The 111,039-nt window shown below is 40.0% G+C and overlaps 2 protein-coding genes and 3 long non-coding RNA genes across 12 annotated transcripts in view; 2 read left to right on the top strand and 3 right to left on the bottom strand.

Moving 5' to 3' along the window:
- The window catches only part of LOC139592987 (uncharacterized), a 15,300-nt gene extending 5,366 nt beyond the window's left edge, over positions 1-9,934 (top strand). Inside the window, exons 2-3 of the long non-coding RNA XR_011680161.1 lie at positions 957-1,125; positions 9,007-9,934. This is a non-coding gene — a long non-coding RNA (uncharacterized lncRNA). The remainder of the gene's footprint in view (positions 1-956; positions 1,126-9,006) is intronic.
- Positions 9,935-37,954: 28,020 nt separating this feature from the next.
- TRAT1 (T cell receptor associated transmembrane adaptor 1) lies at positions 37,955-50,410 on the top strand. 4 transcript variants are annotated; one of them, XM_071433467.1, is made up of 9 exons: positions 37,955-38,069; positions 41,328-41,464; positions 41,931-41,972; positions 42,160-42,280; positions 43,388-43,498; positions 45,040-45,076; positions 46,358-46,419; positions 47,737-47,795; positions 48,930-50,410. In XM_071433467.1, the coding sequence occupies exons 5-9, from the start codon at positions 43,396-43,398 to the stop codon at positions 49,212-49,214; spliced, it is 546 nt and encodes a 181-aa protein (XP_071289568.1). In that variant the 5' UTR covers positions 37,955-38,069; positions 41,328-41,464; positions 41,931-41,972; positions 42,160-42,280; positions 43,388-43,395; the 3' UTR covers positions 49,215-50,410. The 4 variants fall into 4 exon arrangements, with proteins under 4 accessions (XP_071289568.1, XP_071289569.1, XP_071289571.1 ...); XM_071433468.1 differs by lacking the exons at positions 41,931-41,972; positions 42,160-42,280; XM_071433470.1 differs by lacking the exons at positions 41,328-41,464; positions 41,931-41,972; positions 42,160-42,280 and having other exon boundaries at positions 37,965-38,069.
- LOC139592982 (uncharacterized) lies at positions 39,331-42,772 on the bottom strand. The gene is made up of 3 exons (XR_011680159.1): positions 42,746-42,772; positions 41,076-41,342; positions 39,331-39,371 (listed from the first exon to the last, which is right to left on the bottom strand). It is a non-coding gene; the product is annotated as an uncharacterized lncRNA (long non-coding RNA).
- Positions 42,767-46,872, bottom strand: LOC139592983 (uncharacterized). Its single transcript, XR_011680160.1, has 3 exons — positions 46,821-46,872; positions 44,530-44,688; positions 42,767-42,822 (listed from the first exon to the last, which is right to left on the bottom strand). It is a non-coding gene; the product is annotated as an uncharacterized lncRNA (long non-coding RNA).
- An 8,522-nt stretch (positions 50,411-58,932) lies between the features above and the next one.
- Positions 58,933-88,630, bottom strand: HJURP (Holliday junction recognition protein). 5 transcript variants are annotated; one of them, XM_071433463.1, is made up of 20 exons: positions 88,470-88,630; positions 87,573-87,639; positions 85,749-85,810; positions 84,770-84,797; positions 82,494-82,540; positions 81,872-81,911; positions 79,254-79,312; positions 77,971-78,069; positions 77,156-77,219; positions 73,565-73,626; positions 72,586-72,613; positions 70,309-70,355; positions 69,687-69,726; positions 67,069-67,127; positions 65,771-65,869; positions 64,956-65,019; positions 62,502-64,066; positions 61,942-62,005; positions 61,686-61,758; positions 58,934-59,613 (listed from the first exon to the last, which is right to left on the bottom strand). In XM_071433463.1, the coding sequence occupies exons 1-20, from the start codon at positions 88,551-88,553 to the stop codon at positions 59,568-59,570; spliced, it is 2,697 nt and encodes an 898-aa protein (XP_071289564.1). In that variant the 5' UTR covers positions 88,554-88,630; the 3' UTR covers positions 58,934-59,567. The 5 variants fall into 5 exon arrangements, with proteins under 5 accessions (XP_071289566.1, XP_071289564.1, XP_071289565.1 ...); XM_071433461.1 differs by having other exon boundaries at positions 58,935-59,613; positions 61,686-61,773; XM_071433466.1 differs by having other exon boundaries at positions 58,935-59,613; positions 61,686-61,773; positions 87,573-87,634; positions 88,470-88,603.
- Between the last annotated feature and the right edge of the window lie 22,409 nt (positions 88,631-111,039).

The following is a 111,039-nucleotide window of genomic DNA, read 5'->3' as shown; positions in this document are numbered from 1 at the left end:
TCCTGTGCTCCTGAACATGGGGCCTGAGTATTTTCCTCCTTTTTCTGATTGTTCAGTTTCAAGTAATTTAGAATTGTTACAATGGAATATTTGTTCTTAATTCAACTGTTAATATATTTCCCTAAGGGAAAAATCTGCATTTTATTCTATTTTGTCAGGACACTCTTCATAGGCTCAGGCTGTGTAAAACTTCTAGAACCAAGGCACTTAGTACAAGCTTTCAGCATTTAAACTTGGAGTTTCCCTGGGGTTTCCCTTGGCTTTTACTTGGATCTCATTTTTCCTTTCTTTACTTATGATATGAAGGGATTAGTTGGGTGCATGTAGTTACTGCCAGTCAACAGTTTCTCTTGTAGTTCCAGCCTATTTGCTGTGCCCCAAGAGTCTCAACAATTATTTTGGTTCTTTTCTGTTCATGTGTCTCCTTGTTTATCTCTTAAGAGGTCCTGTACAAGTACAAATCTTGAGGAATGTTATTGAACCACCAATGCCTTTTGCTGCACCTCCTTAAATTTCCTTGTTATTCAAATACTTCTGGCACATTTTAGGTCTTGTGCTTTGTTTTACATCAATCTTTTTAAATCTTTATTGCCGGTGTTCACAGAAAAAAAAACAAGGCTCACCTTTGCTTGTTTACTTTCTTAATATAGATTTTCCATTTATTCATTTGAGAGTAAACACAACGAAACACCCAAGCCATTAGCATAGTGATGTTCCTCACATGACAGAGTTAAAGGGGATGAGAATGTGCTTGTGCAAGTCCGGCTTTTTGAAACTGGAGCTCTGCTCTCCAGTATCACTTTAAATTGTTGTGTTAACATCTTTTTTTATTAGCTGGTTGCCAATAGCTGTCTTAGTGCTGTTTGGCCTTTTGTTCCTGAAATGTGATTTTAGTGTTGCTGTATAGCAAGTGAAGTTGAATTTGGTGTCAGTTCCTCTGTGCTTTGTTATTTTAGTCGTGGACCTCAGTCTGCTGAAGGCCACCTCCAGATGACATGGGCTGACCCAGAACTCAGTGTGGCTCTTGCTTCCTGCACTGAAAATTCATGCTCCCAGCTGGCCACAAGAGCCCTGCCTGCTTTCTGGTGGAGGCCAACACTAGCAGGAGCAGTAATCACATCCCAGGTAGGATATGATTACTTTGCACTCTGATATAGAAGCATAAGGTCATAAATACGTATAAAGAATGTTTATCAGTTCCTGACCTTTACTTAAAGACTTCAGGGATTTGCAAAACCACAAGGGAATACTGTTTGGTCAAATATTATATCCTGCTCTTAAAGAGGCAACAGTCAAAAAAAGTTTTTTCTGACTCTATACTGCTCTGTGAAATACTGCTGAAGTAGCACCAGATACTGCTTTGCTTTCTGGGCTGTTACTTCAAATCATTTAGGGAAAATATCAGCTTTGGTGGTATTAATAAATAAAGGAAAGGTCTTGTAATTGCCAAATTTGGCAATCTGTTATTTAGGCATAAGATCTCCACCAATATAGACATCCAGTCATAACGTTAGTCAATGGAGAGGGAAATAAAATTTTCCTTTTATTCCACTGCAAGTCAGGAGGTAATCTGTCGTATTAAAATAATGGTGCAAACTTGCATCAGTTAAGGGACTCAAGCCCTAAAACATTTGTTCTCAGTAATTTTCCGCTGTTACAAGATAATTATTATTGTACATTTAACGACTTTCATAATTTTAAGCCTATTGTAGACAGCTACAATTGAGTGCTACCTATATACTAGTCAATCCCATACATTTTCTATTACTTAATTATAAATCTTTATTTCTGAATAATATTTAGTGTGGAGTCAAAGTATAGAAACTATAGAATAGTATTGTTTCCAATTGCAGTAAGGATGAAAACCAAAGGCTCTGTTTAAATGGACTATTCAGATTGCACCGTATTCTGGTATATTATATAGGGTGTTCAGAGATTTTTTTGTGCAGAGACAGCTTCAGTCTCAGGTTTCAAATCAATCTCTGTTTTGTATGAAGAATCTCTTTTGAGCAATCACAGTATTTCCTTAGAGAAGTGAAAAATTATGCATCAAACTGAGGATGCTGGCCAGAAAGGCTAAAATGCTATTCTTAAACCATTTTGAGCAAATTATTTAGTGCTCGTTTTGCTTTGTAGGCACAGGATTCAACAGCACATGACTGAAAACAAGGAGCTGAAATTAGGAATCTTTCTGATTTCTCAAGCTAAGCACTATTGCCCATTTTAAAGTGACTTCCTTTTATGGCTCATAATGCCTTTGACCTCTGTACCCCTAGCCAGCATTTTAGATATGTTCTTTGTACTTAGAATCAGACTACCTACCACACGTAACCTTGCTTGTGTAACCAAGGTCAAAATAATTCCATCTGTCAGTCTTGAATTCCATAAATGATACCACCCTTGTGCTCTGAGGCAAAGAAAAAGCTTTCAGGCAGTGTTGCTGGTTAATGAATTCAGCCTTTATGTGTGTTACACAAGGGTCATCTTGCCGTACACCATTCAGGCAAAACAGTGATTGGAAGAAGAGGCACAGCCTCTTCATGGAAATTTCTCTGACAAGCTTGGGGCACAAAGCCAGTGCTTTTCAAAAGATTTGCTCCTTATGTCAGTGTTTTAGCATGACACTTTCTTAACAGTCCTGTTCTGCCAGCTTCAAGAATGTGTTCCCTATTGGTGTCCTAACCTTTCTCCAGTTGCCCAGAATGACTTCATAGGCTGACCATGATTATGTGCTCTGGATCAGTAAAGAAGAATTGGGAATTTCTGGTCTAATATGCACCATTTGCTCTTTGTGTAGCCTGTTAGGCTGACTGCTGCAGACAAAGACTGACTCCAGAAAGAAATTATAGTTCAGATAGAGCAAAACAGAGAGATGTGGCAGAAAACCATTTCTGCAATCACACAACAGTTAAAATTTTTCAAGACCTTTACACAAATTACCCTTGCTTTTTAATAGAACATGTTCAATTATAGTACACAAAAAGACCCCCAAAACCAATAGACTGATGTTGGGGAATGTGCTAAGAGAAGGTAGGCTGTTACATGTCCAAGCATGGCTTGGAATGGTCCCCTCTTTTTGTTTTTGGAATGGAAGTGCCAAACCATCATCTTTCTGGCACCAGTCAGGATCAGACCTGTTTTGCTTGCTCTTCATATCTATGTATTTGTTGAAGGAAGAGCTCAGTGACAGAGATAGTGGGCAGCCCTTTGCATCAGAAGGAGTTCTCTAACAGTTTAACTTTGCATTGCACTGTGTCATTCTCCTTAAGCACGCAGATCCTGCTCAAGCAGTTTAGGTATCAGACTAATAGCTTGAGCTTGATTTGGTATAGGCAAGTGTAATAGTAAAATGTCCTCAATAAGGCAGGACCATTTGGACTCTTTATTCCCTCTTTTGGGACTCACTGTAATGGGACAACCATTACAATTGTTGCCAAAACTCAGAGGATTAAGCTTTCAAAGAGTCTCTTATAAAGCTAAGTTAGCTAAGTTAGGGTTTGGTTACAGAAGTAAAACATTCCTCAACACTTAGAATGAAAACTTTTGACAGCTCAGACTTCAAAGCTTCTTTTCCAAGGAGGAACAAGAGGTCCAAAAGAGACAACATTAATTAATGAAATTGAAGCTCATATCTCTTACCTTTGATAACCATGTAATTTTTTGTTACCAGTCCCCTGTAAATTCAAGCCTTTCAATTCTCAGAAGGAGCTGCTTCCAATAAATAATCCCCCTTTGGACCATGCAGTGTTCTTACTGCAGCCATGTTGACAGTCCCATTGCAAGGGTCTTGCTTACAGACAGCCCTTCTGGATTGCTAAAACCTGGAGGCAAATGGGGGAAGTTCTGTTGAATAATAAAAAAAAACCAAAAAAACCCACAAGCAAAGAATCAGAGCACAACCTTTGGTTACATGCTAGACCATGTAATGTTATTCAACATGAAGGACAGATCTACTAGGTAAGTTGTGATCAAGTCAGAGAACTTCACAAGCAACTAAAACCATGACCATTATAATACTCAGTTGTTTCCTTACCCCAAGAAACATCAATTACAGCTCGCTGAAGTTTATCACCCCAGTGCAAACATTTTAAAAATACAGATTTTGATCAGTAATTTTGATTGCCTGCAGCTCTAACATTTAACATCAGAATAAATTGTAACTCTTGAGAGATGGATTTGCTGATGCAGCTGGCTCATTCTATGTCTAAATGAAACATGATCTTCCTAAGGCTAAAGGTTGTTCTAAAATGATTTACCTAAAGATTGATGGTATCCATGGGCTTATTTCATTACTTCATTACTTATTTTGTTAAGGTTCCTCCTCTCTGCCATCTCTTCCCAGCCTCTCTAAGAATGGTTTAGCTTTACATTGCCTCTGTGGTTAGCACTTTTTTTTCCCACTGAGAATCCCTACATAAGGAACTGAAAAATATGTGTACTTTCTGCATAACCAACAGATTCATGAAAAAAAGCTAAGTTACACTTTGTGTTTATATATGAGGCATCACTTTTCCAACTTGATAGCCATGTTAAACAATGTTTTCACAATCTGTTTTTGAATTGTTGTACTTTTTGTAACTAAAACTCATTGGAAGAACTTACATGACCAGTGTGAAGGTATGGGACTGATATACTTGTTAAAAATATATATTTTTTCCCTGTTGACACTGTCTGAACTTTCATTTGATCATTATTATATTGATTCTAATAACAAAATTAGTATAATTAGTGATTTTTATATATTACTAATGGACAGGGGCAAACTTAACTTGAATTCTTTTCTTCTTAAGCATATTTGGGTGTTTTCTTCTGTGAAAGGGCAGATTTTCAGGATTCTTATACCACAAACTTGTTTATTTATTAGTAGCAGTCATTAGGCTAGTTGAATGATCCTGTTCTATGTATATCTAAACTTTGAGAACAATAGACGGACTGAAAATATTTGATTTTTAATGGAATCTATCATATAAAAATAATATTAGAGTGAAACAACATTTAAAAAACCAAAACCAAACCAAACCTAAAAACCAAACCCCAAACCTGACACAGTAGTTGATTAAAAATATTTACCTTATGTTTTGTCTGAAAACTCTTTCTCCCTCCACTTTTTTAAGGAAGAGAATGTTTTAGAATGAAGGAAAAATTTTGCTATGAGTTGCATGCAAGTCAAGAATAAAAGATCTAGAAGTAGGCTTCTCTGAATCAAAAAAAAAAAAAAAAAAGACAAAATGAGTTCTTTAAGAGAAGTTCACTGATTAGTAGAGACATACTAACAGAAAAAGTCCAGCAAGGTATAGGTGGGGTGAGTTGGTGGTAGGGACATTTGGGTAACTGTGATCATTTGTGTAACTATGATCCAGCTCTCAAGAAACTGGTCCAAATCTGATCATACATATACATTTATTTAGAATAATTTTCTGTGTTCTCAATACTAGCTGGATTTCTGTGTGTAGAAGTCTTTCCTTTGAAATTTATCTTACCAGCATTCGACTGAGAATTTAACTACTTAGTTGCATTGCTCTGTTCTGTACATTAACACTCCCCTGTTTGTTAAATAAATATTTATAGCCTTGGAGGAAGGCTCATAACTAACCGTGGTTGTATGTAACTAGTTACTTTGATGGTTTCTGAAGACTAAAGCAGTGCTTGACAGTGACACATCAGTGTTTTTCTCTGGCAAGTTCTGTTACTTTATTTGCAGTAAACAGGTTCTTGACAGCTGAGAATTGCTCTGAATGTAATCCAGCTGAGTGCTCAAATGCATCCTTACCTTTAACTACATAAATATCCCTGCTGAGTTCAATAGGTGCATATAAGACAAAATATATGCTACTCAGTGCTTTGGTGAATCATGACCAGAATGCACAAAACCTGCAGGATTGCATCACACAGGGCTTATTTTCATGGTCCTTGATACTCACACTGATATTTATGGAGATATCACTTTTAATGCTTATACAGGCTGGAAAGCATAACAGCTTGGTCTATGAAAGTAAGAAATTTAAAATTTCAGAGTGTATACTGTGTGTTTGACACTAGGAATCATACCTAGACAAAGTGGGATTTTACAGTTTAGAACAAGGATCCCAGACAGAAAATTACTTTTAAATGCAGAAGGATACTCTTCTTTCCAATTGGAACCTGTTTTGTTCTTGTTTTGGTGATCTTTACAGAACTAGCATAGTTAGAGAACTTTTTTACTTGACAAGAAAAAAAAAGGCGCCATTTGTTTGATAAGAACATCTATTATAGGTCTTAGACGGTTATAGAACTTTGACAGAAATAATTTTGCTATTGAGTGAAAAATATAGACTTTTTTTCTGCTGGTACTCACAACTTTAAACCCATGAAGAACTCCATAGTGGATAGGAACCTGCTAAAATAGTGACAAAAATAGCCAGTGACTCAAACTGAAAAGGATTTTAGGCTTTTGTCACATGAAAAACACATAGGGCTAAAAGCAAACCTTGACATGGCCATGTTCATGCATCCCCTTTTCCATAGCTGGAACAAGCACTTTCCCCACAAACAGCCTATCTCTGGCTCCACGAGATCCAATAAATAGCAAGTCAATCCCCATGGCTACAATCTAGGATGGGCCTTAATCTGAAGTACTTTTTATAGCTCTGCTTAGAAGACAGAAACATAATTATAGCTACTTCACTGATGTGAAATGCTTTCACATGGGCAACAATTTGCAGATCCATTTCTATTGGCACAAGTGGGAGCCAGGATATACTTTTGCATTCAATTGTAGGATAACAACAGCCTTCAGAAATTCTGCAAAATTAAAGGAGTGATTTGTTTGGTTCAGGCTGTCCCTCAATTTTCCAATACCTTTTTCATCCTTTACATGCTCTGAGGGCCTCTACTGCTTATACATTACCTTTCATTTTCTCTTCTGTGCTTTTGCAGGAGTGCAGTAGAGAAATTTATCTGTTGGGGCAGGTGGGAAGAGGCTGAGCAAGATTTAGGCAGGAAAGACTAGAGGTGAAATTAGAGTAAGGATAAATCAGACTCCTCTTCCCTGCAGCTTTCACAGAGCTACTCTAAACCCTTCAAACAGCCCAGTCTACCTACATATAGAACTTCCTTTCAGCTACAGGTAGCATAACTAAAAAATCTAAAATCATCTCCCATTATCTCATCTATTCAGAGATTCTGCTGTATGAGGTACAGCAGGGTGGAGCTTTGGTGTTTGTTAGCACCTGGAGTGAACAGAGAACTATTCTGCATTTCAGTTTCTATCTCTAAAACATGGATGCCAGGTCTTCTCTGTATCATAAGAGCATCATGCCTATAAATGCACTTTTGTACCCAGATACTGCAATGAAAACAGATAAAAGATAGACCTTATTACGTGTAAAACTATAGTACTTGGGAGAGTAACCTGCTCCCTTCATGCAAGCTCTCCTTTTTCTCAATCTGAATAGCAGCTGCTGGCATGTCCCTGAACCATCTCCATCAATGTGGAACACCGAGGCTCCTCCTGAGCAGCTCAGCTGCCTGCTGCAGGCAGGCAGTGCTCTAAGTCCATACCAGATTGCTCCTTCCTCTCCTTGAATTGGTGAAACGTGGGATGCATTAGTTTTCAACTGACTATGTCTCACTTGCTCCTACCTCCTCCACCCCCCCACATTGTCTTTCTACTTAATATGCATACGAAATTACAGTGAATTGATTTCATCTGAATTCGAAATAATCTCTACATTAACTTTGCTTTCTTAAAATCCTTCATTTTCAACTACACCTTTTATGACCAAAATCTGCAGACTCTGGGTTTTTTTCTTTTGTAAAGGAAAGACTGGTATATCTAGTCTTTATCTTTGTAAAAACAGTTGCAAAATTATACATTTATATTCTGAGGATGAGGCACATTTAAACTTCCAGAACTCTTGCGCACCTGCATTCATCTCAATTATGCAAAAAGCTAATGTTCTGAACCAGACATTCAGTTTTGTAATAGAAATCTCTAATTTGCAACACTTCCATAGTTTCATGTGCCAAAACAAGACTTCTTGTTGTCTTTGGAGTCCATTAATCAGCTTGGCTTTTGGTCTGTCTACCTCTGAAGTTGAGTGCAAGAGAGCTTCTTTCAGATCACAGCACGTGGTTCTGCTTAGTGAACCTCCAGCTATTTCAAAAAGCCTTAATAACTGGTGAGAATTTTGATCATTTTCATACGTATTTTATAGACTGTTGAACTGCTACCCCTTTCCATCTGCTATTTATTTCCTCTAGTTCAGGTGAGCATTGTTATTCCATGCAGGACTAATGCAGTGTGATAAAGGAATCCAAACAACAGAAATAATCAAAGTAAATGGTTTACTTATTACCAGTGGGATGCAGATTCCTTCTCACCATTTGGGAAAATAAATAGTGGCTTTTTTTTCCCTCCCTGGATGTTTGTAAGAGAAAATGTGCAGTTTTATGGGTCAAAAAAAATATTAATCAGCCCTTGAAGCCTCAAATATTGGATGCCTACAGACACAGCACATCAGTAATTAAAAACTTAGTTTATCAGTTCAAAAGGAGAAGTAGCATCACAAGCAACTCCTACTGTATAACTGCATACTGTATCCCTGCTGCTATGACAGGCAATTTTTTTTCTGGGAAGCCATTTTAGAGCTCAAGCAAATAAAAGTAGTTTACCTCTATTTGAAATCTTTGTCTCAAATATTTTTAAAATTCTATTTACACTACATTTATTTGTTGGTGGTTGTGGTTTTTTTTTTTTTTTCCTAACACCAAGAATAAAACACATTCCGATTTAATCATGAGTGTCCAGGAGCTGGGTGGGACTCCTGGTCTAGATCTGGGGCTCCTATACTTCAAGCCATTCAGCAAGGAGATTTCTATAAGCTTCAAGCACTCACCAAGGGTATTGTTTCTAGGCCATCAATTCAGTTCTATCATCACATCTAAAATTAAAGTTACAAACTGTTTTCCAAATGTCATGTGTGTGAGTTTTTAATTTATGCTGAATGCTTGACTCTGTTTCACCAGCTTGTTTTTCAGAAAAAGAAACAGAAGCAGAACATTCTGCAGCACTCCTCATTCATCTACAAAGTAATTTGCAGACATCCCTAATAAAGGAGCATGGAAATTAAAACAAATTAATTGCAAAACAATTGAAAAGTCATTAAAGTGATCTTTACAGCCTTATAAATGAAAGGTAATTATGAAATTGAAGTATGACATATGTAATTAAATATAATATGATAAAAGTTTATGTTTGTTATTCCATGGTGCTTTCAGACTAATTACTATGCCAAATTTGGGAGAATTGTACTGGTTAAAAAGAGAAAAGGAAATAAATAATGTTTTACTCATAGAAAACATATCTGTCTTGACTAAAAAAGCAAGAGTTTACTCTAGAACCTCAGTTCTCATGAGTTGGCTGAAGTGTTCTGTGGAAACCCAGGGCATCGAGAATATTTCTCTGCTCTGGGGTGCCCTGACCCCCAGGGGAGCACTGACTTTGACCCTCATTCATGGAGAAAGTTTCCTAGACTTCAAGATAGACTAGAATCCACAAAAGTGTGAAATAGATTATAGAGAGTAGTGTAGGTGTATCACTTGGTGAAAAATTTAGGTTTTGGGATTTTTAGTATGTTGTGGATGGAAGCAAGATGGAGGGCACAGGGTGTCATCCTGTGTTTCTTCTTCATGCTTCTTCTTTCTTCTTCATGGTTTGGGTGGCATTTCGTAATTGAGCAGAAAAGTCTACATTGTGGGCTCTTTGGGATCAGTTATTGTGTTAAAAGGGAAAATAATCTAGGTGTCAGTTCTTAATTGGATAGTTTAGTCTTAAAAGACCTTGTAACAAGAGATTGTTACCCATTTTGTGCCTTCTAATGAAAAGCTGCCGAACTCACAGTAGTGAGACTGTTTTACTGATAAGAAATAATAAACATTTGAGTCCAAACATGAACTACTGTCTCAAGTGCCTTCAATGCAGACCCAGAGAAACCAACAACTGGGACCCCCACAGTACTTTTCTCTACCTGCTTCTGCTTCCATGCCTCTTGCACAAGAATGTGATGATTGTTCTGGCTATGAGCGTTAAAAGAATAAAATGAATTTTATCTGTTCTGCAGAAGTATTAATATGTTCTTTGGTCTGTTCTACATGTAGCCAGCTGCTTCCCATTTAGGTCCTAACATAAAAAAACCACTTTTCACTCATTGTAGTGATTATTACACATAAATTTGAAAAATAATTTACACTGCTTTCCTTAGTTGTGTGTCCTCCCAAGATCCATGAATTAGTCACCTTTCACACAGTTCTGTAGGATCTCAGCTTTTGATGAAGAAATCTCTAGCCTTCTTTTTTTTTTTTTTTCTTTCTATTTTTCTAAAATACATGCAGAAACAGGTAGTTTTCTTGAATCAATACACTAATGTGGCTAGGGCTATTTCTGGCTATAACATTTGAAGTGGTGAATCTGAATGTAACATTTTCAGATTTTCAGAAATGCTCCAGAGCCTTAGGAGCACAAAGGTGTGCTGACTGCTGTGGGTATTTTGCTGCTGTAAAGTATTTCACAGTTCATGTACCACAAGTGCTGCCTGGTACTTAGAAGTATCTTTTGCAGCCCCACATTAAACTAAGCACAGCCTTAACTTGCTCTGAAATATTTCACTTTGAAGTCTCTAAGCCCTTGAATAGCTTGGAAAAATGCAATAGCTCTCTCATCCTCTGAAGAAGCCAAGAACCAGTCAAAGGACTTCCCCACAAAGATGATCTGGCTTGGAGTTAGGTTTCTCCAGTGCTTTGACACTTGTTAAAATCTGAGCAGGGTTTCATAGTTTCCTTATCTCAGTGTAATGTGCACATGCATAAACCCCTCTCTATGGCACCTGGCTCTGTAGAAAGGCAGATTACACAAACCTCCTTCAGTGGATGATGGATAGAACGGGACTATGGGTATTCAGCTCTGGTGCCTAATCAAAGCTAGACCATTTTTGGATGTGAGAGGTTTAGTTCATGAAGGTTCATCTAAAAAACTCTTTTTACAGAATAAATTGCATGAATTACAAAATGAACAGGATTTTCCCCCTAACCTGCACACAAACCTGTGGTGTCAAACTAGTTGTTGTAGGACAACAGTTGAGTTGTCCCCACTCCAAGGCTGTGTAGTTGACAACTGCTGTACAATATTAACAGTGCTGCTTCCACAATCTTAACAGTGGTTTTAGGCTTAGAATAGAGGCTGGTTTTAAGTACAGTAATGTTAATAAGCGATTACACCAGCATATAAATGATTCTTTAAGCTACCATGAAGACCTAGGAATAATTTTGAAACATTAACTGAAGAACTAGAGAAGGAGCAGATCAACACATACAAATCTTTTAAGGCTGATTTTCTGCACAGCCTGTGTTAAATATGGCACATCAGCACTACTTGCTTTTATATTCAAGTCTCCATGTGATGCTGCATTTGAAGTCTACTGGAACAGGAAGCTCCTAAACAACACTAATATAGGTTTAGATGAAACTAAACCTATATTCTGAGCACACACAGGTTGAAACTAAAGACATCATCTCTGAACATGATGGGGAAAACAAGTTTGAAGGCAATCTTCTGAGTGGCAAGTGAAGACTCTCCAGCAAAGAAAAGAGAAAAACCCCCACAACGATCTGGCATGCAGTGAAAGAATGTTAATTTCACAATGATCTTAAAGCCTCAAATCTACAATAGCAGTCATGGACACTGAAAGCCTGTGCTTATCCACAGACTGAGACCCAGTGAGACCATGAAGAATTCCCAAGTTTCCTTACAGTCCTATACAACACTCCTGTTTTGGCATGGAGGCATGCTCTAGTCATGGGCTTGGAGCAAGTAAGAGACCTAGTAGCCATCCTGTGCCTATTAGAAATCCTGGTAGTAGCAAGGTGGTGGACAAATCATGTATTTCACACATCAGTTCACTCAAAGTGACTTCTCGTTGATCAAAGTTTCTAAAGTTTACATCTTGGAATGAAATCCTATATTCACTGCCACACTCATGCCATGCAATCAGCAAACAGTGATGGCATATGTATGGATTTTGGTTTAGAGCTTGCGGAGGTGTCAGTTTCTGCCAATGTCTTCCCTGTTTACTAATATTCAACTTTAACAAAGTGATCTGAAGCAAAAAGGATTTCTACAGAAAAGCTGTGTACATATGCTGTTTAGACACATTTATTTTTTAAATAATTCCTGTCACAGGTGTGTATTTTCAACTCCTTTCTAATCTGTAGATCTGATTATAACAATGGAATCTTTTCACCTGTCCTTCCCTTTCCTCCCTAATTCCTGAATTTGGGCTCTTCTTGTAGCTGGGACTGATATTTTGACCTAATTTTAAGAAAGTATGCAAAAAGTTAGGACTGGATCTCAATCTTAAAGTTGTGCCACTTTCTTTTAGGAGTAAAAGACACAAGCTTCACAAGCTTCTTCTGGGACATCAGATGCAGTTTCTTGTCTGCACTGCAGTTGTGCCAACTTGTGCATCTGGCATAGTCACACCCATGGGTAGTCATGGGTAATTGTTTTGCTTCATTCATATATGTCCTAAGTGGAGTGGAAAAAACCCAACCACCTCATCCAAAGCCTTAATTCACCTTAAAAAGGGACTCCATTAAGAAATTTTTTATACAGTTTATTCATACTGCCACAGTGGAATAAGGATGTAGGAAGTCCACAGTTACATTTGACTTTTCAAAAGTCAAACTTCACAAATTAACTACATTTTGGAAAATCTGTATTGGTACAGATGTGATTTACAAGTGTAGGTTCACTGGCTTGGGGTTAGATACCTGGGAAGCTTTCTACATTTTGCATCTGAAAGGAACATTGTATGGGCTCAACACTTTCCTTTGTTAGGGAGTGAGTAACCCTCCTCTGCTAGAGAACTGGAGACAGAAACAACTCACCAGAGAAGACACAGGGACTAAAACCTAAACTGTATTTCTGCATTAACATTGTCTCCTTGAGTGCAAGTCATTCCTCTCTTCCCTGCCTTAGTTTCCTCTGTGGAGTGAGAGACAGAAGTGACAGCTATGTAAATACTTTGCGCTTCATGAATGGAGAGGTATCAAATTAAAAAGCCAAAACCCCCAGCAATTACCAGAGCATTCTGCTGCAAGGAGTATCTGAAGGTAGCAGCAGCACGTCACTGCCTCCTCATTCCTGACTAGTGAATTACAGGACACATTGAAAAGCAAAGGTAGGCACTCAGATGATCATATTCCTTGAGAGCATTTTCAAATTGCAGAGCTCTTCATTTAGCTAAAAAAAGAAATACCATCAAGCTACTGAAAGAAACAATTCATGAAAAATGTCATGCAAGATGATACCCAGCTCAAAAAGTCTCCAGTGAAATGAATATCTCTGCAAGTCTTAACTAGACACACTTGAGTGACAGCCATTATGCACAGACTAGGGGCTGAATACTCTCATATTCTTGTCACGTTCCCAGTGCTTTTTATCTTAGGGATTTTTTTCCTCATACTTTCAAGCAGTTCAAAATCATTTATTTGGCATTTTTTATTGTACCAGCTGCTTATTCCTGGTGTTATCTAATAGGATTAGGGGGATGCAGAAGGTGGGGACGTGCTGGCTCTGTAATACTTTGGGAGATTAAATGTTTTCTTTGTAACATTTTAAAGTTTTATTTCATTTTGCGCCAATTTAAAATGGAATTATTTTCCCCCCTCCCCTCCTTCCCCACTTCCTCCTCTGTTTGAAGAGTGGTGTGTCACCTTGAAAACCAGCATGTGGAATCAAGATGAGATAGGTGGGAGAGAAAAGCTTTCAGTAGCAGATCTGTAGTCCCGTGAGAATCAAAACTGTAAATCTGAAAAGCACAGGATTAACTATAATCTGAGATTTCAGGAGAGAAGTAATGAAATTGCATGCTCTCCTACATTCTTGTTAAAAGTAGTTTTCTCCTTAGAAAGAGAGTGGCATAAAATATCAGGTAGGATTTATCATTGCATCTCTGAAGCAATTCAAAAGGAACCTGATACATTTGCTAGAATTCTGCAGTTTATATAGATACTTCCTTTTTTTTTCTATAAATAAGTATTTTCTAACAAATGGAGTGGTGAGTGCCCAGTAGTTAATTAGAAGTATACAGCACAGGAGCCCACAGATGTGTCTCCACAGCCTTCTATAAAAATTAAGATATATTACTAAAAATCCTATTTCAGCCTTGCTGATGTTCCTGTGTCTGAATGCAACATGAACAATGGCAGATATATTGTTCTAGGTAAGGCCATAATGCTGTAATGGACACCTCTGGAAGCCTTTGTCCCTTCCATGAGCAGAGCATTTGGCAAGGAAGAAGGATCAGGGAGTGGAATATTTAAAGATACAAAAAGGCAAGAGCAGTTAGAATGCCTTCACAAGAGGCATTGCTTACTTTAATTTTGTCTCAGCTGCTTTCAGATGCAAAGCAGAGTACATTAAGTGAGGAAAGTGGCCAGGCTGCAGTTGACTTTCACCCTGACTAGCAACTTAAACAGCCTTGACCTCCCATGCATGAGTCTCTCTTGTCCCATCTAACTGCTCACACATGACACAAGTCAGGGGTAGCAGGAAGCAACCTTATTCCCATGCTGCAGACACATGCCAAGTGCTCTTAAGGAAATAAAACTAAATCTCTAGGGCTTGGTAAGAGGAGTAACAGATCCAGGTTGTGGTCAAGAAGGCTTAACTCTTTACTCTCTAAGTCACTCACTGTTAATTCACACATGGATTACTGTAAGAGGAAAAAAAAAAGCACCCCAGCTCTCAGTTATATGAGTTGCTTTACATTTAAGCTTTAAATTTATCCTTAGACTTTCCTGAATCCTGTCTCTTTCACCCTTCTTTCCTACCCTGCTCTCTCTGCCATTTCACCTTTCCTACCAAATCTGCATTCTGCTGGATTTTAACTCCTACTGTTCCCTGTGATTTTGATCTGCACATGGGGAAAGTTAATGTTCAAAACCAGCAATTAGTAATATGTCAAAGCTGCTAAAATGAGCTTGAATTGTGCAAGTAGACAGGTAAGAAATCTGCCTTGTATCTCTATTTACTTCTTCCACAGCAGATTGGTCAGTTTGCTATAGGTAGGAAGATGTTCAGCATAATTCTAAAGCCCAGATTTCCATCCATCCTCCTCCACTAATCTTCATGAGCATTTGGCTTGAAGGAGTCATTATATCCCAAATTCATCTCGCTCAGCCTCTCTATTATGCCCTTTTATTAACATCTGTGATGTGACTGAAGCATTCAGGGTTCCTTTTGTAACCTGTACCAAACCTAGCTACAGACATTGATAATAAATGAAGCACCAGGTTCTATGTGAAACATTATTACACAATACATCAGTTTTATGCCAGAGTTACTGATGTTTTCATGGTCTCTCTATTCAGACAAATGTGCCTGTACTCACAGGGGCTTCATAATTTGAATAGCAAGCATCTTTTAGATTGACAAAGTAATTTATAAAACCTGCATTGTGACTCAAGGCTAGTTATGTAAATCAGTTTTTCTTGAAGTGAGAGTTGCTGTTGCTTTCCATTGATGAGTGTGGTCTGCAAGATCTCTGGAGAAACTCCTAATCCTTACCAGTATCCTGAAAATAACATTATGCTAATGAAGGCCATTTTTCACTTGTAATCCTACCCAATTAAATTTGAGCAATAGCTTTTTGCATACGGACATATATAACTTGACTTCCTGAGCAATTATTTTTGCATGCTATAATCAGTGTAAGATCCCACAAATTCCAAGGCACAACACCTGCAACAGCTGCTCTGAGTCATGACAAAATGCATGTTTCCTACTTTGTCCCTACATAATCTAAAAAATAAAGGTTGAGATAAAGCAAAGCGTCTTCAACAAAGTATTTCTGAACCCTCTTGAGAAACTGAGTTCAACTGGTAGACCCTTTGTTAAACTGAAGAAAATAAGTCAAATAAAACTGAGTAACTGCTTTTTTCTCCCCTCTAAAATATGTTTTTAAAAACCTCTTAAATGTATCTCCCAGGTGTAAATCAATGAAAATTTGATTTAATGCACAGAGGTGACCAGTTGCCAGCAATGCCAGATTTGATTAATTATCTCAAGCTCATCATCTCTCCAATGCTTCCTACAGGTTCTTTCTTTTTTTGCTGTATTTGTCACATTTCCTGTCCCATTGCTTTGCCAAAATCCTGATAATCTGATCCAAGAGACAACCCAGCAATGCTACTGCAGGACATCATACTGTGTTCTCACTTGCTGGTCTTGTTACCCAAATGCAAAGCAAGTACACTATTAAACTTTGGTCTTGAAACTTCAGTGTGACAAAGCTGCTCTGCAGTGTTTCTTTAATCTGAAAACAGGGAAACTGCAAGACAGTCCTAGCAGTTTATCATTATAAACCACACAACCCTAAACTGGTAACAATACATTGTCTCAACTTTCTCTGTGACTCAAGTTTCTTCTGTTATTCTGATATTTGACTAAGATGTGAAACAGTATTTCAAGACAGTGTTAGAAAAATGGTTGAAAAGTTCTAAATTCATCTCAAATCCTAAAATATCCAAGCGGGAATGTATTCTATTGACTGCTGATGCTGGAAATAAGGGAACAAATTCCCTTTTTGTGTCAGGCTAAGCCGAATGGATCTGAATCACCTTTTCTTTCCTGCCACTGAAGCAGCGAGGGTCTTAACCAGAAACTACAAAACTCAACTCGCTTCCCTCTGAGCCTGTTGCAGTGTCTGGTTTATTCATGGGAGGCAGGAATTTTCCATATTTTAAGATTTTACTGTATTCCCATGAAATACTCTGTTTTGATCTCCTTTTATATTCAAAAGGAAGAAAGATGAGCTTTCAAAAGGCTTACTTTATCAGAAGATATTATCCAAGAAAAGCAGCTGTAAGATTTAAATAACTTCAAGTGGCCATTTAGAGATCTGCAAAGAATTCAGTCTTTTCATATTATTTAACTACTGTAGGACTCGTTTAAACAGCCATGAGAGATTAGAAAATGTATTTCTAAATTAATGAGAAAGTTATTAGGAAAATATCTAGTAGGTTGATGGAGATAACCTACTAGATTTATTTTTGTGCTTTGTGTTGAGCTAATTAGCACTTTCTAATGCAACACTATTTCACAGCATTTGCATTCTAAGTGCTGGAGAGGGAGCAATGACTCAGATGAACAGATTTGGAAATAAGTGTATTGAAACTTTAGGAAATGTTTAAACATGAGGGGAATAAGACGTATCATTTATAGGCTAGGTAGCTATGCTGCTGAAAAAGACAAAGGTAAGTAAAAGGTACTTCAGCTTAGTGCTTTCCTAAAAGAATATCACTTGAAAATAGATTAATAGATATTGCCTATGATCTGCATGAGGCCCAAACCTTTATTTAGTATCAGGCCAGAAGACAAAGAATTTACCTGTTATCACATCATTTTTAGTCCTACCTACTATATATCTGACACTCTGCAATGATAGATAAATAAAGTTCCTCCTCTAGGATCCTTTCTGCACTCAAAGAAAGGAGCCTACTGGGCAGAAAAAACAATAAATTGTAACAATGACAATATCTTACATAAATATTATAGCAGTTATGCCTGTAAAATGCTGAATTATTCTGGGAGCCTGACAGTGAGAACATATACACATATACATGTAAGCATATATCCAAAGATACATTTGTCCAGAACACTAAGTAGAAAGTAGTTACATGGGTAGTTTGTGCAATATTTGGAATATATAAAAGATTTGTCCTTTATTCCTATTTTCATGTTTTGTAGTAATGTTTGGTGAGCAATGTAATACTGATAGTTACTTATGTTTACATCTAGTTTTTGAGACAGCATTAGTCTTTCTGGCATCCCAGGAACTTTAACATCCTTGCCTAAAATATACACATAATAACTTAATTACAAGAAAATCTAACTTCAGTCTTTTATATATGTATATTTACCAATGCAACTATAAAGTAATGCATGAAATACCTGCAGATTTCCTTCATGTTCTTTCCAGCTTCAAGGGAAATAATCTGCCAGATGACACTTACAGCCACCAAAAGATTCTTTATTATATATGGATATGAATATTCGAAGACTGAATACCAAGAGTGAAAGATAAATGACCTTGAACTAAAAAAAATTATTATTGTCTCCTCCTATTCTTCCTGTAGCTTGTCAGAAAAGTTAAAGACACAGTGCATTTTCTTTGAAAAACACTGGCTTAGCACAGCATGCAAGTAGCATAAGCCTTGCTTGTTTTTTTTCTTGAGAGCTTTAAAATTTAATTTCATGTAGCAACTTGCAAGCCAGTCTCAGAGCCAACAGAGTATTTCAGTTGCCTGGAATAAAAGCAAATGCCAAGTCTTATGAATGGGGGGACTTATGAATAAAGGGACTTTATTTCAAAAGTTGATTAGGAGTTCCTTAGAAGTTTTTTGTATATTTCACGGGGTTTATTCTTTGGCCTGAAGAAAAAATAAATTCCCTTTCCCTGTAAGTGCTTTAATACAAATTATCTTAACAAGCCACCAATAATTCTTCTTTCCAATCAAAATAATGAAATCCTAAGATAAGCACCTCAAGCAAATATTGTTTGCCTGCTGTACTGACCACCCAGCTGATCCAGTGGGCACTTCTCACAGCAGTATATTTTTTAGACTTATCATTCATGTCAAGTACTCTTTGGCTGCTGGCTTTCAGTAAGCCTTCATTCATTAACAATGTAGATTAGATGCTGGGTTTTTTCATTGGACTTTAAACAATATTTACTTACCTCTATGAAAGTATCAGTGCTCTTAGAGACAGCTAAAAACCCAAGAGAGTTGCTCAGTGATCATGGACCAACCTCAAACTTACTCTCAGATTGTGTGGTACTTAGTTACCAGCTGTGCTTAAACCATGACACCATTGGTATGCAGGAATTACTGAACACCACAAATCACCGCTTTTCCTTCCCCTTTCTGCTAAGATAATGTGTTGGTTTTCACTAGCACCAGAAATGGCTATCAGCTCCTGTAATTCCTGTTAGTTTTATATCAGCCAGCATTTGTAAAAGCAGTCAAGAATTTGCATATTTACCTGACCTTGTTGGAGTCTTGCCACAGACTTTACTCCACACAACTGTTTTTCAAGCAGGTTTGCTCTTGGATGTCCTCAGCCACTTGACCAGAAGCCATGACAGCCTCCACATAGTGCACAGCATCTAGCAAGAAAACAGCTAATAGACCAAGAGACAGTTCTTATGGATCTCTAGGTAAAACAACCTTGTGTTGCTGGCATGAACAAACTGCTGGAAAGAAAGAACTGCATTTCACTACACTGTGTTTTGTGTGTGTAAAACAGTGGAGCCCAGGTAGCCCAGATGCCCCATCCCTGTAAGTGCCCGCAGTCAGGTGGGACGAGGCTCTGAGCAATCTGATCTAGTTGAAGATGTCTCTGATTACTGCAAGGGGGTTGGATTAGGTGACCTTTAAACCCAATTCCTTCCAACCCAAATGACTCTATAATTCTACAATTTAGGACAGGAAGATTTTCAAAAAATCCAGGTGCCACAAAAATATAAGTAGATATGAAGAAAATATTAATGTTGCTTTTCAGTCCAAGAAAGCTTCCCCAAAACATTAATAACTTTTAGTCCATAGCACACAAAAACTTTGAAATAAAATTATTTTGTGCCAAAATTGAAAATGTAGGCAAGAATATTGAAATGGGACTTTTCATTTTGGAGACAGATGATCATCAAAACCAAATATTTTTCACAATCCTTTTCAATATATGGCATTCTCCAATTTGCAGTAGTTTTGCCAGAAGGGAGAAAAAAAGAAACTCCAAACCCACAGACATACCTGTCTGGCTTGTAAGCTAATTTTTGTTTTAAGGAAGGTTTTAAGCTACTTGTGTGTTGAAGTAGCTTCCAAAAACTAGATGTTCAAAAAAGTAAGGATTTGTGCATACTGAATAGCAATCCAGGTTTTCAATTATTCTTTGGACAGCCTTGCATGAAGAGGAATAAAAGAAGACACAGGAGGAAATTTGTTGTGTTACCTACTTATATTCCCAGTTCCAAGACAGGTATTTCTTGCAAAGCAAAAAGGGAGCAGAGTAGATAAACCATTTCATTCTGTCAGAGAAATTCCAAACTTTGTCACTACTTGAGGAATGGATTTGTGCAAACCCTTGGATTTAGCTGGGTTTTTAGTATTCATGGGATTTGTATGCATCCCCCATCCCATTTCTATGTATCTGTGGGCTTCAGACAAACTCTAGCAGCAAGCCCAAGGGTTTTCCAAATGCAGCAGCATTTCAGGTTCACTTAGCAATAAAAGCAAGTTTGCTCTTTGTGCTCCCTTTTACAGCAGCACAGTAACGAGGCAAGTGCTAGACTCAAGAAGAGCAGAGCTAGAATGTAGCTACAAAGAACATACAGAACTATTTTAAGAATATTTAAGTCCTGTGTTACCAGTACTGACCAAATTATGAGATATCATAATGGCTGAATTCTTCTTAATATATACCACCTGCCCTGAATTCAGTATTTAGTATTTCACATCCCACCATTCCTGAACTCAAAATAGCTCACTGCAGGGGAAAATTGTTTGCTCTGCTATACCCTCCTCTAGTCATTTGGGGTAACCTGTCCCCAGACCTCCTAGAGCCTGCTCTCTTTACCACAAGCCAGTTTATTCCTTCATTACAAACATTGAAAATAAAAGTGTGGGTGAAGCAGGATTATCTTCTTCTCAAAATCCCGGTAGTGAAGGACTTCTGAATTAGATCCATTTTTTTAGCCTAGAATTGCCATTATAACCCTCTTCTGTATAGTTGTTGCTGGTATTTGCTCCAGCAGTTAGTTTATGAACCCACCAAGCAACCTCCAACAACTTTTGTGTAGCTGCTGCTAAATGAGTTTGATCTGGATTTACTTAGAGCTCTTTCTTCCTGACCTTCAGAAGGGAGCTGATTTCTCACTATCTTCCTTGACCTAAATTACTCAGGAATTAAAAGGAGAAACACTAAGGTGACATCTCCAGGATACCGGCTGAGAGATATAAATATGGAGCCTGGAACCCTGCTGCCAAGACCCTCCCAAGGAAATTAATTTTCCAGGACACCACATCTTCAGCCACACACTGCTTTCACTATCAAAAGGACAGCTCACCTACTCCTACAAGAAGTCTGCACAGTATAGTCGTCTAGCCTTTAATTTGTGCATGAAAATTAAATATAGGCTTTAGCTTCACTTATTTCTTATGTAGCTGAAATAGGGGATAGGAGTAGGGGACTGAATTAAGATCTAAAGAGAGTTTAGTGAATTGTATTGGATTGAATTGCAAAGGTTCAAATGGGCTTATCAGCCAGACAGGCAAGCGACCTGAGGAAAGGATAATTCACTGTGCAGCAGTGCTGCCAACACTGTGCAGCTGCTGCATGCATATCATGAAAGGTCAATAACCTTTTGTCATACCTTTGTCATTCATCTTCTAAACCACTGTCTAATTCCTCTAATTTGCCTAGTTGTGTTCAGCAATCCCTTTCTGAGATAATTCTTGCCCACAGAGAGCCCCAGAGCTTTTCTCTGGGAACTAAATGCTACACATGTTACTTAATGTCCCCATAAAGGCATTTTCCATTAGGGGGGCCTCAGGCTTGTTGAGATTTATTAGCATGCAGAGGTGGGCAGCATCTTGAGCAGTGGAGAGGCAGCAGACACCAGCTGACTGAAGTCCTCAGCAAGTCACTTCACTTCTCATAGGTACTAACCACCTACTCTACATGCTTGCTGCAGTAAGGGATGGAAATGTTCCAGCCTCTGAGGATCAGGATTCAACCCATCTAAAGCATCAACACAAAATTTTCCCTTTCTTCCTCCACTCACCTTCCTTTCCTTATGAATTCACCACAGTTCTCCCTCCCTACATCTCTTCATGTCTCATTTCAACAGTGATAAAAAACCTTTCTTGCCTTTTGCTTTAGGGTCTTCTTTTTTAATAGAAGTGTGCCCTTTCATTCAGAAGTCTTCAGTTCTATTATTTGTTAGGCTATATCTCTTTTGTTGTCCTAATTACTGCTCCTTGCCACATAATTTTTCACTTCCTTTACATATATGTATTATTTTTGTTTCATAGCTTTCTGTCTCTGCAGTCTTTGTTCCATTTAGTGTTCTCATTTTCTTCTGTAGACCCACTCAAAGTTGTTTTGATAATAAACTCAGAAGAACATGTTACACTGTGGTGACACATTAATCTGACTAGTCATAGCTACAATACACTTTGTCCTTTGAAGGAGTCCAAGGTTTCAAATAGTTTTTACCCCAAAGGGAACAAAAAGTCAACCATTTAAAATGACTTTCTGAAAACTACGTACTATATATCCTCAATTTTTAAGGGAAGAAACATATGGTGACCTGGTTTGGAATAAGGAGATTCAAGAAGGTATTCAAGAAATACTTGCTCAAGCAAGTACAAAATGAAACATCATAACAATTTTAATGAAAATTTTAGATCTCATTTAAGGTGACATTTTGGAGGAAAACTCATACAGTGAATGTTACCACTTCCAATTGTGAGCTTTCTAGATGAGCTACTCAAACAAAAAAAGGTGCATATTGCCATTTTTATAGTCATTGGGTAAATATAAATTGGCTAATGTCGAGTTTGACACCACAAGAGAATGGCTTTATCTCGAGTACACACATCTGTGAAGGTCATTAGTGCTAGACATGAGATGCAAATGGCACCACAGACTCACCTCTGGCAGAGCCCTGCTGTGTCCCCTGCAGCACCTGTGCTTCCAGCGTGCCCTGGGCTGGGCTCACCAGGGCTGTGCCACTTCCGGACCCGATGGGAAGGCCAAACTGTCCCCACAGAGCACACACAAGGCAAAAGTCAGGACCGTGTCCCCACAGTGGCTCAGGAGGAGGTGGCAGTGTTGAATGCTCAGTTGTTTATATGGGCTAAGTAAGGTACCAGTGCTGATGCAAGCCCTGGGCAGGCACTGGGGACCTGCCCCCCATGCTGCCAGTGATCAGCTCTTAGATCAGTTATTAACTCCAGATGCAGGATTTCATCTCTGACTTGCCTCCCTGGGCACCCACTGTTCTCCCTCCTACCTTTGTGCCTGAATAGACAGCGCAGTGAGTCTTCCACAAACTTAATGTGTTCATGTGCAACTGGGAATTCCTTGAGATAGGGCTCTTTTTATCTAGACATTTTTGGCTCTAGATAGAAAGGAAAATATCCACCCAAGCATTAGAATTACTATTAAACAAATAAGCAACATCAAAACCTAGACAATACATAAGGTCTCGCTATCCTACTTGTTCCCCAAACTTCCCAGGAGTAGATTACAATAAAAGAAAGGTAATTCCTGGAAAAAGTTTAGGTTTTAAGACAAAATTTTAAGTTTTGCGAGCCATTGGAATGGAACAAATGACAAATACACAGCTTTGAATTTTATAGAAGAGGAGTGTCATGAAGTAGATTATTTCATGCTGCTGTTCCTGAAACATCATCTTTGCTGCAAGATCTGCCTGAGCTTCAAACCTGAAGAAAGAGATACACAGTAAAAAAGCCTACCAAAAATGTGCCTTTATTTTTTTACCTACACACATTTTTTAGGATTATGAAACAGTTTCAAAAATTGAACTATATCATTAGTTTTTTCTAGTCAATATGCAAAGATTCAAGAGCTGCACTACTCATTGTAAAAAAATTATAGATCAAAAAATCTTCTATCCAATCTGGAGATCAGCTTCTGGTCCTACATATATTTTGTTGTGAAATATTAAATTCTTTTAGCTGTGGAAATTACCACCAATTGTCCATTTGATTTTCCTAACTAGAAAAATTAGTTACTAACACCAAATTATTTAGTGCAGAAAAAAGAAGCAGCAAAGTCTTCTTTCAGTTCACTTGCTGAGTGAACAAGAATCTACAATGAGGTCTTACAATAAAATAAGAAAGTGGCCTAAATTAAGCATAGAGCAAATTATGCTTTTTTCCTGGCAGGTTTTGCCAGATAACTGCAACAAACTTAGAAAGTTTTTAGACTGGTGTATCTCCACACTTCCCCACTCTCGTATGAAAAACAGAGGGTATGTGATAGTCAAAACCAGGTATAAATAAATAATTATATAAGGGCTGTTCCATTGTAAGTTATTCAGTATTTTTGAACATATTTCCCTTCACAATGAAATAAAAAGAGCCAGTACTTTCCTCAGCCTGATGCATTTTCATGCTAGATGAAGGTATTTAGGCCCTAGTCCCTCACTGACGCATGACTGCTGGGCACATTACATGAGAGGAGTCTCCTTTTCCCTTGTGCCCTGATCCCTAAGACCTTGCTGTCCTTCTGCAGCTGTCACCTCTGTACTTTGTTGTTTTCTACTACACATAGGTACCAGGCCTATGGTACCTATGTGTAGTAGAGGGTTTTGGAGAGGACAGTGGAGATTATTGGAACTCAAAAAACTGCCATCAAAACACCGGGATATTACTCTTGTCCAAACATTTAGAACCTGGTGTGCCACAAACAATAATTTCTGCTGCCTATTCTGTGGGGAAGCTCTGCTTGGGTGTCCTGTGCTCCCTCTCCCGGATTGCCTTAGGCACTACTGTTTGCAAACAAGCATTAGCTGGCATTTTCTTGTTCAGAAAGAGACCACCAAATGCTCTCTGTGGCAATGAAAGAAATAATTTTCTATGACACATCTCAAGCCTGTATTCAAAGTGTCACATTTAAATATGTGTAAGGTGTCAGAAGTGTCATTTGGTATAAGCCTATGATGCATAAAAGTCTTACATATTTCTTTTTGCTCATTTTTGTTTATATCTCAGAGCAATGTAAGGAAGTAGCTTGATCCAAGTCTTACATTCCTCTGACATTAGGAAGAATGTGTTCAGAAGAGTTGAATGGTTCAGTGGCTTACTTGTCCCTTTCCCTCCTAGGAAATGAGATGCTACTATGGTTCCATGTTTTTTTATTCAGTTCAGAGGTAATGGACACAAGCAGATAAAAAGATCCTTTCCCCTCTCTGTAATCATCTGCACTAAACTAAACACACCAAATTGTACAGCTTCTGGAAAACAAGGTAAGAAGAAATCAGCTGATTAATGGATGGGAAAAAAAACCCAAACAAACTAAAACCAACTCCAAGCTGGTAGCTTGGAAAATCTGAAGATCACTTTTGTGGTTTTTTCACCAAACAGAATAACTAGTTCTAAGATTCTGTCTCCCTTGTTAATATTCTGACTTTATTAAATCTGTTCATATCTACTAGATTTTACAAAACTTAGAAATGCAGAATGCTCAGAATCTTCAAATTTCTAAGTGCAACAGTTTCTGGATCTATAATTTTAGAATTTACTGGCTGATGGCTGGGAATGGGTGGCCCAAGACATGAGCTGTACCCTAGACTCCAGTGAATAAGCTGTGTACTTGCAAATATACTGTTCCAGTAGGAAAAGATGCTTTAATTTCTATGAAATGGATGTAGATGAGGGAGAAAAAGCACAAACAGAACAAAAACTAGTTAAGTGCTAATACAAAGCGTCACAAATGAGGGCTTCACTCAGAAACTGAATATGATCATATAAAAACATATTTTTCTATTAGTGACCTCTGGAACATCTCAGCACTAAGTGGTGCTGGTGTATAACAAAAGAGGGAGCCTTGTGCTTCTGTAAAAAAGGAAGCAAAGCCATACTCCCTCTTCATACATCATCAGGCATTAACAGGATAGAAAGATTACAACATCTGAGACACAGATATCTGTGCAGGTCTAATAGTTCCTGTCAGAGCTCCCTTAAGGCAAACTTAAATTAACTAACTTGAGATTCTGAATGGTGCAACTTCATGCCCAATCTAACACTGAAAAAGAGGCCCTGATGATGGAGCACTAGTCAGTGATGAGGAAACAAGATTAAATTTAGAGTTAGTCCTCCCTAGCAGAGAGGGGCAGGTCAGGCTGACTGAGATCCAGAGGAACAAAAAGTGCATTTCATTTTAAGATGGTTTCTCAGGTGAACACAGCACAGTCTGCCTAGGAGCTGACAGCAACAGGACCTTCATGATGCACTCCCATGCACAACAAACCATGACAGTGTCAAGTGCATACAGGTTGTGGAATGTTCCAAGAACGGACACATAAAGCTGTCAGGAGAGGTTGTCACAAAGCATTCAGCTCTCAGCTAGGAAGCTGAGGGTAGTTAGCACTGGAAAGAGACCACTTTGGCAGTTGGCACTGGAAGAGACATCTGTGGCAGCTCAACAGGCTTTTCTAAGCTGATACTGAAAGCAACTGCCATGACAATAAGGATTAGGCAGGCAGCTGATATATTTGGCATGCATATCTATGCCTATCAAGGGTGCTAATGTGGCCCCTTCTTTGCTGGGATTGCTGAGGTTCAGAACAGACCATGTACAAACACACCCTCTTCTCTATCAGCACCCTTAGGAAGGGGAGTCAATAGTTAAAATATTTTGCTAGTGACAATCAAAATCCACATTAAAGTCTGCATTCAGAAAGCCACCAACAACTTGTCTAAGGAGAAGGAAAAGAAAAAAAAACAGCTTTGCATACAAATGGTTCATTTTCTTCTGCATCAGTAGATGGTGCTCTTCATATTCTCTCACAGGTTATTTATAAACACAGTGCTTTTATGCCTGAGGATGAAATCTCTAAGTGCTTTTTCCACACACCCTTCTTCATCTCCTTAAATTGCCAGATCTTCTTCCCTCTAAGGTGGCTGGACAATAATCATATTAGTGCTCAATGGGTTCAGTCGGGAACTTTAGGATTATCTGTCATGATAAATAACCAAAGGAGGGAAATGTGGGATTTCTGTGCCTTTCTGGAAGGCTACCACTTGGTAAATACTAATGTTATCCTTCTTTTGTAAGTGCTTCTGAAGGCGCCTCACCATGCTTCTGTCCACGGCTGTCCTGAGCAGCAGAGTGACACCACCTCTCACAAGTGCTTGTGGGTGCACAGTGTTTACAGCCAGCATATAAGTTTAACATATTGGAGGCACATGAAAACCACCCTGCACACTTCTGTAACACCACTTACTCCTATCAGGCTTCTCAGAATCATAAACACTGCAAACAGTCACATTCAGATAAAATTTCCAAGTGCAGAATGAGGGAGGACACATCCTAAGAAAGCAGCACAAACACCATCCCATTTTCTCATACCCAAAACAGAGACCTGCATGATCTATCCAGCAGCAAAACCAGCTGTCCTCATCTCCACAGGCAGGCACAAATGCCCTTTCCATACTCTGGAAATGGAGCATCTGGGCATTTGTTCCACTGTATTCACTGTAACTCAGGCAAGTGATGAAATATCATGCGGGCCGTAAATAGGCTCAGAGGCATGACGAAAGAGAATCAATTTCTGGAATAGGAAGAAAATAACTCCAAATATACATACACATAAATCAAGGAAGATGGCACACTTGCATGAAAGTGCTATAAATGATGCACTCTGAAAAAGAGCTCTGTCGTTTCTCAGTTGCCTTTAAAGTCTATAGACTTCTATTCTCTCTTCATGGCTTTCTTCTGAGTCTGGCTCTGGAAATTGTTCTAAAGACAATGTGTTGTATGAAATGACGTAAAATTATTAAGAGTTTTGGAAAATGCAGCTAGTCCACAACAACAGTGGTAAGACCACAAACCACAAAAAGCAGCACTGACACCACTGAGGTAGCAATACACTGCGGTACTAGTCCATGAGTTTTCCCACCAGAAGGGAAACAAACTAATAAACAACATGAGCCAAAATTTCGTCCCCACCCAAAAAAAATGTCCAAATCTCAGGGGCGTATCTGTAACCTGTACTGCTGCCCTAATTCCATAGCACACCTGGTCAGGAGGTGTTATTCCTCAGAGGCCTGAGATTGAGTCTTTAAATCTCTGGCACTGAAGGTGACCCGCAGCAATTAACTCCTCCTCAGCTGCTCCCTTTTTAAACCCAGAAAAGACCCTGGGATTATTTGTTTGGTTTGTTTTGTTTGGTTGTTTTTTTGGTTGTTGGTTTTTGTTTGTTTGTTTGTTATTCTCTTTTGCCTTTGTTTAGAACCTGCTCTGTGTCCTTGGCAGGAGGCACAGTACTTCCTTAGAGTAGGTGAGGGGAAGAAGGATGTAGTGGCAAGATTCAACACTCCCTCAGACTTTTTTCACATAAATGGATAAGGTTGATATCTCCATCACCTATTGCCCTGGACCTGGCACAGTCCTTATGTAAGGGCTCAGTTTTGGTCTTGCAGCAGGGCTCCCAAAGATTTCCAGAGGGTGCTGTCCAAGAACTCCACCACAGAGCTTAGCACCATCATCTGAGGCTCAATACCTCTGGCTACTTTAATGAAGTGTGGCTCACATCATGGGGCCTTTGCTATCTATCCTTTATTGAAATCATTAGAGTTCTGCTCTGTGTTTTCCACCTATATATTTTTCTTTATTTTTTACCTCTTCCTCATCTTGAATCTTGCCCTTCTTTTCCCTGCAGTATTGCCCAGTTGTTCTTTCCAGTAAGACATGTGATGCAATTCAACCTTTGATGTAACAGTCATTGTTAAACTCAAGTATCCAGAACCTCAGGAATTTCCTGGGAGCAAAGGAATTCAGCTTCAAAATGTGCTGCTGAAAAGCATGCACAGAGACTTTGGAACTTGCTGTCTCAGTCTGCATTTTCATTATTTCTGTGCTAGAATATTTTCCTTGAGAAAGCACTGAATATGGCATGAAGATAAATACAGCTTTGGCACTCAGTGCACTCTGCTTTTTCATTTGTTATTTCAATGAAGCAACACAAACCCCAGTATTTTTTTCCGAACAGAAGCCACGTATCTGATAGCCCAAAAAATCCTTTTCTGCACCTTAAACACCTCTCTCAGAAATGCCACCCTGCTGTGGTAAACTGAATTATGTATCTTGACCTGATGTTTACTGAACATGTAAATTGGTTTGTTTTTGCTCCATGCTCTGTGCTTTCTAGATAAGACACACTTTGAACAGAGAAGGGAAGAGGAAATGGTAACAAAGAGTATGAGAATTTACTGGCACTGGGAAGCTTCTAGCTCCTACTGAGGGCATGGGACAGGTTCTGAAAGGTAGAAAGATGAGTACAGAGCTGAGAACAGAGCTGACCTGAAAGAAAGGAGCTTGACAAGCTCTCCAAATTAACACAGATGTCTGCTGGTAGGATCTGATGCTCTGGCTGCTCAGCTTATCATCATAAGAAAGTCTTTGCACAGGACAGATGGATGTATTTACCATTTTAAAATCCTCTAATTAAATCTTAGATAGGGTTAAGCTAGCAGAAAAGTCATTATGCTTGCCAGAAATCACAGGCATTGGATATAAAGCAACACAGGTATTGATTCCACTCCAGGATAACAAATATCTTCATCTGAGCTGCAGCAAGGCAGCTGCCAATTAATCGGCAGCCTCGGTGTGCTGGTGAGGGAAGGGAAGGATATGGCTGATCTGTACAAAACAACCCTGAAGTGAGATAGGATCTCTTTGACCACTCTAGAAACTAGTTGGCTCTAAGAAATGCCAGTTTCACAGGTGACACCTCACAACCTGGTCAGCATTCTCCAAGTTTAAAAGATTTGCTCGTAGTCCCCTCTGGCTTCTATTAGGAGACATCAGCGACAGGCTGCGAAAGGCTCATGCATGCAGTCAAGCCTCTGTTCTTTTCCCTGTTAAGGTTGTCAGGTCTCTCATCTGAGGTAAGACAACCTCAGACAACACAATTGTCTCCCATCACATGCTTCACTGTCATCAGAGCTTTCCTTTGGGAATCAGTGCAGGAGAGACACTCCAGCTCTGCTCTACAGCTAGGGAAGCAAGTCATGTCAGGAAAGACAGTGCTCAAAATGTACCCTTCCCATAGCAAACTGCCAGCTGTTCAGCCCAGGGGGAGTCCCTCACCCACCACAGGACCAGGATGCTCAAAGCAGCAGGTGTCCCAGCAGAAAAGCAGAGACATAAAAGAATGGTGCTCTAAGTACTGTCAGCCACACATTATCGAGATGCCTGATAGTACTCTGCTCCCTCCTTTGTCTCTCCAAAGCTGAAATTTAACCATTTAAATCATCTATATGACATCTTTAAAAACACTAGCATCAAAGTGAGAAGTACAGATAGTATTTCATAATTACTTTGTCAGGCTTTCTACGGCCACAGGGAAACATTGCTGAGTTGATACAATAAGTCATGTTATAAAACACAAGTCTGTTAGGAAGCATAGGAACTGCCTCACTCCAGGAATTTAGAAGTACTAGCACAATGCTCTTCCTGAAAACCTGCACACATTTATCTATAAATGCATTAAATCTTCAGATTTCTCTAGTGCTAAATTAGACATGAATTAATGCTCTCAGCAAATCATTGGAGACCTGAACTTGCAAATACAGTGATGCTCAAAGGAAATGCAGAGCCAAGACTCTGCATATATACCATAGATCAGTTTGCAAAGAGAAAAAATTTACCCCAGTGTGTGAAGGAAACTATAATTACCTGCACTCAGCAGAAGCCAATCTGCATTCCTCACTGGGTATTACCCTTCCATCATGGCTGTGAACAACCTCACAGAGCTGCTGCTGGGTGAGGTGTGCATTCTAATTCAAGGTTGGGTGAATGATCATGCTCTGTATGGTGCACAGTATTTATTGGTTTCACTTTATGAAGAGTTTTGAAGTTTACGTTTCAAAGACAGACAGTCCTGTAATAATACCAGGTTTTTAAAAGCACCTCAGTACAGATTCTTTTTGGTTTGGCTTGTCTCTGGATTTCATTGCCTAAAATAAGCAGGCACATTAAAATACAGAACTCCATTATATAATAGCAGGGAAAATAATTAGCTTCAAGTCACAGCATTAGCCTAAGAATCATGCACCCAATTATACATTTAACCAGTGACAGAGAAAACTTAGTGAAGTCTCAGAGCTTTTTCCTCCCAGTTGAAAAAAAGAGAAGCTATCAACAGGGTCTTTAAAAGAACCTCCTTAGCCTCCAGTTATGGAGAAAGAAACTCTGGGTTTTGATGCCAAAATTGCATGTTTGTTCAGCAGTTTTATGAGTGCAAACTTTTGATGTATACTGGAAGTTTACAATGGTTAAAAGAAAACCAGTCATGTACATATGGAGAAGAATCCAGCTTTTCTTTTCATGCCACAGTTTTGCTATTGGTACTGAACTGAGCACAACTCCAGCAAAACCAGTGCAAAGCACATCAGAACCTGACATCTCTGTGTGATCCAGTGACCCTCTGTGGACTGTCTGTCCCATGATGTAAAGTCATGATGTGCATGGTTTCAAACACAGAATAAAAGCATTCAGTAGGAGAAAGCTACAAACCAGAATAGTCAGCCATTACCACTTTTTTTTCCTCCCCAAGTAGCTGAAAAACCCAGCCTGTAACTGTTCATCTAAAATGGATGACTGTTTTCAAAACTGACAGAAAATAATTTACACTCCTCTCAATTTTAGTATGGTGCTCTAACTCCTAAAATTTTTTCACTTGAAGTAAAGGGCAGAGCAATGTTTGAAACTGATGCATTATCCAGGATGCTTGAGTCACAGCAAAGACGAAGAGTTTTAAGCATGCATTTATTTATGTACTGAGAAGAAAATAAAGCTCAGTGCACAAAGATCAAATACTAACACTAACACTATTCTCTTGCTTGTTTCCCTTTGCTTTCAAGCTTCAGGCATATTGGTACTTTTTTTGTTCCCTCACTGAGGTGTGGGTAAAGCATTTTATCCAACTCTTTTTTCCTCTCTATCCCCCTATAGTACTTAAAACGATGCTACCTCTTTATTAGGGAGGTGTAGGAAAGGCTGGAAAATGGCTTGATCTACCTGCCTCCTCTGCTGAGGGATTGCCATCAAGTTCCTGAGCTCTACAGAGAAGAACCTTCCTTTCCAGCAGCTGCAGAGCATGGCCTAAGGAGTATTCTATGAACCACATAGCTATGGCACAGTTTCTGATAAATGACAGCCTGTTGTCAAGATGGAAATGCCATTTATTTCTGTAGTGCTAACACAGAGGGACAGCACTGCTGGCTGCTTTGAAATCATTCAACTACCATCTCAGCTACAATGTCTTTGCTCCCCCTGGCCGTACCTGACATGAACAACTGAACCTACACACACATGTACATCAGTGGTGATGCAGAAGGATGAACATCTTATTTTGTGCATCAGTTACCTCAGTATCTGAACAGAAATCCCTAAATAGCAACCAAATCACACAATTGGCTATAACCTTTAAATATTAAGTAATTTTGTTCTTTAGATTATAAAAGAGAAAATCCACGCATGCACATATTTCATCACCCTGGATAGTGCTACAAACCAAACACTGACTAAGCAATCCAGTAAGAATTTGTTGGTGCCAACAACAGCACACAGAGCAACTCTTTCCTAGTCATGAACTATGAAACTGGGAGCTGCACACACACAATAAAGAAGACAGAATATACTCCTGAGGAGCACATTTAATAAAAGAGAAAAACGCCTTTCTTAACCAAACTCAAAAGAAGAGTTATGAAGGACAGAACATGAATAAAAAGAACTTTGTAGCCTAGATTATAAACGAAACAAAAATTGAAGTCACGTGATTATTTTGCTAGTTCAAGGTAGCGACAACAAACCTTGTTTAGAGCCTATCAGTGTTTTGGCAATGCCAGACTTTTGAAAGAATATGGCCTTGTTAACCCAGAAGCTTAGTGAAATGAGCCATGACATTTCTCTTGGGAAAATTCTCTTGGAAAATTTTGTCATAGAATCATGGAATGGTTTGGTTTGGAAGGAACATTAAAGATCATCTAGTTTCAAACCAAAGTCTTCCCTTTGCATCTGTAGCATTTGTGCATGACAGAGTAAGGTCACTCACAATACCTAAAGGGGTCCATGACTGCATTTTTCATCTTTCACACAGAAGCAGAAGTTCTGCCTATGCCCTGCCTCCTTCATACAGACACTTTAGTCCAAGACTCTCATGCTCAAAGAAAATTCCTGGAAGAGCACCTACTTTGGCCTTTGAGAAACGCCAAAATGTACATGCCAATGTAGGACAGTCACTTCCTAGGCTTTCAACATTTTGTGGGACAAGACAACCATTTTCTGTGCACCTGTGTTCTTATTTTCTGTAAATGCTAACAAGCGTCTGACAGTTTAAACTACAAGAGAAGCAGCACACGCTTTGCTGTGCCCCAATGTGCTGCTCAACAGGAAGTAGTAAGAAAACAATGTTTTAACAGCCGTGAATGTGGCAAGATGAGCACTTTGATCTGCTTACCAGAAACTTCTTTAAATAGAGATGCAACTACAACACTGTTAAGCTGAAAGGTTCAGTAGTTAGGTAATTCACTTCAAATTCATCACTCCAATGCATCACTGACCACTTTTTAAGGCTTAGCTTAGCTTCACTGTTTTTATTTCAAATCTTTCTCTTAACCTACACACACATTAATTAGATCTAAGCAGTCATTAAGCTGCACTGTGGAGATACCCTGGCTTACTGGTAAATATCTGCGATCACAGATTAAGTTGAGGCAGGCTCATACATTTTTTCATTTCCTTGTCACTGTTTCTGACTTCTCAGACATGTGCATGACCTGCACTTCCACTTCAGTGGTTCTCCTACTGCCCCTGTGTCGAGGGAAATAGTGTCCCCCTGGATAAAATTCAGGAAGTATTTCAGAGGAGATTTCAGAGAAATGTAGTGCAAGTGCTTTCACCTGCAATGCCATGGTAAAGTGAGGTGGGAGCATTCACATATACACCAGAGTCTGACTTCTAACAAGAGCCCTCAACAAAACAGCCTAGACTAGGTCTCCATCAGATTTTAAAGAGCTCTGGGTTTTTCTTGTGCTCAGAAGAACAGGCTAACATGAACCATGCTGTGATATTACAGGCTTCAAAAAGTGGTGAAAGAGACAGTATTCAAATGCAGAGACGGCATCCTGAGTTACAGGAACCTGCAATACCAGTCACTCAGTAGAGCACAGGACTTCTTTCGCCCAAAGTAAGGGCTATTTTCATTCCGAATTGTGGCTGGGAACACTTCACTCAAGGTAGAACAAGTTTAACCCATTGGAAACAGAGGACAAGCTTCTGACATTCTCTTAGTCATGATGAGAAAGTCCACTATGAAGGCTAAGCTGGTTAAGGACACACCACAGAGCAGGAGTCAGCTTAATCACTTCAGCAACGAGGACACATGAGGAGTCAGTTTCTCAGCTCAGGCCATAGCAAGGGACCTAGACTGTTCAGGGTGATTCTCCACGAGGTTTCAGGCCACATGTACAGTCTGAGTTTTCTACACTGGGTCCAACAGCCACATGGAGATGCCTGTGGTAGTCACAAGGAGCTTTTAAAAGAACAAGCTCAGTATTTTAGAGTTGCTATCTTGCTCACAAATTCTTCTTGCACTTTGGTCAAAGTTTATACAGTTGTAAGCTTGCTACCAAGCACAGAGTGGAGACTGCTGGCTTCCCAAGGATGTCTCCCATGAGAAATAGATGCAGGGCCAGGCCTTTGGCTGCCCAGGGGAAAGTATTTGCCCACCCTCTTGTATAAGTGTGTCAAGAGGGAACTAAAAAAAACCCCTAAAACCAGGTGAATGGATGATAGCACTTTAATAGGAAATTCATTCTTCTTGTGGCTATTGAAAGAAAAATCACTAGCGATTACAGCTCTCTCAGGATATAGTGTCTATCTATAGAACAGAAAATAAAATCTAGTGAAGTCAAGGGAAAAGCCACACTTTATCTCTGCAGGCTTTGAATGAAGTGGCATCTGTTCTATTTTCTCTCAGCTAAGTACACAGGGACTGCTCTGCTATCTCAAACGTGCAGCACAGAAAACCCCACCCAAAGCTGCACAAGTATGCAGTGTTAGATTTCAATGGAAATTTTTCAGTGCAGAGTTATCAAGATAAGAAATTTTCTTTTTATAGTCCTTGATAATAAGGTTTTGTAGCATTCAGAATAAAACTACCCAGTGGTTTCCACACAGGAAACCCATGATACTGCTTTTAATAGAAGCCACAATTGCAGGGGCAGTTAATGAGTTAGCATTCTGCTTAACACTGGTTTTAAGTAAAGCGGTGATTAAAGACAGGCTTGTCTACAATGCACAAAGGACCCTGATTAGTTTTTTTAATTTTATCATCAAGTACAAAATTCACTGTGAGAGATAGAAGAGCTCTTTGCAGCATTTGAAGCACACTTGTAAGGCCCGACTCTTTCTGGCAGCTATTTTAAACCAACCTCTCTCCTGTAGCACTGTTGCTCATTTGTGCTCACAGCGCAAGGAGCACCAGGTCTGCACCCGACATTGAAGCAGAATCACATGCTCAGCTTAAAAGAACAGTTCTATTTCTCCAATATGTTTGTGAGACTAGAACCAGAGCAGACTGCACTTCAGCATAGACCCAATTTAAAACATTTGTGCTGTAGTTACTTTGCCCAGAAAATTCTGAAATTTTATTATTAAAAATAGATTTCCATTTCAAACAGAAATATAACTTACATCTTGGAGATATACCTATTCTTTCAAGACTGCTACTACAAAGAGTGTCTCTTAGATTCTTTGCAAGGGGATTTCCAATACAACACTTAGCATAGAAAATGATATGATTTTTCAAATAAAGGTTGCAATTTGAGTAGTAATAGATAAAGTAGGCATTTGAGGCTTGATGGTGTTGTCAGTTGTGCAACTTATTTCACCTTCAGGAAGCCAGAATAAACATGCATTCTGCAGTTTTAGGAAAGCACAACTTACTGGCAACTTGCAAACATTACAAAATGTACTTTTGTGCTATTTGTTTGACTCCATTTCAGCACAGGCTCACTCCTTCATGTACATCTGTGCACATCAATATTTAATCATGCTCCGTTTACCTTCTCCAAGAACTTCAGTAGCAAGAGCTATTCCCAGCCAAGGCAGATGTCCACTTGAGACAGACTCTTTTCTTGAGATACCAGCATCATATGTTTACCAAAGATCACATAAGTAATTAAGCAGGCAGAGACACTTTCCCAGAATATGCACCCAGGAATTTAAGTCCCCAGCTTGGGGACTTAAAACAGAGGAGGAAATGCCTTTGTATGCAATAGATGGGGATGAAGTAGCATTGCCTTATGTCCTCTCTTTCTAAATATAGTCACGATTTGTCCTTGTCTCTCTTGTCCTGAATAACAGTGCTTTAAGCAGACTACTGGCTCTCTTAAAGTTTTTAACGTAGCACTGATACAAAGGAAAGGAAAAAAAAAATCTCATATTCCCAATGGATTTTACTGCCTGAAGCAAATATTTTCTTGCTGTCTAACAGAGCCTTCTGTCTCTTGCAGGTTGCACAAAATAGCATACCAAGTTCACATTTATTCCAAAAGACTTTTCTTTTGCAGCCATTCGAAGCTGATACAGTGCAGCAATGATTTGCTCTTGAACAGCAGATTTATTAACGCACCAGCAGGACTACAGACTCAGAAATCCCCTGCTGCATTCTCAGTGTTCACCTTTCCATTATGCTCCTAATTATCTCCAAAGGAATTTATTTCTTGTAAGCTTCTTGTTCAGGCTGATAAGCATTTTATTTGGAATCCTCTGCAGATCTCAGATTTACCCCACATGCTCCTAGCTGAGAAATGAAGCAACTGCCTTTGTTTTCACAATGTACATCTTCCACCCTCTCCAGCTCCTCTCTCAGTTCAGTATTCTTTGATAAGAATTGCCACCATCTTGAGTATTTTCAGATTAATTCCTCCTGCTCTATTCACTTCATTATGATAAAGCTCTGAGTAGTTAAGAGTCTATACCACCCTTAGACTTGAATGGGATATATATTAATCAAGACTAATCTGTTACTTCACGTTCAAATAAGATGCTAATCCAGTAAATTATTTCTAAATTATTTCTTTCTTGCATTGATCCAAGGCAGTTAATACAAAAATCATAATCCAAAGTAATAGCATCCCAAGTAAACACAGATTGTAGAGGACATTTTCTCACATTAGAGAAAGAACAGAGCTTTACATTGCTCCTTAGACTACACTGAGAGCTATTTCAGTTTATGTATTCCAAAAAGACTAGCATAGTCATGTGATTCACATTCATTTCATAAGAACCCCCTCCTACTTCTACATCATACTTTGTAGGAAATAAAACTGTTTGCTCTGAAGAAAAACCCCAAAACCCAAACTACACCTAAAAAATCAGAAGCTAACAGAAGGTTTCTAGGACAGTGCTCAGCATGCAAGTTTCCTCTGGAGAAAGTACTCTGATTCTGAGAATAAAATGGCTTTTCTACCTAAACACAGACACATTTCATTAAATTCTAAAGATAAATACACACAGTAAGCCACATATTGGTTTATCCTTTCTTTCTACAACTGTACTGGACTGTGGCCCCAGATTCAAAAACTCTAAAGAATGGAGGAATGACATTATGTTATTCTAACCTGACTTTCAAGAGCTGGCAGTGTTATAATTCCTTCATCATGCCTCTGAATCCTATTGTTGCTAAACTTTAAGCTCTCAGCAATGATTTTCTGCCTTGGTTTAGAAACTTCAAGAGAGGAAGAGTCACATAGTACTCCTAGGTAAAATAGTTCTGTAATTTACTTTAAGAAGTATCTAAATACTTTTGTTGAATTCAATATAACATTAAACCCAAGAAGACTTAGAGAGTGAATATGAATATTACAATAGTAGGTTTGTATCATATAAATGAAACTTATAGTCCTGTACATGTTCTTCTGAGGCAAGACAGATGGACAATAAATACAAGGGTACACATAAATACTTTAATTCTCTCTTGGAGGCAAACACTGAAGGAGAATGTGTGTTTGCTTGTAAAAGCTGAACCACATTTCCTGTTTGTAAGAAAGAAAGTGAAAAAAAAAGACTGGAGGGATTTGAGATTAACAGCAACTCTAAAGACAGGTTCATGCTGCCAGGTTCAAAACAAGAGTATCCAACTTCTGCCAACGTAACTTGATTTCCTGTTGGATAAAGGAGAGAGGAGTATTCCTAGAAGCAACAGGATCAGGTAATCCTTATCTTTTAAACTTGTAAGCATAGGAGCAGAAGAACCATGCTATGTAGATTCACAGTCTTCTAAAAAGGTGGCTCAGGGTGCTAAACCTTCATTAATTAAGGCATTGATTTTATTCTGAAAATACTGTGCTGTGGGCCTTCTTATTTTACAGTGTGCTGTTTCCCTTCTGACGTATGAAGCTGATATCTTATAAAGCAATTAATTGTGCACTAATTAATTGCAGTTTAAGGAATCTTTTTCAGAGAATTAATCCAGTATTAAATGCTCACACAGGTGGAAGCATTTTTAATGCTAATTTAACATTCATCAGTCTCTTAATGAGTTTCTTTTTCTAAGGGCCATTAGGACAAAATATTACTTATATCAATGTTTAATTGGAAGGGGGGAGGAAAGACAGCTTTATGTAATCGTTAACAAAATTGTAGACAAAAACAAGAGGAAAGAAAGGAAAGAAACCATTCTATTCTCCAGATTGCCACCATAAATCTGGTAGCAATTAATCTGCCTCTGTGGATAACACATTGATACCACAGATGGCATGTCCAGCTAGATGGTATCTATGTTCCTCATAGATACCTCACGTTCGTTTCAGTTCTTTTCAGTACAAAAACCTGGTAGAAGTAGCCTATCTCCCTGTTCCTCACGTTCTTTTCAGTACAAAAACCTGGTAGAAGTAGCCTGTCTCCCTGTTATTCCTTGTGATGGATTCTCTAAACAAAATATATTAGAGCAAGGAGGAACAAAACATAGCACTTCGGCTACCTAATCTTAAGTTGTTAATAGGACAAATATCCAACATGAATTGTTAAATCTGACTCCACTCCCTACAGGTAACTGAGTACAGGATTATATCTATTTCTTTGAGTTGCAATAAAAGGAAGAGCAGAAATTCACCCAGGAAAGATTGGAATGTTTTGGAGGCTTTTGTTTTTTTGGTTGCATTTTATTTTTGCTTCTTTTCCCTCACAGCGCTCCAGTGACAATATAATGAACCCTGTAAAGAGAAAATCTAAGAACAAATTACCAAAACTATTTATTCCCATGTTTCTGTTGGTGGAGAAAGTTGGCAATAGACTTTTAAAGAGAAAAAGCACAATTAACTATATATTTAGAAGGTCTTTTGTTTGTCTATATTTTGTGGTGTGAATTTAGTACATTCAGTTTAAAACACTGGAAAATATACTAAGAGGTGGTGAGTAACCCATCCCTGAAGTCAAAAAAGTAAAAACATTATCCAAATGAAGTAACTTACCTAAGAAAGATGTTCTGCTTGGATGCTACTCCAAGTTTAACCTGGTTTTCAAAGATAAATGGAAGAACAGCAGCATAAGAATGTGTCATTAATACTAGAGAGAGTCTGATATTAGTTAATCAAAACACTGTCATCTTTATAATTATTAAATATAACATTTCTCCACTCACACATCCCAAAGTTTACTAACAATATAACAAATATTGTTGTCCCTCTCATGAAACCTTGGGTATGTAATGAAAATCTTCCTTTCACAGAGGAGCATGTTACTTTAAAAGACTTCAATATTATTTCTTGTAACAAACTACCACCACCTTGAAGTTTTCCTATCACAGATAGACTGTCACAGAAAACCCTGATGGAATTTGAGCTTATAGTTTTAGAATCATAGTGCCCTATTCCCAAGCAGCCTAATTATTCCATATTACTTTTTTCAAAAGATACAAAACATTCTTTTTTTTTTAAAATATTCAATTTGATGGCTTGAATGAGAATGCCCCTGAATACAGTGTCACGGGTTCTTTGGACTAATTATATGTTACATAAAAAAAGATTATTATAATTTTGCTCCATTTGAGAATAGATGACTTGCATGAGAATTAAAATTAGAGAATAGAATAAAAGACAACATTTCAAAATGGAATATAATTAGTCTAATAGACTTGCTGTTTATTTCTCAGTCACCATCTACAGTCTCCTTATCTTATTTTTGTCTTTAGCACAACCAGTTTATTCTGAGAGGTTGCATCTGCTATTGTACATTTAGGGAGTGCAGTTACCCGTGGAGACAAATTGTTCTTCACACAGTTGGTCAGCTTTCCTTCTAATGCTGCTGTTGTCAAAGTAGTTAATATTGAAATAATGCAGTTATAAATGTAAGCAGCATATCAGAAACACCTATAAGAACAGGAATACATAGGAAAGATCTGGGAGTTGCATATCTGTAAAGCTAGGATATAAAATTGGATTTTCTCATATTTTAAATCTGGGTATATGATTAGCTTGAAACTAATGTTAGAATGGCGTGGAGCTCTCAGAAGAGCACCAGAACATCTCCGATCAAGGTGTTTACTATGGTTTTACGGGCTAAGTAAAAACTGCTGTTGTTTCTCCCATATAAGTAGTGTTGTCTGACAAACAAATAGCTAGTATTGCAAAAAGAAACAAAAACCAATATATATTGAAGTCACACATATGTTTGTATACATTCTACTGAAACATAAGCAGATGTTTAAGTTAGTGTTATGGAAAATAAACTTTAAAATAAACTAAGTAGTGTTCATCCAGGAAGAAATTTAAATGTTCTTTTCTTAATCTATCCACAACCAAGAAATTTCCTAAATCATGCTTAAGAACTATAGATTGTGAGATTTAAAACGTTGTTATGTTTTATGAGAAATCTAAGTTTCATATCTTTTTTTTTCCTAAAATGTTTTTTAAATTCTTGAGAAGTAGGATGGCTCAAATACTATAGAATTTAAACTTGAAAACTAAAAAGAAAAGAATTTTATCCATGCTTTACTATTTTCCAGATAATAATTTCAATTTAAATCAAAAACTGAAACAGAAAAATAATACTTGTCAACAAAAAGTGGGCCAGTTAAGGACTGGAAATAGTCAAATTGAAACTAAGAGTTTTCCTTCTACTCTGGAAACACCAGGCAAAAATTGGATTCCTGAATCAGAGAGATAAATTACAACATTCTACAAGAAGAAAAAGGAACAATGTTAGATCATGACTGTACCTTCGGTACCTGCTCACTCTTTTTGTTCTGATGAACCTCAGCGCTGTGGCTTGTGGAATGGGCTGCCCAGGGCGCTGGTGGAGTCCCTGTCCCTGAGGTGTTTCAGGAAAGAATGACCGTGGCACTGAGTGCCATGGTGCAGTTGGCAAGGTGTGGTTTAGTCACAGGCTGGACTCGATGATCTCAGAGGACTTTTCCAATATGGTTGATTCTGTGATTCTATCACATTTACATGTGCTTCCCTTCTCATAGGCCACAATACTGCTTCTGCTCCCTCGGAAAAGCGTTTGTAGGAAAAGAAATATGAAATGAACATCAGAAGAATGGAAACCAATCACATCAGAAAAGAAAAAAGACAGGAGAAGAATGAGAGGATTCTGATTATTTAGGTACAACAGTGAAACTTGAAATTTCTTGTCCTGGACAGACTTATTGTTTTGGACAGGTTGCATGGGATGCAATATTAAGTGACTAATTGCACAGTAACCAGGTTCCAAAGACTGATGATTCTTGATGCATCCTAATAAAATCTTCTCAGTGTAGGATCTCCCATTCTTTTAATTCCTTCCCTGAAAAATTGGAATGATGTACAGCTGCTCCATGGGGATGTTGTCTCTCCTCATAAATGTCTGTATCTCATTGCATAAAAGTGCCTTTCAACATAAAAAGGAGTATTGCAGTGATAAAGTACTCTCAAACACCTTTGGGAGAACTCAAGTAGTAGAAAGGAAGGGAAAGAGGATGTTTACTTTAAAAAGAAGAATAAATGGTCACTGAAAGTACCATGTGCAAAAAAAAGATAAAAGTCTGTCAGAAAATTACAGCTTATTTGCTTTGTGTTGTTCCTTTTAAAAGAGCGTTCTGATCAGGAAGGAAACCTGCATCCCAGAAGCCCAGGTAATTTGTGATTTTTTACTACCAGGGCTTATCTTCTCTTGTTTTGTCATTATAAGAACACCTGGGGGTTGGAGTACAACAAAACAAAAAGAGCTTTGGCAACACCAGCACAATGAGGGGGCAAAACCTGTAAGAAGGTTTTGAGCCAGAGCCCAGTCAGGCAAGGAACAAAGCTTTGTTTTCTCAGCAGGAGCAAATGCATTGCCACCCTCCCCTGGCCAGCAACATGGAAAAGTGCATTCCTGTACTCCTTTAACTTGGCTTTACTTAGGAAACAAACAAAATGTGGGCTTCCTGAGGGAATCCAGGTATGTCAAAAAACAACAAAGTGCACTAAGGATCAGTACTGTCCAATCCAGCCACTTGACTGCTCTGCTCCAGCTACACGTTTCTTTTTATGCACTATTAGAGGCCATTAGTTTTGGGCACCAGGCTTTATTTCAAATACTCCAAATCTCAGAGAACATGAAATATGCCTCTGGGGAAAGTTAAGAATAAAGCTGCAAGCTCCTTTCACTCATTTATTTGGCTCAGTGTTTCCTCTGTCACAGAAGGTTTTCGCAGGCCATTCGCAGCAATGCTGATAATTTTTGCCACTAGACAGCCACAAATAGGCTGGTTTGTGATGGAAAATTTGTATAAGCTAGCTTAATCAAATAATTAATTAAATGAAAAAACAGATTTTGCACAGGGGAGTTCTTTCCTGTCTTTCTTATTGCAAGGAGTGGCAAGTTTAGAGTAAAAGAAGACTTTGTTCAGATAAGTAGACCCACCTTTTACCAAGTGATTTTCCAGGAGCTTCCCTGGTTCCCAGCAGATGCTTATCCTTTACCATCACTTTCTCTGGTTTCTCAGGCAAGAAAATAAGAACAAGTAAAACAAGTAAGTGGTTTTAATAGCTGGAAAACAATGCAAGAAAACATAACCAAATTTTCACTTTTTTTCAGGGACTGTTAAAATGTTACAGTCTTAGCTAGTATTCTGAGACACATCCAGCAAATTTGTTTTGGCTAAATTCAGAACTACTTTCATGAACTCTAGAATTTAGCTAAGAATTTACTTAATTTACTGCAAATACTAACTTAAAGACAACTGCAAAAATAATTTCAAAGCTATCCAGTAAAATGACATTTTTCTTTATTAATTTCGGATTTTTACTGCATCTTACAGGCAAACCAATAGCTTAATCTTTGGCTGAATTCCTGTGAAACAGTACTTCTGCTAACAGTTTATTAAAGTTGCTTTCTTAATATTTAGCATCTGATTTTGATATTAATTATTTAGCTTGTATAGCAATAGCTGTCAGAGAGTAAACAACAAAATAGCAGCTTTGATTACAGAAACCAAAAACTAGCCAAGTACAAAGAGAATACGGTAATATTGTTAGACAAGACATATAGTAAATTTTCTTTCAGTTACAGGAATGGACTGCCATTTTTCTGTCTGGGGAGTTTTGGCCTTCCTGAGTTTGTCTCTACTTGTTTCAGTGACACTGAATATTGTACACTGTATGAAAAAGAAGCAAGGTAAGTAATGTCTTGGTAAGGCATCAAATTTCAATGTTTAAAGCCATCCCTGCTCAGAGCTATCAAGTCGACAAATTGATTCTTCTGAATCTTAAAGTTATATTTTGGCAGGAATGATTTTACTAGAGAAGATTTATCTTTTGAAAATTTTTAAGAGAGTCAGGTAAAATTACAGAACAATTGCTAACTGCCCAATCCACTGCTAAAAACAAGTACTCAAATCCATTCTCTGAAGGTAAATCAGCAAAACAGGAAGAATTTAGTTCTGACTAAGTTTTTATTTTTAAAATCTATTTTTAATACCTGCAGTTTCCTTTCCTAGGAAGTATACTTTTCCTATAACTGATTATTATGTATATTTCCATTTAAAATTTATTTTAAGTAGATGCATTGATAGAAAATACATTTGAGAAAATTTTCTCCTCCCCAAATTCCTCAATGCTCATTTGAATTTCAGATTTCATACAGATTTTATGCCTTATCAGTGTATTTTGGAAAAACATTCTAATTGCTTTTCATAATAGGATTCTAATGTATTTCTTAAACCAGTGTGTCTCTCATATGGCTGCAGTCATACTCTGGTTTTGGTTGAAATTAACTTTTACTTTTTGACAGATTGTGCCAGTGCAACCTGTCTTATGAATGTGATTCTATGTTTAGGAAGTTGTACAATTCTCACTATTCCCTTTACACAGGGAAAACTGCCCCTGTGCTGTACATGTAGGGGTGGGCAGGCAAACACTGGTGACTTCAACAAGGCTAAATACACCTGAGCATATAATCTACATAAACAGAGGGCCTGTGCTTATAAACTGAGCTCACTAAGTATTAGAGAGTCAGATATTCACAGGATATCAAGAGAGTTGCTGGAGTCTTTTGGGATGGGTGTCAGTTGAGCTTTTTGGTTTGTGTTTTAGGGCTACTAGGCAGATGTCTCTACGAGGAAGAATCACAATCATTTACGAAACTAACCTGACCAAGATTGAGGTCAGAGTGGCTGATGCTGCATTAATCATTGAGTTGGAGCTTACTGTGGTAAATTCTGGAGTCCTGGAGCAGAGCTTAGAAAGTCAGGCATTCCTGAATTATTCATCAGGCTCTAGCATGAAATCTCTATGTAGCCATTGCCTCTCTGCTTCAGTTTCTTCATCTATGTGGATCACAGGATCTCTTTTTCAGCCATACCAGAACTAGTGAAATAAATAAACCCATTACTTTGTAATATTAACACGATTCACCACCCCAGAGAAAATCTGTGAGAAAAAAATGAGGGCGAAGGAGAATGTGGAGGAAATAAAGAATTTATCACATGTGTTACAATATGTTTTTTGGGTACTGTAAACTAATGTAGACTTTGTAGACACAGCACAGGGCCATAGCAGAAACATTTTTTGTAATTGACAAAATATTTGAGAAAAGCAGAGATCCTGAGAGACAAAGCTTTCAAGTGTACTCTCTAAAACAAAACCAAAACCATGCCTGTGAGACTGAAGTGTTCTAAAATTATGTTTCATTTTCTCTTTTTTTTTTTTTTATTCCAGCTAAAATGCATAAAGACTATGAAGAGAACGATCCAAGGTAAGTTGTATAAAAAAGTTTTTTTCTGGCAAGGGTTAAATATGCAATAAATAATGACAGATGGCTTTGGAGGGATGGCATAGAGAAAAATTCAATATCTCATGCAGTCTGCCTGGAAATGTTGGTAGTGGAAAAAAAATTTCAAAAAACCTAGGGAAAAAATATTCACCTCTGAGATACATCCTCCAGTCATTTTATCAACAATGAAATAATTGCATGCTAATACTATTTTATCTGAAAGTGCAAGGTATTGAGATAAACCACCTTTACCTATCACTTATAGTCAATAATTCCATAATAATTTAAAAGAACTCTCAGCTCTCACAAAGCAGTGACAAAATATAGTCTGATAGTTAATACTTGTGGAGCGGTAATTTACATGTATTTACATTTCGTAAGCATATTTTACACATAGCATCCAAAAGCAATAAAAAAGTCTGTTTACAGCTGTAGGATATCTCATGATCTGTTACACAAATCTGTTTCAAGTTTCTCTCTCTTATGCCACACAGAAGAAAACCCCAAACCAAGCCCAACTTTAGAAAACAGAGATGCATAGTCTCATCTCAACCCAAATATAAAGGGCCCTTGAAATAAAAATACAAAAGCCTGCACCTGTTACCCAAACCCAATTCTCAGTTCCAAATTTTCTTGACATTAGAAAATCTATATTTGTCTTTCACTGCCTATTCAGATGAAAAATACCACTGAATGTGGTGTTAGAGGACAACTTCACCCCCTTTATGAGATGCAAATATAGGGGTGCAGTAAGTAACAAGTAACAATGAAACACAACATACAATCAAAAATGCAAAGCTGATGGTCTTCTCTGTTTGTGTTGACCGAAGTATTTTAGTTGAATCAAGAGGGGACCTTTTAAGAACATCGTCCCAAAAGACACATATGGTGCACATTTGTATTGCACAGTGGTCTCAGAGGACATGAATTGGGTTCCTTTCAGTGATCATCAATATTTCTTACCCTACCTCAAACTGTAGCTTAATAGTCTTGAGATTAGCTTTGTGCTTAATGAAGTTACAGGGAAGGAGAGTTCAATTCTGGGCTAGGTGACAAATCTCTCCTGAGAATACCCATACTGCCATTTCTGCCTCCTCTGATATTTTTGATCTTGTTTATAAGATAACAAACTATCTGCTATATATATATATATATACACATGCAATCTGCATATGTGCATAAAACATTTACTAAAATATAGTATTGGGGTGCTAAATAAAGCATTTTCTGTGAATTAAAAGTATTTTTTCATTCCCCTTGTAGCTATGATGGCTATCACACAGAAGATTATCCAGTTTATGGCAATCTCAATCAAGATATTTTAGGTAAGCTTCATTTTAGGGACATGTGTCTATTCAGTGGCTATAAAAATGTATGATTAAAAAATGACTGGTTGACATATTTTGCATTTCTCAAACGGCAAACTTGAGAATCTATGTATTTTCAACTATTGATATAATTGAAATTATTAAAAGATACTTGGGACAGAAATGCAAACCTTCATACTGCACTACTATTTATAAGAACACATCTCATGCTGAATTTTTTACAGTCCATATGTTCCTATTCAGTCAAGTATCTCAAAAAAAAAAGAGCTTGTCTAAATGTAAAGCTACTCTAACTGAAACAGCAGCTTGATCCATGCCTATTAAAGCAATCTAAATCACATATTACTCCCGGTCCAAGGTCAGTGCTCCCACAGAAGGAGGCAGAAACAAACACATACCAGCTCTCTGCTGTGGCTATCCACATATCACCAGCGACACTGACAAATGTGCTGAAGCCCAGCAGCTGAATGGTGGGCAGACAGCTTGGCTCTGCTTTACTGTGCTCAAGTTAACAATCCTTGGCAGAGACACACTAAAGGCTGTAACATCATGTAACTGCAGCGAGAGCTGGGTGTGCAGAGGGTTTCAAAGCCCTTATAGAGTTAAAGCTGTATTTAAGTAATGAGAACGACTTTTTTTGCAAGCCTTAATTGGAGCTAAGCAAAACTAAAGCACTTCAACTGCAGGGAAAAAAAAGGCCCAAACAAACCCAACTTTTTCATACACAGTTTGCATAAATTGAATCAAGTCAAGGCTCAAATGCAGTGACATTGTAAAAGTCTGAAAACTGTAAGGAAATAATCTGTTTTACTGGTGGCTAAAATGAGATATAACATGAGAAAATAAATAGAACTGAATTTAGAGAAAACTGAAGAAGACTAAGGAACAAAATTTAATCACCAGCTGCTACAACTCACAACCTCTTTCTCAGTCAAAGAAAAGGCTGCCTGTGCTGAAAAATTAATCAGTACGTGGCTACCTCTTAATTGCAAGAAGTCCTCCTACCACTCTAAAATGACACTCATATAAATAAATAATGAGAAACCTCTCCTTCATATGAACACAATTATTTCCATTTTCACAGTATGTGTCTGAATTTCTTAGCTATTTACCTCTCTATAATTAGAGGGAGGGAACTGTGTGTTATTTCAAAACAAACACAAACATCCTACCAAAGCAAACTGGGGGGAGTTTAGAGCATTAATTTAATGTAATGTTAGAGCATTCTCTAACACAGAAAATCTGTTGCTCTGATCATTTAAGACTCAGTAGTATGTCTTAATAAAAAGATTTTTCTACTTTGATAAATTACAGATGAATGTTGTTACGAGCAGATGAAGTCCCAGCCTCAAAGACCAGTTAACCAGCTACAGGTATCTTTAATTTTAGTTATAGATTTCTGAATTAGAGTAATATGGTCTGTCTCAGAGTTCCTTTATTTATCCTATAAGAGTATATAACAAAAATCTTCACACTCTCACAAAAATTACCATGCATTAGTATCTCAGTTCATCAAAGTATTTCAGTACAAACTTGACCCTCCATTCAATCTGAGTCATTAATAAGGAAGCATAATTATAGACAGTTCAGATCCATGCAATACAGCATAATAAAGCTCAGCCACAGGCATGAAGATCACGTGGAATTAAATTTGCATCCATGGCTAATGTAAAGAATTAATTTTATTTGGTTTAGTTATCAACCAAGTGAAAACACAAGCTGCATCACATGATACTCATGAGTTTGACTGGCTCTCTCCTGTCCAGTGCAAAATCTATATGCCTTAACCAGGGAAAGATTATTTTCTATTGATTTGTACTTTGTTGAGATACCTATCTGCCTAAAAGCATGAAAGCTTCAAATGAAATTTGCCTGTGATTGAAGCATTCCTAGCATCAATTTCCTGAGTTGATTGCCACGTATTTCATAGGGATGGATTTTCAGACTCTCTCACAGGGTATTTCCAGCAGGTAAAGAACAACTTTTTAAATCTAGACATTCCAATCTCAACAGTCATTGATGGTCTGGCTTGAAAAGCACAAAAATCAGGGGAAAGACACAAAAAACATATATTTTGCACTGGAAATGAGATCATATATATAGACAAGAATCATCCATCTTTCAATTTCTGCACAAACAAAGACTGTTAATAACAGGATTCCAGCTAAAAAATAAAAAAGTGAGAAGAAAACCAGATCAAATAATGTCTTGCATCCCAAAGAATCTGGATTTATTACATGAGCTTTCCTCTTTCCCACAGAGACTCTTTCTAGTGATACCTTGATGAATTTTTCCATTTTGCCACTATCAGTCATTTACCATTAGCTTATATTGATCTGTTTTCCATTCTCCCACAGTTTAATAATTTGTACTTTTAATGAGCTGTTTTACATCTAGTTTAGGCAAATTACAGGCAGGATTATGATTAGAGCGTAGACATAGTTGAAGATTTAGATATTAATTTAAAGCAAGGATAACTACTGAACGTAAAGTGAATTTTCTTTCAGGTGGAGTCTGCCAGTCAGATGTGTTATGCCTCACTTGATCACAGTGTCAAGGGAAAATGCAGAAAACCAAGGAGAAAGACAGATCCTTCATTAGAGGAAGACGAAGGAGAAAGATCATCTAACCCCATGGTGGCTTCCAAAGTTAGCATTTACCTCAACAGTGAGCAGCTGGCTGCCGAAAACACGGTGAAAGTAGAAGCCATTCATGATGATCCCATCAGATTAATGGGCTTGATTCATAATACAAAAGGGGAGAACCGAAAATGTAATGAACCAAATATGTAACCATAAAGTGAGATTTGCTTTTTCATTCTGGAGGACCAGAAAAAATATTCCAGAAAGCCGACATACTAAACAGTGGTATGAAATGGGCAAGTTAAGTGTTCCAAACTGTCTGCCAAACATATTTATAGACTAAGCAAGACATAGGTCCAGACTGCCACTCAGATGAATCTGCCCTTCTGTGCAGCACTTCTGCAGACAATTTGAAAGAGTTGCAGAAGCTGGTAGCACAGTGTTCACATGGTAGTGATTCCAGTAAGAATGGATCCTGTTTTAAACAATCATCAGCTTTCAAGCAGTCCTAAAAGACCCCCTTGTTGTCTATACAGCTTTAGCAGAGTACAACTATTCCATATTAACTTCAATACTTTTGAAATGAGATTGTGTTTCATACTTGCACACTTGGTGATTAGTTGTTTTACCAAATAAGAACTAATCTGCTGTTCCACCCTGTGAACTTTCTGACTGTGACTGGTCTATGGCAATGACTGGAGAATAATTTAACAGCTGATTTAAAGTAGTAATTGTACATTTCATGAGACTTAGCAGTATCTTTTTGTATCTTTAGTTTCCTCTAACAATCCTAGAATACATCTCAAATCTCAACTCCTCTACTAGTGTAATATTGTATACAGCTGAATTCAAGGATCCACAAAGATAATCACACCATCTGTAACAATAAAAATAGGAATTTTTGGGTCTTCCAATACCCATGTTATGTTTGCATTCCTATTGGGTTTTCCATTGCCATCCTTAACTATTTTACAAAAACAAGAGCTTTTTATTTCCCCAAACCCTTCACTTACTATATGCACATTTATTTGAAGATTAAACTCTTTAAATGGTAAGTTTTATAGAGTGGGTATCTGTTTTATATTATATTTTATATTCTGGGAGTCATTAAGTAGTTGCAGCAGGAAACAATAAAGCAAGTTGATGCAATGTGTCTGCCTCTAGGTGTCAAACACTTCTGCCTGCTCAAAAAACCAGGATATTGGAGCCTTTAAAATTCACAGATCAGTGCCAAGGAGCTTAAAACTCAGAAGAGCACAGAGCCCTAAAACTGTGTCAGGTCCTGAGAGGTAAACCTGGAAACAAAAGGCCCATAGTACAGAGAGCCAACACCTTCTAACAGTAGAAATGGATGGCCACATCAAGGGATGAGATACATTTATGGAAAAAAAAAACCAAAATCAAAACCAAAAAACAAACAAACAAACAAAACCCAACAAAAAGAAACAATGGTTAAATTCAATCTGTCATTTCAATCTGGTAACTAATTTAATGGAAATGAGGGACCCATTTCTCTCATTGAGTGTAACATAGGGTTCACTTCATGGGATTTAACTACATTTAGTTTCCTTTCTATTCTCGGTCTTCATTGTTTAGCCCAGCTATATGTTTATGCTAATTTTCATCAGCTGCTTTCCCTTGCAACATAGTTTGTTCAAAGAGCATTTTTGTAAATATTCTCCATATTTATCTATACACACTTCCTTTCCACATTTAATCACTGCCACCAATAAATTATTTATTGTGGCTCTCAGGATGATCTTTAACAGCCTATCAGCTATTTCCAAGGCATTTGTAATGCTGCCACATTGAAATTTAGCTTTATTCTTTTGGCTCTTTACCCTGCATCTGCTTAAATAAGCAATCAAACAACCTATTTTTTTTAAACAAGTTTTAGGGTAGTTTTCAAATGACGACTGAATCCTTACATAAAAAAGCATCATCTTCAAGACATTAGAGAAAGACCTACATAAACTATCATATTGTCCTAGGTTGACTATATGATGCTTTTATCCCCAATCACCTTGTTCTTTTTATGCTGAATAATAAATTTTGCACCTTTAAGACGTGTTCCAGAGAGTGAAGGGGGCAGAGAAGAAGTGAGCAGTTTGTTTTCACACACTGCACTCACCCCTCCACATTCCTGCTCCTGGACTGTGTTGTCTGCAGATGGACAGACAGCGGGACAGAGCTCTCTGGTTTTAGTTAGTTTAGCTAGCTGAGGCAAAGAAGTTCCCTGGACTGTGGGGTTTTTTCCTTTTTCTTTGGACCTGTTCAAACCTGCTCTGGACTGAACACCCAGGGGAGCACTGGCAGCTCACACCTGTGGCCCACCAGGCCAGGCCTGGCCCGCGACATTTCCAGCACCCGAGGGACAGATAAGAGACTGAGTGAGCTGAACTGCAACCCGGGGAGGGACTTTCTGAGTTTGTCATCTCTTTTGGAGCAGCAAGGGGTTTATTGTTTAATATTGTTTAGGTTTTATTGTTTAATAAACAGTTTTTTCCACTTTTCTCCAAGGAGGTATTTTCTCCTGAAGTGGTTGGGGAGAGGGGCCGGTTGAATCTGCTTTCCTAGAGGAGCCCCTTTGGGAGTTCTCTCCCAAATTTGCTGTGAACCAGGACAAATACATCTATTGGTGCCCAATGCGTGGCTCGAGAAAGTGGAAAAAAGCTCTATTGATTGCATGTTGGTTGTGCTTGCTCTGTTGTGAGTTAAAGCAGTCAGTAGCCATTTCACTTGAATTTGTAATGTCTCTTGAAGTGGAAGCCTTCAAGTGATTCTGGGTCTCTAGACCTTTTTGAGGTTTCAATACCTTTCTGGTCACTAGGATTATTGTCTCTAACACATAATTTGTACAGTAGAGGGGCACAGATTGGAATAGCTATTGTGCTGGCCTTGGTGATAATGATTTATAGGGCGTATACAAAGATACTGGAGTCTGTTTACAATACTTATGGTTTATGGTTTCTTCGTCCTACCCTGCATCCCAGTTCCAGTAGTATGTTTTGGGAATTTATTAGTAATTTCATCCAGTTTGTTAGAGGAGGAGCAGGGCATGAGGCTTTCCAGCCTTTCCTTTCCTTCTTCTCCTTTGAATCTGTTATGTCACTTTTTGAGAATGTTCAGTTTCCCCTGAATGCTAAAAAGACCATCTTTCTGGTATTTAATCTGGTAAGCTTCCTCTATATCGTCTGCAGCTTCTCTAGAATGAAGGCTGAGATGTCCAGAGGAGCTGGTGAGACCCCTGACTCAGAAGTAGATGCAGATGTGGAAAATCCTGAATGGTGTGGAAAATGGGAAAATATAGGCCAAACCCCGAAGGAATTTTCTGATCCTGTAAACAGGCATTTTCCACATGAACTAATCCAGAACCCAGCTGAGGTGGGGAAAAGTGCCATGATGACTAAAGAGAAAAGGTTCATTACAATAAGAAATAAAAGTGCCATGATGACTCTAAAGAGAAAAGGTTCATTACAATAAGAAATAAAAGTGCCATGATGACTCTAAAGAGAAAAGGCTCATTGCAATAAGTTGGGATCTGGCCTATGCTTATTGCACTCTGTTAGATACTGTAGGGCAGCAGACAGAGGCAGGGAGGCAGGGAGATAAAGCAGCAGCTACTGCAGTCACTCAGGCTGCAGCCAACACCCCAGCCTCTCAAGCTGCAGCTAAGCCAGATAAGTGAGCCTAAGCCACTGGCAGTTGCTGCAGGAAAAAAGCACACAAGCAAAACCAATCAGCCAGTGACCGATGATGATGATCTGGGGGAAGGACCCTCAACACCAATTACTGATACAAAAGCCAAAGTTAACAAATGACACAGCATCAGAAGCCACTATTGAGTCCTATTTCCTGAAGGACCTTTGTGGCCTAAGGAAGGATTACACTCGAAGACCTGATGAATCTCTAATTAGCTGGTTAGTCCATCTCTGGGATGCTGCAGGTGAGGCTCCGGATTTGGATGGCACTGAAGCGAGGCATTTGAGATACCTGTCACATGATCCTGTCATTGACCAAGGAATGATGAGGGGGGCTAACCCTCACAGCCTCTGGGCACGTGTCCTGGGAAGTGTAGCACAAAGATACCTGTGTGCAGATGATCTCTATATGCAGCAAACCCAGTGGAAGACCATAGAACAAGGGATTCAACACTTGGGGGAAATAGCAGTGGCAGAGATTGTCTCTTCAGACGTAAACACTCTAAATCCAGACTTGGTACCATGCACATCTGTGATGTGGAGAAAACTTGTACGACTTGGGCCACAAGCATACGCTTCTGCTTTAGAATAATGAAGCAGGATGATGGTGAGAAGACTGTGCTTGATATGGCAAAGAAGCTCTGAGCATATGCAAATGCTGTACATGGCCCAATACATGCCAGAATCGCAGCAGTGGAAACACGTCTGCAAAAATTAGACAAGATGGAGGAGAATCACAAGAAACTGAGGGAGGAGATTAAAGAGGACTTTCTCCAAATCTCAGCAGTACAGATCAGAGGTTCTGGTACTCAATGCAGACATTCCCCAGATGGAGAGAGAAGGTACACCCCACGAGCTCAGCTGTGGTTCTTCCTGCGTGATTGTGGAGAAAACACGAGGAGATGGGATGGAAAATCTACTGCCGCTCTGGCACTACAGGTGCGTGAACTGAAGACTCAGAGAGGAAGTTCTAAAAGGAAAGCAGCTCCAGTGGCCAGTAACCGAACGGTCATATATGATGATAATGACAATATTTTCGATCCCGTGGAAGAAACTTCCAAGACATATGCCTAGGGAAAGAAGGATAACCAGGCTTAGAGGGGCCCTGCCTCTAGCCAGGTAGAGGCTAGGGAAAATGGTGTTTTTTGGACTGTGTGGGTTCATTGGCCTGGCACACCTGAACCACAAGAATATAAAGCTTTGGTCAATACTGGTGCAAAATGTACATTAATCCCATTGAGACATGTGGGGACAGAATTTGTTTCTATTGCTGGTGTGACAGTGGGATCACAGGATTTTACATTGGTGGAAGCTGAGGTGAGCCTGACAGGAAATGAATGGAAGAAACACCCTATTGTGACTGGCCCAGAGGCACCATGCGTTTTAGGCATAGACTTCCTCCAAAGTGAGTATTTCAAAGACCCAAAGAGACTCAGATGGGTATTTGGAATAGCTGCTGTAGAGACAGAGGGCATCAAGCAATTGAACACCTTGCCTGGACTGTCAGAAAACCCATCTGCAGTAGGACTCCTGAAGGTGGAAGAGCAAGGAGTGCCGATTGCCACTTCGACTGTGCACCGCCAACAGCACCGAACGAACTGAGATGCCGTGATCCCCATCCACAAAATGACCCGTGAGCTGGAGAGCCAAGGGGTGGTCAGCAAGACCCACTCACCCTTCAATAGCCCCATTTGGCCTGTGCGTAAATCTGAAGGAGAATGGAGATTGACTGTGGACTACCGTGCATTGAATGAAGTGACTCCACCGCTGAGCACTGCTGTGCCAGACATGCTAGAACACCAGTACGAGCTGGAGTCCAAGGCAGCAAAGTGGTACACCACTATAGACATTGCTGACACATTTTTCTCCATTCCTCTGGCAGCAGAATGCAGGCCTCAGTTTGCCTTCACCTGGAGAGGCGTGCAGTACACCTGGAACCAACTGCCCCAGGGGTGGAAGCACAGCCCCACCATCTGCCATGGACTGATCCAGGCTGCACTAGGAAAAGGGTGAGGCTCCAGAATATCTGCAATATATTGATGACATCATTGTGTGGGGGAAGATGGCAGCAGAAGTGTTTGAGAGAGAAAATCATCCAGATTCTCCTAAAAGCTGGCTTCGCCACCAAGAAGAGCAAAGTCAAGGGACCGGCTCAAGAGATCCAGTTTCTGGGAGTGAAGTGGCAAGATGGACGGCGTCAGATTCCCACCAATGTCATCAACAGGATCACAGCAATGTCTCCACCATCCAGCAAGAAGGAAACACAAGCTTTCCTAGGTGCCATAGGTTTTTGGAGGATGCACATTCCTGAATACAGTCAGATCCTGAGCCGTCTCTACCTGGTCACCCGTAAGAAGAATGAGTTCCACTGAGGCCCTGAGCAGCAACAAGCCTTTGCACTGATCAAGCAGGAGACTGCTCATGCGGTAGCCCTTGGCCCAGTCAGGATGGGACCAGAGGTGAAGAACATGCTCTATTCTGCAGCTGAGAACCATGGTTTGCCCTGGAGCCTTTGGCAGAAGGTGCCTGGGGAGACTCAGGGTCGACCACTAGGATTTTGGAGTTGAAGCTACAAAGGATCTGAAGCCAACTATACTCCAACAGAGAAGGAAATTTTAGCAGCTTTTGAAGAAGTCCAAGCTGGCTCAGAGGTAATAGGCACTGAAGCACAACTCCTCCTGGCACCCTGACTACCAGTGCTGGGGTGGATGTTCAAAGGCAAGGTTCCTTCCACTCACCATGCCACTAGTGCTACATGGAGCAAGTGGATTGTTCTTATCACACAGTGTGCCCATATTGGACACCTGAATCACCCTGGGATTCTGGAAATAATTAAAACTGGCCAGAAGGTGAAAACTTTGGTCTCACTGATGAAGAGGAACAACAAGAGGAACAAACTTTGGTCTCACTGATGAAGAGGAACAAGAGGAACAACACGTGCTGAAAAAGCTCCACCATACCAACTGCCAGCGGAAGATATGTGGTACGGTCTTTTTACTGATGGTTTTTGCCACATTGTGGGAATGAAACGAAAGTGGAAAGCAGCCATATGGAGCCCCACATGACAGGTCGCAGAGGCCACTGAAGGAGAAGGTGGATCAAGCCAACTTGCTGAACTCAAAGCTGTTCAACTGGCCCTGGACATTGCTGAGAAAGAGAAGTGGCCAAAGCTCTACCTTTATACTGCTCCTTGGATAGTAGCCAATGCTCTGTGGGGCTGGCTGGAAAGGTGGAAAGAGGATGACTGGCAGTGTAGAGGAAAACCAATTTGGGCTGCTGATGAGTGGAAAGACATTGCTGCCAGGGTAGGGAGGCTACCTGTGAAAGTCCGCCATCTAGATCCCCAAGAGTAGAGGTAATAAGGAGCACCAAAACAATGAGCAGGTAGACCAGGCTGCAAAAATAGGGGTGTCCAAGATAGACCTAGACTGGGAACACGAGGGAGAGATATCCCTAGCTCGATGGGCCCATGATGCCTCATGCCATCAGGGTAGAGATGCCACCTACAAGTGGGACAAGACCGAGGGGTGGATTTAACCATGGGCAGTATTTCTCAGGTTATCCATGACTGTGAGATGTGGGCTGCCATCATGCAGGCCAAGCGAGTGAAGCCCCTATGGTACGGTGGGTGGTGGTCCAAGTACAAATATGGAGAGGCCTGGCAGATTGACTACATCGCACTGCCCCAGACACACCAAGGCAAGCGCTATGTGCTGACCATGGTAGAAGCCACCACAGGATGGTTGGAAACCTACCCTGTGTCTCATGCTACTGCCCAGAACACCATCCTGGGCCTGGAAACGCAAGTCCTGTGGAGGCATGGTACCCCTGAAAGGTACCCATTTCAAGAACAGCCTTATCAACACCTGGGCTAGGGAACATGGCATTGAGTGGGTGTACCATATCCCCTACCATACACCAGCTGCAGGTAAAGTGGAGAGGTACAATGGACTGCTAAAAACCACCTTGAAAGCATTAGGTGGGGGATATTTCAAAAACTGGGAGCAGCATCTGGCAAAAGCCACCTGGTTAGTTAACACCCGAGGCTCTACTAACCGAGTGGGCCCTGTCAAATCTGAGCCTTTGCATAGAGTAGATGGAGACAAAGTCCCACTGGTACATGTCAGAGGTTTGTTAGGGAAGACAGTTTGGATTAATTCTGCCTTGAATACAGACAAACCCATTCATGGGGTTGTTTTTGCTCAGGGACCAGGTTGCACATGGCGGATAATGCAAAAAGATGGAAGAACACAATGTGTACCTAAGGAAGGAAGATCTGATTGTTGGGAGACCTATGCATAAATTTTTTTTTTTTTTTTTTTTGCTTTACTACCATTGTCTAAATAGCTTTATATTGGATGTATAATGTATGTGTTTGTAGAGTTAGAATATATATTAGTTTTAGTAGTAAGTGGATGATATGGGGATAAGGGGTGGAATGTCCTAGGTTGACTATATGATGCTTTTATCCCCAATCACCTTGTTCTTTTTATGCTGAATAATAAATTTTGCACCTTTAAGACGTGTTCCAGAGAGTGAAGGGGGCAGAGAAGAAGTGAGCAGTTTGTTTTCACACACTGCACTCACCCCTCCACATTCCTGCTCCTGGACTGTGTTGTCTGCAGATGGACAGACAGCGGGACAGAGCTCTCCTTTGCTTTTAGTTAGTTTAGCTAGCTGAGACAAAGAAGTTCCCTGGACTGTGGGGTTTTTTCCTTTTTCTTTGGACCTGTTCAAACCTGCTCTGGACTGAACACCCAGGGGAGCACCGGCAGCTCACACCTGTGGCCCACCAAGCCAGGCCTGGCCCGCAACATTTCCAGCACCGGATGGACAGATAAGAGACTGAGTGAGCTGAGCTGCAACCCGGGGAGGGACTTTCTGAGTTTGTCATCTCTTTTGGAGCAGCAAGGGGTTTATTGTTTAATATTGTTTAGGTTTTATTGTTTAATAAACAGTTTTTTCCACTTTTCTCCAAGGAGGTATTTTCTCCTGAAGTGGTTGGGGGAGGGGCTGATTGAATCTGCTTTTCTAGAGGAGCCCCTTTGGGGCTCTCTTTAAAATTTGCTGTGAACCAGTTAAATTCTTTACATATAGAGCAAGTTACAACTAATGACAACATAAGAGGGGCTAGGTTCTATGTTTACACTGTCTCAGTAACCTTATCTGTTTTTCCACTGTTCCTTAAAAAAATTTTTATAGCAAAGAGAAGCAATGTAAAGCTTTTTTTATTAACAGTATGCTTAGCATTCAAGTACCAGTTCAACAGAACACTGAAGAATGAGTAAACAAGAGGAAATATGGTGGAAAAAGCAATAGTTTGGAAGGTTAGAAGAATGGAACCCAAAACACAAGAGATCAGGCAGCACCAAGAGTCTGCTGGCTCACATGGTGTAGGAGGATCAACTCTAAAACTAGCACCCAAAACATGGCATTGGTATGATCTTATCTTCCAACACTTAAAAGGTTTTCCAAGAATGACCTCTTTAAATTATTTCAAAGTAATTTTCACAAAGACAATTTTGCTATGTTGAATAAACCAACTTACCTTCCCTTACCTGTCTGAGCTGCATTGAAGTTGCTGTTTAGAAGTCATATCTAAATTCAGAACAGGTCCAAACCACAATTCCAGCTGACTTCTAAATTACTTTAGAACAGAAAACAATAAATTAATTATGTAATCTCTCAATACTAGTGTATCAAGAAATACTGGGAAATAATTACCTCAACAAATCCAAGAGCAAGGTAGCTCATAAAATATATTCCCTACAGTGCATCCGTGTCTGGAAAAGGAAGAAAAAAGAGCCCCAAGAGCATTTCTAGAAGACAGTATTTTGCTACTGTCATGGAAATACATGCAATATCCAAATTATGAAGGATGGAATGTGTGTGCAGAAGTTTGTATTGCAGAGAAAACTTCACTAGATCTGGCTTCTTGTCCTAAGAACAATACTTAAGATAACAAAATTCTGGTTCTAAGAGCTAAAATAAAACCCTCCTGTGTGTCTGGAAAAAAGGAAAGCCAAAGAAAACCAATTTCTTCCTTTTCTGAAGCTCAGAAAGCTAACAAGGGGCAGTGCTGATAAAACAGCAAGTACCTGATCTGACACCACTAACACAATTCCCTTGCCAAGAAAGGACACAGCAGTGAAAGCCTGTGGGACCCTCATACCTCATTCTCATGGATTTCCTCATGCAGATATACAAACTCCTCCTGAGAATTCACATAGGTGAAATAAAATGTTGAAGGCAGGTATTTGTTCAGAACAGTTTTTTATTTAGAACATATACTGTGTCATGTACAATTTTGTCAAAACACGTAATGCAATTATCAAACCTATTAAACAGTATAAAATTTTATTGAACAACCAACTCTGGAAAATTTTAACATTAACATTGCATAGCAGACTCAAGTCATAGTATATAGCAATGATTTTTGGGTCTGTACTGATGCATTCAAAAAGCATGAATAGGCAGCAATTTAGGTAAATAAGCTTATTCCTTATTATTAATACAGTTTCCTTATTATTAATACAGTAAGAATCAAAGCTTATCAGCAAATAAAAAGAATACAGATCACACTCTGTTATTACAAATACTGTCAAATATAAAAATCCAACTTAGCCATAAATTGAGTAAGAAGTGCCCTGTTAAAAGGGATGAACCCTTTCCCAAAGATATGAACTACAATGAAGTATAAGTCAGAACTATTTGTGTATTGCTTACATATAATTATACATCCTTGATTCTTGGAAGAAGAAACAACACTGAATAAAACCCAACCAATATAAAACTTTTTTAACTGTAACAATGCATTAATGCTTCTTGGTGAGCTTTAACCAGAGAGTCATCCAAGGGATTCCTACAATTGGTCTTTCCCATCAGTGTAGCTTAGTTTTCTGTACACTCTAAGGAAAAAAAACCCGAAACCTTTGTTTAGATGATGGAGTAAATTACACAAAAATACTGTATATTTGCTGAAACTCCAGTAAACAGGATGAAATTGAAACAAATTGTAAAAGCAAGGTATCTGAACATCTTGACTGTCAACAGCAGCGGGGCTTCCTTGTCTGCTTTCCTATGTGCTTTCACATGGAGAGGAAGCTTTTCATGCTATGTCATTTTAATCCCTCAGTTGTGCTACTAGATCAATCTAAGTTATGTATATCTATTAAACTTTGAGATGCAATCTTGGAATGTATTCAGAACTAGATAAAAGATAAAGACACAAGTGAGAACACTTTGCTTAAGAAATTGCATAGATTTTCTCTTCTATTTTGAACTAATTTTGTTTACATCTGACAATTAAGTATAGCAGTAAAGCTGTAGGACAGCGTTCACGCAGAGCTGTTATGAACATTAGTTATGAACATTTATGTTATGTTATTCGTTATGAACATTTCCTTTTCAGAAATCTCTTTCATAATCATCTTCTAGATAAAGGCAATCTGGGTCCAGATAGAAAAACATTATTCCTTTTCTTTTCACAACCATTCATTAGAAAATAGAGCATTTTTCCTCATAGCATTGAACGTCTGAGGGATCTGAAGCCATTAAAAAGCTTCACTGCTGGGAACCATAGAAAGCTGAAAATATCACACCACAGGCCTCAGGAAGCTTTCCAGCTGACAGTCTGTTTTGGCTACAAATCAGCAAACATGTCTTTGTATAATTAAAGAAGAAAGAAATAGATTTTAATCCAGATGACTTGGAAGAAAACTCTGAAATCTTGATTTCTCTACTTATAGGCATTAAATAAAGAAAACCCATTTCCTTTAAAACAATAACTAATCTAACAGGAATGGCTGTTTTGTATGAGGAGACAGGATAATGTAGTGAGGAAAAACAAAAGGCAATCAAAGAACTGAGAAGAACTTTGCTCAGTTAAGTGGGCATACTCAACATCAGAGAAACATCCTTGCATACTCATCAGCTTGTCTCCAATCTTTCATTATATATGAAATAATCAAAAAATAATCTTTATCAATATTGTATGTATTTGTAAGCCTTTAAATTTCAATTCCATCTTTGCTTAAACTGAAACTTGATTTCTTTACATCATTAAAACTTCTTTTCTGGGTAAATTCTCCATACAAGCAAGTAGTTTAAAAAATACTTTCAGCCTTCCTTTGACCTTCCAATTCAAACATTGTCAGTTAATGCTGATATGATGATGGTCTCAAGCATAGTGAAAATATTTCCTGACTGAGCTTGGGAAGCCAGCACAATGTCTGGTGAAAAATTACACTTATGGCAAAAAAGCACATAAAAAATGTTTTGGTAAATAAAATCAGGAATTTTTTAGAGAGCTTTTAATAATTTAAAAATTCTTGGAATATTAGATGTTTGTAATTAAAAATTGAAGAGATCTGAAGCTTGATAATCCTTTAAAAGTTACTTATTTTCTATGAAAACCAGACATTTTAGGCCAGTATTCAGGGAACTGGAAAGAGTGTCCTGCTTCCAGAGATCTAAGTACACTGCCAGTAGTGATAATAGCAGGAGGACAGGATCTCTGATATGTTCCAAACAGAACCACTGCTTGTTCACACAGAGCCAAAATGAAGCTAATGATGCCCATCTGCACAGAGGCCAGCTTTTGCAAGTTCTTTTAAATAACAATATATTGCAATCCTCTCTGAGAGGACTTGTCACCTTAAACACAGAGCCACAATCAATTCCACAGCATATCTAAAACAATAAATGCCTCTATAATGAACACCAGATAGGAATTACAGTAGGGATTCAGTCAGGTCATCTTACTGTCTTGTGCTCAGCAGCTCTCCTTGCTGGAGTCTGGCTAGTTTTGACCACAGACACTTGCCTCTCAGTGTTCAAGTCTGCAGCTGTGATTAGCTTGGGCTCTCCCACACTCATTTTCATTCTACAAAATTATGCATGTCACCTCCATATCTTTAAGGCAGGCATAGAGGAGTAAGAATTAATTTTGAAACCTCTTTTAAAAAGAGGCTATTATTACCTTGGGTGATGCTTGCTCACATTTCTGAGAGAGCTGCAATTCTCCATTGCCCCAAGCCAACCAGAGTGTGCACCTGCAGTCCCAGATTCTGGTGATTAGAAACAGTGGATAAAAAGGGCAGTAACAATGCTGAGTAGCATGAACATTACAGAATGTTGTTTAAGTATTAGCCTATTTAAACATTGGAAGTACTTCTATGGGCAAATTTCCTTAAGAAAATACTCTTGCATGAATTAATAAAGTGTCTGAAACTAACCTTGCAGGGAAGTGCCAGAGATACCAAGAAAACTTTGTTGTGAAGAATCATGAGATCCAGAGCCCTGAAAATAAAGCAACAACATATAACATTCATTAAAAGATATACTGTTTCACAGCTTGCCTCAGAAGAAATTACTGTGAACTTGGAAAGAAGTGTCTGATTTAAATCAAAAAGTTTAATGATTCCTGTGAAACCCTATAAAGATTAATTTGTTTTACCTTGTCCATCTCTAAAATTCATGTCATTATTTCAAAAGGACAACACCATAACTGAGTCAATATTTGAGACCATTTTTTCAGTGACATTGTCTATTAAAATGGAGTAAAAACTTTCATTTAGAACCATTTCAAATTTATTAAATATAGAGAGCTTCATCATATGGATCCAGAAGACCTGATATCCCCAAGCCCCCAGAGCTGTAAAACATCCCTACTGACCAAAAAGCACCGTAAGTATGCTATCCTTAGTTGAAACAGCTTGCAGCTCTAATCCATTCTTAAGCCCTTCTCCAAATATCTAAAGGTGCACAGTTTTTTCCCCCCAAGCTCCTTAAATACCTGACAATGACAGTTGCGATCAGCAAAAAAGCTGGGCTTGCTACAGTTGTACGTGCTCAAAAAATCCATGCCACCTGTCTGAAGATTATCCTCTTTACTGTGGGAAATCTCCTGACATTTGCTTGAAGAAAAACAATATTCCGGTATAAATTTCAGTCGCTTTACTGGTGAACAAAGAGGATGGTTTTGAAAATTTCCTGCTCTTTTAGCACTGGAAATTGCAGAGTAAGTTCTGACAGGAGAATTAACAAGAGCATTTACAGTTTCAGGCATCTGTATTTCTTCATATTTCCTGAAATTTGAAGCTCTCTGAAGCCCAGGAGATTTTGGAACAGACTTCCCACACAGTTTCTCAAATTCTATACCACACTGTTTAAGGGACCTCTCAGAATCACTTAGATTACTCTTCACTAATGTTCCTTTCTCTTCATGGTTCTGTGAGTTTAAAAGAGGTCTTGTCAATGTCAAAGGCTTAAAGTATTCTCCAGAAATCACTCTGTAGTAGAGTTCGTCAAATGCAGCATCTATTTCTTCGTCCCGCTTTGAAGAATTCTGCTTCCAGGAGGAAAATGACTTTTTGTGCTGGAAAGAAGTTATTTTTTGAGGACACATGAACGTAGTATTTGATGATCTTACAGGAGAACAATTTGTGGTAGGTATAGAATTGTTTCTGTTGTCATGGGAACTGCAAGCAGATGAACACAACTCTGAGGTACCAACACAAAAGTCGGTTTTCTGAGTCTTACTCTCTTTTACAAGATGAAACGCTCTTGAATCTGAACTGGCAGTAGATGTTATAAAACTGGGTTCTGAGAAACGTTTGTAAGTAAACTTTTCACCTTCTATGTATTCTGAATTCTTTGGTGAGCAAATAGCCTGTAATTTATCTTCAACTAGAAATGTCTCTCCCATTCTATCCATAACATCAGGAAAAGCAGTGTGTTTGCAGACTTCCTGACTTTTTCCAGATGCCAAATGTTGTTCTAAACTTGAGTCAGAGTAGTGCATTTTGATTTCATTTGTATCAGCACAAGCATGAGGCACCAGACCAGATGAATTACTAATGGGACAACTGTCATAACAGAATTCTCTGCTCTCATTTCCAAAAGTTGGATTTTGGTTGTCTTCACTACTACAGCTACACGTGCTGTGGAATGCTTTCTTTGGTTTACATTTACAGGGTCTGAACCCTGTAATTTTGTCTACAGTGACACTGAGCTTTGGTCTTCTAGAATGCCGTCTCTTGGACCTTAAGTGTCCAAACATGTACTTCAACACTTTTCTCTGAGAATGCTTGGTCATGAGCTTTGTAAGTATTGCTACCATTGCTGGATACAAGCCTGAAAGAGTTGTACTGCTCAAGGAGCATTCCTCATCTGCAGACTGGTATTCTCCAAGGATACTATCACATGAAGTTATGCTCAGTTCTGGACAAGGTTGATGCCTGGGTGAGGCTACTGTATTTGATGGAATGGGAACAGCAGAATGTTGTAACTGTGGATATCTGGATGAAGAACATTCATTTGAAAACTCTAGCTTCTTTCTGCAAACAGCAGCTTGATTGCCTATTCAAAAAAACCCAAAAACCAAACAAAAAAACTACAATGAGTCAAAAAAATAAAGACAGAAAAAAATCCGAACCTATTAAGGCACTTAAAATAATATATTGTATAGCTTAAAATAAACCGCATATGATTCAGATAACCTTATTGATTATTACAAAAAAACATTAATACATTTCTAACCATATGGACTTCACATATTAAAGAGGAAAGAAGTGAAATCTTGGAAACCTGCATTATTCAAATAGCATAATATGCAGATATTCACTGCAAAAGTGATTCTTTGCAATTTTGTCAATCCTGGTCAGAAGTAACAGCCTTATCCAAAAGGTTGTGTTACTTATTTGCTGTGTTCCTTGAAAGCTTTGTACTCGGCTAGTAAAAGTGCAGCTTTTGTTTTCATAAATCATGATGAAAATATTGCTTTCAGTAGTTAAGCCTAAAATATTTATACTACAACTCTTAGGCATGCAGTGAGTATGGAAAGCTTCTGACCAAAGTTCACTGACAAAGTACCACTTTGACTATCAGTTGCCAGCAGACCCCAAGCCACTGTATTACATTCCTTGAGATTAAAATAAGCAGAACTAAAAACCATTGCTTACAGTGAGCTAAATGCTGCTGAATTTGTAACTATGCATATTGCTTCCAGAGGCAGCATGAAAACAGCTGGATTTATACAGACAATTTATTTGGTTTCTGTTTTCAAAATACAGTTTGCCATGAGAAAAATCATGTCTGACTTTCCTATGAAATCCAGACTATTAAAATTTTAAGCTGGATAAATAATGCCTTTGTTTACAAGAAATGAAATATTTCTCCAAATGAATTTCAATAAAACCACATTTTTAAAGAAATACATTTGACCAACAGACAAAAGACTTAATTGTACCAAGCAGTTCTCGTCCGGGCAAAGTTGAACGATGACTTTTTGACAAACTGGGAGGAGTTGTTATCTGAAAAAAATAGAAAGAAAAAAACAATCTAATGTTCTGAGCTTTTTGCATGTTAAAGATATCATCAAAACCTAACTTGTGACTTCCTTGCCTCTTGCTCTTCTGGGTCATGTACAGTAGTTATGGTCTTCAAGGGCTCAGCCAATTCAGACAAAGTGGAAAACATCTAGTCTAAGACTTCAGGAGGAAGTTTTAGGACTTACTAGTTTAGTCTTGGAAAGCTATTCATAATTTTTTCAACTTATACGTTAGACGTCATGTACTAATCCCTACGCCAAATATAAGAACTTATCCATCGATATATATCTACACACACACACTTGAGTAATCTACACATCTCTGGCAGCTCCAGCAGAAAAGAGAAGCTGCATCCTGGCACTTCACCCTGACCTTCCTCACTCCCCAAATCAAAACAAAGCTAATTCTTTTTCTTTGAGCCTCTACAAAGCTCAGATTTAGACTTTTAGGAAAATTAACAGCTCAAAGATCAACCTGCACATCAGGGTTCCAAGAACAACATATAAAAGTAAAAAACCAGAGAAAATACATTTAATAAAACATTTCCTTTGTTTCTTACATTTCATAGCTCTCAAAACCCCAAGATCCTACAATATCTACACAGACATCAAGCAGAAGAACAATGGGAGAAGCACAGAGAAGTTGTGTGAAAATGCATTTAACTGCTACCCAGTTAAAGAGCTTTTATTTTATTCTAACTAGCTCATAACTTAGAATAGGAGAAGTATCTCACCGTTATCCATTTGGGAATATTTCTCTCATCACCTTGTAATATCACATCCACTGGAACTCTTTTTTTCTTCAGGATTTGGCCATCATCTACATTCAGATTCTAAAAGGAAAACAAAATTATTAAAACACATGGAACTTATTGGCACAGGCAACTCCAAAATGATTATTCTGATTTACTGCAAACAAGTACTCTTCAGATCAGGCTATATGCAACCTGCATAAACTTATTTTTATGTACACATTTTAGGCAAAAATCTGCCTCCCCACCTCCCCCCCAGCAAAAAAAACACCACCACAATCCATAGAAGGAACTACCTGTGAAAATATTTAAAAAAGGGACAATAAACAAGTATATTCAAGGAACAGCACACACTGCCTAAAAGATCCTCTGATGAAAACCATCAAAAATCCCAATCCAATAAAGGAAAGAGGAAGAAAGAAAAATGGTTACAAAGCTCTGACAATTACAGCTGCAAATCTCTACTTGTATTCCCAGCATTCCGTGTGAAGTCATATACAAATGAAGGTCTACTCTGCAACTACCCTCAATGTAAATCCTAAGAGAATTTTGGAATAAAAGGCCATTCATTAGTCAAACTGGAAGCAATCTCTGGAAGCAACTGGAAACAATCTCCTTTCTGAAGCAGATTCTATTAGCTGTTGTCAGAGAGAAGACACCAGCACAGTGTTAGACAAGTAAGGAAAGTAAATCCCATTTTTGGCTTAAGGAAAGTAAATCCCACTATTGGAGGAAGCAAACCACAGGATTAAAATGGCTGCACACACAAAGTGCGTGTTATATTTTTCCTCAACACTGTAAACAGTCCAGCTAGTCCTGACCCTAGTCTAGTTTGGGAAGCAACAGCAGAAGATTCCAGCCTGCTTTTGTTATGGCAGCCATTACTGCTCATTTACCATTTCCTTCCAATCGTGTTACCTATTTATGCTAGACTCTCAGGTGAACAACCATTCTTTTACAAGTGTTTTCACCTTATGATCCATCTGCTTTCTCTTTTTCCTTACCTATAAAAGCCCTTCTCAGGGCTGCCTCCTGATGCAGTACATTGTAGGCCTTTCTCTGGCCCAGTGGTATTAGCAAGACAAGAACATCACTTGTCATTGATTGGTCTCTGTGTTGCTATTTATTGAACCCCTCACTTGCCAAAAATGTGCATTAAGATGCAGACGATATCAAGTCTTCTGCTGACTGCATCAGCTCATCAGGCATGTGTAAACTATTCAAATAGTAACTAGCTTCTATTGAATCACTACATTCTATTAGACACCCAAAATTTTTACCTTGAGACGAATTCCTTCAAATTTTCTTCCTACTGAGGCTACGTCACCACTTTCTTCACCTGCAATTTGAAGGTAAATATTAAATCAAACATAGCTGAACTCAAAACAGAAATGTTTTTAAACACACACTGTGCAAGTTATTGACTACACCGTTTTCATTCTAGAAAACAGTTCTCTACACTATAACTTTTAACTGTATTACATTTCCATTCCAATTCCAATTGAAAAGCATGGTTTGTGGCTCCATAAATGACTTCAGCGGAGCAAAGAAGGGTTAAGAAAACTTGTTTGCCATCAGTTCTTTACGACTTCTATTAAACATCTCAGAGAGTAAAACATTTTTAAAGCTCTTTCTTTTGTGGCTCTCTAAGATTCATTTATCATTAATGCACAATCCCCACTGCATTCCTAAATATGCCAACAAAGATAGCCAGGATTTTCTCTCACACTTCCTCTCAGTAGCTTTTGGTTGTCAAGCCCACCTCAGGACTCACAAAGTGAGAAATAACGCAGACTTGAGAATATGAAAAAACAAGACAGACTCTGGTCACTCAGTTTTAGGTATTCTGTGGGTGGTTTTGTGAATGAAATGCAACAAAACATTGTTTTCCTCAATGTAGGCAGACCTTCCAATTCATCATTAGCTAAAATCAGTCATCCATGAGCATCAAATATATGACTGCATTTTCAGCCCCGATTTCTGAACTTCCCTGCACTCATCAGAGGGAAGGAAAAAGACAGGAGAATAACCCTGGAAATCGTGAGTGAAAGAAATCTTGGTTATCATACTACCACATCACTGCCTCGTCATACTACTCTTACATTGCTGTTTCTCTTTCTGCCATACAATCTTCTTCCTCCAGCTCAACTGGGCACAAACCTGTCAGATTGCTTCCTACATGTTCATCCAGGTGAACAGACTGGACTGCTACAAAAATGGGCGCTTCTCGAGATAAAGGGAACAACTCCTGTGTCAGGCAATGGTTGACCCCATCACAGCAATTATAAATTATTAACAAATAGCTTGCATCAGAGCATGAGTTGATTTCTATACAAGTGTGAGTCCTCAAAAATCTAATTTTAGAATATCTTCAATGTGCTGGCAATCATACTTCCAAATCACTGGAACACTTCAGTAGTTAGCAGTGGGCCATGGCACAGAATGGAAAAATAAAAGTATTTTCTCCAGGGAATCCAAAAGTGGTCTTAAAGGCCAAAAGGGAAATTCAGTAACACCTTTGCGCCTCAAAGGCAGAACAGAGAGGAAGAAAGACAACTTCCACCTTCCTCTCTCAAAAATATGACCTTTATTACAGAAAGCTATCTCACAGGAGGTGCATCCAAAACACCCTCATTCTCTAAGGTATAACTTATCTATCCCTTTCTCCAAATTAATTCAGTCCTCTGTGATAGGACCCTGCTGGATACAAGTAATTGTTAGATTTACTCTGCCATGCTACTTCCTGAGAAAGCAAGAAATGGTAATCCTAATAACTTTCCCTATTAAGGACAGACTTGCAGGCCCAGGTGAGAGCTGCTCCACTTGACTTTTGCCTGCTGTAGACAAGCTTTGCACACTTTCAACACAAAAATAGTGGATACTACCTGGAAGAAACTCTGCCTTCCCTGAGAAGTATGAGGTATTCTGTATGAATACTAAAAGGGGAAAACACCTGCCAAAACTAAAACCTTAGTTAAAACAGATAAAGACTGATTTCTTCCCTTAAGTTAGTGTGCCCTATTGGTAAGTTTTATGTATCAAAAAGCCACCAAAACCCAACCAAGGAAAACGGACCCTGAAAACACGCAACCCAAACTACCAATGGCCAAAACATCACACATCCCAAACACCACAGTGCACTCAATTTTTTAGGTGAGGAATCAAATCCCATATCCCTAAGAATCTAATTTCTACATCTTAAAGGATTTGGAGATAGCTGGAACTCACAGAGGTTTCTACAAATCCTCACCAGATGCTTCGCAGACCATTCGTAAGAGGAGGAGGAGAAGCGCATAATCATTTTATTGGATGCTGCTATGAAAATACCAGAGTCTGTGAAGCACTTCACTCATTTATCCCACAAGTGCAAAAGGCAAAGGAAGTTACAGAAGCCAAGCTACAGGCACCTCTGAAATATTTTTCCTAGCTTTCATTGAGCAGGCCGAGAAAAAGGGTGTGCTTTCTAAATTGGCAGCAATTATTTTATCATTCACATGCTTATTTGAAACTATCCTCTCAAATGACTGTAGGAAACATTTCCCTCAACAGGGAAGAAATTGCCATCCTTAGAGTCAGCTATGTAGATGAACAAGCTTATTAATTACCAGAATACTTAAACCCCAAGCTAAACACACTCTAGTACAACCTCCCTTTCAGCCATTAGCTGCTGGCTATTGCCTAGCCATAGCCGAATCTACGAAAAACACTACAAGCTTTCATTTGCTCAAACTGTTGAATAATACCGGTTAGAAACATTAAAAACAAGTCAAAGGCAGTTCCCACTAATTAATGCAATCAAATAATTATTTGGGAATACAAGGTCAAAACCTCACTATCTTCAATTTTCTCAACAAAGCTAATTAAAGGTTAGATAAGCAGTAAATGAAAAAAAACCCACCTGTATCAGATGTATCTGCACCAGAGTTCTCAGAAGATTCCTTAAAAGCACATGAAAGGAATTTTAATACCTGGTAGCTTAAACTATATTAATTAGCCCATAGAATTTTCTGCTTTCACTACATGCTCAGCTTTTGGGGGGTGGTGGTGGTTGTGAAACAAACGCAGGTGTATTCCACAAATTCTGACCAAATCACACCACCTTTATTAACAAGTCTATACACACACTTACTTTGAGTCAAAAGAAGCTATTCTAGACTACACAGATTTTACAAATAGCAATTTAAAAAGTTAGACTCACATATTGCCTAACTAAAAAGGCACTTGGTGGTGAAGAGCCCATATCCAACTGCTCTCTCTCCCCCTCCAAAATAACCCTAATAATACAGCTGAAAACCAGTCCAGATATCCTGGTACAGGACCATCTGCTCATAAATGATTTCTTAGCTTTTGACTACATAAATACATTTTTCCCAAAGAGACTGACATAGGATGGTTGGGGGTTGGAAGGGACCTTAAAAATCATCTAGAACCAACCCCTCTGTGATGGCCAGATTGCTCAAAGCCTCACCCAGCCTGGCCTGGAACACTCCATCAAAACAGATGCAATGTAGCACCCATACCTGGTGTTCTGCTGAGTTCTCATCTTCAAAATCACGGCTCTGCTTCTCTGGTATTTCGTAGCATGAATGGGAGAGGAAAAAAAAAGGTTCTATTATTTTTATAATATTTAGCCTCTCTTGCTATTTTTGTTTTCAATTTCTTTTATTTTTCCCTCTATTTACGTCCTATCACCAGTGGCTCTAGTAATTGGTTTCTTTTTCTGACTCCCTCTGGCCAATCACACTATAATGAAACACAAACCAAAGTACTCCAGCACACTTTTTATCACTGCTGAACAGCGTAGACAACCGGTTTTGTGTGCTTCACGTTCAAGGCACTTGCGCATATCTTCTAGCATGGTGTGTCCTATTTTTACAGCGGAGTGCGATAGCCTTGCTTGGCTCAAGCAGCTTTCAAAATTGTCTCTTCAGCATTTGATTATTCCAAAGTAAGTCTACTACTTTGAACTCCTTTGCATGAAATTGAAGAAATTTCCGTTTTAGCCCAAATTTGTCAGACAACAAATTTCTCAATGGGCAACCCCACCTGCTATCATCTGAGAGTTCATTAAGGGTATTCCCTCTTCCATTCATTACTTAAATAAAGTATTTAACCAATAAAGTGCACAGAACAAGTCCTGTAGAAAAACCGCCATGTTTGCCCCAAGTTTGGACACAGACCACTGATAATTATTCAAAGCACAATTTTCCAACCAGTGGCTACAAAACCACTCTCTCATAAAATTCAACAAGCATATAACTCGAAGGCTCTGGCTTAAGGTTGTAACCTTCTCTGGAAATTAATCCTCATGATTTTGCAAAACACTACTGTAATACTTCCTTAACAACATATTCTTTTAGAAGCCAAAGAGTGCCTCTTCCAAACCTATCTGGGTTGGGAACAGACGGCATCAGAAGAATAAAGGAGTGTCCAGTTGAAATCCCTTACTGAGCAAGGTCTATGAAACACCACAAAGCCCATTTTGTTCCCAAAATACTCGCAAGGAAAAAAAGCCAATTCATGTGGCTAATATATGACAAAAATATCACTTCTCTGGCAGGTTGAAATTTAACATACCTGGTCCTCCCTCATTCAGAGCTGCCATATATGAGAAAAAATAAAGCCCCACCACTCAAAGGACTGTCATTTGAATCAGTAAAACTCTATGAGGGTGCTGGACATGCCACCCAAATAGTAAAACTCAAATCTAGCAAAATGCAGAATTGTGAGTTGGAAAAAAACAACACTAGTTATATTCTAAGGGGAGGGGTCCAGTGATAGGTAGTTGTTTAATGCTTAGACTTAATAGCACAAACCTTTATGTATCCTAATTTAAAACACTTAGGTCTACTTAAGAGTAAGTGCGTAAGTAAAATCCATACATTAGCCTTAATAATCCATAGTCAGATGTATCTTTTTTGGGCTGAGGGTTTAAGGTGTATGGGCTGGTTTGATTTTTCGCCTTTTTTAAGGCTAACAGCAACCAAAACCAGACAGTTCAAAGGCTTTCATGTGTCTTTGTGTTTCAATTAAACAAAGCCAGAGCAATGGTTTTCTTAAGCTGGAAAAAATCTGCAATATTCTAATTTTTATGGAATATATAAATATACACAGGAAAATACAAATCTATGCAGGTTTACTTTGTTCAAAAGAAAGCTGGTTACCACCCTTGAATATTTAGTTAGAAATTTCTTCCCTAGGATGACTTGAAATAAAGTAATACTTTTCTCAAGTAACATCAGAAGCTGCAAAACACCTATTACCCATTTTTCTGCCTTTCTAGGTCATCTGAAATGGAGGACACTAAATTTAAAATTAATAAGATCAAGTCTTTCTAGCATTTAAGACAACCACGTAAACTCCTTTTTGTAAGAGCTTCTAGGATATTCAGACCATGAAGTAGATTTGCAAAGATTAGCAAAATATTTATTCTAAGAAACTTGAAATACTATATCTTTGAAAAAACATAACTTTCTCTCCATGTTTTATCAGAGACTATAGCCACATTTTTGTACTACTTTGCCCCATTAGCCAAATGGAACAAGAAGTAAAGGTCAGGACCATCTGAAACTTTTTGTACCAGACCCTTATTTTCCAGCTCTACATTCAGATTTCTTAAGCTGATTCAAAGCCTGTGTCTGACCACCGTATGGACAAACTTTTTTGGCAGTGCTATGGAGGAAGACCATGCTAGGCAGTGCTTTGTCCTACTGTGCTCCAAATAAAAGTTTTTCAGATGATTGACATAAGACATTAAGATATTTTGCAATTGATTTAAAAAAAAAACAAACCACTACCCGTGTTCCTTGTCCTTTGACCAACATGCTGCAATAGAAACAAAAAAAAGTCAGAATAATCAAAGAATAGCAAAATAATTTTAACCATCGTATTTATTTACTTTGGTATAGCCCACAAGTACAAATCCATTCAATTTTCTCAGGTTTCCCCTGGCCTAACCAGAAAAGCCACAAGTATCTAGGAAACTTACCTGATCATTCACTTTTTCCCTTACTGTTACTGCCAAAGTCACTGCAAGAACATACCTGTGCCCACATAAGAGGCTAAGACAGAGAATTTCCCTCACAGTCTTTTATGGGTTTGGTTGGGAAACTTGGGCAGCAATGCTTAGTAGACTGTGCACGAGGCATTACCAGGAGTGGAAAGGGAACCCTAAATACAGCCTCCCCCAGTTTTGGTCTCCATTAAATCCACTCATGTTGCCTCAGACTGAATTTCATTCCTCATGCCCTCACTCTGTGGGGTTCAGAACAGCTTCTGAGGTACTGCCAAGGCACGCCATACTGGCCATGGGTTTACCTGACACACTGACTGGTGAGACTGCAAAGATTCTTTAATTAATCTGGCATTATTTCACAGAGAAAAAAAACAGAAACTAAAGATGAAACCAGAAACCCCTGCTGAATCAAAGAGCTGACTGGCTGAACAAAGATAAATTGATTCAATGCAATAACTGCACAGAATACATTCTGATGAGTTCCAAAAATACACACTCCCAACAGATAGCAATTGAAAAAAAAAATTTCTCCAGGTTTACAAGTGCTAACCAATGATAAATAGTCAGCCATTTTAGCTAGATGCATCGAAAGCATCTTAAACTATCCTAAAACTCTATTATAAAGCAGATGATGACCTCCTCAATACCTCTGAAAATATTATATAGCATGGCAAAATTAGAATATAATCCTATCTATCTATACATCCACAAAGAAATATTGCTGCATTTTGGCTGCACAGTAGGACTGTACTATTAAATACCGTAAATCCTTTCTTCCAGGTTTTAACGTCTTTCCTTGACATATGGTCCCATCGTTTAGGTCCTAGAAAAAAACAAAAAGCAATAATATTACCACTTATCATAATACCATCTATACTGAATATCACTCTAACAAACATTTGGGAACGACATATTACACAATAACAAAGCATTAGCAAATCTGAACTGTCTACTACCACATTTGCTGAAATAAAAATTTAAAGGAAAACAAACCAGGAGAATATGGCAATTCAAGTTGAGAAGTCAAGCAAGACATAAAAGATCATCACATACGCTGAGTCTAACAAGACTGAGCTAAAATCCAAAGAGCATTACAGCCCCATAATCTACCAAGAGGAGAAAAGAGGCAAAAGATTTTAGGTTCTAGATTTTAGTTGATGAATGCAGACTCCATGGTATCTGAGGTTAGTTAAAGCCATAATTAAGGCTCTTTGGGACCAAGATCCATAATTCCTTCCATTTTGAACAGAGATCACTAACCCAAAAGCATAACCAATCCTTCACCAATGCAAAGCTGTCTATTACAGTACTCTATGAATGCTTCCTCCCTCTCCCATTGGATAACGTGTATGAAATGCAAGCCTGCCAGTCTGTAAAAACCTTTGGTGCACAACTGGTACTTCCTCGATCTCTCCAGTAAGCTATAAAAACTGAGACGGCAATTCATGAATGTGGTAGTTTTTATGGGACTTGATTTTAGGTGAAGAGGGAGAAGGCCAGTCACGGAAGTGATTTTCTGGGAAGAGCTGCCGAAAGCTTCTCCTGTGCCTGGCAAAACTAATTGCTGGCTGGCTCTGAGAAGAGGCATGCTGCTAAGCCAATTAGAGAAGCTGGTAATGCCTCTACGACAATGTATTTAAGAAGCAGAAAAACTGAGAGGGCTCTCTATCTCTGTGGTCTCCGAGGAGTGGTGCTGCTCCCTTTCCTGGTGGAGCCTGCAGGGCTGTGCTGCGGGTCCGTCAGGCACGGCGAGGAACCACGCGGCCGAGACCAGCGCCGGGAGCGGCCACGTGGCCGGGAACGCGCATCTGGAATTGGCGACTGGGGCCGCTGCTATCTTGGCAGGGCTCACAATGAACTCGGTTCCCTTGGCCGCTCCTAGGCAGCCGCGCTGCAGACACAGGGGCCAGGGCGGCGGTGGCGGCTTTTCCTTGCCGGTGCCCACGTGAAGAGAAGGCGCGAAATGCAGCCGGCGGGGACCTCGCCTTCACAACAAGCAATTCTCTCACGCAGAGCCCGGGCGGGATCCACCTTTCAACATTGCAGAACTCTGCAAAATCTTCTCAAATGATAGGACTCGAGAACAGGCAAACCTACAAATACCAACTCTCTCCCAAATCCAAAAAAAAAGGGAAAGGTGAAGACACGTGGAGAACACAACAGTGATGCTAAAGCCAGTGCAAAGGAGGGATGGGGAGGAAGAAGAGACCCAGGCCTCAGAGCTGAAATTCTTCTACAAGCTGTGGTGAAGATTACAATACTACAAATTATTTCCCTGCAATTAATGAAGTGCCTAGAAGGATGGAGAATGCACCCGAATCCCATGAAAAAAAAGGTGGACGTGCTGAGAAGCTGTGATCTGTGAGCGGCCTAAGAAGAGAGAGAGAGGGAGAGCCCTTGCTTTCAGAGACAGAGGAAGAGGACACTCGCTTTTATACTACAACAGCTCATCCTTACAAATTGCAGACCATGAACTAATGGCCCAGGGGGAAAAGGCAGTTGTGAGAAGTCTACTCTGCCCGTTGACACACGTCAAAGGAGCTTTCAGGTGTGACTGCAACCTGTAAAAACTAAAACCACGTTAAAAATTTCACAGAAAACTCCTTCCCATAGAAAGGACCCCATGGCATAGCAAAAGAGACTCCTCTCCCTAAGTGAACTGAAGAACAAGTTTTACAAGCGACACACTCACAAAAAACCCCCATGCTTTTGTCTTCCTATGCTCTCAGTGAGAAATAAAAAAAGGCAGGGGATGGGGGGGGGGAAGTATTCTAAAGGTTTTAGTTCTCATTATCATCTTTTTGATTCTGTAAATAAATTTTCCTTTATACCTTTTAAAGTGTTTTTATCCCATTCCTTATCTCACCCCATGAGCTTTTTAATTCTTCTTTCCTCCTCCTCTGCTCAACTATAGCAGAGCAGAAGGAATGATTTTTTTTTGTAGATGCACGGGCTTTTAGCCAGCACCAAGCCCTGACGTATCATAATTCTCATTTCAGTGATAATAAAACCTGCCAGAAACATTTAATTTCCCAGGAAAGCCACCAAGATACTAAGTCACAAGTCCCACTCAAACCCATATTTATATAGAATCTATTTTAAAACAATAGCATGTTTCCCCTCAATAAGCTTTCCACAAGCATTATTGCCCTATAATGCATCAACCATTACAATGAAAAACTGGATAAATATTGTCAGGGGCCCACATGGCTTGGATTCATGCTAGCCACATGGGAACATTCAATGAAAAGTTAAGTAAACGGTCCACCTTCTCCACCCTGGTGCTTGGCATAGCAGTAATTTATCAGAGCAGTATTCAGAATACTAAGTGGAGATGAAAATAACACAATCCATTCATGCCAACCAATCCCTTTGCTTCCTCGCAGGCTTCTCCATTTTGATTCTTCCTACAAGTCACCCATACATTACCCATTTTTTTATCCTGAACCTTGCTAATAACAATTATCTTGACTAAAATTGGGCATGCAATAAACTAAAAGTGCACATAGGAGTAAATTCTTGGTATTATACTGAAAACTACATATAAAACGACACACATTTGGGAACCTTAGTAAAATTCAGTATCCGTCACACTTAAATATTCTGCAGCTGCCAACAGTTGCATGCCTTACTAAGTCTAAACATACAGTATGTAAACATTGTAGCTTTAAGGAGTTCTTACTGTCAGGTGTATGGTAAGAGGAGGAGAAGCACATAATCATTTTATTGGATGCTGCTATGAAAATACCAGTCTGTGAAGCACTTCACTCATTGATCCCACAAGTGCAAAAGGCAAAGAAGTCACAGAAGCCAAGCTACAGGCACCTCTGAAATATTTTTCCTAGCTTTCATTGAGCAGGCCGAGAAAAAGGGCGTGCTTTCTAAATTGGCAGCAATTATTTTATCATTCACATGCTTATTTGAAACTATCCTCTCAAATGACAGTAGGAAGCATTGCCCTTAACACAGAAGTAACTGCCAACCTTAGAGGCAGCTATGTAGATGAGCAAGCTCATTGAATACCAGAATACATAAACCCCAAGCTAATCATATACTTTACTGCAACTTCTCTTTCAGCCATTAATGCTGGCTACTTCCAAGCCATAGCTGAATCTAAGAAAAACACTGGAAGTTTTCATTTGCTCAAGAATCAAAAATGTTGAATAATACCAGTTAAAAATATTACAAAAAGCCAGTCAAAATCTTTGGCCACTAATTCAAGCAATCAAGTAATTATAGGGAGATATAAAGGCAAAACCTCCCAAGAACGAAATACTCTTTCTAAGAAATTTTAATAAAGCCACATTTTTAAAGAAATACATTTGACCAACAGACAAAAGACTTAATTGTACCAAGCAGTTCTCGTCCGGGCAAAGTTGAACGATGACTTTTTGACAAACTGGGAGGAGTTGTTATCTGAAAAACATAGAAAGAAAAAAACAATCTAATGTTCTGAGCTTTTTGCATGTTAAAGATATCATCAAAACCTAACTTGTGACTTCCTTGCCTCTTGCTCTTCTGGGTCATGTACAGTAGTTATGGTCTTCAAGGGCTCAGCCAATTCAGACAAAGTGGAAAACATCTAGTCTAAGACTTCAGGAGGAAGTTTTAGGACTTACTAGTTTAGTCTTGGAAAGCTATTCATAATTTTTTCAACTTATACGTTAGACGTCATGTACTAATCCCTACGCCAAATATAAGAACTTATCCATCGATTTATATCTACACACACACACTTGAGTAATCTACACATCTCTGGCAGCTCCAGCAGAAAAGAGAAGCTGCATCCTGGCACTTCACCCTGACCTTCCTCACTCCCCAAATCAAAACAAAGCTAATTCTTTTTCTTTGAGCCTCTACAAAGCTCAGATTTAGACTTTTAGGAAAATTAACAGCTCAAAGATCAACCTGCACATCAGGGTTCCAAGAACAACATATAAAAGTAAAAAACCAGAGAAAATACATTTAATAAAACATTTCCTTTGTTTCTTACATTTCATAGCTCTCAAAACCCCAAGATCCTACAATATCTACACAGACATCAAGCAGAAGAACAATGGGAGAAGCACAGAGAAGTTGTGTGAAAATGCATTTAACTGCTACCCAGTTAAAGAGCTTTTATTTTATTCTAACTAGCTCATAACTTAGAATAGGAGAAATATCTCACCGTTATCCATTTGGGAATATTTCTCTCATCACCTTGTAATATCACATCCACTGGAACTCTTTTTTTCTTCAGGATTTGGCCATCATCTACATTCAGATTCTAAAAGGAAAACAAAATTATTAAAACACATGGAACTTATTGGCACAGGCAACTCCAAAATGATTATTCTGATTTACTGCAAACAAGTACTCTTCAGATCAGGCTATATGCAACCTGCATAAACTTATTTTTATGTACACATTTTAGGCAAAAATCTGCCTCCCCACCTCCCCCCCAGCAAAAAAAACACCACCACAATCCATAGAAGGAACTACCTGTGAAAATATTTAAAAAAGGGATAATAAACAAGTATATTCGAGGAACAGCACACACTGCCTAAAAGATCCTCTGATGAAAACCATCAAAAATCCCAATCCAATAAAGGAAAGAGGAAGAAAGAAAAATGGTTACAAAGCTCTGACAATTACAGCTGCAAATCTCTACTTGTATTCCCAACATTCCGTGTGAAGTCATATACAAATGAAGGTCTACTCTGCAACTACCCTCAATGTAAAACCTAAGAGAATTTTGGAATAAAAGGCCATTCATTAGTCAAACTGGAAGCAATCTCTGGAAGCAACTGGAAACAATCTCCTTTCTGAAGCAGATTCTATTAGCTGTTGTCAGAGAGAAGACACCAGCACAGTGATAGACAAGTAAGGAGAGTAAATCCCATTTTTGGCAACACTATTGGAGGAAGCAAACCACAGGATTAAAATGGCTGCACACACAAAGTGCGTGTTATATTTTTCCTCAACACTGTAAACAGTCCGGCTAGTCCTGACCCTAGTCTAGTTTGGGAAGCAACAGCAGAAGATTCCAGCCTGCTTTTGTTATGGCAGCCATTACTGCTCATTTACCATTTCCTTCCAATCATGTTACCTATTTATGCTAGACTCTCAGGTGAACAACCATTCTTTTACAAGTGTTTTCACCTTATGATCCATCTGCTTTCTCTTTTTCCTTACCTATAAAAGCCCTTCTCAGGGCTGCCTCCTGATGCAATACATTGTAGGCCTTTCTCTGGCCCAGTGGTATTAGCAAGACAAGAACATCACTTGTCATTGATTGGTCTCTGTGACGCTATTTATTGAACCCCTCACTTGCCAAAAATGTGCATTAAGATGCAGACGATATCAAGTCTTCTGCTGACTGCATCAGCTCATCAGGCATGTGTAAACTATTCAAATAGTAACTAGCTTCTATTGAATCACTACATTCTATTAGACACCCAAAATTTTTACCTTGAGACGAATTCCTTCAAATTTTCTTCCTACTGAGGCTACGTCACCACTTTCTTCACCTGCAATTTGAAGGTAAATATTAAATCAAACATAGCTGAACTCAAAACAGAAATGTTTTTAAACACACACTGTGCAAGTTATTGACTACACCGTTTTCATTCTAGAAAACAGTTCTCTACACTATAACTTTTAACTGTATTACATTTCCATTCCAATTCCAATTGAAAAGCATGGTTTGTGGCTCCATAAATGACTTCAGCGGAGCAAAGAAGGGTTAAGAAAACTTGTTTGCCATCAGTTCTTTACGACTTCTATTAAACATCTCAGAGAGTAAAACATTTTTAAAGCTCTTTCTTTTGTGGCTCTCTAAGATTCATTAATCATTAATGCACAATCCCCACTGCATTCCTAAATATGCCAACAAAGATAGCCAGGATTTTCTCTCACACTTCCTCTCAGTAGCTTTTGGTTGTCAAGCCCACCTCAGGACTCACAAAGTGAGAAATAACGCAGACTTGAGAATATGAAAAAACAAGACAGACTCTGGTCACTCAGTTTTAGGTATTCTGTGGGTGGTTTTGTGAATGAAATGCAACAAAACATTGTTTTCCTCAATGTAGGCAGACCTTCCAATTCATCATTAGCTAAAATCAGTCATCCATGAGCATCAAATATATGACTGCATTTTCAGCCCCGATTTCTGAACTTCCCTGCACTCATCAGAGGGAAGGAAAAAGACAGGAGAATAACCCTGGAAATCGTGAGTGAAAGAAATCTTGGTTATCATACTACCACATCACTGCCTCATCATACTACTCTTACATTGCTGTTTCTCTTTCTGCCATACAATCTTCTTCCTCCAGCTCAATTGGGCACAAACCTGTCAGATTGCTTCCTACATGTTCATCCAGGTGAACAGACTGGACTGCTACAAAAATGGGCGCTTCTCGAGATAAAGGGAACAACTCCTGTGTCAGGCAATGGTTGACCCCATCACAGCAATTATAAATTATTAACAAATAGCTTGCATCAGAGCATGAGTTGATTTCTATACAAGTGGGAGTCCTCAAAAATCTAATTTTAGAATATCTTCAATGTGCTGGCAATCATACTTCCAAATCACTGGAACACTTCAGTAGTTAGCAGTGGGCCATGGCACAGAATGGAAAAATAAAAGTATTTTCTCCAGGGAATCCAAAAGTGGTCTTAAAGGCCAAAAGGGAAATTCAGTAACACCTTTGCGCCTCAAAGGCAGAACAGAGAGGAAGAAAGACAACTTCCACCTTCCTCTCTCAAAAATATGACCTTTATTACAGAAAGCTATCTCACAGGAGGTGCATCCAAAACACTCTCATTCTCTAAGGTATAACTTATCTATCCCTTTCTCCAAATTAATTCAGTCCTCTGTGATAGGACCCTGCTGGATACAAGTAATTGTTAGATTTACTCTGCCATGCTACTTCCTGAGAAAGCAAGAAATGGTAATCCTAATAACTTTCCCTATTAAGGACAGACTTGCAGGCCCAGGTGAGAGCTGCTCCACTTGACTTTTGCCTGCTGTAGACAAGCTTTGCACACTTTCAACACAAAAATAGTGGATACTACCTGGAAGAAACTCTGCCTTCCCTGAGAAGTATGAGGTATTCTGTATGAATACTAAAAGGGGAAAACACCTGCCAAAACTAAAACCTTAGTTAAAACAGATAAAGACTGATTTCTTCCCTTAAGTTAGTGTGCCCTATTGGTAAGTTTTATGTATCAAAAAGCCACCAAAACCCAACCAAGGAAAACGGACCCTGAAAACACGCAACCCAAACTACCAAAGGCCAAAACATCACACATCCCAAACACCACAGTGCACTCAATTTTTTAGGTGAGGAATCAAATCCCATATCCCTAAGAATCTAATTTCTACATCTTAAAGGATTTGGAGATAGCTGGAACTCACAGAGGTTTCTACAAATCCTCACCAGATGCTTCGCAGACCATTCGTAAGAGGAGGAGGAGAAGCGCATAATCATTTTATTGGATGCTGCTATGAAAATACCAGAGTCTGTGAAGCACTTCACTCATTTATCCCACAAGTGCAAAAGGCAAAGGAAGTTACAGAAGCCAAGCTACAGGCACCTCTGAAATATTTTTCCTAGCTTTCATTGAGCAGGCCGAGAAAAAGGGTGTGCTTTCTAAATTGGCAGCAATTATTTTATCATTCACATGCTTATTTGAAACTATCCTCTCAAATGACTGTAGGAAACATTTCCCTCAACAGGGAAGAAATTGCCATCCTTAGAGTCAGCTATGTAGATGAACAAGCTTATTAATTACCAGAATACTTAAACCCCAAGCTAAACACACTCTAGTACAACCTCCCTTTCAGCCATTAGCTGCTGGCTATTGCCTAGCCATAGCCGAATCTACGAAAAACACTACAAGCTTTCATTTGCTCAAACTGTTGAATAATACCGGTTAGAAACATTAAAAACAAGTCAAAGGCAGTTCCCACTAATTAATGCAATCAAATAATTATTTGGGAATACAAGGTCAAAACCTCACTATCTTCAATTTTCTCAACAAAGCTAATTAAAGGTTAGATAAGCAGTAAATGAAAAAAAACCCACCTGTATCAGATGTATCTGCACCAGAGTTCTCAGAAGATTCCTTAAAAGCACATGAAAGGAATTTTAATACCTGGTAGCTTAAACTATATTAATTAGCCCATAGAATTTTCTGCTTTCACTACATGCTCAGCTTTTGGGGGGTGGTGGTGGTTGTGAAACAAACGCAGGTGTATTCCACAAATTCTGACCAAATCACACCACCTTTATTAACAAGTCTATACACACACTTACTTTGAGTCAAAAGAAGCTATTCTAGACTACACAGATTTTACAAATAGCAATTTAAAAAGTTAGACTCACATATTGCCTAACTAAAAAGGCACTTGGTGGTGAAGAGCCCATATCCAACTGCTCTCTCTCCCCCTCCAAAATAACCCTAATAATACAGCTGAAAACCAGTCCAGATATCCTGGTACAGGACCATCTGCTCATAAATGATTTCTTAGCTTTTGACTACATAAATACATTTTTCCCAAAGAGACTGACATAGGATGGTTGGGGGTTGGAAGGGACCTTAAAAATCATCTAGAACCAACCCCTCTGTGATGGCCAGATTGCTCAAAGCCTCACCCAGCCTGGCCTGGAACACTCCATCAAAACAGATGCAATGTAGCACCCATACCTGGTGTTCTGCTGAGTTCTCATCTTCAAAATCACGGCTCTGCTTCTCTGGTATTTCGTAGCATGAATGGGAGAGGAAAAAAAAAGGTCTATTACTTTCATAATATTTAGCCTCTCTTGCTATTTTTGCTTTCAATTTCTTTTATTTTTCCCTCTATTTACGTCCTATCACCAGTGGCTCTAGTAATTGGTTTCTTTTTCTGACTCCCTCTGGCCAATCACACTATAATGAAACACAAACCAAAGTACTCCAGCACACTTTTTATCACTGCTGAACAGCGCAGAAAACCGGTTTTGTGTGCTTCACGTTCAAGGCACTTGCGCATATCTTCTAGCATGGTGTGTCCTATTTTTACAGCGGAGTGCGATAGCCTTGCTTGGCTCAAGCAGCTTTCAAAATTGTCTCTTCAGCATTTGATTATTCCAAAGTAAGTCTACTACTTTGAACTCCTTTGCATGAAATTGAAGAAATTTCCGTTTTAGCCCAAATTTGTCAGACAACAAATTTCTCAATGGGCAACCCCACCTGCTATCATCTGAGAGTTCATTAAGGGTATTCCCTCTTCCATTCATTACTTAAATAAAGTATTTAACCAATAAAGTGCACAGAACAAGTCCTGTAGAAAAACCGCCATGTTTGCCCCAAGTTTGGACACAGACCACTGATAATTATTCAAAGCACAATTTTCCAACCAGTGGCTACAAAACCACTCTCTCATAAAATTCAACAAGCATATAACTCGAAGGCTCTGGCTTAAGGTTGTAACCTTCTCTGGAAATTAATCCTCATGATTTTGCAAAACACTACTGTAATACTTCCTTAACAACATATTCTTTTAGAAGCCAAAGAGTGCCTCTTCCAAACCTATCTGGGTTGGGAACAGACGGCATCAGAAGAATAAAGGAGTGTCCAGTTGAAATCCCTTACTGAGCAAGGTCTATGAAACACCACAAAGCCCATTTTGTTCCCAAAATACTCGCAAGGAAAAAAAGCCAATTCATGTGGCTAATATATGACAAAAATATCACTTCTCTGGCAGGTTGAAATTTAACATACCTGGTCCTCCCTCATTCAGAGCTGCCATATATGAGAAAAAATAAAACCCCACCACTCAAAGGACTGTCATTTGAATCAGTAAAACTCTATGAGGGTGCTGGACATGCCACCCAAATAGTAAAACTCAAATCTAGCAAAATGCAGAATTGTGAGTTGGAAAAAAACAACACTAGTTATATTCTAAGGGGAGGGGTCCAGTGATAGGTAGTTGTTTAATGCTTAGACTTAATAGCACAAACCTTTATGTATCCTAATTTAAAACACTTAGGTCTACTTAAGAGTAAGTGCGTAAGTAAAATCCGTACATTAGCCTTAATAATCCATAGTCAGATGTATCTTTTTTGGGTTGAGGGTTTAAGGTGTATGGGCTGGTTTAATTTTTCGCCTTTTTTAAGGCTAACAGCAACCAAAACCAGACAGTTCAAATGCTTTCATGTGTCTTTGTGTTTCAATTAAACAAAGCCAGAGCAATGGTTTTCTTAAGCTGGAAAAAATCTGCAATATTCTAATTTTTATGGAATATATAAATATACACAGGAAAATACAAATCTATGCAGGCTTACTTTGTTCAAAAGAAAGCTGGTTACCACCCTTGAATATTTAGTTAGAAATTTCTTCCCTAGGATGACTTGAAATAAAGTAATACTTTTCTCAAGTAACATCAGAAGCTGCAAAACACCTATTACCCATTTTTCTGCCTTTCTAGGTCATCTGAAATGGAGGACACTAAATTTAAAATTAATAAGATCAAGTCTTTCTAGCATTTAAGACAACCACGTAAACTCCTTTTTGTAAGAGCTTCTAGGATATTCAGACCATGAAGTAGATTTGCAAAGATTAGCAAAATATTTATTCTAAGAAACTTGAAATACTATATCTTTGAAAAAACATAACTTTCTCTCCATGTTTTATCAGAGACTATAGCCACATTTTTGTACTACTTTGCCCCATTAGCCAAATGGAACAAGAAGTAAAGGTCAGGACCATCTGAAACTTTTTGTACCAGACCCTTATTTTCCAGCTCTACATTCAGATTTCTTAAGCTGATTCAAAGCCTGTGTCTGACCACCGTATGGACAAACTTTTTTGGCAGTGCTATGGAGGAAGACCATGCTAGGCAGTGCTTTGTCCTACTGTGCTCCAAATAAAAGTTTTTCAGATGATTGACATAAGACATTAAGATATTTTGCAATTGATTTAAAAAAAAAACAAACCACTACCCGTGTTCCTTGTCCTTTGACCAACATGCTGCAATAGAAACAAAAAAAAGTCAGAATAATCAAAGAATAGCAAAATAATTTTAACCATCGTATTTATTTACTTTGGTATAGCCCACAAGTACAAATCCATTCAATTTTCTCAGGTTTCCCCTGGCCTAACCAGAAAAGCCACAAGTATCTAGGAAACTTACCTGATCATTCACTTTTTCCCTTACTGTTACTGCCAAAGTCACTGCAAGAACATACCTGTGCCCACATAAGAGGCTAAGACAGAGAATTTCCCTCACAGTCTTTTATGGGTTTGGTTGGGAAACTTGGGCAGCAATGCTTAGTAGACTGTGCACGAGGCATTACCAGGAGTGGAAAGGGAACCCTAAATACAGCCTCCCCCAGTTTTGGTCTCCATTAAATCCACTCATGTTGCCTCAGACTGAATTTCATTCCTCATGCCCTCACTCTGTGGGGTTCAGAACAGCTTCTGAGGTACTGCCAAGGCACGCCATACTGGCCATGGGTTTACCTGACACACTGACTGGTGAGACTGCAAAGATTCTTTAATTAATCTGGCATTATTTCACAGAGAAAAAAAACAGAAACTAAAGATGAAACCAGAAACCCCTGCTGAATCAAAGAGCTGACTGGCTGAACAAAGATAAATTGATTCAATGCAATAACTGCACAGAATACATTCTGATGAGTTCCAAAAATACACACTCCCAACAGATAGCAATTGAAAAAAAAAATTTCTCCAGGTTTACAAGTGCTAACCAATGATAAATAGTCAGCCATTTTAGCTAGATGCATCGAAAGCATCTTAAACTATCCTAAAACTCTATTATAAAGCAGATGATGACCTCCTCAATACCTCTGAAAATATTATATAGCATGGCAAAATTAGAATATAATCCTATCTATCTATACATCCACAAAGAAATATTGCTGCATTTTGGCTGCACAGTAGGACTGTACTATTAAATACCGTAAATCCTTTCTTCCAGGTTTTAACGTCTTTCCTTGACATATGGTCCCATCGTTTAGGTCCTAGAAAAAAACAAAAAGCAATAATATTACCACTTATCATAATACCATCTATACTGAATATCACTCTAACAAACATTTGGGAACGACATATTACACAATAACAAAGCATTAGCAAATCTGAACTGTCTACTACCACATTTGCTGAAATAAAAATTTAAAGGAAAACAAACCAGGAGAATATGGCAATTCAAGTTGAGAAGTCAAGCAAGACATAAAAGATCATCACATACGCTGAGTCTAACAAGACTGAGCTAAAATCCAAAGAGCATTACAGCCCCATAATCTACCAAGAGGAGAAAAGAGGCAAAAGATTTTAGGTTCTAGATTTTAGTTGATGAATGCAGACTCCATGGTATCTGAGGTTAGTTAAAGCCATAATTAAGGCTCTTTGGGACCAAGATCCATAATTCCTTCCATTTTGAACAGAGATCACTAACCCAAAAGCATAACCAATCCTTCACCAATGCAAAGCTGTCTATTACAGTACTCTATGAATGCTTCCTCCCTCTCCCATTGGATAACGTGTATGAAATGCAAGCCTGCCAGTCTGTAAAAACCTTTGGTGCACAACTGGTACTTCCTCGATCTCTCCAGTAAGCTATAAAAACTGAGACGGCAATTCATGAATGTGGTAGTTTTTATGGGACTTGATTTTAGGTGAAGAGGGAGAAGGCCAGTCACGGAAGTGATTTTCTGGGAAGAGCTGCCGAAAGCTTCTCCTGTGCCTGGCAAAACTAATTGCTGGCTGGCTCTGAGAAGAGGCATGCTGCTAAGCCAATTAGAGAAGCTGGTAATGCCTCTACGACAATGTATTTAAGAAGCAGAAAAACTGAGAGGGCTCTCTATCTCTGTGGTCTCCGAGGAGTGGTGCTGCTCCCTTTCCTGGTGGAGCCTGCAGGGCTGTGCTGCGGGTCCGTCAGGCACGGCGAGGAACCACGCGGCCGAGACCAGCGCCGGGAGCGGCCACGTGGCCGGGAACGCGCATCTGGAATTGGCGACCGGGGCCGCTGCTATCTTGGCAGGGCTCACAATGAACTCGGTTCCCTTGGCCGCTCCTAGGCAGCCGCGCTGCAGACACAGGGGCCAGGGCGGCGGTGGCGGCTTTTCCTTGCCGGTGCCCACGTGAAGAGAAGGCGCGAAATGCAGCCGGCGGGGACCTCGCCTTCACAACAAGCAATTCTCTCACGCAGAGCCCGGGCGGGATCCACCTTTCAACATTGCAGAATTTTGATCAACCATTACAAAAAAACCGGGATAAATATTGTCATGGGGCCACATGGTTTAGATTTATGCTAACAGGAATAGTGGATTTGTCTTTACGAATAAGCTTGGGTCTGTTTGTAGATAAAATTTAAAAACACTGTCTACCTACTCCACTCTGATGTTTGGCACAGCAGTAATTTATCATAGCATTATTCAGAATATTAAGTTGAGATGAAAATACATAATCCATTCATGCACATCAACTCCTGCTAATGTCTGCATTCCTTTTCTTCCTTCAAGTCATCCAAACATTACACATTTATACCATGAACTTTGCTAATAACCATTGTCTTATCTAGAATGGAGCACACGATAGACTAATAATGCATATAGGAGTAAACTCTTGGTACTATACTAAGTCTACATATGATTTATCATATCTTAGTGAAAAAAAATCAGTATTCGTCACACTTAAATATTCTGCAGCTGACAACACTTGCATGCTTTACTAAGTCTACACATACAGTATGTAAACAATGTAGCTTTAAGGAATTCTTACCCTCAGGTGTATCGTACGTCAAAGAGTCCATGGAAATCAGTATGTCATCCCTAAAGGGATGACTATACTAAAGAAAAAGAACCATTAAATATTAGAACAAACGATCAAAGTAATATCTTTAATGTCTGTTTTATGTATTGTTATTAGAACAATTTTTTCTTTTACCCTAAACATGAAGTTATCATTATGCTGTTTTATTGGCCAAAACTGTATGTCAGCAATCCGAAAATATTAACTCCTAGAAGAAACCGGTGTATTTTAATTATATGCGTAAGCCATTCAACCTAAGGCATACGCGCTGCCAAAACAGGGCTCCAGAGAGTTTTAAAATGCAGTTAAGTCGCTCTCTGACAGTTTCACCCAAATTTCTGTTGTAGAAACTAAAAGCAACCCACAGCTAAGACCAACAGCTCATGACATGTAAAAATATCCGATGTGCCACTAGGCGAGAAAATCCATCTAGTGCCAGATTTAGCCCAGCGGCGGCACAAAACATCTCCCGAACGGGAAAGAACGCATCCCGGGATAAACGGGGATGCACGGAGGAGGACCATGCCCACACCTTAAACACAGAACGGCTCCCAAGGGAGAGGGACTCACGGAGTCCCCCACTTTCTGTAGTTTCATTGGAAATCCCCCGTCTAACGCAAGCTAGTCGGGGTTAAGGACACTGTGAAGTCAGCTCGCACTTGTAACTAAGTCGCGTATCCAGCACGGGCAGTCCCAGGTGTCCGTTTTGTGGCTGTATCCCGGGACCTGGCTCTTGCCAGCCCTCTCCTGCCAAGGCACAGGAGTGCGCGGGCCAGCACAGACGGCACGGCTGCTCTCAGTCCCCGCTTCCCCGCCCGCCTCAGGACGGCGCCCGGAACCCGCGGCCATCCCGGTCGCATAGCTCACCTGTTCGATGATGCGCGTCATGGATGCCATGAAACGAGCGCTGCTGCGCCGCAGCCCCTCCTGCATCGTGGGATCAAACTCCATAACGAAAAACCGTTCCCGCCGCCAGCCGCCTTCCACTCTGCACACCGCGGCCGGCCGCTCCCGCCCCAATTCAAACGGCCGCCCTTTCGCCGCGCCCGATTGGTTGTTGCTAAAATCAGTTCTGGCACTATAGCCAATAAGAATCCGCGGTGGGCTGGCTTTATAGTCTGATTGGTTACTGGCGGTGTTGAGTGCCCGATCACCCCGCCTCCAAGTCCTGGCTTTGGGCGCCAAGTCAGGCGCGACGCGCGGCGTTGTTCTGCCTCTCAACGTCGGCTGGCCGCGGGCTCCCATTGGCTGCGGCGCACGGCGCTGCCGGGGCGCCAGGCCCGCGTCTGCCGGCAGGACGTGGCGCCGCAGAGCAAGGAGGCGCCTCGGGGCGCTCTCCGGCCTGGGGAGCTCCAGACAGAGATGTACAGAATGTTGTGTCTCTGTCGGATTCGGCACAGACGGCCAGAGGAGTCGGGGCTGGGGAATTCGGCGTTCAGTGGCCGGCGGTCACGCCCTCCCCAGTCGCTCTCTAGCTGGTCCGCAAAGGCTGCAGGCCTTTGGGGAGGAACAGGCCAAAACGTTACCTGCCCACTGGCACTTGTATTTTAGATGCCATTCTGTTCCTTCCCAATATTCTTCAAGTAACCATTGGTTTTCTATAAATAACGATTTTTTAAAAGTAAAATACTATCAAGCACATCAATTTCCCTGGAACTTCCCATTAAAAAAAAACATTTTCCATTTTGGTAATGTAAAGACGTGCCTTTTTCATAATCCCTTACTGTTTAAAGCTGATCTGTATTTACTTACTTCTTATAAAGTTGTGTTAAATTTTATTTGTTTAAACGGTAGGACTTCAGAAAAATACATCTTTGATCCACATTTAAGCATTCTTACTAGGATGATTGTGAAGTTTTCACAGCTGACAAGATCTGTACTAAGGCCTTACTTACCCTGTTTCTGGCAGGTCTTACCCTTTTTCTGGTTCTTCATTAAGGCCTTATCATTTTTCAGGGTATGATTTTCTGCCAGCACTGCATTGAAATACTGCTCTCAGTGGTTAAATGACATGTGTATGTTGAGTAGGCCAGCCAGAAGAGTACTGAAGTGTTGATTTCAGCATGCAGGAAAAGATGAGTGTGGTAATTCCAAGGTGACACAACAGGTCCCACTCCTACATTTTTCACTGTGTTTCTACCAGGATGACTGCAGGACAAATCATCCTTAAAAACCCAGAATCTCACTGAGGAGCACCTAATTCTATGTTCTTTATTTTCTTGATACATACCCAGGAGTAGATCTGCAGAAGCTCTCAATACTTTGTCTTTACATTCACTTTGATGGAAGCCATGCTTTGAATATATCAAAGCTTATATAAACTTCCTAAGATTTAAAAATAGAGGGGGAGAAAGTGTAACTACCCTAAATAAATTAGAATCTCTGTATTGCAGATTGACAAAATTGATGAGCACTCAATAGTTTGAAGCAAGTGCCTATAATCTTTCCCATTGGTAAAATATACTACTAATTTCACTCCCTTGAATAGATGAAATATAACTTCTGTGGTACTTCCAACATGGTAAAATATCAGGTTAGTTTGGAATAGTAGTAGAAATTTTATTAGTAAAGTAATTCTATACATACTCAGAGCCAGCTTTACATGATGTGCAGAGAATGAGACCTGGAGCCCCACATTTAGAGAAGGATAAAAGGAAATAACAGGTAACTAACTATTCAATACTTCCAACTTTCAAAGTGCTAATCATATGGAAAAAAAATTGCATCATTAAGTCACTTGTGGGGAAAAAAGAAGCATGAGACTATCTCTGTATTTTCACCAGCAGGTTTAGGGTTGCCATGGCCTTCATGGTGGTGTTTTGTGGTCACCTTGTAGTTCTTTGATGACTTAAGGCTGAAATACACTGCACACAGAGGATGAGATTTTCCTCTGACATTTCCTAGCTTAGGACTCACTGACTTCACAGCCTAAATATTAGATGTAGCCCTTGACTTATTTAATATTTGAGGTAATCATCAACCTAGAAAAACAAGGGTGTGATCCAGTTATTTCAATTTTATCCAGAAGTTACTTTTGTCTATTTTGAATTCATGGTACGCTTCAGTAGAGTGACAGGAGCATTCAAGTGCAAAAAATTTCTTCTATCACCCATATGAGAAAATGAGATTGACATTCAGGAGCTGTGCATGGAAACTGTCCTAAGCCAGCAGTAATTGGTATATTTGATAAGGTGTAACAAAAATTTTTTAAACTGCATGACCTTAAGAACCACAAAGTCAACAAAGATAAGTTAATGCTTGGGTGAATTTATGTTGACTACAAAGCAAGACTGTGGATCAAACTGTTGACAAACTAAAGAAAGTGGCACAATGTTCACTGTTAACATAGTAATAAGTAAACAGTGAACATTGTGCCATTTTTTGCTAGAAAAGAGAATGTATTAATATGATACAGAAACAGACATTTCAAGAAGAAAACTTCTTTGGCGCATTTGTAGCATCAGAACCTCATCCTCTATTCTGTTCAAGCTCTACATCTTCTGCCTTTCTGTTGAGTAGATCTGTTCAGAAATACATGACAGAAGATTTAACTTCAACTATCCTTTGATTAGTTTGACTTGTAGAAGAATAATTTGTGGCTCTGAGTTGAGTGTGTCATTGTTTACCCTATGGTTTACTGCTGTGTGTTACTGTTTTATTCATGTTGTTTATTCATATTTGGAGAGGCCTGTGTCCTCCCCAGCTCATCATTTAGTCCAGCCTCAAGCTGTATTTTATCCCTTTAATCCATTAATCACTTTTTTTTTAATAAGTCAAAACAGCTGCACCGAGTGATCATTTTTACTATTCTGCTCTAAACTCTTTCCAGTCAGTCAGTATCCTTGAATACTTAGGCATCTGGAATAATAATTTCCTGAAAGCAACTTCTGAAGAACTATATAAAAGGCAATTTACGCATCTATTTTCTGTAAATGTTGATCTTCAGATACAGCCAAAACATCACATTGACTATTGAAATGTCATACTCCTCTCTTTTCAGTATATTTCTTTGGGATTGCATGCTGCTCTCTCTCTTTGTACAAGGGAATAAGAAAGCATAAAATAACTGCTCTTTTCCAGAAAACCTTGCACAGCTCAGCTTGTGTCAAGCCAGTGAATATAATTAGAAATTCAGAGACTGTAAAAAAAAAACACTGAGGAGAGTGGAGGGGGGAGTGGTTGTAGATGTGCAGGAGAGCTGTGGAGAAGGGAAGTGTGAGCATCCCAGGAAAACTCCACAGTAAAAGAGTAAGCACAGGCCAGGTTCTGCAGCAGGCACTTTGAATCATTCCCTCTGCAAAGGAGCCTTGCCTTCCCAGCTCTCTGAGAGGTGGGAGGGAAAGTGATGTTGCTATTTTATGCCTTCTTACTTACAACTCCACCCAAAGTCATAAATTAGTTTCTTCACATAAGGCAGTGCCTGCATGAGTGTCTGTTACACAGAGAAATGTTTCCAAACCTTATCATAATTAGACACACCCAAGCACTCCATAACTCTGCTTATATAAAGCATGAAAGAAAACAAAAAAAAAAAAACAAAACAACCACACTTGGCCATCAGGAAGGCATCAAAAGATCTTGCTTGCCAAGTCAAAAATGTCACTGAGCTTCCAAACATAGTCCTGGGATTAATAACATTATTTCTATAATTTCCCTATTTCTGAAAATTGTGTGCAGTCCTGCTGGAAGCACATTTGAAGCAGGCTCTAAGGCTGTGCTTACTGGATCCCTTGTTTTCTGAAGGATTTTACTGCCCCCAGTTGTCAAGAGCATGTGTAATTTTGTTTGTAAGTAATTTTATTAGTTCCAGTCTAATCATTCCTCTGCCAGAATGGGACTTCACCATTTTCATTTTTTGGTTCTGATCTACTGGATCTGGCTGGGATGAAGCTAGCTGTTCATAGCAGCCCTTGGGTGCTAAGTCTTGGGTTTGTGGCTAAAGAAGGTGACGCTGGTAAGACAGTAATTGTGTAGCTATTGCTGAGCAATCATTGCAAACACAAGGCTTTTGCTTTTTCCCCCCACTGTGCTGCTCCTCCCCCACTCCAGTGAGTATGAGTAGGTTGGACCTATGCAAGAAGTCAGGAGACCAAATAAGACATCTAAACCTGAATTGAGCAAAGGGATGTTCCATGTTGTACAACCTTATGCTCAGCAATAAAACCTGGGGTAGAGGAAGAAGAAGATGAGAGGTTTTTTTTTTCTTTCAGGTTGGCCATTACTTGGAGACTCCTCTTATGGGAAATAATGAGTCATTGCTTTTGCATCACTTAGTTCTCATAGGACTCTTTTGCATCACTAAGTTCTCACTTAGTTCTCAAAGAGGGATGCTTTCCCCCTTCTGTCATTTACTCAAGTGTCTTTACCTTGATTTCTGTGTTTTCTTACATTTTCTCTTCCTGTTTTCTCCTCTGTCCTGGGATGCATGTGGATGCTTGGCTTCTGCAGGACTCAACCTACAGCAGGTTATTTCTGCTGTATAATCTAGTTATTTCTGAAGCCTTCTGATCACTGAAATATGTTTGACTGCCAGCTCATTTATAAAGACAGGTCCCAAGTTCAACCACTCTGTCTGTGGATAGAGGAATAAGCAATTACTAGGACAACAATCACCAAGAAATGGTCAATCCTTTTTCTATCACATGTGGGAATGCAGAAGAGAGAACAAAAGTAATTTTTAATCATTTAGGACTCAGGGTACAAAGCACAGAAATCTGATCTAATAGAATTGTATTACCATTTGTTATAAATGATCAAATCGTGAGCCAAAATTATCAAAAATTTAGCAAAGATTTATTAATTTGTCTGCGAGACCGAAGTTCGGTCTTTGAAACCACCACAGCCAAAGAGACAGCGTCGAACCCGGGATCGGTGCCGGGTGAACACAGATCTGACCTCCGAGTGTCAGAGTCTCCCCAGTTCACGCTTGCGGCTCCATGCAGCGAGGTTTTATGCAGTTTATTCTGCCCGAGGCAAAGATGACCGAATTTTCTTTGTGTCTCTTCACATGTGTCACTGTTGCTTTCCATGTGCAGAGGTGGACAGAAGCCTTGTCCAGCTGTGTCGTTGGTGTCAATCGACTCCTCCGGAGAAGCCGTGTATTCAGATGTATCAGAATGGCGCCCCGTTGGTTATCTCGACAGATGCAATCGGCAGGGCAATAATCGCTTTCAGGTGGTCCCTGATAACTCGGGAAACTAGCGATCATCGCCCTGGAGGCTTCTATTCTCATGTTAAAAGTGTCAATGTTTATCTTCACAGTGGTCCGGGGTCTAGTTGTATCTGAATAAGACAGCTGCTCCCGGCCAGGGTAGTTGTGGTGGTTTGACAGAAAATATGTTTTCTGGGATGCTGTGGTCAGGCCAATGGGTGCTCAGATTTTAATATTGGCACCTAATGTGGCCATTGGGACATTGGATCTGCCTCTGAGAACACGGGGTTAAAAGCAGGGCTCTCACCCTTGGAGGCTCTCTTGGGTTTCCGGCGGAAAAAAGTTCGGGTCTCTCCCCTGGCCCAGCTGCTGGCTGGGCGGGGGGAGGGGAAAAGCCATGTGGCCAGGAGAGGTAGGCCTGACCCCGGGGGTGGAAGGGTGGAAGAGAGAGAGAGACACCGGGAGCAGCATGGCTGAGAAGGAGAAGAAGTGGGGGGGGTGCAGCCGGCCGCTTGTAGGAGCTTTTAACCCCTTTTCGGACAATGAAAACTTTGCAGAACATTAACCTTTCCTAGAAGAGAGATAGAGTGGAAGATGAAGAAGGAAACGGGCAAGTGTGAGAGAGGTCTGGGCAAATGAGAGATGTTGGAAGAATAGAGAAGAATCTTAGTGGGAAGAGATGATGGAGTGGCTTTTGCTGGACTCTTTTTGTGTAGCCATGGACAGAGCCATGTTTCCTTGTGATACAGGGACTGCATTCTAGGGGGAGGAAATGCCTCAGGACCAAGACGGTTCAGTGTTGGTACCCCTCGGCCCCAGGGGGTGAAAAATATGGGGGGGACAGATGTCCCAAAGTTGAGACCGTGCCTTTTTGGAGTGGGACAAAGCATCCTTAAAAGTTGACCCTAGAAGAAGCTCTGGTCCATGTTCAGTGGTGAGAGCACTGGACATGAAAGGAAGAGGTCACCATTGGCACAAGAAGGACTCCTTCTCCTCTTGATGAATTGAGGATTGAGTATTCTGAAGGGTGGTGCCGGACAGAGAGTCGATGATTTGGGGGATGGATTGTATTGGGAATTTGGTGGGGAGGAGGAGGAGGAGATGTATTTGTGAAGTTTTGAAGTTTTTTTTTTTTTTTTTTTTTTTTTTTTTTTTTTTTTTTGTGGGAGCCTGCTTTGCTTATTCCTGGTCACATCTTCACGTCTCACAGCAGAAACCAGGGAGAGAGTATTCTCATGGAGACACTGGCATTGTGCCAGTGTCAAACCATGACAGTAGTCAAAAAGACATGTTTTGGATTTTACAATATTTTATACCATACATTAATAGCATGAATTATCACTACCATATACTACAATCCCTCCCCATTTATATCACTAATTTAATTCATGCTTCTTTATAATCCAGATTGCTAAATTTCTTTTATTTCTATTCCTACTCGCCACCATTGAGGGTCTTTCACAAAAAGAGTAACCTTTGTCACACTGTCCTGTACTCTCCCTATGGAACACCCTGATATTCCATATTATTTACATTCGTTTTTGCTCATTTCTCAAATTTTGCCAATACTTAGCAGCGTTGCTGGCATACTTCCTTTCTCCCAGTCTCATGATCTTAGATGTGTTGCCTCTGGAAGCCACCTCCGGATCCACAGGTACTATTGCTATCTGCATCCCCTGGACCACGGAATGGATCAGTCTAATAAAACACAGAATTAGACAGGGCAGGAATAGGATTCCAGCTACTGAACAGAGCACGAAAAACATCACTTTGTTCCACCGTGCCCCATCGAACAATCTGTCCCACCACAAAGACTGTAAAATCGAATTCCATTTTTGAACAGGGACATGGGCCACCTTTTTGATTTCGGCTGCCAATCCTCTTATGGTTTCCCCATAATCATCGATGTCAATACAACATTCTGATTCATTGAACTTTCTGCACACTCCCCCTTCTTCGGCCAGCAAATAGTCTAAAGCTATTCAATTTTGGTACACAAATGCCCGTACCTGGGTGTGCTGCCGACTAAGTAAATCCAGGGCCTCAGAGGTGTGATTCAATACAATTTCCACCACTACCTGAAGCCGAATCAGTCTGTTCAGTAGGTAAATCGGAGTCCTATACCCATAGTCTCCATCCTGGGCCCACGTGGCTGGTCTATAATAATCAATTATTCTTGCTGCCAGCCACTCTTCCTCCCTCCCTCCAGGTCTGTTTACCACTTACCACCGGTATTATCTTTTTCAAGCTTCTCCTCTCCCCTCTCAGGGTCTTGTACAGTGGAGCCCCTAATAGGTTACTTTTTGTTCGAGGGAGAGTAAAGAACACTGGCCAGATCATGCCTAAAGTGCATGATCCCTTCCACCTTGGGGGTAACTCACTGTATGCCTTCTTTCCACAAATCCAATAAATTCCATCCAGGGCTTTTTATCTGATGTTTACTCTCCCTGGGTCTCCCCAGTACTCTCCTGGGCCCTCCAATTGAAAAGGGTTGGCTCCAGGATTTTTGACCCAACACAGTCAGAAGCTGTTCTGAAGCCAAGCCTTCCTCTTTCCAAGGCCATTTCTCTGCTGACTTCAGCCCCCCACAAATCCAACAATTTGACAATCCTTTCTTGCATAAGATCAATGAACAGGTTCCTGTCCGGGGAAGGTAGTTCCCCATCAGCATATTGTTTCTCCAGCAATTCATACTGTTCTCCCAGGGTTTTCAATCTTTCCTGTTCTACTAGTTTTCTCCTCATTTCTGACTCTCTTCGCTTCAGTTCCTGAGTTATTTCTCTCATTCTCCCCTCGGGATCCTCACCATCTTTATTTCTCGTGAAGCAGACAACCTGGTCAAATTGCAGGCACACCCTATCATCATTCACCTGTGCCACATCCAATATGATTGGGTCTCTGTTCAAGTTTGCTATCAAACTTAATGTTTCTTCCCATCCGATACATTTTCCCATTCATCATGCATATCCCCAGCCTCGCATTGTCATAACACAATGGATTCACCTGGTGATACGTGACAAAGATCAATTCCGTCTTTCCCCCAACCCACATGGTTCGGTTGCATTGGTTACAGATGGGGATTGACATTATTTCTGCATTTCGTTTTCGTATCTGGTATTTGTGCTCATCTGACTGTCCATTCCTTAGCCCTGCCTCGGCATTGGTACACCAAATCCCTATTTCCAATTCACAGAATTTGACGGTCATGCCGTTTTTCCAACAGTACCTGTCAGGTTCCCTGAGACATTCTTCTGGGGCTTAGTATGCTGAGGGTCTCATGTCCCCTTTCACAGCTGGGACCACCTGAGTGCAATTTCCACACTCCTCTGAGGAGCTCTGGTTTCCGCCTCTCATTGGGACCTCAGTGTGCAGACTCTGCATCCAGTACACGACTAGGCTCAGGCAAATCAGGATTCCCACCAGGCGTACTCCTCTGCCTTTGCCTCCATCCCCTGGGGTACCACCAGCAGCGAGGAAGACCATCTTCACAGCAGCAGGAGTATTCCTCAGGGAACATGTTCTCTGACCTAGCCGCATACCTCCTTTTAAAAGTGCCCCACTGTGAAACCCTGATGGCATTGGAACTGCACGGTACTTTGATGGATTTCCGGCACTCCACATCCAGAATCTCTGCTTTTGATCTAAGCTTCCCACGCACCCCGTTCTGAACAATTTGAAACCACTCCTGTGAATCTAATTCAATGATTCCCTAATTTGTGGCTAAGGTTAGGATTCGGTCAGTTAGCTCTAGCTCTTCCTCCAGACACTGAGTGCACAGCCCCTTCGGCCACTGTCCCCTTCTACAGTGAGCAACAAAAACCCCTCGACAATATTCATACTTAAAGTGTACAAATGGATAGCATATACAATCAGACAGTATACAACTTATCCACTCACTGTCAGTCATTTACAAGGATGTTGGAGTCTGATCATCAGGTCGCCTGGGGAAGAAGTGACCCTCCACTCAGGTGCTTCCTCCTGATGTTCGACTTTTTTCACCCTAGATGCGTGCGTCCAGCCTTTCTTCGCTGTCTGTATGTCCGTGTCTGTTGTCAGGAGCACAAGAAAGGGACCTTCCCAGTGAGGAGAGAGGGGTACGTCTTTCCACACTTTCATAAGCACTCTGTCACCCAGTTGGATTTTGTGGATAGCAAATCCCAGAGGAGCACTCTGAGCCACTATCCCCTGTTTTCTGAGTTCTTGCAAATTTTTCTTGATTGCAACCAGATACAGTTGAATCTGACAGTCCTCAAACCTGGGGTATCCCACCGGCATTCCATGTCTATATGGCATTCCATATAACATTTCAAACAGTGAGAGCCCCGTCTCTGAATGAGGCATCGTTCTGATATTAAGCAATGCTAGGGGCAGGCATTTCAACCAGGACATCCAAGTTTCTAAAATCTATCTAGATAACTGCGCCTTCAAGGTCTGATTCATCCTTTCCACTTGTCCTGAACTCTGGGTGTGGTATTCCCACTGAGTACCTAGCGCATCAGCCATCTGCTTAATAATCTTCGATGTAAAATGTGTCCCTTGGTCCGAATCAATGCAATTCACCACCCCATATCGGGGTACAATTTCTTCCAACAATTTTCTGGACACCGTCTGAGCCGTTGACCATGGGCTAGGAAAAGCCTTCACCCAATGAGTCAATTTGTCCACGATCACAGGCACAAATTTGAATCTCCCCACTTTTGACAACTCTGTGAAATCAACTTGAATTCTTTCAAATGGTTGGTACGCAATGGGGCGGCTCCCCAGGGCAGCCTGTTTTGTCCTCTTTTCGTTAATTCTCTGACAAATCAGGCAACCTTGTACCTCTTTTTTGGCCAATTTGTAAATTCCCTTGCACACGAAAAATTTCAAAAATTGTTCTGCCAGGGCCTGTGCCCCCCAATGTGTTCGCTGGTGCAACTTCCGCAAAATCCTCCTGGTAAATCCTTTAGAAACCAGTTCTCTCCCGTCAGGTAATCTCCACTTACCTTCTTTCAATTCTCCTCCAATCTTTTCATAACATTCGATCTCCTTTTGGGATGACTGAGGAGGATCATCAGGGACCTCAGTCCCTGTGATCTCCGGGGTACTCACCATCATCAACGCTGCAGTTTTGGCTTCCTGGTCTGCCAAATTGTTTCCCCTGGTCTGGAACTGAATTCCTTCCTGGTGTCCCTTTACATGGACCACCGCAATTTCCTCTGGCCCCCTTAGAGCTTCTAAGATTTGCTGGATTAGTTAGATCAACATGAGGGGAAAGGGACTCCGTGCATCAGTCCCTTTCCCCTCATGTTGATCAACCCCCTTTCCTCCCAAATTTTCCCAAACGTGTGAAGCACCCAAAAGATGTACCTAGAATCTGTAAAAAATTGTTCCCTTTCTCCCTTTCAGTCTCTTCAAGGCCTCAGAACTGCGTACAGTTCGCAAGCCTGTGCCGACCAACTCACACTCAGGGGACCTGCTTCAATCACCTTTCCTGTCTTTCCATCCATGACTGCGTATCCTGATTTCCTTTTTCCCTTGACTACTCTGCTTGATCCATCCACAAACCACTTTTCTCCCTCATGCAACTCTTCCTCTTCTAAATCCTCCCTGATTTTTGTTTGCAATTCAACCACCTCCACGCAATCGTGCATCAGTTCCTCTGAAGCTTCCCCAAACAAAAATTGCGCAGGGTTCTGCGCAGTCGTTGTTCTCAGTTCCAAGTCCTGTGAGTGAATCAAAATGGCCTCATACTTTAACAACCTTGCATCAGTGAGCCATTTGTCTGCTTTCTGCTGTAGTATGCCCTGCACATTGTGCAGTGCAAATACTACCAACGGTGCGCCGAAGGTTACCTTCTTGGCTTCCTCCACCAGCAATGCTACCGTGACTATTGCCTGCAAGCAGGTGGGCCAGCCGCTGCTGACTGGGTCCAAAAGCCTGGACAAGTAACCCACAGGTTTCCTGACCCCCACCCAGTCCTGTGTCAGCACCCCATGTGGTGTGTGACTGTTCACATCCACAAACAACTGAAAGAGTTTCTTCATGTCAGGAAGGCTCAGCACTGGTGCCACTGTGAGTGCTTCCTTGACTCCCCTGAATTCCTCTTCGTCAGCCTTTGTTCATTTGATCTGATCCATGTTGAGTTTCTCATATAGAAACTTCACCTTCTCACTGTACCTTCAATCCACTCCCGGCAATATCCCAACAACCCCAAAAGCTGTCTGACCTCCCTTTTTGTTTGTGGGGGTGGCAAGGCAATAATCCCTGCCACCCTCTATGGATCCAATTTCTTTTTGCCCTTGGTTAACCAATGTCCCAAGTACCTGACCTTGGGCTTTGTGAACTGCAACTTCGACTTTGACACCTTCCACCCCTTTTCCCCCCAAAAGTTCAAAAGCTCGATCGTGCTCGTCCTTACGACCTCCTCTCTTGGACCTGCCACCAACAAATCGTCTACATATTGTAACAATTTTGTCCCTTTGTTGGTACGAAATGACTTAAAACCTGTTCAAGTGCCTGCCCGAATAAGTCTGGGGAGTCTACAAAGCCCTGAGGCAACAACATCCACCTGAGCTGCTGCTTTCTGTTCGTCTCCAGATCTTGCCACTGAAACGCAAAGTAATCTCTGCTGTCCTCCACCAGAGGACAAGTCCAGAAAGTGTCCTTCAAGTCAATCACACTGTACCACGTGTCCTCGGGAGAAATGTTATTTAACAAAGTGGAAGGATTCAAGACTGTGGGGAACAAAGTCTTAGTTCTCTGATTCACAGCCCTTAAATCTTGCACCAGCCTGAAGCTGCCATCTGTTTTTCTCACAGCCAGAATTGGGGTGTTGTGCCGAGATATGCACGGCTCCAACATTCCTTTCTTTATCAACTCGTCAATCACTGGCTTCAATCCCTTCCTCCCTTCCATGGAGATGGGATATTGTTTGACCCTTATAGGTTCTTTTGGTCTCTCAATTTCGACATGAATCGGTTCTATGTCCAGCCTCCCAGCCTCCCCTTGAACATACCACACTCTCAGGTCCATTTTCTCCTCGTCCTGGACGGTGAGTTTGTACATCCTCAACTTGAGCCGGGATTTCTCCACTGCCAACCCAATCTCTAGAGAAACCATCATGACCCGCCCCAGCAAATTGAAATCAGCATCCTGTATTAGCAATATATTTCCTTTGTGCTTTTTGTTTTCCATTTCTATTTCTACATCTTTTATGATTGGAACCTAGAAAGGTTCCCCCTTTGCCCCAATTACCATAATGGAATCATTGCTGAGAGAGCATCCCTTCGGTAGCTGTTGCACCGCTGTCTGTTCTGCTCTTGAGTCTACCATAAACCACATCTCCTCCCTGTGATTTTAATTTTATCAAGGGCTCCCTTGGTGTTCCAGACCCCAAACTGCAAAGTCCCTGACACCCCTAATCTTCCTGAAACATGGTCCTTGGCTTTGTTGGGACAATTCCTTTGGATATGTCCCTTCTGTTTGCAGTACTAGCACTCAAAATCTCGCCTTTGATCGTTCGATCCTTTTCCCTGTGAAGAACCCTGTTTCTTTGCTGGCGCCTTTTTCGCCGCGTCCTTGCCTTGCTCTTGCTTTTGTGCTTCCCTTACTGCAGCCACCAATACCTTAGCTTGGATCTTCTCCTTCTCTTCATCCCGTCTCATGTAGACTTTCTGGGCTTCCCGAAGCAGGTCCTGCAATCCTTGTTCCTGCCACCCATCTATCTTTTCTAACTTGTTCCTTGTCCTCCCAAGATTTCGCCTTGAGGTTTTAGCAAAACCATCCCCACTGGAGAATTGGGATCCATCCCCGTATACATTCTCAGACCCTTGTGGAGTCTTTCCAGCCATTCCGTGGGAGTCTCATCCTTCCCTTTGCACTCTCTGAGTACCTTACTCATGTTCTGTCCCTAGGGTACCGCCTCCCTGATACCCTGAATTATCATATTTCTCAAATTTATCATTTTCTGCCTCCCCTCCTCCATCTGGGCATTCCAAGATGGTTTCTGGCTTGGCCATCTCTCCTCCCCGCTCCCCCTGCTAGGGTTCCTTTTTTCCCAGTCTTTGATTGCGGCTTGCCTGATCATGTCTCTTTCCTCATTGTTAAATAGCGATCTTAGGATCGCTTGGCGATCCTCATAGGTGTAGGTGCTGGTCCCTAGAAATTCATCTAGTTTTTCCGCCACCCCCAAAGGATCATCCATCAATTTTCCCATCTCTTTCTTGAACGCCCTGACATCATTCGTGTCGATCAGCGCATGTACGAAGCTGATCACTCCTGGACCCGTCAGCACTTCCCGTAAGGGGAAGAAGCAGGGCTTCTCTTCCTCATCCCCACTGTCTCCCATGGTTGCCCTCCTTGTTTGCCGCCTTGTCCGATGGGCCAGGTGAGAGCTGTTTCTGGGGACGGTTACCTGTTTTTCTTTGGTTTTGGGAAGGGTCTGTGGCAGCGGTTGCTCACATGGGAGCGGAGTTGCTGCCGCCGCTTGTTCATGTGGAAGAGAGGGCGCCACAGCCTGCTTCGGTGGGAGGGGCGGTGCCAAAACCTGACCCAGCAGGATCGCTGCCTCAAGAGGCAGCGCGGGCACCGGTTGTGCCTGAACTGGTCCGGGTTGTGGCGGAGGAACAAGGTAAGGAGGTGGGAGGTTTTCCAAAGGCTCCCATTCCTTTCCCCTGTTTGCCGCACATCGGAAGGCTTGTACCGGGTATAAACTTGTACAAGCATACCTCCACATCTCAGCATACTCAATTTCCTCAAAATCCTGCGGGCAGCAATCAAATACATGATCGTACAAGGACTCACAAGTCCAAGCCTCAAAAGTACTGAAAATCGGCCACACCACATATTTTCCGATCTCCTTCCCTCCCCATTTTTCGATACAAAAATGGACCATTTTCTCCTTGGATCTACCCGCTCTCCTCAGGCTTTCGTCCCAATGTTCTAACATCCACCCCAATGGACTATCTCTTGGGATTTCTGGCAGAACTTTCCTGGGATCCTGGGGAGATTTTTCCTGGGATTTTCTCTGAAACCTGCTCTTCCCCAACCCCATTTTTCCAAAGATCCCTGTGATTTTTCTTACCTTGTCTCCTCCAGCTGGGACGCTCGTCGCGAGTCCCGATTCTTTGTTCGATGTCGATTTCCTGAGCTTGCGAAACGCCGCCAGTCTTACTCAGTCAGGCAGAGAACTGTTCTGCTGACTTTTCGACTGATGTCCAGTTTTCTTATCTGTTTTTCCCCGGATCAGAAGGCAGACAGGCTCCTAGAATTTTCTAGGATAGTCTCTTCTCCCTCCTGACCCCAACTGTGACCAGTTTTCCCCCCGAACTCCCTCCGAGCCTCGGGTCCCGCGTGTGTTAAGCAAAAAGCATTCTGCTTCCCCCTTGACTGACCACGTCCCTTGTGGGATGGTGGAACTGCGATTGTGGGTTCCACGCTCGCTTCGTGACAGAGTCACATCTCACACACATTTTCAGTCACACCCCACTCAACCATGTGGTATTCATGGTTCCTTTTCCCGCATGGATTTCTTCGTGCATGTCGATTTTTCTGAGTGGAAAAAAACCTCGAGCTCAGAGATCCCCTGGATTGTTCCGAGTTTTCCAAGAATTGGGCCCATTTTATTCCTCTTTGGCTGTGGCTCCATTTTCAGTTCTTGTGATTTTTGATTGGTGTCACAGACTCCAGTCCTGCTCAGACTGCTGAAATCAGCGGGGCGATTTCTGGGCAGGGAAGGGGTCCTGAAGCCCAAATTCAAATCACGTTGGGTTGTCGACAGATTGTTATAAATGATCAAATCGTGAGCCAAAATTATCAAAAATTTAGCAAAGATTTATTAATTTGTCTGCGAGACCGAAGTTCGGTCTTCGAAACCACCACAGCCAAAGAGACAGCGTTGAGCCCGGGATCAGTGCCGGGTGAACACGGATCTGACCTCCGAGTGTCAGAGTCTCCCCAGTTCACGCTTGCGGCTCCATGCAGCGAGGTTTTATGCAGTTTATTCTGCCCGAGGCAAAGATGACCGAATTTTCTTTGTGTCTCTTCACATGTGTCACTGTTGCTTTCCATGTGCAGAGGTGGACAGAAGCCTTGTCCAGGTGTGTCGTTGGTGTCAATCGACTCCTCCGGAGAAGCCGTGTATTCAGATGTATCAGGATGGCGCCCCGTTGGTTATCTCGACAGATGCAATCGGCAGGGCAATAATCGCTTTCAGGTGGTCCCTGATAACTTGGGAAACTAGCGATCATCGCCCTGGAGGCTTCTATTCTTATGTTAAAAGTGTCAATGTTTATCTTAACAGTGTGTCCGGGGTCTAGTTGTATCTGAATAAGACAGCTGCTCCCGGCCAGGGTAGTCAAAAAGACATGGTTTGGATTTTACAATATTTTATACCATACATTGATAGTATCAATTATCACTACCATATACTACACATTGATGCAAAGGATGAGAATTTCCTTGAAAAGGAATGAGTGATTCTTGTCCCTTTTACTACTCACCACTGTTCTCAGTTTTCAGCATCTGTTGAAACTGTCTGGATTGACTTTTGCTCCAAACTCTTCACTCTCTCAGGCATTTTGTAGAAGTAGCTCTCTAGCTCCTGCTTGGGTTGGCAAAGAACTGAGTGTCACCAATGTGCTGAACAAATGCCACTACTCAACAGTCACATCATGCCTCTCTTGCATAGGTATCAAACTGCTTCACAAAACATGGCAAGAATTATTAACCTTGCCTTGCTAGACAAAAACCCGAGGCACAGAGTGAGGTGATTTTCCCAGGGTTGTGCACATGCTGTTGGCACATCAGTGAACAGGCTGTAAGCGCACCCTAAATTCTCGTCTAGCATCCTCCTTCTTGACAGTATTAACATTTAACTAATCATAGCCAATTCCCCAGGTGCTCCCACACACGTCAGTATGGAAGCGTCAGGATCGCCCCCTTGGATGCTGGTCCTCCCGAGGCATGCATGGCTACCTGTGGTGTCCCTTTCAATCTGCCTTTGAAGGAAAGGAAGCAACCATTTGTGTGACCCCATTCATTCCTGCCAGCTTGCACAAGTAGATGATTGTAGTCGGGTACATTGAAGGTAATATAAAAGCACATTCATCTGTAACAGAGACCACTAAAAGATGTGCTGTAATCATCACTGCTACCTAACCTCTGTCCTGCATGAGCCGATTAAATTGTTTTAAAATATTTGAACACGGTACTCATTGTGATCAATGTCATTCTGTTGCTCAGATCAATGGGAATGAAGAATAAAACCCCATTTACTGAACAACAAATATTGGCTGTGTTTCCAGAACCGGCTAAGGGCTTATTGAAAAGAATATTGATTGTGCCAAGAAAACATTGAGCAGTTATAAAAGTTTAATCATATTCTCGTTCAAGCATGCCTTCAGTGCCAGGAACTAAAATTCTCCCATCTCCTGAGGATGGAAGATACATTTCCATAATGTTCTGTATGTTTCCAATGCTTAGCATCTGTACTGAATGGTGGAATTATTCATTGCAAGTGATTTAGCTGAGATTTATACACTGCTTTCTCCACCAAGTGTACAAGATGTGAATGTTTCTCATTTGCAATTGTCTAGCAATGGCTGGGCAAGTGTTAGCCCACAAGATACTTTTGAAGTGATCAGAATAAATATTTGGTCTTCATGATTGAACAACATATGCCTGGTCCCTCAAATCAGATGAAACTCCAATGATTCCTCAGCTAGAAAAGATTGGTTTCATTATAAGGATGTGTCTATGTCTTAATTAGAAAACTGCTCATAAACATTTACAGTTGGCTGAGTGAACTACTGTGTGCAGGGAGTGAAAGGTCATGTTCAGAATGGCACAAGTGCTGTGGTAGTGTCTGGTTATAGAGGCTCTATGGGGTTAAAGAGCAGACGTGTTTGCCAGGAGAAGACAGGAAATTGTCTTTCTGGGCTCTGGTTGTGAAGACTTACACTTTTCTAAGTGAAGCTCACTGCTGTGGAGAACAAAAACAAAATAAGAGCTATGCCTGAGCTACTATTTCCCTTCCCCTTTCAAGAAGCAATCCTCAGCTTCTCTTACATCTGTGGCAATGTTTATGGAATTCAGTTGCTGCTGGATCTGTCCTGCAAAGGGAGATGTGAATGTAGCCAGGGCAGAGGTATCTCAGTGGTTTCCAAATAATCAAGACTGTGGCATTAACAAGGATAGTAGGGTTACAGAGGGCATGGGCACCTTCTCTACACACCCGGAAGTCCTCAAACATGCTGCGCTGTTCTCAGGTATTTTTGTATAGCAGGATAAGTCAGAGTTATGTGGTATGTACACCGATGGGTTGTAAAATTGACTTATATCCTACCCAAAAAAGGGTGTGCTGTGAATCCTTCCCCCCTTTGCAAAGCTTGTAGGAATTTATGGCTAAAGGGTCAGTGGGCATCAAGACATGTCCTGATTGTCTTGGTTCTCTGACTCCTGATGACTGTGAACTCCAAAATGAGGAATTAAATGTGTCATAGACTTCAAATTTCTTTGTCTGGCTTGTCACTTCTGAGATGCAAAGGACAGTTGCATTGGTGCCTGGAGTTCTGAATTTCTCTCCTTTCTCTTTCTGCCCCCACCCTTCAGTTGCCTTCTGTGAGATCTCTTCAAGGAAATGGAAGGAAATGTCATACAGGAAGAATACTTTAAGATATTGTCTATGTGAAGGTAGCTGAAAAATTGGAGTATAAAAAAATCATAAGGGATAAAAGACCTGGAAGCAAGTGCTAGGTAGCAAATAAAAATGTGTGATGCATTGTTTGGGGTAGCTTGGGTGCAGGTAGATAGAATTAGGAGCAAGGTCAAGAGGAACAGGGAAAGCCTTGAAAATCTTGAACCATCAACAGATGCACACAGTGTGGATGACTGTAGGCTCTTTTCTCAAAGCAAGAAGAAGGAACAGCATCTTTCTACTTGAGAAAAAAACAAACCAATGAGCAACACAAAACCAACAACAAGATGTAAACTAATTCTTATGGTTTATTTGGGAAGGAAACAGTCAAAGTAGCAAGTCCAGAGCACAGGGTTCTGCAGAGCTGTGGTGTCCTGAGGCACCTTGCCTATATTCACTTATCTAATCCTGAATCTCACACTTATGGATTCATAGTACAGCTCCCCTAGCTCCAGCTGTACACCCTCTACACAAGCCAGTACAGTGCTTCCTAATAGAACCTGTGCTTGGAAATGCCCCATTTGAGGACATGTTCCCAGTCTACACTGTTACACCGTGGTCCTTCCCATCATGCAGCCCTCCTAGTGCCTACTGTGTAGCTCTGAGCTGCGTGTCTGTTTATCGTGCTGCTTTAACAAGATGAATGTTGTGCTCCCTGTAACTTAACCCAATATGCTCAGTTAAAGATTTGGTTTGCTTTTTGGCACAATTAAATCAAATAATTCAGAAAGAAAGCAAAAGAATTCCTTTTTCTGCCTTACTCTTATGATGCATGAGATTAACATTTATTTGCTTAGACATTCCTCTGTGATTAGAGGATGTCTGGTAAGGTCAAAACAGACTTATACTGTGAAGTGGGGGGGTCTCAGCAAGGAGATGGGTGCTGGGAGGGAGCAAAAGAGCTGCTAGTGAAGGCCTTGTACCTTTTGCTTGTGTGTTTTAAAGGATTACATGGATTACCAGTGTGTGGAGAAACAACAGCCAATCAGGAATCATTTACAGATATATAGTAGGATTATTTATAGAGGGGAAGTTAGAACTGGATTCATACAGTTCACTGTATCTGGTCCCCAGATTATTGTGGAGGTTGTAGTGATACTGAGTCTCAACAAAATCTCCTTTAAGAAAAATTTTGCTTATTTGGGCTGCTCCATCTCTGCGCTCTGTTCAGTATCACAGATATGATATGTGAAGACAGATTTGTAGCCAAATACTAATCTCACAAACTTCACAGAAATTAACTAACACCATCTGTGGCAGTTTTTATTGCAAATTACCACAACATGTGAAATATTTCTCAGTGATTAGTAGAGCTTTGTCATGGGAGTAGTGTCACAAGGCCTCCTTGCACCATGGCTCTCATTTCCAGATGTCTCTGTTTTAGATATATAGGAAAGGATGCTTGATTATATCTCTTCAGTAAAAAGGAATATTCTTCTTCTCAGTGTGCCTTGAATGTTAATGCAAAGCAGAAATGAAAGAAATTAAACCAAGCAGCGTGAGTAGCACATATGTAAGTAAAAAGTTTTCTCTATCACAAAGCTACTCCCCAGATGCCAAAAAGCCATTTTTATCTGTTCTCTCTTGCTTGTTCTCAGGGTTTGTTTCCCTCTCCCTTGATCTTGCTGAAGTACTTTGGACAAGTAGAAGAAAGCAGGAAAAACCCCACCTCAGCAACAAGCAGACCAAAACAGAGAACAGGAAAAAAGATACAAACAATCAGTGAGTCCAGAGGAGAGTCACCAAGATCATCAAAGGGATGGATCCTGTCCTGTCTTCCAGGGGAAAGGCTGAGGGAATTGGGATTGTTCAGCCTAGAGAAGAGAAGGCTTTGAGGTGACTTATTTGCAGCCTTCTGCTACCCGAAGGATGCCTACAAGAAAGATTGAGGGAGATTTTTTACAAGGGCAGGTAGTGACAGGATGGGGGGAACGGCTTCACACTGAAAGAGGGCAGCTTTAGATTGGATATTAGGAAGAAATTTTTTTCTGTGAGGGTGGTGAAACTCTGGAGCATGTCCAGAGAAGCTGTGAACACCCTATCCCTGGAAGTGTTCGAGGCCAGGTTGGTGGGGCTATGTACAACCTGCTCTGGTAGGAGGCATCCCTGCACATGGTGAGGGGCTGTAAGCAGATGATCTTTGAAGTCCCTTCCAATCCAAGCCATTCTGCGATTGTGTGATTCTGTGATTTGTTGGAATGTTGCCCCCTAACTTTTATACCTGCAGGAAGGTAATTTCTTGCAGCTCCATCCTCCTTTTGTCTGTTTTAAGACCATTGATTAGCACTTCCCTTTAGTCCTGGCAACTGGTTCTTGCCTATGGTGCACATTTGGCTTCTCTCCAAGGGTGTGGCAGCATTTGGCACTGGTCCAAAGAGGAGGCTGTGAAGGGGACAGCAGAACACATCGTGAATCTGAGTGGGCACGAATGTGCTTTCTACAACAATAAAATCACCAGAAAATAGCAAATTAAGATTTATAATTGTGTTCTCCAGAGGCATTTACTAACCCTAGCAGACAGAACATGTTTCTGGGAGCTACCTTTTTTGGGGAGCAAGACTATGCATTTATTTTGCTTGGTTTTTTTTTTATAATTAAGCTTCTTAAGATGGTGGGTGTCATGTGCTGACCTACCACTACAAGAACTTCCTCTTTCCACTGATGATCTAAGAAAAAGCAGTTCCTAATTTCTGTACTTGGGAATCTCACCATCTTAAATAATGAAAAAAATTGACTGATCGTTAAAAATCATGTTGGATTTTTTGTGTGTTTTGTGTATTTTTTCATGACTTAGAAAATGACTAAATTATTATATTCTTCCCTAGAATCTGATTGCAAACTGACATGGCCATTAGAGGCTGAGCTGGTGAACACCATATGAAAGGGAAGACTGACCTAATTAGAAAATAAATGAGGACAAGGGAAAAAAGATTCTCTTTTGATATGAGCACCCTTAATATAATAAGAACAGTAAAAACATATTTAATTGCAATGTTCAACTATTCCTTCTGTTAGCAGCTTTTTAATAGTGATCTGTATTTTAAATTGGAGAGGTTTGAAATCTTCCATGATAGAAGCAATTTGTCAAATATTTGTAATTTAAATAAAAAATAGAAGAAAAGGTGCAAACTCTTCCAATATTGTCCAGAACCCATAAAGCTAAGTGCTGGAGGTATGCTGCAAGTGTAAAAGAAAAAAGGAAAAAACCCATATAGTTTTTATTGCTTTGGGAACAAAGATGGAAGGGGCATGTGAATGGATGGTAAGAATGAAAAGCTGTCCCTGAAGCCTGATGGGAATTTAGTCTCTTTTGATATCCTCAAAACTGTGTCAACCCTTTTCATGAATATTTCATTGGCCTTTAAAAGGAAAATTATCATGATTCTAATACATCACCTGTTTTTAAAAAATGTTTTCAAAATACTTCTTTCATTCCTTCCCTACATCCTTCACCAGTAGCCCACTGAAATACATAAAAGGTTAATAAAAGGTTAGTAGTGCTACACAAAAGGTTAGTAAGAGTCTGAATAAATCAAGGATTTGATATATTCTTTAGATGTTAGTGAAAAAATTCTGGTTTGCAATCAATGGGATCATTGACTTATATGAGACCACAAATGGACTACAATTTCATATTCATTTATCATTCTGAGTGTACTTTGAGTTTTCCAGGAAAGGTGAAATTTAAGACATCTGTAACAGCTATGTATATGCAAGTGACTAGGTGGCTCATGGGATAGGAGATCTAAAATACTACCATTTCTTTTTATGTCAGTTGCTTACAGTCAGCTACCAATTGCCATTCAGAAGGAACTTGTGAGGAAGAATTTACTGTGTTTCCTAAATAAGTAGCAGTTTTCCACACCATGGAAAACTCTCCATGCCAACACATCAGTTACTACCTTACTAACTTGCACAGCTAATGAAAATAATCTAGAGAAGAACAATGAAAATACCTTTATTTTATTGAGCTGTTGAACATTCTCAGTGAATAAACAGAAGACATCTTGAGTGGTTAGTTCTCTTGGTACTGGAGAAATCAGGTGCAGTACCAGTGCAGAAGAAACTGCTGGGCAGATTATCACTATTTCAGATTCTTTATTTGTAACAGTGCTAATCTGATTTTTTCTGAATGCTAGAAAATTTCAGAAGACTATTTATGTTTGTACCTTTGCACAGGAGATGATAAAGAGATGACAGGCTAACGTGTCTGATCTCTTTTGAGCTTTACCTTCAGTGCATTGTTGGAAGAGATTTGGTTCTATTAGGGGAGCAAGGAAAGCCAAATTTTAGACAGAACTTCAGATTAAGTACCATATATTTCTCTTTTCGTTGTGCACTTGTTGTCAGGTACTGTCTGAGGTACAGAACATGAATGTGCCCCGCCATAGACTCAATCTCTTCTTCCTTTTTCTCTTTTCCCTACTTTGACATTTAGACTTATCTTTAGAATATGTCCTTCGGGACAGAGGTTGTCACATCATGATATTCCTTTGGTGAGGCCTGATCTTTGCTACCTCCTTTATCTTTTAAGATTTCTTCCCCTTTCTTTTCCTTTATGATTTTTGGGTGTTCTGTGACTCCACCCAGTCCTCCCTCCCAGCATCTCC

The sequence above is a fragment of the Agelaius tricolor genome, unplaced genomic scaffold (genome assembly GCF_023055355.1).
Source record: "Agelaius tricolor isolate 1412-34295 unplaced genomic scaffold, bAgeTri1.0.p SCAF_9, whole genome shotgun sequence".
NCBI classification, from domain to species: domain Eukaryota; kingdom Metazoa; phylum Chordata; class Aves; order Passeriformes; family Icteridae; genus Agelaius; species Agelaius tricolor.
Note: the sequence above shows the minus strand (reverse complement) of the source record. Positions and strands in the feature narration are given on the sequence as shown.

Bases quoted from the DNA above. Each gene is read 5' to 3' on its own strand.
- TRAT1 (XM_071433468.1), top strand. From the start codon at position 43,396: ATGGACTGCCATTTTTCTGTCTGGGGAGTTTTGGCCTTCCTGAGTTTG. The intron at 45,077-46,357 runs GTAAGTTGTATA...TTCCCCTTGTAG, and splicing joins TATGAAGAGAACGATCCAAG to CTATGATGGCTATCACACAG. The intron at 47,796-48,929 runs GTATCTTTAATT...ATTTTCTTTCAG, and splicing joins GACCAGTTAACCAGCTACAG to GTGGAGTCTGCCAGTCAGAT.
- HJURP (XM_071433461.1), bottom strand. From the start codon at position 88,553: ATGGAGTTTGATCCCACGATGCAGGAGGGGCTGCGGCGCAGCAGCGCT. The intron at 64,067-64,955 runs GTACAATTAAGT...TTTTTTGAATAG, and splicing joins GCCCGGACGAGAACTGCTTG to GCAATCAAGCTGCTGTTTGC. The intron at 59,614-61,685 runs GTAATAATAGCC...TTTTTTCCTTAG, and splicing joins GTGAGCAAGCATCACCCAAG to AGTGTACAGAAAACTAAGCT.